Source organism: Salmo trutta, chromosome 11 (genome assembly GCF_901001165.1).
Source record: "Salmo trutta chromosome 11, fSalTru1.1, whole genome shotgun sequence".
NCBI lineage: Eukaryota > Metazoa > Chordata > Actinopteri > Salmoniformes > Salmonidae > Salmo > Salmo trutta.
Genome location: NC_042967.1, coordinates 14,719,309 through 14,863,487, shown reverse-complemented (window position 1 = coordinate 14,863,487; position 144,179 = coordinate 14,719,309). Strand labels below are relative to the sequence as shown.

General features: G+C 43.4%; 5 protein-coding genes and 1 long non-coding RNA gene across 18 annotated transcripts in view; 4 read left to right on the top strand and 2 right to left on the bottom strand.

The window, feature by feature from the left end:
* Positions 1–21,750, top strand: part of LOC115202282 (endophilin-A1-like) — a 46,696-nt gene extending 24,946 nt beyond the window's left edge. Inside the window, exons 2-12 of one of the 5 annotated variants that reach the window (XM_029766335.1) lie at positions 5,251–5,319; positions 8,934–9,006; positions 9,252–9,395; positions 10,049–10,182; positions 13,211–13,369; positions 15,235–15,341; positions 15,833–15,945; positions 16,322–16,336; positions 16,567–16,578; positions 16,822–16,833; positions 18,592–21,750. In XM_029766335.1, the coding sequence (XP_029622195.1) occupies positions 5,251–5,319; positions 8,934–9,006; positions 9,252–9,395; positions 10,049–10,182; positions 13,211–13,369; positions 15,235–15,341; positions 15,833–15,945; positions 16,322–16,336; positions 16,567–16,578; positions 16,822–16,833; positions 18,592–18,785 (1,032 nt within the window). In that variant the 3' untranslated portion in view covers positions 18,786–21,750. The remainder of the gene's footprint in view (positions 1–5,250; positions 5,320–8,933; positions 9,007–9,251; positions 9,396–10,048; positions 10,183–13,210; positions 13,370–15,234; positions 15,342–15,832; positions 15,946–16,321; positions 16,337–16,566; positions 16,579–16,821; positions 16,834–18,591) is intronic. The other 4 variants (XM_029766338.1, XM_029766336.1, XM_029766339.1 and 1 more) reach the window with 4 other exon arrangements.
* A 22,603-nt stretch (positions 21,751–44,353) lies between these two features.
* On the top strand, positions 44,354–46,580 carry LOC115202035 (uncharacterized). Its single transcript, XR_003879879.1, has 2 exons — positions 44,354–44,624; positions 45,375–46,580. It is a non-coding gene; the product is annotated as an uncharacterized LOC115202035 (long non-coding RNA).
* Positions 46,581–48,645: 2,065 nt separating this feature from the next.
* On the top strand, positions 48,646–50,806 carry LOC115202281 (forkhead box protein E1-like). The gene has a single exon (XM_029766334.1). The coding sequence runs from the start codon at positions 49,046–49,048 to the stop codon at positions 50,162–50,164; it is 1,119 nt and encodes a 372-aa protein (XP_029622194.1). The 5' UTR covers positions 48,646–49,045; the 3' UTR covers positions 50,165–50,806.
* A 4,837-nt stretch (positions 50,807–55,643) lies between these two features.
* On the bottom strand, positions 55,644–66,699 carry LOC115202275 (uncharacterized). Of its 3 annotated transcripts, none has more exons than XM_029766316.1 (21): positions 66,536–66,699; positions 65,922–65,982; positions 65,647–65,775; positions 63,437–65,547; positions 62,611–63,265; positions 62,407–62,499; positions 62,179–62,313; positions 61,925–62,018; positions 61,648–61,795; positions 61,482–61,532; positions 60,333–60,507; positions 59,976–60,109; positions 59,613–59,781; positions 59,294–59,522; positions 58,902–59,040; positions 58,330–58,462; positions 57,966–58,046; positions 57,635–57,784; positions 57,259–57,333; positions 56,735–56,815; positions 55,644–56,358 (listed from the first exon to the last, which is right to left on the bottom strand). In XM_029766316.1, exons 2-21 carry the CDS (start codon positions 65,958–65,960, stop codon positions 56,287–56,289), a joined length of 4,893 nt encoding a protein of 1,630 aa, XP_029622176.1. In that variant the 5' UTR covers positions 65,961–65,982; positions 66,536–66,699; the 3' UTR covers positions 55,644–56,286. The 3 variants fall into 3 exon arrangements, with proteins under 3 accessions (XP_029622176.1, XP_029622174.1, XP_029622175.1); XM_029766314.1 differs by having other exon boundaries at positions 59,294–59,525; positions 66,536–66,692; XM_029766315.1 differs by lacking the exon at positions 66,536–66,699 and adding an exon at positions 66,491–66,507 and having other exon boundaries at positions 59,294–59,525.
* Positions 66,700–71,548: 4,849 nt separating this feature from the next.
* On the top strand, positions 71,549–93,599 carry LOC115202276 (acidic leucine-rich nuclear phosphoprotein 32 family member B). Of its 3 annotated transcripts, none has more exons than XM_029766319.1 (7): positions 71,549–71,959; positions 86,078–86,227; positions 86,513–86,635; positions 92,554–92,740; positions 93,069–93,151; positions 93,251–93,293; positions 93,398–93,468. In XM_029766319.1, the coding sequence occupies exons 1-7, from the start codon at positions 71,564–71,566 to the stop codon at positions 93,451–93,453; spliced, it is 1,038 nt and encodes a 345-aa protein (XP_029622179.1). In that variant the 5' UTR covers positions 71,549–71,563; the 3' UTR covers positions 93,454–93,468. The 3 variants fall into 3 exon arrangements, with proteins under 3 accessions (XP_029622179.1, XP_029622177.1, XP_029622180.1); XM_029766320.1 differs by having other exon boundaries at positions 71,666–71,959; positions 93,401–93,463; XM_029766317.1 differs by having other exon boundaries at positions 93,251–93,599.
* A 10,847-nt stretch (positions 93,600–104,446) lies between these two features.
* On the bottom strand, positions 104,447–143,451 carry LOC115202277 (acidic leucine-rich nuclear phosphoprotein 32 family member B). Of its 5 annotated transcripts, none has more exons than XR_003879935.1 (8): positions 115,513–115,927; positions 108,763–108,912; positions 108,354–108,476; positions 108,066–108,237; positions 107,643–107,749; positions 107,495–107,534; positions 105,462–105,534; positions 104,447–104,983 (listed from the first exon to the last, which is right to left on the bottom strand). XR_003879935.1 is itself a non-coding variant. In XM_029766322.1 (8 exons), the coding sequence occupies exons 1-8, from the start codon at positions 143,421–143,423 to the stop codon at positions 104,847–104,849; spliced, it is 1,125 nt and encodes a 374-aa protein (XP_029622182.1). In that variant the 5' UTR covers positions 143,424–143,451; the 3' UTR covers positions 104,447–104,846. The 5 variants fall into 5 exon arrangements, 4 of the variants coding, with proteins under 4 accessions (XP_029622182.1, XP_029622181.1, XP_029622183.1 ...); XM_029766322.1 differs by lacking the exons at positions 105,462–105,534; positions 108,354–108,476; positions 108,763–108,912; positions 115,513–115,927 and adding exons at positions 124,653–124,787; positions 125,058–125,180; positions 133,342–133,491; positions 143,028–143,451 and having other exon boundaries at positions 108,066–108,102; XM_029766321.1 differs by lacking the exon at positions 105,462–105,534 and having other exon boundaries at positions 115,513–115,928.
* Positions 143,452–144,179: the final 728 nt, after the last annotated feature.

Here is a 144,179-nt window from a genome sequence, read left to right as displayed (position 1 = left end):
TAGTGTCTAATGGTTAAAGTTAGAATTTGGAGTAGGGAATCTGATCCTAGATCTGTGGGTAGTGTTGGATTCCAGCTTGAAATATACTTATTCATGTTACCATACCAGAACTTAGTAATTACTTCACATGTATAAAAGGGGTAAAGAGGAACTAGAAGAACATCTGATTACCGTCCTATCTCTCACACATTTCCACGACCATGAGGGTCCTAGACTTAAGCAGGGCCATGACAATACCAGTAAGAGTACTGTGTTTCTGCCTAACAACAGAAGGAGTGTCTATCTTAGTCTTACAAGGAGATGACGACTCCTAGTAGGAAGGTATAAACATGTGTTTGTGTGACTTGTTGTGTTTGCAGCTGAAGCACCCAGTGGGTTGAATAAACTTGCTTTGAGCTTTTTCTAGTCGTCCGTGAGTTTTTACTCTTCTTGTTTAGAACCGAACAACTGGTTAGTGTCTAATGGTTAAGGTTAGAATTGGGAGTAGGGAATCTGATCCTCGATCTGTGGTGAAGGGTAGCCACTGCTGTTGGATTGACTGGTAGTGTGAGAGCACACACCAAGCATCCTCTCCTCTCTTAGATCTTACTGTGTAGGAGGATTTCATCCAGGACGCTTGTCTCTCTTCACACCTATTGATGGACTTATAGGCAGGACACTGGGCCTGAAGGAAAGCCTTGAGCTTAACACTCTCACATCATGGTCAATGGTGGCCAGGCCAGCAGCCTTTCTAGTAATCTGACTGGCTGGATGTGTATTTATAGAGGAGGAAGTGGATGTGCTAGAGCACTGCAGAAGGGAGACAGTCTCAGTGGACACACCGTAGAATGAATTGGCTGAGTGCTCTATCTCTATCTCTCTCTCTCTCTCTCTCTCTCTGTCTGATCTGTTATTTAATTCACACAGTGGAACAATGGAGCTTGATCCACTCTGGAGGGGTTAACCGTTTTGTTTTTTTGGGGTGTTAATAATAATCATAATCATATGTTTAATTTATATAGCGCTTTTCATTACATGAAGGGTCTCAAAGATGCTTTTAAAACAAGACAGCGGATCTTGTGGGTCTATTGTATCTATCAGTATAGTTTTTAAATGAGCGCGTCATTTCTCGGAGAAAGACACAGCCGTGATAGATTAACATCTGGTCCTGAGCTTTGTTGAAGAAAACACTCTTGTCAAACGACTGAATGGGGTTTTGTTGTTGGAATGTTGTTTCACCTTGAAAAGAAAGCGAGGGTGATGTAGGAAAAAAAGACAAAGGGTGTTGATGCCTAAAGGTAAGGTCCCTCCCTCCCTCACTCTGTCACCCATTGGAGCGGGTGACAGTTATAAAGGTCACAGGAGGGGGCATGCGACGTCACCACTCTGTGGGCTAATTACTATCGACTGTTTTGAGCCTCCGAGGCGTTTAGTTTTTGGGGGGGGAATGAGTCCCTCTAACCTCTAGTAGACTAATGGTGCTTTCTGGTGCTGCCATTCAGGTAAATACTCTTTCATTGTTTAGGTTGTAAGCGCTTGTTGTATATAACCATCATTCATATTGTTTTTCCAACCTTTTTTTTAACCAGGTAAGTCAGTGAGATTGACATCTCGTTTTCAAGTTAAGAAAAGCAGCAATTCATATGAACGAATCATAATAATAATTATACTTCATTCATAACCATTCCTTCAACCATCATTTATTAACTATAAAGAACCCAAAGCCCAGAATGGAGCTTCAACTAAAAATCCCTGCTAGAAAAACAACCTCCCTGCCTTTCACCACCTGAGCGCACAATCAGATGAAATGGAGTGTTGAGGAGAAAGTGTTTTTACTTATTTGTGACGGGAGATGTATTGATAGGGGTTTGTCCCTGAGCTTTCAGTGATTACATTACTGTGGGTGCTCACTCATGTGTTACAGTACAGTGCAGCCGTCCAAGATCAACAGCAGTGAGTGACTCTGAGAACAATACAATATATCCCCAACGGCATAGTAGGGCCTAGACACTACCCAGTACCATATTCATCAACTGCAATCTGGAATCAAATCCATTTCATTAATGTAGGTGAATCAAGTGAATGAAAAATTCTTCTTTCTCCATCTGCAGCTGATGTTAAAGAATTGGACCGGTGTAAATAAATTCCCAGCAGCACCCATTCCTAAGTGGCTTCTACCGTGCCTGTGTTGTCAGATCAATACAGGTGAGGGAGAGGAAGCCACTTTAGACTATTGAGATGCACCCCTAGGGGCTGGTTTCCCGGACACACATTAAGCCTTGACTAAAAAGCATTTTCAATGGAAACTCTCAATTGAAATATTGTAGCTTTTTAGTCTAGGACTAGGCTTAATCGCTGTCTGAGAATCTGGACACTAATCTAATTAAGCATCGGATGTCCTGGTCAGAAGGTCAACAAGGTCATGCCAGTCTGTTTGACCCACAGGGATGATGTAACACGAATGAGGAGGATTTATTTATTTTAGGTTTAAAATCTGATTTTTCAAATCTGCGTCGACGAGCTCCACTTCATTCCACTTCCTGGTGTTCTTACTGTATGTCCCTCACCCCATCATGCCCTCTCGTTTCCTCTAATTCTCTGTTCCTCTATTTTCTGTTCTCCATCTCTGGATCTCTTTTTGTACTGCTAACACTACCTATTTTTGTTTTGTCTCTCCCTCTTTCTCCTATCTCTTTAATTATCCCCTCTTTCTCTTCCTCTCACTCTCCCTCTCTCTCTCTCTCTCATTCTGCTCTCAGGGGCACTCCAGCCATCCCCTATCCTTGCCAAGTGCTTTTTTGGGTCAGGGCCACTTGCACACCATCCTCCATTTTGGCTCTGTCCTGCAGCAGACACTCAATTCTACAGTGTAGATCAGGAAAGTGCTGCAGTGAAGGGGACACAAGTAGACAGTATACACAGTTTCTCCAGCCCACTGACATAGAAACATTACACTCAAAGCGACTCATCCTGTGTCTCCTTAGAGAAGCAATGGGTCCCCGTTTGTTTTGCTCGATTTAGTCACTTTTTGTATAATTAGGTTCTAACGGCCAGACTTCCTGCTTTGCCAGGCAGAGCCCCTATTGTGCCAGTCACTGTTAGCTAAAGCTATGCTCCATTTCACGTGTCTCCTCTCCCCTGCATCTTATTCATAAACACTTCATGAGTTGGGTTTGGACACACACCATTGTCGTATGCCTGTCTCTATTAAGCATCTGTCAATGTGTGCTTAACTGGTATTCCAATCAACGTGATGTTTCTATCGAGGGGAACATTTGATTATCTGCTTTTTTTGTGTGTGTGTCCAGCAGGGGAAGCGATGAAGGCTGCAATGTGCAGGCATGGGTAGTCACAGCACTGGGGTGGCAGACAATCCATACACACACCATATCTGTATCCCATCTAGTGAAACCTCTCAATACAGTACATGATGTAGTTAAGGAGGAATGCATTAAGATACAGAGTTACTTCACCTATTTATAGTCCTGTGGAGAAATGCAAGTGGCATATCTCTCTTTCTTTCACTCTCTGCCGAAAACAACTTTTCTATCTTAAAAGCCCTAAACTCCAATAGATTTGCAAAATCTATGAATTGGTGATGTTCTGGGAATCGTGTTGTAGGGTTGTCCTTGTAGTAATGAAATATGAGATTGGTACATGATGTCTGTCTGGCCTGACGCAGGCACACACACACACACACACACACACACACACACACACACAAACCTCTATGCCCTGTTATGGAGGGCTTAATGTTCTGACGCCCGCCCTGTCTGTACCCTGCTCTCAGCCTCCGTGATGTGACACACTGCAGCATATTATCACATATCATTGACCTCCATCTTAGGACTCACAACGTCACTGGGCTGGCATCACTGTCAGCATCACGGTCCTCTATCCAGAGATGATGATGACACAACCGCACTGCGAAAGAGTCAGAGGCTCTCTCTCTTTCTTTCTCTCTTCCTCCCTCCCTGTCTCTCCTGGGTTTGGCCTTTGATCGTTGTGGATGTGTCTGGTATTCCAGGAAGTAGCAGCAGGAGAGGAAAAGGGAGTGAGGGAAGGAGTGAGGAAGGGAAGGAGAAGGGGAGAGATTTGGGAGCAGGAGACACATAGCCAACAAGCCGAACCAGGCAGGTGCCTATCTCCATGGCAACAACCGGTACAGTTTCACGGAGGATTTAAAGAATTCTGAGTGATGTTAAGCAGAAGCTGATGACAGGAGAAGGTCTTTGCTTACTTCCTCTGTCTCTTTGTGTGTGTTCTCTGCATAGCAGGAGGAATTTACTGTCATTTTCACCATCTCATCATGAGTAGGATAAAAGCTAATTTTTCGAGCCCTTGTGCCTACAAAGAATTAGCTCCTTACGTAATACAAGTCATATCACCGTCTCTCTCTGGTAATCTTTCTATCTTCTTAGTCATTTTATATAGGAGCACTGCAAATTCCCACTCTCCCTAAACAAACTTGCTCACAGCAATTGATCTTTCAGTCACAAAATGGACTTCTCCTTAATTCCCTCTCATCTCTCATCCTGCCCTCTGTGAGCTGCTCGTCTGGCCTGGATGTGTCTGATCGCAGGCCTCCTGGGCACCAGGTTACGTCACTGACTGTGGTTGTGGTGACTGAGTTTCTATCACAAAGCCTCTAACGAGATGGCCTTTTTGGTGTGTGTGTGTGTGTGTGTGTGTGTGTGTGGAACTGTAAACGCACATGGGTCATCTGATATGTCTCTCTTTGTGGTGTCATCTTAATTAGAATATGAACAGGGGTCACAACCTTAGTGTTAGTGTACACTGATGACCGAGCAGACATGAGACGGCAACAACATGCAAGACACTGGCTCATATAGACGCAACACAAAGCAACAGGAGGGGAATAACCAGGAGGGTAAATAATTGGAGCTAGGAGAGCGATTTCTGTTCAAATAGTTCAATGTCTGGAATTTATTCACTGTATGTTTTGAGAGGCTGGCTGATTACAAATGTCGCTGAAAATGAAATGAATATGCTTTAGTCCAGCACTTGAATAAAAAGACTTGAAAATAATTACATTTGTTGTGAAATGAATTGTACACCCTGGGGATTTTCCATTTCAGTGTCCAACGTGGAAGCTATATTGACTGAAATAAAAATGAATTTGCCGTATATTCTGGTTTTGGTATCTTTGACATTTGATTATACCTTTGTTACATTCACCTATCGTTTTTCTTGAGGTGCAAAAGCTTTTAAATGATATTAACCTTGACATGTTTTTGTGTCTTCTTGCAGAGGGTGAGCGAGAAGGTTGGGGGAGCAGAGGGGACTAAACATGATGATGACTTCACTGAAATGGAAAAGGCAAGAATTCTCTCTTTCTCTCTAAGAATCCTGTCTTTCTCTTTTTCTCTCTAAGAATCCTGTCTTTCTCTCTTTCTCTCTAAGAATCCTGTCTTTCTCTCTTTCTCTCTAAGAATCCTGTCTTTCTCTCTTTCTCTAAGAATCCCGTCTTTCTCCATCTCTCTAAGAATCCCGTCTTTCTCCATCGCTCTCTAAGAATCCCGTCTTTCTCCATCGCTCTCTAAGAATCCCGTCTTTCTCCATCGCTCTCTAAGAATCCCGTCTTTCTCCATCGCTCTCTAAGAATCCCGTCTTTCTCCATCGCTCTCTAAGAATCCCGTCTTTCTCCATCGCTCTCTAAGAATCCCGTCTTTCTCCATCGCTCTCTAAGAATCCCCTCTTTCTCCATCGCTCTCTAAGAATCCCCTCTTTCTCCATCGCTCTCTAAGAATCCCCTCTTTCTCCATCGCTCTCTAAGAATCCCCTCTTTCTCCATCGCTCTCTAAGAATCCCCTCCTTCTTCTTCAATATTACAATGTTGTGATGAATTAGCCCATTCTCCTAAGCCTTGTTCATTTGTGTTAGAAACTATATCCTCACCACTCCATTTTCTATTCACTCCAAGGGGTTATCCCCGTAGTTCTATTCTATTACATTGTGCTGTGCACTGCACATGGACTTTTTTTCCATAAAAGAGAAGTTTTTCTCAATTTAAATGCCTTGGAAAAATTCCTATGAAATTGCTTCTAGAAAGTGGGAAAATGAAGTGTGTGTGCATTGTGATTGGGGAGAGATCATTCCAAAGCCATCATTCTGTAGTGTAGTCTCCTATTCTAGACAGCTGGGGAGTGTATAGCAGAGCCATGTATTTAAATATAGGGCTGAGTAGTGTATAGCAGAGCCATGTATTTAAATATAGGGCTGAGGAATGTATAGCAGAGCCGTGTATTTAAATATAGGGCTGAGTAGTGTATAGCAGAGCCATGTATTTAAATATAGGGCTGAGTAGTGTATAGAGGAGCCATGTATTTAAATACAGGGCTGAGTAGTGTATAGAGGAGCCATATATTTAAATATAGGGCTGAGTAGTGTATAGAGGAGCCATGTATTTAAATATAGGGCTGAGTAGTGTATAGCAGAGCCATGTATTTAAATATAGGGCTGAGGAGTGTATAGCAGGGCCATGTATTTAAATATAGGGCTGAGGAGTGTATAGAGGAGCCATGTATTTAAATATAGGGCTGAGTAGTGTATAGAGGAGCCATGTATTTAAATATAGGGCTGAGGAGTGTATAGAGGAGCCATGTATTTAAATATAGGGCTGAGTAGTGTATAGAGGAGCCATGTATTTAAATACAGGGCTGAGTAGTGTATAGAGGAGCCATGTATTTAAATATAGGGCTGAGTAGTGTATAGAGGAGCCATGTATTTAAATATAGGGCTGAGTAGTGTATAGAGGAGCCATGTATTTAAATATAGGGCTGAGGAGTGTATAGCAGGGCCATGTATTTAAATATAGGGCTGAGTAGTGTATAGCAGGGCCATGTATTTAAATATAGGGCTCTGGCGTATAGTAGTGTGAGGTCTATGTTGAAGAAGGCAGAGAGCTGGCATATCTGACCAGCATCAAGAGGGAACACAATCTTCACCAGCTGTCAGCTTTGCATGTCTCTCCCTCCACCTCCACACTACAGAGTAAAGCCCCTTCATGTTCTGTCCAGGCATGTTGTCTCTCCCTCCACCTCCACACTACAGAGTAAAGCCCCTTCATGTTCTGTCCAGGCATGTTGTCTCTCCCTCCACCTCCACACTAGAGTAAAACCCCTCCATGTTCTGTCCAGGCATGTTGTCTCTCCCTCCACCACCACACTACAGAGTAAAACCCCTCCATGTTCTGTCCAGGCATGTTGTCTCTCCCTCCACCTCCACACTACAGAGTAAAACCCCTTCATGTTCTGTCCAGGCATGTTGTCTCTCCCTCCACCACCACACTACAGAGTAAAACCCCTTCATGTTCTGTCCAGGCATGTTGTCTCTCCCTCCACCTCCACACTACAGAGTAAAACCCCTCCATGTTCTGTCCAGGCATGTTGTCTCTCCCTCCACCTCCACACTACAGAGTAAAACCCCTTCATGTTCTGTCCAGGCATGTTGTCTCTCCCTCCACCTCCACACTACAGAGTAAAACCCCTCCATGTTCTGTCCAGGCATGTTGTCTCTCCCTCCACCTCCACACTACAGAGTAAAGCCCCTTCATGTTCTGTCCAGGCATGTTGTCTCTCCCTCCACCTCCACACTACAGAGTAAAACCCCTCCATGTTCTGTCCAGGCATGTTGTCTCTCCCTCCACCTCCACACTACAGAGTAAAACCCCTTCATGTTCTGTCCAGGCATGTTGTCTCTCCCTCCACCTCCACACTACAGAGTAAAACCCCTCCATGTTCTGTCCAGGCATGTTGTCTCTCCCTCCACCTCCACACTACAGAGTAAAACCCCTCCATGTTCTGTCCAGGCATGTTGTCTCTCCCTCCACCTCCACACTACAGAGTAAAACCCCTCCATGTTCTGTCCAGGCATGTTGTCTCTCCCTCCACCTCCACACTACAGAGTAAAACCCCTTCATGTTCTGTCCAGGCATGTTGTCTCTCCCTCCACCACCACACTACAGAGTAAAACCCCTCCATGTTCTGTCCAGGCATGTTGTCTCTCCCTCCACCTCCACACTACAGAGTAAAGCCCCTTCATGTTCTGTCCAGGCATGTTGTCTCTCCCTCCACCACCACACTACAGAGTAAAACCCCTCCATGTTCTGTCCAGGCATGTTGTCTCTCCCTCCACCTCCACACTACAGAGTAAAACCCCTCCATGTTCTGTCCAGGCATGTTGTCTCTCCCTCCACCTCCACACTACAGAGTAAAGCCCCTTCATGTTCTGTCCAGGCATGTTGTCTCTCCCTCCACCTCCACACTACAGAGTAAAACCCCTCCATGTTCTGTCCAGGCATGTTGTCTCTCCCTCCACCTCCACACTACAGAGTAAAACCCCTTCATGTTCTGTCCAGGCATGTTGTCTCTCCCTCCACCTCCACACTACAGAGTAAAACCCCTCCATGTTCTGTCCAGGCATGTTGTCTCTCCCTCCACCTCCACACTACAGAGTAAAACCCCTTCATGTTCTGTCCAGGCATGTTGTACAACATGACAGTCTGAAAGGAACCAATGCCTTCCTCCTCCTTCAGTGTTTTCTCTCATTCTCTCCATCTTTTCTCCTTCTCTCTTCCTCCCCTACACCCCCTCTCTTTCTTTTCTGTGTTTGTCTTCATCTCTCTCTTCTGTCTTTCTGTCTTAATCTCTTGCTTCTCTCCCTCCCTCTCCCCTCTCTCTCTTCTCTGTCTTTCTGCTTAATCTCTCACTTCTCTCTCTCTCTCTGTCTTGCTGTCTTAATCTCTCGCTCCTCCCTCTCCTCTCCCTCACTTTTCTGTCTTAATCTCTCTCTAACCTCTCGCTCCCTCCCCCCTCTTTTTTCTGTCTTTGTCTTAATCTCTCTCTCTTCCTCATCTCTCTGTGTGTGTGTGTGTGTGTGTGTGTGTGTGTGTGTGTGTGTATCTCTAATCTATATATCTTTGTGGGTTGTAGAAGGTGGACACCACCAGTAGGGCGGTGATGGACATTATGACCAAGACCACTGAGTATCTGCAGCCCAACCCAGGTGAGAGACATACCATGTCTGGTCTCAGATGGCACCCTATCCCCTATATAGTGCACTACATTTAACCCTGCTGAAAATAAATGCACAGTGTTTTGGTCAACCCTTTTTATAGATTTTTATTTAATAAATTATACACATGACAATACACCATAATCAAGCACATGTTTAAAAAAGTAAACTTGTACGGCAAGTTTGATTGATTTAATTGAGTGATTCATGAATGAATGTATTGTTTGCTTGTTCAGCCTCCAGAGCCAAGATGACCATGATCAACTCCATGTCTAAGATGCGTGGCCAGGAGAAGGGTCTGGGCTACATCCAGACCGAGACCGTCCTGGGAGAGTCCATGCAGAAGTTTGGCAGGGAGCTCGGGGAAGAGTCCAACTTTGGTAAGTCACTATGGTCGTGTCAGAATACCCGTACTTGCCTTCTAAATAGTAGGCTTTTGGGTATATGAAAATATAACGTTTTATAGGATGTGACATTTCGAAAATGTTGTATGGTTTAAATGCCAGGATGTTATACTCATTTAGTCTTTTCATCAAGTAGAATTCGCTGCACACTATTGGAGAGAATCATCTTTTTGCACGTGTTTGAACATGTTTGACAACAGCTCATAATCGGAATAGGGGACTCGCTCTACAAAAATGTACGAATGACGGGGAACAAACGCGATTGCGCATTTGATGATGCCTTCTCAGTATGCATGAGTAGTATGTTGAAATGATAATTGTTGTTTACTGCATACCTTTCTACTAAACAGTATGTTTTAAATAGTATGTAGTACTATTAGTACCCAGTATGTAGTTTTAGTTAGTAGTAGGCAAGACCGATTTCGATCACCGCCATTGTCTATTTATAATGGTGCTGATTGCTAGCCTGCCCCAGATTTGTTTGTGCGGTCTTGCCGACTCATAAGACCAAACAAATAATGGAGCGGGCTAGCTTAGCACTCATAACAACATTGATGTGCAAACTCCTCAACTTTTCTGAAGGAGATGGAGGAGTACATGTTGTTATATTATGCCCCTGTGTGTTCCAGGCCTGGCTCTGATCGATGCTGGGGAGTCCATGCGTGAGCTGGGCGAGGTGAAGGACGCTCTAGACATGGAGGTCAAGCAGAACTTCCTGGATCCGCTGCAGACCCTCCACGACAAAGACCTCAAGGAGATCGCGGTGAGACTGGATTTATTCATCTTATTTTATATTTTATGCAACATTGAGACCCAGACAGGGGGGAAAGTAAGGCCGTCCGGTAATACAATATGCCCAAAAACTATAGGCTGCTACACCACTAGTTAACATTACTGCATGTCAGCGCAAACTCACTGGAAACCAGGTGGTATACGCTCCATACTGCTTTGTGGTTTGAGGAGAACACTAACATTTTGTCAAGGCGGAGATGAGTGGTCGAGACCGAGGCGCGCGTGGACAACAGTGGATTAATCAATTCAGGCTACAAGTGTAGACCTAATGACAATGGCAGAATGTCATTACAATACACATAAGTGGTTTTGTAACAGATGTCTCTTTCAATTCATCAAATTGTGGGTGCACAGAGCACTGTTGGGGTTTGGATGCTGAAATAACTTCCTGAGTGGACGAATGTGCGCAGGTAGGCTACAGGAGCGCCTTGGTTAAGTGATTGTTTGACATTTAGATGGAAACATGACTGGTTGTGTTTATGCCACAATTAGAAGGCTACAGGAAGCTTTCCCTAAAGTACATTTGAAGTAGCTTCTTTAAAAAAAAAAAAAAAGTAGATTGTTTGTTTGAAATCGCATAGCCCACAGTCGAAGGGCCCGCAATTTGGGCAAATATCAAATAAATGATTGTTGAGTTGCGACTATCAGTGAGAAGAAGAGGGACCCAGCCAGGCATATCACAATATTTCAAAATACAATCGCAGAAAAACTGTTTGGAAAGCAAATGGCTATTGCTGTAAAGAGATGACAATGAAAATACTCATCTGTCTTTTAGTTCTATAAATTCAGTACCACTTTTGTTTGTTTTTGGACAAACATTTCCTCCTTGAGGTTGTATTTGTGTCTCCCCTTCCCATAGGCCGATTTTAGATGGATCAGACAACATCGTTTTTATTGATCTGTTTGTCAGTGTCAGCAGAGTAGGCTACTCTGTCATTTTTGTAGTATAGGTGTCTAGTACCAGTAAGAAATTAAATTTACTTTCACCCCTGGACCCAGGTCTCTTTTTTGAGTGAGTACTGCATAAAAAAAAGCCCTACATACAAAATACAAGGATAACAAGAACAGTGCACTCGCATGACATCACAAGACAGACATAATAACAAAACTGCAAAACAGACATAACACAATAACAACACGGCAAGCTAGACACAACCCCATAATAACAACATGGCAAGCTAGACACAACCCCATAATAACAACACGGCAAGCTAGACACAACCCCATAATAACAACATGGCAAGCTAGACACAACCCCATAATAACAACATGGCAAGCTAGACACAACCCCGTAATAACAACACGGCAAGCTAGACACAACCCCATAATAACAACACGGCAAGCTAGACACACCACCATAATAACAACACGGCAAGCTAGACACAACCCCATAATAACAACATGGCAAGCTAGACACACCACCGTAATAACAACACGGCAAGCTAGACACAACACTGTAATAACAACACGGCAAGCTAGACACAGCACTGTAATAACAACACGGCAAGCTAGACACAACCCCGTAATAACAACATGGCAAGCTAGACACAACCCCGTAATAACAACATGGCAAGCTAGACACAACCCCGTAATAACAACACGGCAAGCTAGACACAACCCCGTAATAACAACATGGCAAGCTAGACACAACCCCATAATAACAACATGGCAAGCTAGACACAACCCCATAATAACAACATGGCAAGCTAGACACAACACCATAATTAACAACATGGCAAGCTAGACACAACCCCATAATAACAACATGGCAAGCTAGACACAACACCATAATTAACAACATGGCAAGCTAGACACAACCCCATAATAACAACATGGCAAGCTAGACACAACACCGTAATAACAGCACAGCGAGCTAGACACAACCCCATAATAACAGCACAGCGAGCTAGACACAACCCCATAATAACAACACAGCGAGCTAGACACAACACCATAATAACAACACGGCAAGCTAGACACACCACCGTCATAACAGCACGGCGAGCTAGACACAACACCGTCATAACAGCACAGCGAGCTAGACACAACCCCATAATAACAACACAGCGAGCTAGACACACCACCGTCATAACAGCACAGCGAGCTAGACACAACACCGTCATAACAGCACGGCGAGCTAGACACAACCCCATAATAACAACACAGCGAGCTAGACACACCACCGTCATAACAGCACAGCGAGCTAGACACACCACCGTCATAACAGCACGGCGAGCTAGACACAACACCGTCATAACAGCACGGCAAGCTAGACCGGTGTACCGTCAATTTTCTATGTCATTAATGAGACACATTGGAAGTCATTGCATACATTACAACATACAACTCAAATCCTAGTCACGTCGAAAGCAGACCAGGAAAATGTTCATTCAAAAAATGTAACGGTAATGCCAACGTTGCATCTTTATATGCACATAAATAAGTGGAGTAACAATCACTTCGTCTAGACATTGACATCAGTGGGATAACTCCTAATGCTCGGTCAATGTTTTACTGCCCTTGAGGGAGAGGCAGCATGTTTACTCTACTGTCTGGTTGGAGTTGCCCAATGCAATTACATCCGTCTCCCTGCCAGACCACGGAATCAATACTCAGCTGATAAAGTTTAGATGCTCGGAGAGAGGGAAGAGGGAAAATCAACTCTGGCATACTAAAAGTTTATAATTAACTGAATAATCATATGCCTGAAGGTGTCTGATACTGGTAAGCATTGGTGAAGGCACCACCTTCAGATTATGTGGCCGGGAGCTCCGGTCATGTTGCTGGCATATGCCTGTCCAATCTGAGGTCAGGGGTTGTTTCAGGACACAGCCCTGAGCAGAACTGGGCCAAGCTGAGCTGAACCAGCACAGTACGGTTTGGGTTGGCATGCTAGTGTGAAAAGGATGAAGTTGTCTAACCATTTGGAGTGATCCCTGTCTAACCTGTCACCCTTCCTTCCTTCCTTCCTTCCTTCCTTTTCCTTCCTCTCCTCGCAGCATCACCTGAAGAAACTGGAAGGCCGCCGTCTGGACTTCGACTACAAGAAGAAGCGTCAGGGCAAAGTGACGGACGACGAGATCAAACAGGCTCTGGAGAAGTTTGACGATACCAAGGAGATCGCTGAGCTCAGCATGTTCAACCTGTTGGAGAGTGATGTAAGGAATATGTTTCTACCGTTACTCCTACTTCCCGTGTGTGTGTGTGTGTGTGTGTGTGTGTGTGTGTGTGTGTGTGTGTGTGTGTGTGTGTGTGTGTGTGTGTGTGTGTGTGTGTGTGTGTGTGTGTGTGTGTGTGTGAGATGACCCACCATTGACACATGAGCACCATGTTTCTCCATTTACTAACTAGTGGTGATCTAGTTAGTAAATGCAAGTACACTGTTTACCTGTGGGTCTAAGGACTAAGTATCTATATTCCTAGTAGTAGTAAGCAGTAGTAGTTTGCAGCAGTACCAGTAGTAAGTAGTAGTAGGTAGTAAGCAGCAGGTAGGAGTAGTAAGCAGCAGTGAGTAGTAGTAGTAGTAAGCAGAAGATAGTCGTGGTAAGCAGCAGGTAGGAGTAGTAGTAGTAGGCAGGAGGAGGAGGAGGTAGGAGTAGTAAGCAGCAGTAGTAGTTGGCGTAGCAGCAGAAGCAGTAGCAGCGGTAATAGTAGTAAGTAGCAGCGGTAATAGTAGTAAGTAGCAGCGGTAATAGTAGTAAGTAGCAGCGGTAATAGTAGTAAGTAGCAGCGGTAATAGTAGTAAGTAGCAGCGGTAATAGTAGTAAGTAGCAGCGGTAATAGTAGTAAGTAGCAACGGTAATAGTAGTAAGTAGCAACGGTAATAGTAGTAAGTAGCAGTTGTAATAGTAGTCGCCATGTCTTTATACTGCGTCTTCTGTCCATCACTGATCACATGTACACGTTTGACGTTCAATAGTTGTATTTTTTCTCAGCAAACTGTGTGTCTATTCTCTAGTCTCTGTCCTCTTCTCTCCCTCCCTGTCTCTAGTCCAAGTCACTTCCCCCTCTGGCCAGCTGCAACCACGGCAACGGAGGGGGTCGTGATTCAAAGCTCTTGTTCTACTTCTGTCAGTGGAAGACCATCACAGGCTGACTTTAACTCACTGTGTATTGTCTGCATGTAACGTTGTATGGACTGGAGGTTCTCATCAAGGCAGTGTCAGGGAACCTAGAGCCTCAGATATCAGATTGACAGTACGTCTATAGATAGATAAATGATTGTAATAACAGTTGAGCTCTACGTTCTATAATGGCTCCTCCACCCATCTATCGATCCATCCAGTCTTTCTTGACGTTGTGTTGTCATATCAAAGTATCTGTACGTTAGCCAGTTGTCCCGAACCGGCTCGTAGCCCATAACAAAAATAATCAGAATGATGGGAAGTTTGAGAGCGCTCGATTTAATCTAAACAGTAAACAAAAAAGTTGTTTGACCTTAACCCGTTCGGCAATTTCATTGGTCTAATGAAAGCTTCATGCCGCCAAAAAACTGAGCACGTCACAGAATGTGTTTTTTGGAAAAAAAAAAAAAAATTGAAAGTGGGAAAAATCCATATATTAGCCGCGTCATTGTTTAAGCCGCGAGATTCGTGGGAAAAAAGTTGCAGCTTATAGTCCGGAATTTACGGTAAGTGGTTGCGTGTATACATGTGATAATGAGGGGTGTTGAAAGGTGCCAAAGCAAACAAACAAAACAGCCACAAAAATGCCACAACCAACAGTGTGTCTGCATGGAGAGAGTCTCCCCAATGAATGGGGGAAAGGTGTATTTATCCCCAGGACACACCGGAGCCCACCGACATCCTAGTAAGGAAAACAAGAGCAAAGAGAGAGAATTCGGAAGACCGAGTGGGAGGGTCGTCACACAGTAAGGCGGATGTGTTCTGTGTTGACCTTGCAGTATCATACTGTAGTTTCTGTATGTTAGCCAGACCAGTGAGTCCGGATGAATACTGTGGGACTTGGGCCACGCCGCCCATATGTAACAGTCGTCCCGTTGGGCCTTTTGTGTTTGCGTCAGCAGATTGAACAGGTGAGCCAGCTGACCGCACTGGTCCAAGCCCAGGTGGAGTACCATCGGCAGTGTGCTGAGATCCTCACCCAGCTGCAGTCCAAGATGGAGGACCGGTCAGTATTTATAATAATATATATATATCATTATATATCATTATAATCTGTGTGTCTGTCTCCATGACCGGTCAGTACCGGCTGGAGGTACGGAGTATTTTTGCGAAATTACTGAAATTTACCCGAAGTTCACAGGTTTTTTTTATTTTGAAATCCTGGTTGGAGAAAAACCTGGGAATGTTGGGAATGTTTCTGGAATTTTCGCAACCCTAGTAGAGTACGGGGGCAATACTATACCATGCCAATCGTCTTCGGATCAAGATTTGATACCGCCTGATTATTCCTTTCCTGAATTCTCTGAATTCGCCAGAAGTGAGATGGAATTGATCCTAATAACCCTTGACCCCAACCCTTAGGTATGCCGCAGAAATAGAATGACTAGATTCTATTAATTCTTCCAACGAGTGATGCGGCGGGGGGGAGGGGATGGGAGATTGGGATCAGTACCCTCTTCACTATATGGGCTTGTTTCTGCAATGTATTATCCATAGGATAAGGGATTCCTCCAACAAGCCCAAGAAAGAGTTCATACCTAAGCCACGTCAGTCCTTGGACCTCTCTAGTGAAAACCACAATGGAGCCATCCAAGGATCCAGGTCCCCAGGTGAGATTCTCCACTCCTACCATGAAACCAGACATCTCTCTCTCTACATCACTAGGTGTTATGAAGTGTAATCTAATGTAGTATTTTAAACTGTATGTAACTGTCTTATGTTGCTGGACCCCAGGAATAGTAGCTGCTGCCTTGGCAGGAACTAATGGGGGATCTAATGGGGGATCCATAATAAATACAAATACAACTCATCCCTCTCTCTCTCCATCACTATCAATGTCTCTCTCTTTTCCTTATGACTATTTATGTCTCTCTGTCTGTGTCTTCCCATCGTCTATCTATCTCTACATTCATCCACTTATCAGGCAAATGAAAATAAAGACCTTTCTACTCTTTCTTCTCTTTTCCTTTCTGTTATTCCATCCAGCAACAAGGTCTCCAGGTGAGATAAGTCATCTGTCTGTTCGTCTGTCCATCTATCTGGCTGGCTAATCATCTTATCTTCATATCTCTTAATTTCTCAATCTCGTCATCTCTCCATAGTTTCATTTCTCCAACGCTCCATCTCTCCATCCATCCACTTCCCAAATGCTATAAATCACAAATGCATTTGTTCTACCTGTGTGGCTTGCTTCTTCCTCCTTCGCATTTTAATTTCTCTCCTCTTTGCAGCAAGGTCTCCAGGTAAACCAAGAGTGAACCCTGGAGAGATACCATAATATCACTCTGTCTATTTCTATCACTGTCTCTCTGTCTGTCCGTACGTCTGTTTCCGTCCATCTGTTTGGTGATTGTCCAAGCCATCTCTTCATTGCCATAATCCACCCATCCATCCATTTATCCAACTATGTCAATTGCAGTTAAACATAAATACCTCTTCTCTTTCTCCCACATTTGCTCTCTCTCTCTCTTTCTTCCTCTTTGCAGCAAGGTCTCCAGGTGAGCCTAGAGTGAATTCTGGAGAGATACGACAGAATATCTCTACTTTATCACTCTGTCTGTGTGTCCATATGAACGGTCTGTCTCTCGCTCTTTCTTGGGCTGTCTTTCTGGCTCCAGTCTGTTTCCTGATTTCTCTCCTGTCTCTCTCTCTGTTTGTATTCCAAGTTTTTGTTGTCAGTATTCCGGTCTTTGTTTCTTTCTGTCTGTGCGTTTGTCTTTTCGATATGTTTATCAATCAATCGGCAACACAAACCAACATTTTTACGTCTTTCTCTCCTCTGATTGGCCTTGTCTCCCTTTGTCTCTGTCTTTTTGTCTGTTAGTGTTGCACGATATACCGAAACTTCAATACTTTATCCATACTAGAACATGAAAAATGGTTCGATACAAGCATTTGTTACTTTCGGTACTTTTGTCAAATGTCTCTCAAGGATCAAGCACGTCTATCAGCGCAGCCGACCCCTTATTCTAGCGCGCACCGTGCCTGCTCCACCTACTCGCTGCTAGCCTGCACTGGGAGTTTTCAGTTCATTGTTCGCTGGTAGGGCTTCCTGCCTGCTCCCTATGGTGAATGAGATGTGAACGAGAGGCTTGTAGAATCATGACTCTTACGAGTTTTCAGTTCATTGTTCGCCGGTAGGGGGTCTTGCGTGCTCAAATGAACTAGATGAGTCGAAAGATTCAACATTTTTGACTGAACAAGTCGAAAAGATCAGAGTCAGTAAAATGAACTGAACTTCCCGTCACTAACGGACTGTGCTCCGATAGGCCGCCCGCCTCTTTTGCCTCGTGAACGACATCATTACTGGTTAAAGAGCATTCACCTGTATTGTGAATAGAAATAGGCTACATCTTGATTTACCCAGTTTATCAATAGAGATTTACCATTCAAATAAATTATTTTCATTATGTTATGTATATAGTTGATAAAAAACGAAGTAAAATTGATTGTATAATTGATTCATTAATGGATATATGGCTGTCTCTGAAAAATGTTGACTTAAAAAAGTCTGAATGTAATGACATTGAACTCAAAAGATGCCCAACGATTGAACAGAGCAGTAGCTAAGTTTATCTGTCTGGATCAAATGCCATTCTGTGGCTTTGGCTAATATGCCTTCTTTTTTTGCCATGGTATCATTTTGATATCGAGTATTGTGATGGTATTGAGTTTTCGTGATACAGTACTAAACCTGGTATCGATGTCAAAATTCTGGTATCGTGACAACACTACTGTCTGTTCAATATGTCTATCAATCGATCACCTAAATACACATTCATTTTTATGCATTTCTCTCTTCTTTGCCTTGTCTCCCCCTCCCTCTCTTTCTTCCTCCTCTGTCTGCTCTCCATCCCCCCTTTCAGCAAGGTCTCCAGGTAAGCGCTTTACTCCAGAGATAATCTTATCTTTCTTTTATTATAGGAATAACCCTAACTTCTATTTGGTCGAATTTTCACCTAGTTGAATTAACTTAATTTTCGCTCATCCATTGATGTCAATTGGAGTCTAAGTGAAGATTTGACCTTGTGAAAGTTAGGATTCACCCCCATCTTTCTGTCTATACGATACACCTCTCCAGCCATACACTATAACTCTGCTTTCTCTTCTCTCCATCTGTCCCTTTCCATCGGTCCACTGCTCAATCTCTCTCTTTCTCTCTTTCTTTCACACTCTCCCCATCCCCCCCTTTCTCTCTCTCTCACCATCTCTCCATCCATCGCTCTCTCACCATCGCTCCCTCTCTCTCATTCCAGCTCCCCTAGACCAGCCATCCTGCAGGGCGCTGTATGACTTTGACCCCGAGAACGAGGGCGAGCTGGGTTTCAAGGAGGGGGACATCATCACTCTCACCAACAAGATCGACGAGAACTGGTACGAGGGCATGATCCACGGCAGCTCTGGATTCTTCCCCGTCAACTACGTGGATATCCTGGTGCCCCTGCCCTAAAGTCGTTGCCACGGCAACGGCGAATCAGCAGCAGCAGTTTTCCCAGGCGACAAATCCTAATCCCTGCATCCCCAGCTCCCGCCACCCCCAAACATTCCCGAAAACCCACTCTTTCACTCCGCTAAAAAGGAGATCTAACTACAATGAAGATATGACGACGAAATCGGCTGTGGCGAGATCAACAACAACATGGTGTCACGCCAACGAGTGCTAACGAAACAGACTTTTGAAAAAAATAAAATAAAATAAGCAATGATGCCGTTTTGAATGCCACCGTGGACATTTACCATCAAACCAATAAAATGCTATGGTTGTTTTTTCTTTTGTTTCTAAAAAGTGTTTCTCGGTTTTGTCCTCAGAAGTTTTTTCTCCTTCAGGAGCTTCTACAGTTCCTCAATCCTTGTCTTTCCTGGCTTCATCTAGGTTTACATTGGCTGTGTGTCTTTCAAAATGGCCGTTACTATCCTTCTCTGTACTTTGTGGAAATTTATAGACTAGCATAATTTCCTCATCGTCACATGTTGTAGGCTACCATTTCTGGGCGGTTATCTGGTACGTTAGATCACGTTTAGGTCACGTTTCACACTTTGTTAGACACTGTAGGTCAGGCATGTTTTAGTGTTTTATCTTATCAGATTTACTTCTTCTAAGTACGTTCAAGCTAAATATATGTTATTCCCGTTTGAAAAGGGTAGCCTTCTGTTTGCATGCATGGATTGTTTCCTAGAGAGGCCGTGTCCATTTCATGCTAAACAACAGATTTATGTTTATGACGGATCCCTTCACGTTTGTCTCGTAATGGTTGCGGGCTTGGTCAAAGAGGTGGTTGCTGAAGAACTTGAAACCCTCTCAATCACTGCGCTAAGGAGGGGATATCTTTTGATGTGTCTTTTCATACAGACCTAAACTGAGAGTGAGGGATGTAAGGATTCAGTGTGATTTAATCAAGGCACCATAGTTAGACCAAACTGGCCACCTATGCTGGAGGGTAGGCCTACAGCAGGGCTGAGTGGTGTCAATGGCAGATCTACTCGCTTTTCTATCCGAGGGTGTAGTTTGTTTGCGATCTACATTGTTTCGTTGGCATTCTATATCACACAAGTCCTCTGTGTGATTTAGGTATGTCTCATTATTACATCTAGTGTATGTGAGCCAATGGTTATAAATTGCCGATGAATATTTACGGAAACAAAATACTAAATTGTGTAGTTCAATTGTTTTCTAAGTGGCGTATAAGCAAAAACTGAAACGGTTTCCATAATATGAAATAATGTTTAAAAAATCTTCTCAATGTGTATTTTACCAATGACGTGGAAATATTTGTGAAAAAAATGGTTGCTGTATTGTGCTATTTCATATAGGAGTTTACCACTTATCGGACTTAGCCTTATTTCCTTTAACCGTTGGCGAAGTTGTTTTCACTGTATCAGAATGTCCTTTAGTCAGATAGACAAATAACACTATATTGAAGACAATAAGTCATGGAATCCCATAGAACTAGCTTTAGCTGACAATGCTCACAGACAAATACTGTATTACGAAGACAATGGAATACACAAGCAATGCTGTCTCAATCAGAAAAGGGAACTTTTTATAAAAAGTGAACACGGTGGCATATTTAATTCAAGGATACTAACATCAATAACCAGATGCAAATTCCCCTAACCCTTTGTATCTTACACTTTGTCTAAATGTTGTCAGGCAATCTAGGCAACTTCTCTCTGTTAGGAGTCTCGGTCTGAAATAACCCATTCATACTGTATGTGTTGCTCTTACTGGTCAATACTGTATGTCTGTTTACTGAAGGTTCTGGGGATCCTTAGTCCCTATCCCTCGTTGATTGTCCTTCCCTTGTCATATCCCAGGAATGAATGGCCACACATGTAACAATACACAATATAAGGTACCAAAGCAACATAGACTGTTGTATATAATAATAATAATAATCATCATCATTTGGTGGGAACAAGTGTGTATTAATATGTATGTGTGAGTTGGAAATGTGTTTTTTGCATATCCCACTCTCCCTGAAACGCCCTGGGAGAGTGGGGTCAAGGCCAGAATCTACTAAAGCAATTGGATACTACTGTACACTCCAAACTCTGGCCTCTGGATCTGTCTAGGTTTTCTCCAGCATTTTGAGGACTTCATTCTCAGTGGTTTTCCCTTCTGCGAATCCAATGTGAAACTGTATGTGTGTAACAGACAGGGCAATAAGTGTTAAACCCATGTATCATTGTCGTGTGACTGGGTGGGTGTGGTTTGGCTGGGCCGAGGTTGGTATGTGTTTTGAGAAGAGAGGGGGTTGTATGCGCCACAGGTGCTTTGGTCTACTGTGGTTTGTATCTATGAAGTGTACATTTCTATTTTTTCTGTCAGTATTTTTCCTTCATTGAAATCCTCCTGGATGTCTATTTGATAAAGGACCGATACAGTATAGCGAAATGATACTATTGTTGAAGCTGAACCAACCGAAAACCCATCTATAGCGTTCATTTTTTTTAAAGGGGAAGCACAATTTGAAACGGTCTCGTTTGTTGGCAGAATAAGCCGATTCAGCTTGGAACTGGCTGTGCGTTCAAGTCTTTTTAAAGGATATATATTTCCTTCATTTTCTTTTCTCTATCTTTTTTTTAAACAATTATCGTGTGTATCTTTGCCCTCAATGAGGACTGTACAGCTTTTCAGTGATTTGTTTTCACCGTGTGTGTGTGTGTGTAGTAGCGCATCTACGGTATCGTATTTTATTTTTGTAACTGTGATAAAGTATATGCATATATATACAGTAATTGTATAGAACTATTGTGATGGGAGGGATTATTTGTGCTGCACACAACTGTCGTTTTTGGATTCTTTTGTTTGTTTCGGTTTCATCCCTTGCACCGGATTACAAGACAATATGCTTGATGTTAAAAATGACAAAAATATCTCAATGTAATTTATTCAAATAAACAACAAGGTTAGAGTTGTTTGTTGTTGTCTCTCTGTTGAGAAGTTGGTCTGGAAGGAACGTCTCTTTCTATAGAAGCTCTGAAGGATATTCTCCTCCAATGCGTTTTGAGAAGGCGGCAAGGAGAGAGGATCAATGTAAGAAAGACCTTGAGAAAGATCAATAACAACCTCCACTAGTAACGTCGGTAGCCCTGCCCCCTGGTGGTGCGGTGATGGTCAGTCCTGAGGAAAGCACCATGAAGAGGATATAGCTGTGGCCAAGGCCTCACACATACGTTAACAGCTGATTACCACTAGATGGTGCAGACAACCATCAAAAAGGCGTTATTGTGCGTAAAAAGTGGGTGGCGACTTGGTGGAGTAAAGCTGTTACAGTACAGGCAGGGATGGGCAAAAAAATACAAAATACAATTACATTGATCTTTATGGTATTTTGTATCAGCATAAACTACAAAATACTTGTATTTTGAAATCTATTTAATTAAAATACATGTATTTTAAAATACAGAAATATATTTGCAAGTAGCTGGCCTGAACAGCATCAACATTCTCAGTAACGGTTACAGAAACGTTTTACTTACTATGACTGTGATGTTTAGCTACCTTAATGCACTGACTGTAAGTCACTCTGGATAAGAGTGTATGCTAAATGACCAACAAAGCACACTGGGTATTATTATTGGCCTTGTTTCAGAGCCATGTCTAGAAGGGATACAGATTAACCTAATTCTCCCAACCTGCTAGTTAATTATCCTAACCTGTTGCATAAAGTTTCCTAAACCTGCTACGAATTAGTCCATTTTGACAAAAGCTGTATCATGTCTAGACAACCTTGTTTTGGGGCCGTAGCCATTATAATACTGATATGTCCATTTTTCCATAGACATTTATATTTAGTTAATTTAGCAGACGCTCTTATCACACCATAGTGCCACCAGACTGCTGATATCAATGCAGGGTGAAAGGGGGCCACAAAATTGTATAGAAAAGTGTTTTATTACAAAATATATTGGAGTTCAGACCAGTATAATACAAATTACTAAATACACAGAAGTAAGGAGGTGTGGTTCCCTTGCGCGCGCTGAATACATTTAATTAAACCGATGAAAAGCCTCGCACTTGCTGGACAACATATTTTCTATTGGTGCTTTCATTCAATAGGGTTTTCAGTACATTTATCTTAAGCAATACGGTGTACCTTTAATTTGAATTTTGTTGACAGACTCACTAGAATACATTGAGAGGACGGGTTCAGAATATATGGATCAATAAAAGAAAGCCATCTAAATATATATGTTGCTTCAGCACCAACTGGCAGATTTAAAAATACTCTGATCTTGTAGATTATTTAGGCACATTTTGTGGTTTGGAATGGACCTATTAATCATAAAAAGTAACGTTTTGGAGAGACTTTACGCACTAAATATATTGATAAATCAAAATTAGAGTGGTTTGATTCATCCTGAAAGTTATCATATTCAAGCTCAAACCATGAAATATTGGAAGGTGGAAAGTGTACAATCGAGTTTGAACAATAAATCCATAAATCTATTCTAATCATGGTACTCTATGACAACAGTCCAGTCGTCGTGAATCGTGCGCCAGATTCCAGGTTAAACCTGCTACGTGTGGTCTGAGCTCCATAATGATTCAAATAGGCTACTTGTCTCAAATTATCGCACAATGTTATCCTAATATGATCCACTAATGCTAACGACCCTCAGGAACAACTACAGGGGCTTGAGGAAAGAAAGGTAAACGGAATGAATGATGCAAAATGTAGGCTACAAATTGAAGAAAACTAACACTAAAATGACAGTTATAAATATACGTGGGTATTACTGATGGTGGCTCCCGATAGTGGCTAATATTTAACCTGATACAAATTGTAAAATAAAACGGAGGAAGATCCCGGGCATATCATTTAAACATTTTAAAGCACATATATCAACTGAACAGGTTCAGCCCTACAGAAATCTTTACTTTGGGTCTCCAAATTTGATCCACGCAAATTTTGAGCGCAAGCAATGAAAATTCGGAATAACAGCAGAGCTATTCATAGCCTACTTCACGGTGGAAAAGGTGCCGCAATACATGTCATGTTGATATGATTTTCAGTTTGCTTCCATACGACTGGTTTCACTTTAGTCTTCAGGGATCATAAGGAAAAATTATCTAAAACAATTGCTATGTGTATTTACAATCCCCTTTTCCAAATGGATTTCTCATTTACTAGTTTATAAATTACAGTGCATGGAGAATGCTGTCATTTCTATAAGGAAAAAGAAAGTAGATGCTTTTTCCATTTGGACCTTATTCATGGTTTCCTCACATCTAAAGGTAGTGGAATTAATGCCTAGATTCAATCAGATCAAGCATTGACTGACGATAGCAGAAACCCGCATAGTTCAAGGTCAGAATAGGCATAGAGAAAAAACTGCATAAAAAGGGAATTCCATTCCATTTACCGCTTAAATCAGGTTCAAAACCTCTCTTTTCTAACTTTGAACAAACAATCAATCAAATGTATTTATAAAGCCCTTTGTACATCCGCCGATGTCACAAAGTGCTGTACAGAAACCCAGCCTAAAACCCCAAACAGCAAGCAATGCAGATGTTGAAGCATGGTGGCTATGAAAAACATCGTAGAAAGGCCAGAACCTAGGAAGAAACCTAGAGAGGAACCAGGCTACGAGGGGTGGCCAGTCCTCTTCTGGCTGTGCCAGGTGGAGAGTATAACAGAACATGGCCAAGATGTTCAAACGTTCATAGATGACCAGCAGGATCAGATAATAATAATCACAGTGGTTGTAGAGGGTGCAACAGGTTAACACCTCAGGAGTAAATGTCAGTTAGCTTTTCATAGCTGATAATTCAGAGTTAGAGACAGCAGGTGCGGTAGAGAGAAAGTCCAAAACAGCAGGTCCGGGACAAGGTAGCACATCCAGTGAACAGGTCAGGGTTCCATAGCCGCAGGCAGAACAGTTGGAACTGGAGCAGCAGCATGACCAGGTGGACTGGGGACAGCAAGGAGTCATCAGGACAGGTAGTCCTGAGCCATGGTCCGAGGGCTCAGGTCCTCCGAGAAAAGAGACCGAGAGAAAGAGAGAGACAAAGAGAGAGAGGTAAGAGAGAGAGAGAATTAGAGGGAAGCATACTTAAATTAATTTGTTGCTTCGCAACAGATTTTTCTAAAATGTTTGAGAGGAATGGGAGATTCGATATGGGCCAGTAGTTAAAAACAAATTCTGGGGCAAGGTTTGGCTTTTTCAAGAGAGGCTTTATTACTGCCACTTTTAGTGAGTTTGGTACACATCCGAAGGATAGGGAGCCATTTATTATGTTCAACATAGGAGGGCCAAGCACAGGAAGCAGCTCTTTCAGTAGTTTAGTTGGAATAGGGTCCAGTATGCAGTTTGGTTTAGAGGCCATGACTATTTTCATCAATGTGTCAAGAAATATAGTATTAAAAAACTTGAGTGTCTCCCTTGATCCTAGGTCCTGGCAGTGCTGTGCAGACTCAGGACACCTGAGCTTTGGAGAAATACACAGATTTAAAGAGGAGTCTGTCATTTGCTTTCTAATGATCATGATCTTTTCGTCAAAGAAATTAATGAATTTATCACTGCTGAAGTGAAAGCCATCCTCTCTTGGGGAATGATGCTTTTTAGTTAGCTTTGCGACAGTATCAAAAATACATTTTGGATTGTCTTTATTCTCCTCAATTAAGTTGGAAAAATAGGATGATCGAGCAGCAGTGAGGGCTCTTCGATACTGCACGGTACTGTCTTTCCAAGCTAGTCGGAAGACTTCCAGTTTGGTGTAACGTCATTTCCGTTCTAATTTTCTGGAAGCTTGCTTCAGGGCTCGGGTATTTTCTGTAAACCAGGAAGCTAGCTTCGAATGACAAATGTTTTTTGTTTTTAGGGGTGCGACTGCATCTAGGGCATTATGCAGGAATTAACTTCCTCAGTTAGGTGGTTAACCGATTGTTGTTCTCTGACGTTCTTGGGTAGGTGGAGGGAGTCTGGAAGGGCATCTAGGAATCTTTGGGTTGTCTGAGAATTTATAGCAGGGCTTTTGATGATTCTTGGTTGGGGTCTGAGCAGATTATTTGTTGCAATTGCAAACTTAATAAAATGGTGGTCCGATAGTCCAGGATTATGAGGAAAAACATTAAGATCCACAATATTTATTCCACGGGACAAAACTAGGTCCAAAGTATGACTGTGGCAGTGAGTAGGTCCGGAGACATGTTGGACAAAACCCACTGTCACGCCCTGACCTTAGAGAGACGTTTTATTTCTCTATTTGGTTAGGTCAGGGTGTGATGTGGGGTGGGCATTCTATGTTGTCTGTTTCTTTGTTTTTGGCCGAGTATGGTTCCTAATCAGAGGCAGCTGTCTATCGTTGCCTCTGATTGGGAATCATACTTAGGCAGCCTTTTCCCACCTGTGATTGTGGGATCTTGTTTTTGTGTAGCAGCCTGTGAGCAGCCCAGAATGTCGTGTTTCTCCTGTTTTGTTGTTTGCTGAGTTTCATCTTCATTAAAAGATGTGGAATTCCATGCACGCTGTGCCTTGGTTTATTTATGATCGGGAGTTTGAAGATAGTGAACGTGACAACCACTGAGTCGGTGATGGCTCCAAAAGCCTTTTGGAGTGGGTCTGTGGACTTTTCCATGTGAATATTAAAGTCACCAAAAATTGGAATATTATCTGCCATGACTACAAGGTCCGATAGGAATTCAGGGAACTCAGTGAGGAACGCCGTATACAGCCCAGGAGGCCTGTAAACAGTAGCTATAAAAAGTGATTGAGTAGTCTGCATAGATTTCATGACTAGAAGCTCAAAAGATGAAAACGCAGGGTTCTTTTTTTTTGTAAATTGAAATTTGGTATCGTAAGTGTTAGCAACACCTCCGCCTTTGTGGGATGCACGGGGGATATGGTCACTAGTGTAACCAGGAGGAGAGGCCTCATTTATCACAGAAAATGCATCAGGCTTAAGCCCTGTTTCAGTCAGGCCAATCACATCAAGATTATGATCAGTGGTTCATTGACTATAACTGCCTTGGAAGTGAAGGATCTAACATTAAGTAGCCCTATTTTGAGATGAGAGATATCACAATCTCTTTCAATAATGAGAGGAATGGAGGAGGTCTTTATTCCAGTGAGATTGCTAAGGCGAACACCGGCAAGTTTAGTTTTGCCCAACCTAGATCGAGGCACAGACACGGTCTCAATGGGGATAGCTGAGCTGACTACACTGACTGTGCTAGTGGCAGACTCCACTAAGCTGGCAGGCTGGCTAACAGCCTGCTGACTGGCCTGCGCCCTATCTCATTGTGGAGTTAGAGCCCTGCCAGTCTATGTTCATAGATAAGATGAGAGCACCCCTCCAGCTAGGATGGAGTCCGTCACTCCTCAGCAGGCCAGGCTTGGTCCTGTTTGTGGGTGAGTCCCAGAAAGAGGGCCAATTATCTACAATTGAGTTGTAGAGCTCATCACTCCCCCTAACTGGGAGGGGGCCAGAGACAATTACTCAATGCCGACATCTTTCTAGCTGATTTACACGCTGAATCTATGTTGCGCTTGGTCACCTCTGACTGTTTCATCCTAACATCGTTGGTGCCAACGTGGATAACAATATCTCTATACTCTCTATACTTGCCAGTTTTATCTTTAGCCAGCACCATCTTTAGATTAGCCTTAACGTCGGTAGCCCTGCCCCCTGGTGAACAGTGTATGATCACTGGATGATTATTTTTAAGTCTAATACTACGGGTAATGGAGTCACCAATGACTAGGGTTTTCAATTTGTCAGAGTTAATGGTGGGAGGCTTCAGTGTCTCAGACCCCGTAACGGGTGGAGGAGAGACCAGAGAAGGCTCGGCCTCTGACTCGTTGCTTAATGGGGAGAACCGGTTGAAAGTTTTTGTCGGCTGAATGAGTGACACCGGTTGAGCATTCCTACAGCATTTCCTTCCAGAAGCCATGAGAAAGTTGTCTGGCTGCAGGGACCGTGCGAGGGGGTTTATACTAACGTTACTATCTGTAATTACTGGTGGCACAGACGCTGTTTCATCCTTTCCTACACTTAAATTACCCTTGCGTAACGATTGCGTCTGAAGCTGGGCTTGCAGCACAGTTATCCTCACCATAAGGCGATCGTTCTCCTGTATATTATGAGTACAGCGACTGCAATTAGAAGGCATAATGTTAATGTTACTACTTAACTTCAGCTGGTGGAGTGTTGACAGAGGTAAAAAATTAAAATATAAAACGGTAATTAAAAAGTAAAAACCGTACAGTTGGCAGGTAGAAAAGTAACGCTAGCAACAAAACGCACAGCAGCACATAAACAAGTCCACAAGTTGTGACCGGAAATGCCTTGTGTATGAGGTATCAGACCTCAGGTTGTCTTCTGGAGGTATCAGAACCCAGGTTGGTTGTCTTCTGGAGGTATCAGGTCTCAGGTTGTCTTTTGGAGGTATCAGACCTCAGGTTGTCTTTTGGAGGTATCAGACCTCAGGTTGTCTTTTGGAGGTATCAGAACCCAGGTTGGTTGTCTTGTGGAGGTATCAGACCTCAGGTTGTCTTCTGGAGGTATCAGAACCCAGGTTGGTTGTCTTCTGGAGGTATCAGGCCTCAGGTTGTCTTCTGGAGGTGTCAAAACCCAGGTTGGTTGTCTTCTGGAGGTATCAGGTCTCAGGTTGGTTGTCTTCTGGAGGTATCAGGCCCCAGGTTGGTTGTCTTCTGGAGGTGTCCGGCCTCAGGTTGGTTGTTTTCTGGAGGTATCAGAACCCAGGTTGGTTGTCTTCTGGAGGTATCAGAACCCAGGTTGGTTGTCTTCTGGAGGTATCAGGTCTCAGGTTGTCTTCTGGAGGTATCAGGTCTCAGGTTGGTTGTCTTCTGGAGGTATCAGGTCTCAGGTTGTCTTCTGGAGGTATCAGGCCTCAAGTTGGTTGTCTTCTGGAAGTATCAGGTCTCAGGTTGGTTGTCTTCTGGAAGTATCAGGTCTCAGGTTGTCTTCTGGAGGTATCAGGCCTCAGGTTGTCTTCTGGAGGTACAGTATCAGGCCTCAGGGCAAAGTGATATGGGATACCTGACAGAATGACAACGTGAGGAAAGATCAGAGGCTTGTCACTAACACCACATTAAACACACATGGAACTCCAAAATATGTTTTCACAGTAACGTGTAGGCTACTCCTGTTTTCTGTTGAAGCCAGTTGCTCAGTTTCAGGCCACAGCCAATGTCAGTGACAGGGGAGCAACATTTGAGCTTGTTTGATCTACAGTGTATTGGCATATGTGTTTGGGGGGTTATAGCAACCAGATGATTGATAGTTGTCGTTGTAATATGTGGCATCGCTATGGTCCCCACCCACAGTCTGTCATCAGTCTGCCAGGCTCTCCCTCTTCTTCTTTCTATCTGGAAGTTTCCAGGTCTCCATGTCAAGCAAATACACACCCTCTCCAACCTCAAACACACACCCATACACATACATGTAACTACCCATACACGCATGCATGTGCGCGCACACACACACACACACACACACACACACACACACACACACACACACACACACACACACACACACACACACACACACACACACACACACACACACACACACACACACACACACACACACACACACACCACACACACACACACACACACACACACACACACACACACACACACACACACACTCCCTTGACACAGACCCATCCAAACAGTAGGCCTACCCTACAACACTGAGTCACCTTGCTCTAGTCTTTCAATGTCACTGAAGCATATCACCACACACACCCACACACCTCTCAGTGTGTGCTGGCCCTCAGCCAGGTGTCTGTCAGTCTGTCACAGAGCTGATCACCGCAAATATAGACACAGCCTGGTACTGTGGCATGCCACTGTTTGACCTGATCTGCAAACACTGATACACAGTGGGCAACGGCATAACCAACACTGTTGTCCTATTGGAGTGGGGGCTTATCCAAGCAGGAATGTCAACATGTAGCCTGGTGTATGTTTGTCTAGAGGTTTCTTTGGATACAGGTGGAGGATTCGTTAGGGATGTACATGGACTGTGTTTGTACACTCGCCTACCGTTTGGATATTCAAAGATCTCCGTTCTATTGCTCAGCTGTAATCTATCAGAGTTGTTCCATTGATCTGGTCTGATGGCTCCTGCCCATGTATGAGTCATGAGTAGGATCCATGACCAACTGAACTGACCAGAAAAAAGGTCCTAGGTATAGGCATCACCGGAGGTTGGTGGCACCTTAAATGGGGAGGACGGGCTGATCGTAATACCTGGAACAGAATCAATTGAATGGTATCGAATGTGTTTGATGCCGTTTCATTTGCTCCATTCCAGCCATTATTATGAGCCGTCCTCCCCTCAGCAGCCTCCTGTGGTAGGCCTAGTTTTCCCTGGCTCACACACATCTAGGAGCTTTACCCACACACACATTTCTCTCATAAACACACAGACTCCACGCACACACACACACACGCTCTCACTCTCCCAGGTAGTGATGACGCTAGCGCCACACCCCCACCACCCTCCACCACCATCCCAGCTGTGAGCCGGCCACAGGAGGAGATGTGATGGGGGGGACACAGACAGACAGGCAATCCAGTATAAAGCATTCCACAGGCCCACTAGTCCTCTTGGTGGGTGGTCCAGGCCCCTGTATTGGACCAATCAGCTACCTTTGCAAGAGGCCTCTCTGCGTTTGTCTCTACCCATGCAGCTCTTCAGTGGATGTCGACGACATGCAACAGGACCTGCTGTTGAAAACCGTGACGAGAGATGAGATATGACGGCTTGTGTTATTTAAATGTCAGACAATATGTTACAATTACTGAACGCATTTCATTGGTTCTTCAGACATGTCTTTCACAAGAGCCTCATTAAATGTTTACAGGCCACCGACTCGTTCAAATAATGATGATTTACCTCAAAAGACCATGGGGAACCAGGAAACTAATTCATGTGTTTAATGCATCCCTTGATGTATATGGGGTGTTGGACATTTTGTAAAAGACAACCACAGAATTAACTTTACATCTGTTGAACTCACTTAAATATTACACTGAACAAAAATATAAGCGCAACATGTAAAGTATTGGTCCCATGTTTCATGAGCTGAAATAAAATATCCCAGAAATGTTCCATACAAAAAAAAGTGTATTCTCTCAAATTTTATGCACAAATGTGTTTACATCCCTGTTAGTGAGAATGTCTTATTTGCCAAGGTAATCCATCCACCTGACAGGTGTGGCATATCAAGAAGCTGATTAAACAGCATGATCATTACACAGATGCACCTTGTGCTGGGGAGAATAAAAGGCCCATTTAAAATGTGCAGTTTTATCACACAACATAATGCCAAAGTTTTGAGGGAGCATGCAATTGGAATGCTGAATGCAGGAATGTCCACCAGAGCTGTTGCCAGAGAACTTAATTGTTAATTTCTCTACCATAAGATGCCTCGAATATCATTTTAGAGAATTTGGCAGTACGTCCAACCGGCCTCACAACCACAGACCACGTGTAACCACGCCAGCCCAGGACCTCCACATCCGGCCTACCCACTGAGGAGTATTTCTGTCTGTAATGAAGCCCTTTTGTTGGGAAAACTATTTCTGATTGACTGGGCCTGGCTCCCCAATAGGTGGGCCTGGCTGCCAAGTTAGTGGGCTTATGCCCTCCAAGGCCCACCCGTGGCTTTGCCCCTGTCCAGTCACGCGAAATCCATAGATTTGGGCCTTTCCTTATATGAACTGTAACTCAGTAAAATCTTTGAAATTGTTGCATGTTGCATTTATATTTTTGTTCAGTATAAATCACAGAAATTATAGTTTGCTGACTCTACTCTTGCATCCAGAAATGAGGCGTTCTGATTTAAATGGAATTCATAAAACAGTTGAAGTTGGAAAAACAACCAGGAGCAATGGCTATGTTAAAGCAATGGCTATGAAACTACAGACGAGGAAGCTGCCTGGCACTTTGTCTGCATTAAAGGCCTACTCCATTTGAAAAACAACAATAATAATGTATCTAGCTTTCTGCATTAAAGGCCTACTCCTTCATTGAAAAATAAACAGCATTTATTTTAATGATCAAAAACGACTGTAAAATAACGGACTGGGCCTTTAAGAGGCAAGGTTATGCGGTGGCCCAGCCAGCTACGGCAAGGAGAGGCTGGCACGGCGGCGGCGCTATAACACTTCATCATGTTTGGCATCTGAATCACACACGGTGGCAGCCTGCTTTTCACACTGTGCAACCCCAGATCACAGTAGACCGCAAGACTGCCATCCAAACCACCTGCAGACATGTCCAACATTTTTCTACATGCTCAATAATGCCCACCCATCAGACATACACATGCACACCACGTACACATGCATGCGTGCACACCGCATACACACGCAAGCACCACACACCAGTATAAATCAAAGGCCATTCTCTTGTTCTAGCGAAGTAAAATGAAGGGGGAGGGGCCCCAAGACAGGAGAGGTAGTCAGATAAAAGTACCGGTAAGTGTAAGAGAGAGACAGAGCGAGAGAGAGAGCGATACAGAGCCAGAGAAAGAGTGTGAGAGAGAGAGAGAGAGAGATGTACAGACTCAGTGAGCATAGCCTTGCTATTGAGAGAGGCTGCTGTAGGCAGACCTGGCTCTCAAGAGAAGACAGGCTATGTGCAGGTTGCCCACAAAATGAGGTGGAAACTGAGCTGCACTTCCTAACCTCCTGCCAAATGTATCACCATATTAGAGACACGTATTTCCCTCAGATTACACAGACCCACAAATTATTTGAAAACAAATCCAATTATGATAAACTACCATATCTGTTTATTTATTTTCCCTTTTGCACTTTAACTATTTGCACATTTTTACAACACTGTATATAGCCATAATATGACGTTTGAAATGTCTCTATTCCATTGGAACTTTTGTGAGTGTAATGTTTACTGTTCATTTTATATTATTTGTTTCACTTTTGTTTATTATCTCTTTCACTTGCTTTGGCAATGTTAACATGTGTTTCCCATGCCAATAAAGCCCCTTGAATTGAATTGAGAGAGAGAAGAAAGAAAGAAAGAGAGAGAGAAAGAGAGAGCTAGACTAACCAATATAGAGAGAAAAAGACTACCTCTCTAAGGCAGCTCTCAGTGGGGGAGTGTGCCAGTGTGTGTCGTTACATGTTTTCCTCTGGCGTTGGTGCATAGTTTCTCTATTCAGCGTGGAAAGCCCGGCTCTCAACACCAGACAGGCCAGGCTTATACTCCGTCTGTCAGCTACCGCTCACACAGCCAGTGAAGGGAGATGACAAATGAGGCGGTAAGACGGGTCAGACGGCTACAGGGAAGAGAGAAGAAGAGAGAAAGGGAGGGAGTGAGAGACAGTGGGTGTTATAGGCCTTGGCAGCTGGTTCTCAGGAAAGTTGTGTGTGTGTCTTGGCACGTGTGCATGCTCCGTGGCTGTGTGTGTTCACACGTGTGTTCCACGTCTGTATGTGTGTGTGCTAACCACACCATGGGGGTGCAGCATGCAGGGTGTCTGACAGCACGCTACGTCTGGCAGCCCTTCAAGGTAGTGGACGTTCCCTGGCTGGTGTTTCCGGACCGGGATTCAGATCTCAACATGTGTCCTGTCTCCCTGTGATGCCATCAGTCAGGCTTACACAGGAATCTGGCAGGGGGAGGTAGGAGGATGGGGGAGGGGGACAGAAGAGGCACCCTGAGGTGCTGTCCTATAGAGGACTCAAGAAAACACAAAAACCTCATACTATACTGTGGCTGTAATATGAATACAGATATACATCCATACAAATTAGATTTCCATTGGCAGTTAGTCCCCTTATTTGGATAATTTATTTAAAAATGGCAAATCTTACATTTGATTTATTGAAATGTATTTAAATACAATAAAAGCTGCACATTTCCAAGCTCACACAAGTTAGATGTGTACTTGGTGGAAGGGCAGGACAAACAGAGTATCAAACAGAGCTCTCCTGGCGCTGGGTTAAGGGCCGCAGCACAGCATGCAAAGTAGCTCATTGGGAGAGCATTTGGAGTGCAAATACACAACTTAATTTAAATACAGTCAGTAGCAAACACACATAAAGTGGCCAGACACACAGAGAACCAGGTTATCATACCATTATGATGCGTATCAACCATCCTTTTATATAGAGTCTTGTCTAATATGCTAAGTAGCCGCACCTGGGGTCAATCAAGCTAATTCCCCAAATTAACCAATCAGCTGAGGGGCATGGTGGAAGAACAATTCAGGGCTGCGTTCAGCAGGGCACAACGTTGAGGAACGTTCACACATAGAAATATATCATGTAGAATGGACATGCCTATCTTCCATTGATATTATACTGTACAGAACACACATGGGCCGTGCATACAAACTCTAGTCTTAAGGCCTATAATGATCACTCATCTTAGGTCTTTGAAGATTTGAAAATGTCAACATTTCAGTATTACAAACATAGCCATCATGTTCATATTTGAAAACGTATTACTACTTACTTTCCCTCTGACCTTTCTGTTTGTATGTATCTACCTCCACACAGGTCGACAGATCACTTCCCATAGACGGGTTGGCAGACAAAGTCAGGAAAATGATGCGCGCATCGATGGGGCCAGAAGCTGTGCGTTGTTATGATTCTGAACGGTCAGATAGCTAACAGCAATGACAAGAAACTGCCACGTAGGTAGATCGTTCGTTTCAGCTAGTTTTGTCTTGTTCTTGATGCCATGTCTTGTTTTGAGGGGGTTTAGACTGATTTCATGTCAATGCTAATATGGATAAAATTAGCTAGCTAGCTAACCAACAACTGTAACGATGTATTTGAGACAACAAATGCTCATTGTGCAAATATATGTATGTTTTCAATAAACATTTGGAGACTAAATATAGTTTACATGTTGTCAACAATCTAAGCCAAGCCTGTTTTTCACCAATAGTTGCGCAAGCATCGGTTTTGTTGCTAAACAATCAACCGGTCGGTCTGTAAGGCCCTTGGCTTGAATAACGAGTTTAGACCAGATTTCAATGGCACAGTCAGTCAGTGACTCAACTAAGTCATCTTTTGCTGATGGCAAAGACCTTGACATTGGCCTAATTTGTCAAGCTACAGTGAAATGTCACTAAAGCCTTGTTCAAATTGGCAGTTTGAAGTAACTCAAATCCTATTTATTTGCCTCTCTGATTCGAATCTTTTTTTTCTGCAGTCTGAAAAGCCAAAAAGCACATAGAATTAGATATTTCAAGCCACACTTCAAACCACCTTCGTAGGTGGTTTGTAGTCACATTCAAATAGCTACTCTGTTGACAATTTGACAAGAACATATGGTAGCTAACTAGGTTGTTAATTGTTTAACAAACAAATTTGTGAATGTGTACTCCCTGTTCACCCACGACTGCGTGGCCAGGCACGACTCCAACACCATCATCAAGTTTGCTGATGACACAACAGTGGTAGGCCTGATCACCGACAACTATGAGACGTCCAATAGGGAGGTCAGAGACCTGGTCGTGTGGTGCCAGGACATCAAGACAAAGGAGATGATTGTGGACTACAGGAAAAGGAGGACCGAGCACGCCTCCATTCTCATCGACAGGGCTGTAGGTGAGCAGGTTTCAAGTTCCTTGGTGTCCACATCACCAACAAACTAACATGGTCCAAGCACACAAAGACAGTCGTGAAGAGGGCATGACAAAACCTATTCCCCCTCAGGAGACTGAAAAGATTTGTCATGGGTCCTCAGATCCTCAAAAGGTTCTACAGCTGCACCATCGAGAACATCCTGATTGGTTGCATCACAGGCTGGTATGGCAACTGCTTGGACTCTGACCGCAAGGCACTACAGAGGGTAGTGTGTACGGCCCAGTACATCACTGGGGCCAAGCTTCCTGCCATCCAGGACCTCTATACCAGGTGGTGTCAGAGGAAGGCCCTAAAATTTGTCAAAGACTCCAGCCACCCTAGTTATAGACTGTTCTCTCCGCTATCGCACGGCAAGCGGTACCGGAGCGCCAAGTCTAAGTCCAAAAAGCTTCTTAACAGCTTCTCTCTGTTTATTATCTATGCATAGTCACTTTAACTCTACCTACATGTATATATTACCTCAATTACCTTGAATAACCGGTGCCCCCGCACATTGACTCTGTACCGGTACCCCCTGTATATAGCCTCGATATTGTTATTTTACTGCTGCTGTTTAATTATGTGTTACTTTTATTTTCTATGTTTTACTTATTCATTTTTTTACTTAACACTTATTTTTCTTAAAACTGCATAGTTGGTTAAGGGCTTGTAAGTAAGCATTTCACTGTACGGTTTACACCTGTTGTATTCGGCGCATGTGACAAATACAATTTGATTTTATTTGATTAGAAAGCTAAACATCTACCTAGCTAGCTAGTTGACTGCTGTGGCTAGCCAAAAGGGACTTGTTTTGAAAGTAGTATCATGTAATCCTTTGGGGCTCCCGAGTGGTGCAGCGGTCTAAGGCACTACATCTCAGTGGAAGAGGTGTCACTGTAGTCCATGGTTCAATTCCAGGCTGTCTCACACCCGGCCGTGATTGGGAGTCCCATAGGGTGGTGCACAACTGGCCCAGTGTCATCCTGGTTTGGCTGGGGTAGGCTGTCATTGCAAATAATAATGTGTTCTTAACTGACTTGCCTAGTTAAATAAATGTAAAAATCCTTTGAGGCTTTAAACATGTTCTTACCCTATGATATTGAACGTTCAAAGGAACTGGGAAATGTCCATGGCATTGTTGTCGCCTTAGCTTGTTACATAACTTCCTAGTGATAGGAACCACGAGCATCACCACCAATCAGCCTACACCACTGCACACACACCCGTCATTACTATGACAACTAGCGTAACTATGTCAGCAAATGACTGCTGTCTGAACACACAGAAATCTGATGTGGTCACTTGTAACTTGCGGTTTGGACAATCAGTAGTCCATAACGGATTTGAAAAGCAAAACTGATTTGAACATTAAGGCCTGCAGTGTGAACAAGGCTTTAGCGTTTCGGGGCTGAGCCCAGTAATGAGTTTCGGTGAGAAAGTACAGGGATGTTTCCCCTCAGAGCTAGCTAGTGGAACCAGTCCTCTGCTGGGTCCCATTCTCCTATGGTAATCCAACAGGGAGTCACACCCATAGAGAAGCATTGTGCTGTGGTGAAAGCTCCCTCTACGCATGACCGATCTGTCGGATCGAACACACACACACACATCCAGACTATCAGACACGCACATACACACACTCACACATGGACTTCCCCGGCCCTTCATGTCCAACACAACCATAGGAAGGAAAGGTTACTTTAGTTGTCAGGTTATTCAAATACAGCAGGTCGAGCATCTAAGTACTTACCTCAAGCCCCCAACCAACCAACCAAAACACCACAACACCTTAGCAGGCGGTGCCACATGTAAAGCTGGAGGTGAGTCCTTCCTGGGTCAGAGGTCAGCATTGTGACATGTGGAGTGGTGATCCATAATGACATGTTGACCGACAAGACAGGAACTCCTCAGTCGTTCATTTTGTGTCAAAACAGTGACGATTATGTTTGTAACATCATCCACCTTACCTGAGTCCTGAATACCTGCATCAGCTCCCTGAACTAAGGCTTAGGCTTTAGCTCAGCGGGCTAACACAGTGTTATGGTGTGCAGAAGACCCAGGTTTGAAACCCAGTCGGTCACAGTTGCAGTCCTGTGGTTTATATTTAAGGCAATAGTATGATTATATAAGTTATATAAAGGAAACCGAAATCTAAATAGTCCATAAACTCCCATATAAAACCACACAAAGAACTGGAAGGTAACAAATGGAGAAGCCAGACAACTCAACTACGTATCAATAGAAAAAGGATAATACACCTGCACCTGCAAGCAAAGAGTAATGAGTTGGTGCCTGTTGAGGGAGATTATCGACATTGTTGGGTCACTTCCTACTGTATGTGTTTCCTCCACAATGGGCTCACCTTTTCACCCCTGGTGCAGATATCCTTGCCAGACACAAGCCCAAGGCACCTCCAACCATTTAGGAAGGCCCCATAGTAGTCGTCTTACAAAGTGCCTGAGGAATCCGCAATTATGCAATGTATATATAATGTTAATGTAACAGATATCAATGAAACAATATACTGTGTGTTCTAAATGGGTTAATCTATGTTTGGAAAGAGTCACATTAAATTAAATTAATTCAAAATAACACGGGATCCAAATTGTGGTGTAATTATCCGCGTTATGCCTCCAGCAGTGATCTTTCGGGGAACCTACCCACAATGAGAATAAAATGTAGCATACGAGTACCTGAATGCCTGCATACAAGATGTGGCTTGTGTTGGCTCTTTGCCTTAAGTACAGATAATCCACAAGTGTCAGTGATTGAGGAGGTTCAAATCCCACAGCAACAGGCGTGCAGGTGGCACTGGAAAGAAACGTCATACCAGGAGCTTTTTTAAGACCTCTTTCCCTTCAAAAACTTACCATTTGGAATGCAGAGCTACAGACCAATTCAGAGGAATTTGAGACTGACAAGCTGCTAATGCATAACACACACATTTGAAGACACAGGCACGCACACAAGCAAATACACACATACACAGGTCATGTTTTTGCCACTGTAGACCGTTTTGCAGTGCATCCTGTTTGAATGGTCATGGCGAACTCCCAGCCAAGTCACAGAGATCAGCCAGGTCACCCGTGATAAAAGTCAGTATTCGACGTCTATCCATGTCTGAAGACGTCAAGAGATGACGTGGAAACCAGCCTCTAAGGGAAACAGTGAACGCTGTTACCTTCAAGTAGGTTTCGGTTTAGCTAGGGCGTTGTGGATGGGCATTAAAAAAAGTAACCTTTATTTAACTAAGAAAGTCAGTTAGGAACAATTTCATATTTACAATGACGGCCTACCGAAGATCAGTGGGTCAACTGCCTTGGGCAGAACAACAGATTTTTACCTTGTCAGCTCAGGGATTTGATCCAGCAACTTTTTGGTCACTGGCCCAATGCTCTAACCACTAGGCTACCTGCCACCCCAGTAGCATAAGCATCTGCCTCTGAGTCCAAAGGTTGTTTTAAGCCTATCCCAAACCTTAAGCCTTACCTTAACCATTCAGAGTTAATGCCTAACCTTAAGATTTCGGAGTTAATGCCCTCACCTTAAAAATGTGGAGTTAAGGCCTAAACTTAACCTTAAACCCTTTGAAATTTGACGTTTGCAACAACATCGAAATTAGACGTTTGAGAAACAAGGATGAACGTCTAATTCGGACGTGACACTGTGAGAGCTAGTTGCAGAGATAGCTGCATCAGTCCTGTTGAGAGTTTGAGGATGTATCTAGAGTCTATACATTATGACTCACAACATGTCAGTCCTGTTGAGAGTTTGAGGATGTATCTAGAGTCTATACATTATGACTCACAACATGTCAGTCCTGTTGAGAGTTTGAGGATGTATCTAGAGTCTATACATTATGACTCACAACATGTCAGTCCTGTTGAGAGTTTGAGGATGTATCTAGAGTCTATACATTATGACTCACAACATGTCTTCCCCCCCCCCAAAAAAATGTGTTTTATTGGTCACAGACACCAGATAGGTGCAGTGAAACATGCAACAATGGGATTTGATGCCTGATCTTAGATCAGATTATAATCATGTTTATTACGACAATAAATGGCTTTATGTAACCTCAGGCTACCTTAGAGTCAGTTCTGAGATCAGTATAAAGATGCAGTAGATATCATACACCGATGGCTGATCTCGAGGAACTGAAACCTCAAAAGCTACAGTAACTATTTTGACAGTGTGTCTTGTCAAGTGTGTTGCTATCAAAACACAAGTCTTGCTGTGAGGAAGCATCTGAAGTAATGACAGACAACAACAGCAAACCTACTCAGGTCCCTACTTTGGCAAAGTCAAAGAAAGAAAGGCTAGAAGAAGCCATTGCAAGAGCAATAAACTACAGGTGTAGGATCTTAATTTGAATAGTATTGTCGCAGCAAAATAATCCTGCAGCAACAGGATTTGAACATTTAGTCCATAATGTTGCTTGATCAGTGGTTAGGCTATTACATGGCCAAAATTAGGCTACATGAAAAGTGCAATACTGTCAATATGACCATGTGTTATTGCGAGTTTTCAGTGAATTTATGTAAATCAAGCTCATCTGCGTTTCCTGTGGTGCAGGAAATTTCTCCGCAACAAAATAGTGATCAAATTAGGATCCTACATCTGCATAGCCTACCTGTAATGTGAATAAACATGGAGGTTTGTTATCACTGCTATTGACTTTTTTAAGAAGATAATTATGAGTGGCTTACTGTGACTGAGAATTGGCATTAGTTTGCACATAAACACCTGTTGATTAAAAGTTTACATATCATTGAATGAGTGTTATATTTCTCATAGCACCTATCTGTTTTTCTAAGCAGTACTTACCAGTGGGGCTTATTATACAAACATGTTGTGATATCAAATAATTAAACAATTTCAACATCGGATCATCATGACAGATGTGTGAATACGGAGCCAGAGTCCTTTCCTCAGTCTGTAGGGCTTTAAAGACATGTCAAGGTTTGACAGCTGTGAAAACACAGCACTGTGTTCACAGATCTAAATGGAAACCTGATGAATACCTGTATCTTCCTGCTTAGGAATTGTGGGGATTTAAGTAGCGGGTGAAAAGCTTGTCAGGAACTGACAAACAAAGATGTAATTGTACACAACCGGAGAGTTGCAACCCTTTTGACCAAAGAACCAATTACGGGTTGTGTTAGTAGTTTATACCATTGTAATAAAAATGTTCACATACAGTACCAGTCAAAAGTTTAGACACACCGACTGATTCAAGAGTTTTCCTTCATTTTACTATTTTCTACATTGTAGAATAATAGTGAAGACATCAAAACAATGAAAAAACACATATGGAATCATGTAGTAACCAAAAAAGTGTTAAACAAATCAAAATATATTTTAGATTTTCTTCAAAGTAGCCACCCTTTGCCTTGATGACAGCTTTGCACACTCTTGACATTCTTTCAACCAGCTTCACCTGGAATGCTTTTCCAACTGTCTTGAAGAAGTTCCCACAAATGCTGAGCACTTATTGGCTGCTTTTCCTTCCCTCTGTGGTCCAACTCATCCCAAACCATCACAATTGGGTTGAGTTTGGGTGATTGTGGAGGCCAGGTCATCTGATGCAGCACTCCATCACTCTCCATCTTGGTCAAATAGCCCTTACACAGCCTGGAGGTGTGTTGGGTCATTGTCCTGTTGTAAAACAAATGATAGTTCCACTAAGCCCAAACCAGATGGGATGGCGTATCGCTGCAGAATGCTGTGGTAGCCATGCTGGTTACGTGTGCCTTGAATTCTAAATAAATCACTGACAGTGTCACCAGCAAAGCACCCCCACACCGCCTCCTCCATGCTTCACGGTGGGAACCACACATGCAGAGATTATCCGTTCACCTACTCTGCGTCTCACGAAGACACAGCAGTTGGAACCAAAAATCTCAAATCTAGACTCATCAGTCCAAAGGACAGATTTCCACCGGTCTAATGTCCATTGCTCGTGTTTCTTGGCCCAAGCAAGTCTCTTCTTATTTGTTTCCTTTAGTAGTGGTTTCTTTGCAGCAATTTGACCATGAAGGCCTGATTCACGCAGTCTCCTCTGAACAGTTGATGTTGAGATGTCTGTTACTTGAACTCTGTGAAGCATTTATTTGGGCTGCAATTTCATAGGCTGGTAACTCTAATGAACTGATCCTCTGCAGCAGAGGTAACTCCGTGTCTTCCTTTCCTGTGGTGGTCCTCATGAGAGCCAGTTTCATCATAGCGCTTGATGGTTTTTACGACTGCACTTGAAGATACTTTCAAAGTTCTTGAAATTTTCCGCATTGACTGATCTTCATGTCTTCAAGTAATGGTGGAATGTCGTTTCTCTTTGCTTATTTGAGCTGTTCTTGCCATAATATGGACTTGGTCTTTTACAATATAGGGCTATCTTCTGTATACCACCCCTACCTTGTCACAACACAGCTGATTAGCTCAAACGCATTTAGAAGGAAATACATTTCACAAATTATATTTTAACAAGGCATCTGTTAATTGAAATGCATTCCAGGTGACTACCTCATGAAGCTGGATGAGAGAATGCCAAGAGTTTGCGAAGCTGTCATCAAGGCAAAGGGTGACTATTTGAAGAATCTCAAATAAAAAATATATTTTGATTTGTTTAACACTTTTTGGGTTATTACATGATTCCATATGTGTTATTTCATAGTTTTGATGTCTTCACTATTATTCTACAATGTAGAAAATAGTACAAATAAAGAAAAACCCTTGAATGTGTAGGTGTGTCCAAACTTTTGACTGGTACTGTATGTTAAATTGTGGTGATAAGAGATTATGCCTTATCACCAAGCAGCGGAAGTATTTGTTTGGTTACATCTTATTTAACATGAAGCATATCATTGAGGTGTTTAAAAGACCCATGTATTGCCTGAAGTGCTAACTCACTGGGCAAAAACTGGTTGAATCAATGTTGTTTCCACGTAATTGTACTTCCACGAAAAATAAGGCAGAGACTCAATTTCATGGGAAGCCACTCTTCCTCTCCTTCCTCCCCCGCTCACCCCTCCCTCCGTCTGCTCTGCCCTGTCAGAAACCCAGACGATGAAGAGATACATCCGTCCTAATGAACTAGAACAAAATAAGGAGTTACAGCTTCTCCGGTGCTAAACACTTACATGTGTCTCTACTGGGAAACATGAGCCTCCATTCAGGTGCAGGTAAGGGGAAAAATGCTGATGTGAGGGTGGGGAGCCCGAGCCAGTCACTGCGGTTGTGGCAAGCGGAGGCATTAACAAGGTGTTGACACACATGGATCCAAACAGAGGCGTCAGTGATGCACGGACTGACATCTGCAATCAGGCATGGCCTAAATTGTGGGCTACACCACGAGATAGTTAAAGAGAGCTGGATATACTGTCTCTATAGGGTTGGAGTTGAACTCAGAGAGAGAGGGAGAGGAGAGAGATCAAGAGAGAGAGATGGAGACCAACTAAAAGAAAGGTAAGAAGGAATGTATGTTTTTTGTATTATTAGGACGGTGACAGAGTGCAAGCACAGCTTTACAAACTCCAGCGATGCACAAATGTAATCACACTACAATCACAGTTGTCATGGGAGAGCAACATTGCATAAAACTCTTCATATTAGGTGAGACTGTCATAGTGACAATAGCCTCTATCCCTGGCTGTATTTTCTGTCTCAGGGATACTCACACAGTGAATTAACGGCGGTGGCGGGCCCTGGGCTGCACGCAGCTTCAGTTATGTAAACCGACCCAGGCTGGGAGCCAGTCAACCGTCCACGGGACTTTGCATCAAGACCAGGCCCCATCCAGCTGCAATGCAAACAAGACTGAAGCCTACTGATCCTGGGTGTACTGGTTGTGTCAGCACACAAACACACACAGGGTGAACAACAGACACATGTGGGCAAACACACACTGTACGCAGAGTATGCAAACATAATTTGATCAAATGCACACGCTAATACACATAAGCACAGAGATGACAGATACAAATAGTTACCTCATGCAAAAAGTAGAACCAACACAATATTTTTTACAATTATGATATCTAAACAAACAAGATAGCCATAAGTGACACATATGTGGAATAAGTGGAATAAATTGCCTAGTCAGGAATTAGCCTAATATTTAAATCTAAACTTTTTCGAAGTAAAATATTTTTGTGCATATAGGTACCCAAATACTGTATTTAAAAAAAGTTTTGATTGAAATATTAGGCTAATTCCTGACTAGGAAATGTATTCCATGAAGTAACATCAGAAGTGGTGTCTGTCACGGTTGTCGTAGGGTAAAGACCAAGACGCAGCGGGAAAATATATACTCATCTTCTTTTTATTTGGTGAAGAAGGGAAACACAATAAACGTATACAAAACACAAACAAACTGGACAGTCTTGTCAGGCACACAGCTAAACAAGCACAATCTCCCACAAAAACCCATGAAAAACAAACTCCTAATTATAGGACCCTCAATCAGAGGCAAAAATAACCAGCTGCCTCCAATTGAAGGTCCAACCCCAATTAACTAAACATAGAAATACAATAGACTAGATAGAACATAGAAAAATACTAACATAGAACATAGACTAACAAACCCCGGACCACATAAACCAAACACCCCTCTACCTAAATACATAGCCCAAACCACATAAAACAAACACCCCCTGCCACGTCCTGACCAAACTATAATAACAAATAACCCCTATTACTGGTCAGGACGTGACAGTGTCTGCTAGTGTATAGTTAGTTATGTTGTTTTTTATTGTGCATAATATGTTGCGACCCTAATCAAAAAGTATTTAATAACTCAAAATAACAAAACGTAGCTATATGTTGTTGTAACATTTAAATTTAAAAAACGTTTTCATTTTTTTGCACTGCATGGATCAACGGTGCGATTGAATGCAGCATTGCAGTATGGTGCACTCAAAATGTATTGTAGTTGAGTAGCCAGTCTAGGCTATTTCTCAAATGTTGCTGTAATAGGCCTACATCTATCTCCGTTGCATGGTGTTTAGTTGCAGGTTTTGTTTTTTAGTTATTCATTGTCAAGCTTTAAAAACCGAAGCCAGACTGCAACATTTTAGTAGCCTATCTAGGATTGTGGATTATGTGTCTGTACACTTTCCTTCCGCTGCGCGCTGTAAATGGGACACAAGAAAGCATTAAGTTAAAGTTAAATTCACCGATGAGAGCGCATCGGGCTGTAATGGTAAGTAGATGACTCATCTGTTGACTCGTTTATACTCGCCGGTGTGTACTATTTGGCCCGCGGGGCCTTGTGTTTGACACATGTGCGCTAGCCTGCTAGCCACGTTATGACTGATTCGTGAACGTTGCCATTGCTAGTTTGATTGTATTGACATTCCCAGACTTAGTTACGGTCATCCGTTTTTGTTAAACATATTGAAGTAGTGCATCCCGAATGGGTGGAGGCTGCAAACATTGTACTGTGATTTACTGATAGCAAATTTTTGGGACTACCAAGAAATGTATTGGTGAATTATATTAATACTGCATCCATCTATTCTGCCAACAATGCCTTACTGTACGACATGTACTTTTTTGTCAAATATAAACTATTTTTAAAACCTCTTATAAAGATGGTTTTGAAGCATAAACTGGGATTTTTATATTTTTTTTACTGATTTGACTTTCATATCTGCAAAGTATGTTTTACAACACTGTCAGTTACACTTTAAACTGTGGCATATCTTACAGAAAATTCACCTCAGTGATCACATGAGAACTCTCTCTCCTCCACCTCTCCGCTCTCAGGGACCCTAACCACCATGGAGACCAGACTGAAGAGGTCCTCACCCAGTCCCTGACCCTAGCCATTGTTCCCAACCATTAGCGTGGCAAACACCAACCCCAAATAACCCACCTGTACACGGCCAGCGAATGGTTAAAGCAAAGCGCTGACATTCAAATTGCTTGATTTGTTTCTCTTTGTTTGCAGAGAGCCGTTTCTCCCTGTCAGCCAGAGTGCTGGTATAGAGACTGTGCCTTGCGCTCTTCATTTGCGTTGGATGGTTACTGCGACGCGGCACAGCTGGACAGATTCATTCCACGACCAGACAGTGGTCATATGCCTCTGGGTTGCAGTGATGCGCAGCTGGATGCAGATGGCGGCCACATCCTCTCGAAGTTTCACCAATGCGTAGCTACAGGCCTCTTTGCTGTGGGGTCCTTAATGTGTCCACTCATGCTGAACTAAAGCACCCTTTAAATTTGACATGAGGAAAAGGTTTTAAACTAAAGTTTGTTTTTAAAATGAGTATTTGCAAAGAAATAAATGTTAACTATAATCGACATAACAATTCACATTTCCTGTTGCTGCAGGATTATTTTCCTGCTTTAGCAAACTGCAAAAATCTGTAAGCCACCTTGAGAAACAAGTTCCTATCTAAATACACTTCACTTCTGTAACAATAACTGGAAAGCAGACCTAAAACCACTTGGTCTAGTTTTGATATTGTCAATTGAGAATCACTCTTGCCCACTAAAACCTCACCTTTTCTTTCCTTGTCATGTCCCTATCATTTAGTTGAATCATTAAAACATGAGTAGCCAAGGTTTCAGATTTAGTAGGAAATGTTGATACTACTATGTCCTGTCATAATTCTGAATCATAAACAAGATTTTATCAAATATTAAAACAAGTGGGGCTATTGTGCGTGAGGGCCATGTGACGAGGCGTTTATAAACCGTGGAAAATATGAGCTTGTGCTCATCACCCACAGTGATTGTCTGTTAAATGAGTCGATCCTATTGTTCACGACCGTGGAGCATGAGGTACAGGCTTATGTGAAAAAAGGTGAGGTCCAATGCAGATACTGTTTAACTTGTTCACCTGTCATCAGTATACAGTATGTATCATTAACCATGTACAATAACAAGGCATCTTGTTAGATCTATTTATCCTAGCTCATATATCTAACATATCCATTAGGTATGAAAATCGACCTTTTTGAATTTCTAAAACATACTGATCTTTATACTAAATGCAACACTATTGAAAGTTAGTGCTTGGCAAACCCATACTGTCATCCATCTTTGAATGTATTTTCCAAATGTTAAAGGTCCATTACAATTCAAAATAGGCCATTATGCGTAGAGTACAGAATTCATTTGCATCATTAAAAACACCTGGTCTTTCCAAAAATGTGCATCACATGATCAATCTATTCTCTCCGTATCTATGAATGGCTATGACTGACACACACAAACAGCCCAGCAGGCAGTGAGTGGATGGCGTATTTGCATGTCACGATCTCCTCTCACTGGGTGTCCAGACGGGGGTGTTAGCCGGCTTTGCATGCACTAAACACACACCCCCCCGTTTTACATACAGCTTCAATGGAGGACCCTGGGGCCAGTGTGTGGCATCTCACAACTTTCTTTAGATTATCAATAAACGTGCAGTGCTATTTATATCATTGCAGACAATGACAACAATGAGCAATGTTGATCAGATGGTCATGGAATATTTACGACACCAGCTGGCCTATTTTGTTTACCCATAAAGCATCACTAACATACGGTAGATACATAAACAGTTGTTGTTAAAACTGACACAGCTTTTGAATATTGAATTAAACATTGTACCATGTACCATGTACAGTCCATTCTCCATATAAACAGAAAAGGGCCAAATAAGTTTTCTTCCATAGACCAGTCATTTCACTTGAGGCTAACTAGGACTTACTTGAAAAATGTGATATCAATATCTCTGACTTCCTCAGTGAAATAAAATACAAATATTGTATATTCAATAGAATTATATAATATTGAACCCATCAATACGCAGGTTATGAATGTCTGTCATCACAGGAGCCTTGCCTCAATGCTGACACGGGGCCAAGAAGCGGCCATTGTGCGATGCCCCGGGTAATTCCTTCGGGCGCTAGGGATTACCAGGAAATGACAGCTATGTGGAATTTTACGGGAACCCAGGGCGTATTCACCTCTGTGGTGATGACACCTCATGGTGTAAGGCCCTTAGCTCCAGGGCCTACAGACCAGGGGACCCACAGCTCCAGCCCACCCCAGGAGACAGGGCCTTTCATCGGGCTGTTGTCTGGGGGAAGCCTCCCTCCCTCCACCTCTCTGGGTCTGACACTAGCACTTCGTGTAACTCTGTTAGTGTTGAGTGCTGGGAGAGCGCAGCAGGGGTTTTCCCATTCTGTTTGCTTAAAAGATTGACTTAGTTAACCATAGCACTCTGGAGTAGACTGGGACTCATCATCACATACCAAAAGGGCTGTTGAGAGGAGTGAGTGAGGTACTGTTGTTGGTGCTGGTCAAATGGCAAAATGTTTTGTCATCAAGTTGATAACAAGCGTTTCTAATAGCACGTGTATTTCAGTGAAGTAAAATGCCAATCAATATTATAGTCATAACACATAGTCATATTGTACAAACACAAAAAGACTTGTAAAAGCTCTACCATACAAACAAAGGAAGAATAGTGAAATTATCTTCAAATAATGATACTGCCATATATTCAGGACAATGAATTAACAACAATATACATTTTAAAAATGTACTCATAATTCAAATGTTATGTTTGTCCCTCATTCTCAGGTTATGTCCAGGAGTGTGCTGCCTGCATGGCCTTGCTTTGCATGCATAAAATCACAGGGCAGGTTCTGTCTGGACAACATTTACATCTCTTAACACAGCTGGGCCCGGCTAACCACTGGGCCAAAACAAACAAGGAAACGCAGAAGAACAACAATCCCTAGGTTAAATCACCACTAAAGAGGCCTTTTAGTGTTCAACATCAAAACAACAAGGGTCCATTTTGGACCTTTTCAAATCAACTTGAGGTGTAACTTTAGAGCTGTATTTGAATGGTTGGAAGGCAGTTGAGTTTTTTATTCATTGGTCACAGGGTTTGAAAAGTACCTTAATAGAACATATTGGACAGCTGTAGTGCGATACTGAGATCATCAGATTCATTTATTTACTGAAATCTGGTTAAATTGGAATGAACTAAAAACAGAGAATCTACTTTTTTTTTAAAATATTTTCATAATTTCAATCTTATATATGTTACTGAAAAGTCAGTGCTACTCCTACATCTAATACTTACAGCAACAACAACAAAAAAATCCTAAATATACACTTTAAAAAAACTGCCAGTGGCATTACATACATTTTAAAACACATGAACAATAAACCCTTATCCATTTTACTGAGGTGAGTCAGTCCCTGGGTGGGGGTGTGGCTCAGGTGTGCTGCAGAGGAGGTAGTCGAGACCTCAGGTAACTCACTGACACTCACACACACAACTGGAAGAACGTGTTTACACTCACTGTATTCTCTCATCTCTACCTGACGAGACTATCCTGGATATATAGAAAACTGGGAACGCAAACCACCTTTATTTGTTGAACTGCTAATTTCTGGACTCGAGGACTGAGTTTTTGAAGACTGTGAGTTTTTGAAGAAGGAATGTTGAAACCTTCCTTTCTAGTAAATATTTTATTGCTCTTCTCTCCCTGCGTCTGCTACTGTTCCTGTCGATGACATACTGCACTTTTGGACAACCTTAGAACGACCTAGACCATTAACTTTGCAAGTTAGTCCGTTCTCCTTTTGGACATTTACGAACTACACTCAACCATGCCGGTGGTCAAAGTGGAGAAAGACACTCCTTCTGAGATCTCCCTGCCTGCTCCCAACCCCCCTCATACCATCACAACAGTGTCGGGTGAACCGTCAAGGGGCCGCCGCAGGAAGAGACCCCTCCAGCGAGGGAAGCCCCCCTACAGCTACATCGCCCTCATCTCCATGGCGATAGCCAACTCGCCCAACCATAAGCTGACCCTGGGCGGCATCTACAAGTTCATCACGGAGCGGTTCCCCTTCTACCAAGACAACTCCAAGAAGTGGCAGAACTCCATCCGCCACAACCTGACCCTCAACGACTGCTTCATCAAGATCCCTAGGGAGCCAGGGAGGCCCGGGAAGGGTAACTACTGGGCCCTGGACCCCAACGCAGAAGACATGTTCGAGAGCGGCAGCTTCCTCCGGCGCAGGAAGAGGTTCAAGCGCTGTGACTTTACGACCTACACGTCATTTGTACATGAGTCCCCCGTCTTCTCGCCTGTCCAGATCGCTCGCTCGACCTACTCCAGCTCCGTGTACGGCTCCAATATGGCGGTGAGTACCCCGTACGGCCAGCATGGTCAGCTACCCTCTGCCTACTACCCATCATCCTCGCCCCCCGGGTTCGGTCCTCACTGCCAGTCCCACTCCCGCATGTTCAGCATCAACACAATCATAGGGCACCCCTCCGGGTGTCAGGGGCCCGAGATGATGCAGCAGCCCAGCCGGAGCTTCAGTCCAGAGGGAGGCCCCGCTGGGGGCCCCAGCCACTGTAACCTTGGAGCCCCAGCCTTCCAGGCCCAGTCATGTGGAGGGGCCATGCTGTCCCGCTCCTCGGCCCATGTGGGGTTTCCCTACTCGGGCCCCAACGGACTCCACCACCACCCACACCACCACCCACCTCAGGGCTCCTACAGCCAGGGACACAGCCAGGGGTATGGAGGATCAGGGAGTCTCCACTCCCACTCCTCACCCCACATGGCTGGAGATGCTGTGGAGCATTATGGGAGAGTGTCCCCGGGACAGTTGGGCTCGTTGGTCCAGTATAATGGTGCAGGTACCACCACCACTGGAGCCTACCTAAGACACCCCACGTACTCGGGGAACATGGATAGGTTCGTGTCTGCCATCTGAGGAACAGTCTTCAAAGAATTATGCATTGGGTTGGTTTTTGGAAAGAACAGTTCCAGTGGACTTCTCCGTTTCAGTTGGCGGCTATGTGAGAGACACTGGTGTTAGTGGGATGGCATGACTGAAAAAGAAAAGACTAAAGGACATAAAATGAACAGGAGTTTTCCGTCATGTTTTGGTGTGTTATTTTGACTTGAATCAATGTGCATGTTTTGAGATACAAAATGTCATTAATTCAGTAACTGTGACAAATATGATATGGACTGCAATACAATGTATACACGCTCAAGTATCAAGTGCAATGATCAGGACACTACATTGTTAAATATACATTGTTTAAATCCATATCAGGATGCACCATAATGTGTGTACAGTTGAGATTTGAATTTAAAGGTTAAAGTATGTGTCTGGACTTGTATCACTTTGTAGCTTCATCGAGTGTATCTCAAAAGCCTGGATGAGGTTTTGCAGTTCGTTTTCTTTACTGTGGTGAAAATCTGTGGTTGCAAAAGCTCAATTTTCATGAGTTGAATGTGTGCAGGGCCTTTTTTTATGTAATTGTCTAAATGTATTTGTAATGGAATTTAAACTGTGTAAATTATTGTTTCATTTTGTGCATTTGATAAAGATGTTTTGAAAAAAATGCTTAAGAAGTATTTTGTGCCTTTTTTTAATAAGGAATCATAGTTGAATTACATTAATTTAAGCAGAACAACATAATTACTACAAAGATAAATGTATCATTGAATAAAATATGCGGATGCCTGTAGTGCAAGTTGTGACAAAAGGAGTTTCAATGGTAGAAATCAAAACTCTTGATTTGGATCCACTTAACACTTTAATAATTGTTGTAAAGTGCAACAATTGGAAATGGTCATGCTATGGGAATGTTTCACGTTTTTATTATTCGCATCTACAGGTCAGGATACACACAATTAAATGCTTACTTGCAGGTTCCTTCTCGACAAAGCAACAACTATAAGAAACAATAAAAAATAAGAACATGAATATAAAGTAAATGGCTCAGTAGAATAGAATAAACATTTTAGCAGAAGCATAATAATAGAATTGTGTCACTGAAAAGTCCATAATTCTGTAGATTTACAGCTAAAGGAATGTAATAGAAATACATACAGCTTAGAGAAGAGCAAAAGTAAAAGCACTCTTCAACACATACACTTCATGCTTCATGACATTAACAAAAAGACTGCTTCCTTCATTCCTTGCCAGAAACAGGCACTTAAGACATTTCAGACTGCATCTTTTGTGCAGCCCATTCCTCCCCTCCATCATTTCAGCTCAGTTGGACATGAAGTGTGTCTGGAGCCATAGAATTATCAGTCACTGTGAACGGCAGGCCCAAGTGTCATGTCCAGACATCAGTGTACAGATGTAGGATATTAATTTGATCACCCTGTTGCAGGAGAACTAAAACTTGTGCAGTATTTGAGGTTTAAAAATGCTTCTGAAGTCTGACATTTCAAAGCGGATATTACAGACTTGCAAAAAAAAATTTATTAACCCCTACAAAAATATCCATTAATTACAATCCACATAATAATTCACATTTCCTGTTGCTGCAAGATTATTTTCCTGCTCTAGCAACCTGGCTCAAATTAGGATCCTACATCTGTAGCGCATACTCAGAAAGCCTGGCCTAATCTTCACTAAAGAACTAGCAATCAGCAAATGAATTCACTTGGAACCTGATATTTTAACTCAGTACACTACGTGTTCAGTGGTGTCAGGTAAAACATGTGTGTGGCTCAGACAGTCTATTGTCTTAATATACTTTACACTCAGGACAACAAGACTTAAAAGTGAGGAAGAGAAGGAAAAAACGGTTTTATGCCATCGTTATGAGGTCGTTTCAGATCAGCTACAGTTGAAGTCGGAAGTTTACTTACACCTTAGCCAAATACATTTAAACTCAGTTTTTCACAATTCCTGACATTTAATCCTAGTAAAAATGTCCTGTCTTAGGTCAGTTAAGATCACCAATTTATTTTAGGAGTGTGAAATGTCAGAATAATAGTAGAGAGAATGATTTATTTCAGCTTTTATTTCTATCATTACATTCCCAGTGGGTCAAAAGTTTACATACACTCAATTAGTGTTTGGTAGCATTGCCTTTAAATTGTTTAACTTGGGTCAAATGTTTCAGGTATCCTTCCACAAGCTTCCTAGAATAAGTTGGGTGAATTTTGGCCCATTCCTCCTGACAGAGCTGGTGTAACTGAGTCAGGTTTGTAGGCTTCCTTGCTCGCAGACGCCTTTTCAGTTCTGCCCACAAATTTTCTGTAGGACTGAGGTCAGGGCTTTGTGATGGCCACTCCAATACCTTGACTTTGCTGTCCTTAAGCCATTTTGCCAGAACTTTGGAAGTATGCTTGGGGTCATCATCCATTTGGAAGACCCATTTGCGACCAAGCTTTAACTTCCTGACTGATGTCTTGAGATGTTGCTTCAATATATCCACATAATGTTCCTTCCTCATGATGCCATCTATTTTGTGAAGTGCACCAGTCCCTCCTGCAGCAAAGCACCCACACAACATGATGCTGCCACCCCCTGTGCTTCACGGTTGGGATGGTGTTCTTCGGCTTGCAAGCCTCCCCCTTTTTCCTCCAAACATAACGATGGTCATTATGGCCAAACGTTCTATTTTTGTTTTATCAGACCAGGGGACATTTCTCAAAAAAGTACGATCTTTGTCCCCATGTGCAGTTGCAAACCGTAGTCTGGCATTTTTATGGGGGTTTTGGAGCAGTGGCTTCTTCCTTTCTGAGCGGCCTTTCAGGTTATGTCGATATAGGACTCGTTTTACTGTGGATATAGATACTTTTGTATCTGTTTCCTCCAGCAACGTCACAAGGTCCTTTGCTGTTGTTCTGGGGTTGATTTGCACTTTTCGCACCAAAGTACGTTCATCTCTAGGAGACAGAACGCGTCTCCTTCCTGAGCATTATGATGTCTGCGTCGTCCCATGGTGTTTATACTTGCATACTATTGTTTGTACAGATGAACGTGGTACCTTCAGGCGTTTGGAAATTGCTTCCAAGGATGAACCAGACTTGTGGAAGTCTACAATTTTTTTCTGAGGTCTTGGCTGATTTCTTTTGATTTTCCCATGATGTCAAGCAAAGAGGCACTGAGTTTGAAGGTAGGAAATAGATCCACAGGTACACCTCCAATTGACTCAAATGATGCCAATTAGCCTATCAGAAGCTTCTAAAGCCATGACCTCATTTTATGGAATTTTCCAAGCTGTTTAATGGCATAGTCAACTTAGTGTATGTAAACTTCTGACCCACTGGAATTGTGATACAGTGAATTATAAGTGAAATAATCTGTCTGTAAACAATAGTTGGAAAAATGACTTGTGTCATGCACAAAGTAGATGTCCTAATCGACTTGCCAAAACTATAGTTTGTTAACAAGAAATTTGTGGAGTGGTTGAAAAACGAGTTATAATGACTCCAACCTAAGTGTATGTAAACTTCCAACTTCAACTGTATGTGTACCTGAATAACGGGGACACCGTTTTAAAAAAAGTACTGTGCCTTCAGAAAGTATTCATACTCCTTGACTTATTCCACATGTTGTGCTACAGCCTGAATTCAATATACCCCCAAATGACAATGTTTTTAGACATTTTGGAAAATTTCTTGAAAAAGAAATACAAAAAAGTCAATACATGAGTCAATACATGTTTGAATCATCTTTGGCAGCGATTACAGCTGTGAGTCTTTCTGGGTAAGTCTAAGAGCTTTTCACACCTGGATTGTACAATATTTGCACATTATTCTTTTTAAAATTATTCAACCTCTTTCAAGTTGGTTAATCATTGCTTGACAGCCATTTTCAAGTCTTGCCATAGATTTTCAAGGCGATAAGTCAAAATTGTAACTAGGCCACTCAGGAACATTCAATGTTGTCTTGGTAAGCAACTCCAGTGTATATTTGGCCTTGTGTTTTAGGTTAATTGTCCTGTTTTAAGGTGAATTTGTCTCCCAGTGTCTGTTGGAAAGCAGACAGAACCAGGTTTTCCTCTAGGATTTTGCCTGTGCTTAGCTCTATGTTTCTTTTTATCCTAAAAAAGAAAACTCCCTAGTCTTGCAGATGACAAGCATACCCATAACATAATGCAGCCACCACCATGCTTGAAAATATGAAGAGTGGTATTCAGTAATGTTGTATTGGATTTGCCACAAACATAACCCTTTAAATTCAGAACATAAAGTGAATTTCTTTGCGCATTTCTTGCAGTTTTACTTTTAGTGCCTTATTGCAAACAGGATGCATGTTCTGGAATATTTGTATTCTTTACAGGCTTCCTTCTTTTCACTCTGTCATTTAGGTTAGTGTTGTGGAGTAACTACAATGTTGTTGACCCAGCCCCAGTTTTCTCCTATCACAGCCATTAAACTCTGTTTTAAAGTCACAATTAGCCTCATGGTGAAATCCTTGAGCGGTTTCTTTCCTCTCCTGCAACTGAGTAAGGAAGGACACCTGTATCTTTGTAGTGACTGAGTGTATTGATACACCATCCACAGTGTAATTAATAACTTCACCATGCTCAAAGGGATATTCTGCTTTATGTTTTTTTACCCATCGTCCAATAGGTTCCCTTCTTTGAGGCATTGGAAAACCTCCCTGGCGTGTGTGGTTCAATCCATGTTTGAAATTCACGCTCGACTGAGGGACTTTACAGATAATTCTATGTATGGGGTACAGAGACTAGGTATTCATAAAAAATATGTTAAACACTATTACTGCACACAAAGTGAGTCAATGCAACTTAAGACTTGTTAAGCAAATATTTACTCCTGAACGTATTTAAGCTTGCCCTAACAAAGGTCTTGAATACTTATTGACTCAAGACATTTCAGCTTGTCATTTTAAATTTGTAAACATTTCTTAAAACATAATTCCATTTTGCCATTATGGGGTATTGTGTGTAGGCCAGTGAAACATCGCTACGTAATCAATTTTAAATTCAGACTAACACAACAAAATGTGGAAAATGTCAAGGGGTGTGAATACTTTGAAGGCTCTGTACCGACATGTAGTTGTTGATATATATAGACTATATTCATCATGCATTAAGTGAATCTAAATGGGTGAAGTTAGTCAAAATAAATCTGCAGATAAAAATTTCACTAATTTAAGTGATCAAATATCAAGTCCTTTTGACAATACAAATTCTAATCTCCTACTGGTAATGAAATATAAAAGTCAATATCACAAATCCACCTGGATAGACTGTGGGATAAATTCCTTGGAGCCGACAGCAACTCACGTCTTAGGTATATGTTACATCAAATTGAGAAGTGTCGGACAGCACGTGGTTTGGAGAGACGGTGTATATAAAAAGAAAATTAGTCGTATTGAAAAGCAGCCAAGCAGAAACGACGAGGAGCACGGCAGACAGAAAATGATTTAGATGACATTTCACAGTGCAACATCAAGAAATGACCTACTTGTCAAATATGATTTTACTTGTCGAAAGATTTATGAAACCGTTGTAATACAATCGATTTTGCCAACCACCAATTAGGCTATAACAGCATACTCTGTCAACACTTAAAGGCCCTCTGTAGTTAGTGGGCTGACAAATTATAAATCATATCTTTGGAGATGTTTGTTTTTTTACACCCAAAATGAATTCCACATTACATCATTGTAATGTCAATCCAGTAATGTATAAAAGTGAGTGTAACAGATGTAAAGCCATTCTTGTACTGGTAAACTGTACATAATAAATACAATGTGTGAATGTACTTTCATGGAAACCCCAGAAACATTTCAAACCAACTCCATTCTGTTCAAGTTTAGATTTGTTTTAACTCAGTGGAGAGCGGTTGGAATCATTTCATTGAGTGTTCCAAGTCTATCAAACCAGAACGTTCTGTAATATTATGATGACTAAATTTCATACCGTTCGCAATTGCAGAAGTGTTCGGCTGTATATTGTAATGCTGTAAACGTTTACAATCCAGTTAACATAAATCAATTCCATCAAAACTACTCAGACGTGTTACCAGATTCTTTTACTTGTACAAATAGGTTTAAGAAAACATTTTAAAAAACAGAACTGATTAAAACTACAATTTATAATGATATTAACCAAGATATTCGACTAGAGTCTTGAGTTCCTTGCAGTTCTTGACAACGTCAGGAACAGAAGACAAAGTCTGTAGAGAAAGAAAAGGAAAGTGTCAAGCCTAATGCCAAACTATCAACATACACCAAGTAACACATATGAATGACCATTTCTAATAAAGGTAGACTCAGCAAAATGACATTGCCACGAGCAGCAGTGCAGATATTGAGATGAGCAAGTTGCAAGACTTCGCTCTCACATAGTATTTGCGCATGTGCACAGATTCACATTACGCTTTTACAACTTGGCAGCCACAGGACCAAAACAGAGGAGAAGTGGAGCCTCGCGTCAGTGCTCTTAGTTAGTGGAAATGTACCCACTATGCTGTTTACTTTCAACATCTATGTCATATCGCTGAATCTACCTTTACATTTCAAACAGAAAAATGTATATCCCTGTACTCTCACCTTTCTGACCGTCTCAATCATATCGTCAAGGACTCGAAGTTCCTTCTCCACTTTTTTCTGGTTGGTGTCGTGGATCATTTGCTGCAGAGACAGAGGGGAACATTGAAGCTGGTGACTTGTGCATTGGATACCACTTACATATGAAGTGCTTTCCATAAAGCTGGAATCCTTAGTGGCAACATCCATTTTTGGACTTAAAAATTAATTATACACACCCATTGATTCTTGATGAATATAACTTAGAAATGCCTCATGAGCTTAGCTCAACTGTCTGACGCCCATCAGAAGCCAACATATGTGCTTGTTTTACTCCAATGTTTGTTTACATTTACAATGTTTACAAACACTTTACAGCCTCAAAAACTGGTTAAAACTATAATTTTGATATCATAGATGGAGATGCATCATCCATAGCTCTGCCTATGAATTTGAGAGTGGCTACATTTCTCTAGGCCTATCCCTCAAATGTTTACGAAATCAGAGGCGGGGTGGCACACTTGTGTATAGATTGCATAGACACTTACATGTCTCTTGGCTCTCTCCAGAAGCTTTGCTCTTCCTTCCTCAGCTTCCAACAGAGTCCTCTTTAGTCTTTCCACCTGTGGTGGAGACAGTGTTTAAGGTCCTACTGCCTGTCAAAGACAACTAGTGTTGGAGGGAGAGGATTGCTTGGTCTTTCAAGGCTGCAGGGTTGGTGTGAGGGGATGTATTTGAGAAGTAATTGTGGCCAATTTAAAACAACCCAAGGTTGGGTCATGTAGGGCGCTGTGGTGCGTTCAGATGGAAATATACTGTGCAGAACGCAGTGTGTAGGTGTGGGGACAGCAGGGACATGGACACCGTAGGGTAGCCCTAGCAGTTCTTACAGGGACAACAGGCAACCTATGGTCTGAACTGTACCTCTTTCAGTAGGCGGATCTTGTCGTCCATGGAATGCATGCTGTGTGCTGATTGGTTGCCGGTCTTTCTTAGCTCATCCCTTAGAGCCTGGGACTCCACCTGTGATTGGTGCAGGGAATGGCGCAGGTCTGCCACCTCCCTACGCAGCTCCTACAGAACACAAATACAGAACATAGCAGCAACGTAACATAGGCTAAATGGAAGCACATCATGGCATATAGGTGACAATTCACGAGGATAAAATGTTGCCTGAGAACTTTTCGGAAGACGAAATTAAGTGAATGTAGCCAACCAAGTATTTTTTGGTCGAAAAAGTGATATAGTCCCTTACTTTGTTCTCAGATTTGTGCTTGTAAAGAAACTCCCTGGCCTCATTCACTTCACTGCAGATCCTCTTCATAGTGTCAACCTCCTGGTAAAACAGAACAAATGACCTGGGTTCAGCCTCAGTCACACAGACCACTATTCACCAAAATACCATGTCAGTCAAGTAATCACACGTCTCGTCCTGTAGCCAAGAAAGTAATAGCAAATGTCTAGATTTCTCAGTAAAATAATCTATAATGCACAAGTATTGGCAGCACTTTGCCAATATGCTCACAAATACAGGGTTTAACGCAGGTAAGAAGTTAAGTGTAACTAAACCTGGTGTTTTTAGTTGTACGGTCTGATCTGAGAGCAGTGTAGTGTCTCACCTGGGCCTTGTTCTGTAGAGTCACCTGGTCCCGGCCTAGCTGGGTCTGGAGACGGCTCAGCTGGCCCCTCAGCTCCGACACCTCAGCCCTGTGTCTGTGGGCCTGGGCCTGCTGCTCCCCCTGCAGCCTACAGCTGGTATCACAATACAATTATTGGTTAGGTTTACTCAGCGTATCCCAAACCCTGTGCATCAAAGTGCGATGATTAGTTGAATCAGCTGTGTAGTGTTAGGGCATAAACCAAAATGTGCACCCCTTAGGGTCCCCAGGACAGAGTTTGGGAAACCCTGGGTTTAACCCTAATATGATGGAACTTGACATAGAGCAGGCAGTGTTCCCCACACTGGATTCAACTTGTCAACTAATCATCAAGCCCTCAACGAGTTCAGGTGTGTTTGTCCGGGGCTACAACAATGTGTGGTGTTGGGGTTACTGGAGGGCTGGAGTTGGGAAACACTGACTTATAGAGACCACGAAGGTAAATAAAACAGTAAATAATTGAATGCTTAAAAGGAGAAATTCTAAGCTTCACATCTCAACACAATAAATGCCACACACGTCACAGTGCTTACATGGTGTTGTTCAGTGCCTCCTGCTCGGTGTCCTTGCTCTGTCGTAGCTGTGTGATGGTGGAGCTGAGCTCAGAGACTGTGTTAGCCAGGTCTGCTAGCAGCTCCACCACACTACTCTGCTCCTCCTCTGGAGGCACCACTGAAACCAGGAAGGGCGGGCATTTAATGACTGGGCCCAGGACACATCTATACAGACAAACAAATGGGTTGTGTTCAGTCTGGAGACGTTTTGAAACAGTGAAACCGGGGAGGTGCTATGAACTTGTCCAATAAGAACACAGACTTTAGTTTTTGTTGTAAGGTTTTGCTACAGTGTACCCTACTGAACAGCTACCAGCCACCCCCCTGGGGCTACCAGCCACCCCCCTGGGGAGATGCAATGGAGGCCTCACCTTGACACTTCTTAGGAGTGATGGGGGCGAGGCGAGTGAAGGCGCTGGTCTCGCTGCCCAACCCTTCAGCTTGTGGTTTCTCTGTCATGTCTAAGGGGGGCTGTGTGTCATTGGCCTGCGCCAGGTCAGTGGTGATGGCCACCATGATGCTCTCCACGAAGGAGGTGGAGGGATGACGCTCGACAGGGAGGGAGGGCTGGGACACCTCTTCTTTACCACAGACCTCTGGCTTCTGAAATAATGCCACACATCACAACAGACTGAGTCTTCTATGGACTAGTACAAGGTGTGTGTGGTGTAACAGGGTGTGTGTGATTACCTTGGTGGTCAGAGCAGTGTGAACATCGTTGGTCAGTTGTCTCAGTGTGTGGTGTAAGAGGGTGACGTCAGTAACAGCCTGGGCTAGCTGCTCTACCAGATCCAATTGGACCGACTGGGCTCTGGCCTTACTGTCCTCCAGCTCTGCCTGCAAAGCCTCCCTCTCAGCGCTGACACACATACACACAGACACAATCAGCTAAAGACAATTATTCAATTGTTTGTAATAACCATGTCCTATGTAGTGATAGGAGACAACCCCCCCCACACACACCCCAGAACTCATCACAGCTCAACTCAAAAATAAATCATGTCTAATAACTAAATGTACTATGACTCCACAGTGAGTGGTAGTGGGTCTTACTGGAGGTGGCTGAGGGCTCCTTTGAGGTCCTCACACTGGATGTTCCTCTCCCTGAGCCCCTGTAGGTTAGCCCGGAGGGTCCTCTCGCTCTCCACCACCTGCTCCCTGGCCATATCGTTCTCCATCTGTAGGAACTACACAGGGGAGGAGGAACAGAGCTGTTACACACAGCACTCATCACGGCTGAGTTTAGGATCAGCACACAGGAAGAGAGGGAGAGAAAGAGAGAAGATCTACAGAGTAAAAGAAGGAGAGAGAGAGACTGGTAAGGAGCAGATAAAGAGACAGAGGAACTCAAAGCAAGAGAGAACACCACCACATACAGTACTGCAGAGAGATATCCAGAGGTCCCCCTACCTCGTTCATCTCCATCATGCTGTTGAGCTGCACGCGGACTTCATGGAGCTTCTGCAGCTGCAAGCTCTGGCTGTGGGAGTGGCTCTGCAGCTGGCTCAGCTGCTCCTCGCTGTGGGCCAGAGCCTGGGACAGCTCACATACACGCTGCTCTGACTGGACCAACGCACCCTCCAACCTGGATGCAGGAGGGGTTCAATGAAATGTTATAAAACGGGTTGTTTGGATCCTGGATGCTGATTGGTTCATATGCCAGAGTTGTGGGACAACAACTCCCGCAAAATAGCATGTCATAATTCCACTGTCCCGCAGCCCAGGCAGGAAATCCATAAACTTTCTATCCCTCGGGGTAAAAAAAAGCAACTACACATTAGTTTTCCATGTTACTATTTGGTTTGCAACCTGTCTGCCTCTATGACTTTGCAACAATGTATCATTTTACAAATGGATTTCTCCTGTGCCAGTAGGCTTGAACACAACACTAATAATTCACCATGGAAACTGTAAACAGTCAGAATTCCCTTAAATACGCAGTGCGCTTATGTAGGCCTATTGGATATTTAATAAATCATTATTTATTGAAGTTCTTATATCTCATCATTGAATCTGCTAGCTAGCTACATGCCAATGATTTGTTTAGCATAGCAACTCGAAAAAAAAGAATGATTCGAATTAACAACTGGGTCAAACAGAAAATAACTCATGACCAGAACACAAAAACATATGTACTCGTTTAAAATGTATAATTTAAAAATCTAGATTTGTATTAATATGTTGGCAACTGTTTTATAAAAGCAATAAGGCATGAGAACCCGGGGATTATCATGTGATAACTCCCTCCTAAGTGCTGTTCTCTCTGGCTTGATTCAGGCCTAAGAACATCCCTTAGTCGGAGTAATCCCTGGGTTCTCATGCCTTATTGCTTAATTAAACTCAATGGCTAAACATGCCTTAATAGTTAAACCAATGTGTATTATTGATTACCAATAGCAAAAGGTGTGTGTGTCTTAGTTCATGTTAAATCATCTTTATAGCTGCAATGTGATGGGGCTAAACATACAAATACATCAGAATAGCCCATTTCAATGGTAAAATACAGATTTAAATAGTAGTGTTGATAAGAGAAATGAGGTAGCTGAGGAGTTCACTTACTGCTTAGCCCTGTCGGTAGCTTGCTGGACTTCTTGCCATGACTGCTGCAACCTGAAATAAAGTTAAGGTTATTTCTCTCATATTCATTTATATATATACAAAAAGTTTAATTCACAACTGCCATAGTTGAAGCACCATAACAGCTTAGAGTGAACTTTGAACTAACTTGGTGGACTCTGCAGCCAGGGCCTGCTCTAGGAAGGCATAGGAGGCCAGGGTAGAGGAGACGGTGGCAGACAGCTCCGTGACCTTCCTCTCCAGCTGAACTCCCTCCTCTTCTCCCTCATTCAGCTTCTGACGCAGAACACCCAACTCTGAGAGAAGAGAAGGAGGGAGAGCAAGAGGGAATGACAATGCTAGAAAATCAACATATAAGCACTTATTTTTAAACAATAACACTTGAAACTCAAGTGTTATCTTCAATGATTTGTTTCAATCCCTACCTGAATTGATGATGGTGGCCTGCAGATTCAAGTCCCCAATCTCCTGTCTGGCATCTTGGAGACTCATGTTGGTTTGGTCCAGTTCCTCTTGGATCTGTCATGTAGAAGTGAGCCACGACGCATTGGAATGAAGCCATAACATTGTGGAGAGACGAGTTGCAGAAGATAACAGAGAACAGAGCAAATAGAACAGGCAGTAGAGACATTGTGAGGTGTGGGAGATGAGAGAGAGAGAGAGAAAAGGGAGGTCAGACCTGCTCTCTCTCCTCCACAGCTTGGTCTCTCTCCGAGAGGTGCTGGTCTCTCTCTCCTATAGCATTGGCTGCCTTCTCATTCAGCTTCACCAGTATAGGAGTTGTTCTCTGGAGGAGACGCCTGGCTGTTTTCAGCTGGGGAGAATATGACATTTTACACAACAAAACAACACATTGGATGTCTTTTCTTTCCTGACAAGACAATGTAGCTTCCAGGTTAAGACATACCTCTTGATGCAGACTGTTGTGATCACTCATGGTTCCTCTCAAGAGCTCAGATGCAGAGTTGAGGGATTCCACATTGGCCTTGTTCAATGCAACCTGAGTGAGGACACACATGAGCACGGGAAAACAAACACACAGCACCAAAATAAGCATAAGCTGGGAACCAGGCTATTGCCTCTAGCCCTGATCTCAGACTGTGTGTGGTACCTGTTCTGGGTAGGTCTTGTTCAGGGCAGCCATCAGCTCCTGGTGAGATCCCACACTCTCCTCCAGCTCAGAGATACGCACGGCACAGTGAGCCCCCAGCTGCTCGGTCACACTGAAGGCTGCGTCCTTGGCGGTGAAAGCCTCCTCCATCAGTCTCCTCATGTCCTCGCTCTGCTGCAGGGTGTCTCGGACCTTCTGCACCATCCTGCCCTGGGTCTCCTTGCACTTCTCATAAAGGGACTTCATCTGACCATACTGTGTAGCCAGGCTCTGCTGGTCCTCTTTAACCAGGTCTCTTATCTGCCTCATGCTGCTGAGAGCAGCCTCAGTGTCTCCACTCAGGGCTGTCATGGTGCTCCTGGTGTCCTGCATGCTGTGGAGCAGGTTCTGTAGAGTTGTCTGGTCCAGTTCTAGCTCCTTGATCCTCTCCAGGGCCGTCACATAGAGGTCTTTGTAGGTTACCGTCTGGCTGAGTTCAGTGTGGTCGGTCTGGACAAGCTTGTCCCTAAGTTCTGAGGGCCCAGGGCCCCTAGAGTGGCCCTGTCCCCTGGCTGTGCACAGCTGCTGCACCAGGGCCTCCACCATGATGAGAGTGGAGGTCAGCCTCTGCTCCAGCTCCTGTCTGGGGACCCCACACAGACTCCCAGGGGCCAGACTGACACAGAGAGAAAATAGTCAACTCAGTTCTCATACAAACACAGGGAAAAATTTGTGTACACTTCTCTCAGACAAACACCAAAAAACAATATTTACATGGTTCATATTACATAAACACAGAACATTTTACAGAGTTCTCACTCACAAAAACACACAGGCCAATACTCACTTCCAGAGCAGAGTCTCGGTGCTGGTACAGGCGTCAGACACAGAGAACTCCCTCTTCCTCTCAAACTGACCAGAGGTGTTGGCACTGCGGTCTGCCTGCCTCACTGGAGTAGTGCCAACACACATGCTGTGGCACTCTAAAGCCGTGGTGCCCGCTGTAGTTTCCACTACAGGAGGGGCGGGAGCAGGTGTAGGGGCTAGGGCAGGGTTGCTAACAGGGTCCATCTTGCCCGATGCCAGGATGAGGAATTGGGCCATCTGGATGAGTTGCTGCTGAAAAGGCTGCTCACAAACCAACCTTGGTAAATGATCAAAAAGACCCATCTCTACTTTCTCCACCTTGGGTTGGGATTTTACATGAGGTACATCCACTTCTGGCCTCGTCTCCACAGTCTCTGTGACTGGGTCTGGAGAAGGAGGGGGCTTGCGGGTCGATGCTGCACCCACTGCTGTCGAGTTGAACTTGGGTAGAGGCATGGGGCTCTCCAGGACGGCCGCCCAGAGTCGGCTGGCTGGGACAACAATGCTACCCTCAGCAGAGTTGAGGACACAGCCCCTGCCGTTTTCCAGAGCGGAATCCTCCATTTGGGCGAAAGGCGATTTCTGAATGCCCCCTCTTCTGGTCATGGGGGTAGTGCTAAGAACAGGGCTGAAGGTCTCAAACTGTAAAGCATCACCACTGTCGGCCCACCTTGCTACAGAGGGGATCTTGGGTAGTTCAGTCAACACGTCAGCAATGTTCTCAGAGTTTGCTTCATCTGTAGTGTTGGAGAGAAGAGGAGCGTTACTGCTTGAACCCAGCGCGCTGTCTCTGGCCCCACTGGACTCCTGCATTGAACCATGAGAATGGGAGTGAGAGACTATCGATGGGTTGTCCTCATCTACAGGTGTGGAGCTCCTGGCCGAGGCGCCAAACTCATTGCAATGGGAGCGGTCAGATTCCAACTGTATAGATGGAACCACGGCGCTGTCTCCATCATGGAGAGAAGAACCCTGTTTGGGGCCTTCAGGGAAAAGCTGACAGGCGACATCACCCAGGTCCTTCAATGACCTTAAGAATGCATTTCCCATTGAGGGCTCACTGATGGCAGCGGTGTCCGCTTCCAACACGGCACCTTCACTTACCACATGGCTATAAGGGTTTTTTGCATGATCGGAGGACTGCTCCTCTATGATGCTTGGGTTGACCCTGTCGTTGTACGGTAGATGACTGGTCACAGTCTGATTCTCAGGTAGGAGGATAGTGTCTTCGGACACTCTGGTGGACTCTGAGACTTCAACCTGTCCGCCAGTGGCATTTTGAACACTAGCTGACTCTTCATTGGTATGGACCACCTCTATGGATTTCAAAGTACTACTTTGAAGACTACAATGTGTAGGTTCTTTGAAGGAAAGGTGTGCACTAGAGGCCATATTACAATAGAGATGATCTGTGCGGTCATCGATGGACTGCATGTCCAAGTCATCTACTATAACACTTTGACAAATACTGTCGTTGTATGGCTGATGGTGGTTTGCAGGCTGATCCTTTGGTAGGAGTATAGTCTCAAGTGCCACCCTGGAAGCCTCTGAAACTTCCACCTCCCCTCCGGTGCAGATGAAAGATTTAAACGTTACATCTCCCTGTTCGCCAGTAACAGTCTCAGTGATGTGGGCTAGATCTGTGAACTGTGGAACACTAAGACTGGCGTTTGAACCCCCATTAAAGGACAGGTCAGCTTCAGTTGTGGCCAAATTGCTTTCCAAATCACAATAGACGTGATCCACATGGTTGTCGCAGCATTGAGTAACCATACTGTCAGAGAGACATGTGTTTTCATCATCATAGCCAGGAAGAGAAGAGATGTTCAGTTGATTCTTGGGTAGCCGGATGGTTTCGTCTACAACCCTTGAGGGCTCTGAAACCTCAACCTCACCCCCAGCACAGATGAAGGACTTGAAGGTAATGTCTCCAAATCCACTGCTTGTATCAACAGCTGTGTCCTCAGTGGTAGGAGCTGTATCACTGGTAGTAGTTTTATCACTGGGCTTTGGAACACTAGGAGAGCATAGGACCTCAGCTGGTGGAGGGCAATGTGTTAACGGGTCTGTGTAGATGAACACAGCATCATTCTGTAGGGAGAATGGGAGAAGTATAAGGTACAGTTTAAATTTCAAACAATAGTTCAGTGAACAGGATCCATAGGCCCATAGCTTGGCTGTTCATCATACCTTGGGCGTTTTGAGGATATTGCTGCACAACCCTGATCTCGATTTGAGTCTAGAAGATGGGGTTGAGAGATGGCGCATTTCATTCTGGACACACCTCAATGGGGTGCGTTCTCCAGATCTTGTTGAAGGCTGGGCACATTGAGAGAAGCCAACATCCAGTTATTGATAAACAACTTAGCTAGCTAAGTAGTTAATGTTAGTGACTGCTATCCACAATTATGGTCGAAAGTTCTGTTCAGTAACTTCATTATACATGTGTGAAATGCAAATCTTACCATGGTCTCTCCAAATGTATGCGATCTTCTCGTGGACATGATGGCTTGCGTGGCTGGGCTACTGTCAGAATACAAACAACCTGGTATTATTGTTGGAGCCATATCAGACCTGTTACCAACTTGCCTTGCTAGTTAGCGTTTAGATAAAAGTGCTGGGGTGTATTCATTGATCGGATTCAGTTGCAAAACGTCTACTGGACTAATTCAAGTAAGTCCCTCCCCGTTTCGTTCCGTTCCGTTTAAGAAACGTTTTCAACAGAATCGGCGGAATTAATACACCCCTGATGTAGGTAGCTAGGTAACGTTAACTATGGAAGATAACGTTATTACCGTTGACTGAAATTAGCTAATACGCCTAACAATGAGTATATTATTACTTGTGTTAAATGACAGAGCCCATGCAGAATTTGAGTTTCACAGGGACATTTGTGTAACGTTCGCTAGCTAGCTAACGTTAGCTAGAGTTATCCCATAAGACGTGACCCTATTTAAATTATTCGGCGGCTACAAAGTGCTGTACATAAAAGTAATTGAGCTATTTCATGTGGTTATTATGAACAGCTACTTACCACAATATTTCCTAAAGAAAGTGTATTTGAATGAAGTAAACAAACCTGCAGCAGGAGTAAACGTCAACCGCCTGTTCTTCATTCAAACGTGAGAAGGTTCGCTGCTATTGGCTATAAACCGTAAACGTCAAATCCAACGCCTTCACGTAAATCTATGGGTCGCCTTTTACCCACAACTTCCACCTGCTGTTGTGTTTGTTTAGTGTACGGTATTATTTTCAAACGTTTCAGATGCTGCATGTTCACAAAGACAAAATTCAATGGAAGTCACAGCCCAAGCCCATACTGGATTTTAGTCATTTTATTCATATGACTGTATTTGTTTTATTTTCATACAAAACATTCAAACATTCCAAGACAAGTTGTATACAAAAACAAACTTTTAGGGAGATGTCAGGTCTCATCTGCATCTAATCCTCACCTCAATGCATCTGTCCAACTCGATGATTGGTACTAACGTTTTAATACAGACACAGCAGGTCATTGATAGGACCGTTACCTACCTGAGCCGTGTACCACAGAGACATGTGATCGTGCATGTCGACACAGTCATAGTCCAGTGCTTGGAGGATGAAGTCAGCCCGGTGGAGATTCAGTGGTCCCATTAGGCAATTCAAATCAACTGGTGAAGGCGTTGTTTTCTCTCTGTTCAGTGAACTCTTTACATCCGATTTAACAACACACAATTAATTAGTTGTAATTTGCTGACCCTAAAAACAGTTTCTCCTCAAACGAAAATACCCACTGTGTGTGTGTGTGTGTGTGACTCTGAGCCTCCAACTCTCTCTCTCTCTCACACACACACACACACACACACACACACACACACACACACACACACACACACACACACACAAGAATACAAAGTAGTAGTGTGAAAGAGTGACTTGCTGTTGCTATTGGAAAGGGGAGTGGTTCTAGTAGTAAATCTATGCCAGGCAATGAGAGGCCCACTCCACTCCATCCAACAATGACAAGTTGACCAATCCCACAGACTGTTGTCACACTGGATATAGACAGAGGGCAATTAAGTTCCCAATATAAAGCCCTGAATTTAAAAGACTTTGTACTGGATATCGGATTACTAAAACTGAGAGGTTGACAAAGGTCAAGGGAAATACTGGAAGCAATTTTGGAATCCATATCCTATCACAACGGAGATTATATTAAAGCTGTGCAACAATCTAACTTAGATAGTAATGGTAGTGAACACGCCTTTACTAAACAGAACCCAACCGTAAAGATTCTGATCATTGATAGTGTGCACTGCAGTGTACTGAGGTGCTCTCTTCCAGCCTAGAGGTGCTTGGAATAAATGCCCTATAATGTAACTTACTTAGTCAAATAAAGTGGTACGATCATACGGTATAACCAACCATTTCAACAAGGACCCTATCTTCACAGGAAAAATACAAAAATCCATGTTCAAATTCATATTTTCTCAGATTCACCTGTAAAACTATTCTTGAGAGCTGATTCCAAAATCAATCCATAGAACCAGAACCATTACGATCATATAGAACCTGAACCAGAACCATTCAGCTGGCCAGTTCTTTTCCAACAGCCACGAGTCTGACCCGGAGCACCTCAGCGAAGCCCTGTCCGAACCAGCAGGTGATGTCTGCTGTGTCCAAGGTGAAGAAGAAGAGTCTGTCCTTACGGTGGCTCCTCCGATACACTGACCTGGGGTCAGCAGATAGGACCCCTCTGATGGCGGCCGCAGCCTCTTTTGGACCGCGCAGGAACCGGAACCTGGGTCGGTCACGAGATTCTAAAGAAGCCAGTGAACATACATCTACTTTAACGACTATGGCAAAATGGATGACGGAGAAACAGTACTTTTTTTAATACCGTTGACTTTAGTTTGGTAGGATAGTTTAGGCATGAGATCCAATGTTATCTATACAAACCCGCTGCAAAAACAATTGGCGCCACAATGGAGCTCTCTGGTGGATGAATGCACAACTCAGTCCTTTTAAAAAGCAATAAAGCTCTCAAGTCAACCTCAGCTCTGAGAAAATTCTATAGGCTTACCTGCACTGATGGGGGAAAGGAACTCCCCCAGCTCTCTCTCTGCATGGGGGATGAAGTGCACCTCCAGACTGATCACAAAAGGCTCCCTGATCCAGCTGGGAACTCGGGGAAAAAACGAGCTCCAACTCGGAATTCCAAGTTGGGAACTCAGGCCTCTTTCTAGAGCTCCGAAGATGAAGATCCCTGACGTCATGATTCAACCTTCCTCTTTTCCGAGTTCCCAGTTATCTTGAAAGCACCATAAATCCAGAGAATGCCAGACTTTGGTGAAAGTTTCATGACAAAATTTGCCCACAAGAAGGACCCCAGCACCACCTTCCTGTTCAAGTGAGCACAGCACAACGGTGAGTCCAAAAATGTATTGTATCCTGCTGCATAAATTATGTAATATGCCAGAGAGATAAGTATACTGTAGCTAAGAAAGTAATACTAAGTGTATGTTGTGTAGTAAGCTGTTAGTAGCCCATGTGCCTCACCCTAGTCAGCTGGTCACTTTCCTCCTCAAAACAAAGCCTACTGTTCTGACTTGGTGGTGCACATTTAGCCTGTACCCTGTTTTAGAAAAATGTAATAATAAAATATTGTAAGGGCTTTCATTGTCTGCTTATATGCCCCCTTCTGACTTGGTGTACAGGGAAAATACTATAAGAACGGCCCATGTTCTGAATTCTGTTGCTGTACATTTCAAAAGTGCTGAACAAATAGATTTTTGACAACATCTGTCTTAGCTTGCTCATTAATGTCTTAATCAAAATTACGGATTGCCTCTTATCCGCTCAATGTTCCCTTATGCCATAGTTTGCACCTCTCAATTGTCAGTAGAAACCACATTTGTTTAAGCAAGTCAGCCATATCAGCATTTTTTTTTAAAAGCAGTAAATGAGGCTGAATGAACTGTTTCGCTACCAGACAAGGCTCAGTTGATAGCCAGGTGTAGCAGTGGTAAGGATTCATTCACTCCATGGTGCTGAAAAGAAAGCTTTGCTGTTGGGACAGTTTGTGGGCACCGTTTGTCACCATTATAGTGCAGTTAAGTATTGTTTCGTGTTGTGTTGTGTAGTGGCTTTGCTGGCATATTTTCAGTCTGCGTAATCTCAAACAGCCTACTGTCACTCACAGATTCAGATTTGAGGCAAATAAGGCTATTTTCTTGCCTGCGGAACACCCCCCCCCCCCTTCTATTTTGGACACTTATTCTTTGGACACTGTGTTAACAAACCTCCAGACGAGCTTCAATGCCATACAACACTCCTTCTGTGGCCTCCAACTGCTCTTAAATGCAAGTAAAACTAAATGCATGTTATTCAAACGATCGCTGCCCGCACCTGCCCGCCCGTCTAGCATCACTACTCTGGACGGTTCTGACTTAGAATATGTGGACAACTACAAATACCTAGGTGTCTGGTTAGACTGTAAACTCTCCTTACAGACTCACATTAAGCATCTCCAATCCAAAATTAAATCTAGAATCGGCTTCCTATTTCGCAACAAAGCATCCTTCACTCATACTGCAAAACATACCTTCGTAAAACTGACTATCCTACCGATCCTTGACTTGGGCAATATCATTTACAAAATAGCCTCCAACACTCTACTCAGCAAATTGGATGTATTCTATCACAGTGCCATCCGTTTAGTCACCAAAGCCCCATATACTACCCACCACTGCGACCTGTATGCTCTCGTTGGCTGGCCCTCGCTTCATATTCATCGCCAAACCCACTGGCTCCAGGTCATCTATAAGGCTTTGCTAGGTAAAGCTCTGCCTTATCTCAGCTCACTGGTCACCATAGCAGCACCCACCCGTACTATGCGCTCCAGAAGGTATATCTCTCTGGTCACCCCCAAAGCCAACTCCTCCTTTGGCCGCCTCTCCTTCCAGTTCTCTGCTGCCAATGGCTGGAACGAATTGCAAAAATCACTGAAGCTGGAGTCTTATATCTCTCTCACTGTAAATAGCCCACCCAACTACCTCATCCCAATATTGTTATTTTTTTTGTTGCTCCTTTGCACACCAGTATCTCTACTTGCACATTCATCTTCTGCACATCTATCACTCCAGTGTTTAATTGCTAAATTGAAATTATTTCACTACTATGGCCTATTTATTGCCTTACCTCCCTAATCTTAATACATTTGCATACACTGCAAATTGATTTTTCTATTGTGTTATTGACTGTACGTTTGTTTATCCCATGTGTAACTCTGTGTTGTTTGTGTCACACTGCTTTGCTTTATCTTGGCCAGGTCGCAGTTGTAAATGAGAACTTGATCTCAACTGGCCTACCTGGTTAAAAAAAGGTGAAATAAAAATAAATTAAAAAAACTCCCATATCTATTGGGTGAAATACCACAGTGTGCCATCAAAGTTACACGATGTATGACCTGTTGCCACAAGAAAAGGGCAACCAGTGAAGATCAAACACCATTGTAAATACAACCCATATTTATGTTTATTTTCTACCTGGTGAAATAAAAATAAATTACATTTTGGGACTGCAAGGCCTGGCATACTTCAGAATCATTTTGGTAGCTCATGTTGACAAATAGCCAAACCGAAAACTGCAGACATTACTAGTGCCTCCCCGCTATCAAACTGGCATAAAAAAAATTCAATGAAACGGAGCCGAACGTGATCAGAAATCTCAACCAGCAAGCAAGTCGCAGCAATGAAGAACTGAGTGCGTGCGCGTTCAAGCAAGTCGCAGCAATGAAGAATTGAGTGCGTGCGCGTTCACGCGAAGAGGGGCGGAGAATTCCTGCAGAGGGGGCTTTTCGGCACAACACCGGAACGTTTTTAGAGTTTCTTATTTAATACTCCGTCCCCCTGGTGGCGGTAATGCATCATTAACTTTGGATGCCAACCTTAAACCCCATCGAAGAAGAAGTAGACAGCTCCAGCCCAAGTCAAACACTGGGTACACCGCCCCATTCCTGAAAATGGATCGCTCCTACAGACAGTGAGTCACGTGGCTTGCTATATAAAGCAGATAAACAGGCGGGCACGCATCCAGTTATACTGTTCGATTGAACGTTAGAATGGGTAAAACAAGTGACCTAAGGGACTTTGAGCGTGGTATGATCGTAGGTGCCAGGCGCGCCGGATCAAGTATCTCAGAAACGGCCGCCCTCCTGGGCTTTTCACGCACGACAGTTTCTAGGGTTTACCGAGAATGGTGCGACAAACAAAAAACATCCAGTCAGCGGCAGTCGTGTGGGCGAAAACAGCTCGTTGACGAGAGAGGTAGAATGAGAATGGAAAGAATCGTGCAAACTAACAGACGGGCCACAAACAGACAAATAACGGCGCAGTACAACAGTGGTGCGCAGAACAGTATCTCTGAACGCACAACTCGTCGATCCTTGTCACGGATGGGCTATTGCAGCAAACGCCGGGCAAATGAGGAGTGGAAAAACATCGCCTGTGTAGATACGGTAAGGAGGCAATGGAATGTAGACTGTTCTATTGTCATTGACCAGATTGGCGCACATTCAACAAATCTGATCTAACTAAGTGGATATTCGTCAAATCCGTCATGATTTATTTATTGTAACTGGCCCACAATGTGGTTAAGTCCGACTTTAATATAGTTGGTTGTTTTCACTGCATAACATTTAGAAGTTGCCCCTTTTCAGGTCTAGAATTTGGCAGTCACTTCTAACTTACTGTCTTATAAACTGGGTGGCGTAGTTGGTATACAGTAGTTGGTATACAGAAATCGGTGATTGTCCGTCGTTTTTAACTGTAATGCGTGTGTTGGGGTTGACATCCATACAAGAGTTATACTCCAGGTTTTACCTCAACATACAGTATAGTGTGAAATACACATAAATAATATCCTAAATATAGGCTACTTTTGCTGGGGGGCGATGAGATTCGGGATCTTCCTTCACCCTTTCACTCACGCGTTTCCATGGCAATGCCATTGTTTGTTTTGGTTGGATTGAATGACCTCTTTACCGCATCCTCTGGCTGTAATCTCCAGGAGACACGTTTGATGTCAGCAGTGGTGTAACGAGTACTTAAATCATACTAAAAGTAAAGTTACCTTAATAAAAACGAGTCAAGTGAAAGTCACCCAGTAAAATACTGCTTGAGTAAAAGTATCTGGTTTTAAATCAAATCCAATTGTATTGGTCACATACACATGTTTAGCAGATGTCATTACGGGTGTAGCGACATGCTTGTGTACACAGTGGTGGGGAAAAAGTACTCAATAGGCATAATTGGCTAAGTAAAAGTAAATACTATGCATCAAATTCCTTATGTTAAACAAACCAGAAGACACGATTTTTTTTATTTTTTTTTACGGAGAGACAGGGGCACGCCAACATTGACATCCTTTACAAACGCACTATTTGTGTTTAGTGAGTCTGCCATATCATAGGCAGTAAGGATGAGGTGTTATATTTGATAGGTGTGTGAATTGGACCATATGTTGTCCTGCCTGAGCATTTGCCTGTCAGGGGAAAATGTATTGGAATAAAACGAACATTTTCTTTAGGAATGTAGTGGAGTAAAAGTTTTCCAAAATATAAGTAGTAAAGTACAGATACCCCCCCCCCCCCCAAAAAAAATGTCTTAAGTAGTACTTTAAAGTATTTTTACTTATACCACTGGCTGTCAACTAGCTACCTTGATCCAAAACAAAATATATATATTTAACATTTTAAATGTACTGTTTCATATTCTAATATTTGTCTTATTTATGCACTTGGTCATGTCTTGTACAGTATACTATCCTAGTGGCAGTCATATTTATGTGCCTGAATGCTAGGCTAGTATTCAGAAGCTATACAGCTAGGTAACTACCTACCTACGTGATATTAGCAACAAATCATTCAGCCGGTGGAGATCCTTTATTTAATCACTTATCATTTCTGCCAACAACATGAACAAGGTGATCTTCAATTCATGGATGGTGTCAGAATGCACTGCTGTATTAAAGCAATTCAGAACTAAGTTGTTGACATGTTCTGTTGCACATTCAAAGCCAGATTAAGTCATTGCGGAATGTATCCATAATCATGAATGAATAAGCATATTTATTTGACAAAAATGCATCTAGTCACCCATCAATCACGTCAAACACCGGAAACTCAAACAATTACATTGTTTACTATTTTGATTTATTTAAAACAATGCATACATATGCCTTTTATACATAACATAAAACATCTGAATTTAAGTAAACATATACAATTATTTATTCATCAGTGTCACAAGCCTGGGACATTGAAGAGCACTATATGAACTATTATTACTATCTGAGAGTGCATCGATTCTGCTTTTCCATTTTAGGACTTAGACCAGTACAAATAACACAATGTAAAACAGCATATTATTTTTCCTGCTCTAATTACGTTGGTCACCAGTTTATAATAGCAATAAGGCATCTCGGAGGTTTGTGGTATATGGCCAATATATCATGGCTGAGGGCTGTATCCAGGCACTTATTGCTTAAATATCAACCGGGAAGCCACAGATAGAACAAAGAAACAGATATTTCACCGGATGTATAAATGTGAAGCATCAGCCTGGCGTTTCCACTCACTACATTCTCCAAATATGGTAGTGCGAGGAAGCCCAGTGGCCGGCGGTGGGAGAAAATGGAACAAGACCGATTTTTGGCCTACATTCTGCAAATTTTCTCATGAAACATTTGATCTCAATATAAATCTAATCAAATCAAATGTATTTATATAGCCCTTCTTACATCAGCTGATATCTCAAAGTGCTGTACAGAAACCCAGCCTAAAACCCCAAACAGCAAGCAATGCAGGTGTAGAAGCACGGTGGCTAGGAAAAACTCCCTAGAAAGGCCAAAACCTAGGAAGAAACCTAGAGAGGAACCAGGCTATGAGGGGTGGCCAGTCCTCTTCTGGCTGTGCTGGGTGGAGATTATAACAGCACATGGCCTAGATGTTCAAATGTTCATAAATGACCAGCATTGTCAAATAATAATAATCATAGTAGTTGTCAAGGGTGCAACAAGTCAGTAACACAAGAGTAAGTGTCGGTTGGCTTTTTCATAGCCGATCTTTGAGAGTATCTCTACCGCTCCTGCTGTCTATAGAGAGTTGAAAACAGCAGGTCTGGGACAGGTAGCACGTCCGGTGAATAGGTCAGGGTTCCAGCAGGTCTGGGACAACAGGTCTGGGACAGGTAGCACGTCCGGTGAACAGGTCAGGGTTCCATAGCTGCAGGCAGAACAGTTGGAACTGGAGCAGCAGCACTGCCAGGTGAACTGGGGACAGCAAGGAGTCATCAAGCCAGGTAGTCCTGAGGCATGGTCCTAGGGCTCAGGTCCTCCGAGAGAGAGAAAGAAAGAAATAATTAGAGAGAGCATATTTAAATTCACACAGGACACCGGAAAAGACAAGAGAAATACTCCAGATGTGACAGACTGACCCTAGCCCCTCGACACATAAACTACTGCAGCATAAATACTGGAGGCTGAGACAGGAGGGGTCAGGAGACACTGTGGCCCCATCCGATGAAACCCCCGGACAGGGCCAAACGGGTAGGATATAACCCCACCCACTTTGCCAAAGCACAGCCTCCACACCACTGGGGGGATATCTCCAACCACCAACATACCATCCCGGGACAAGGCCGAGTATAGCCCACAAAGATCTCCGCCACGGCACAGCCCAAGGGGGGGCACCAACCCAGACAGGAAGACCACGTCAGTGACTCAACCCACTCAAGTGACGCACCCCTCCCAGCGACGGCATGGAAGAACACCAGTAAGCCAGTGACTCAGCCCCCGTAATAGGGGTAGAGGCAGAGAATCCCAGTGGAAAGAGGGGAAACCGGCCAGGCAGAGAGAGCAAGGGCGGTTCGTTGCTCCAGCCTTTCTGTTCACCTTCACACCCCCGGGCCAGACTACACTTAATCATAGGACCTACTGAAGAGATGTGTCTTCAGTAAAGACTTAAAGGTTGAGACTGAGTCTGCGTCTCTCACATTGTTAGGCAGACTATTCCATAAAAATGGAGCTCTATAGGAGAAAGCCCTGCCTCCAGCTGTTTGCTTAGAAATTCTAGGAAGAATTAGGAGGCCCGCGTCTTGTGACCGTAGCGTACGTGTAGGTATGTACGGCAGGACCAAATCGGAAAGATAGGTAGGAGCAAGCCCATGTAATGCTTTGTAGGTTAGCAGTAAAACCTTGAAATCAGCCCTTGCCTTAACAGGAAGCCAGTGTAGGGAGGCTAGCACTGGAGTAATATGATCACATTTTTTGGTTCTAGTCAGGATTCTAGCAGCCGTATTTAGCACTAACTGAAGTTTATTTAGTGCTTTATCCGGGTAGCCGGAAAGTAGAGCATTGCAGTAGTCCAACCTAGAAGTAACAAAGGCATGGATTAATTTTTCTGTGTCATTTTTGGATGAAAGTTTCAGATTTTTGCAATGTTACGTAGATGGAAAAAAGCTGTCCTTGAAACAGTCTTGATATGTTCTTCAAAAGAGAGCTCAGGGTCCAGAGTAACGCCGAGGTCCTTCAGTTTTATTTGAGACGACTGTACAACCATCCAGATTAATTGTCAGATTCAACAGAAGATCTCTTTGTTTCTTGGGACCTAGAACAAGCATCTCTGTTTTGTCCGAGTTTAAGAGTAGAACGTTTGCAGCCATCCACTTCCTTATGTCTGAGACACAGGCTTCTAGCGAGGGCAATTTTGGGGCTTCACCATGTTTCATTGAAATGTACAGCTGTGTGTCATCCGCATAGCAGTGAAATTTAACATTATGTTTTCGAATGACATCCCCAAGAGGTAAAATATATAGTGAAAACAATAGTGGTCCTAAAACGGAACCTTGAGGAACACCGAAATTTACAGTTGATTTGTCAGAGGACAAACCATTCACAGAGACAAACTGATATCTTTCCGACAGATAAGACCTAAACCAGGCCAGAACTTGTCCATGTAGACCAATTTGGGTTTCCAATCTCTCCAAAAGAATGTGGTGATCGATGGTATCAAAAGCAGCACTAAGATCTAGGAGCACGAGGACAGATGCAGAACCTCGGTCTGACGTCATTAAAAGGTCATTTACCACCTTCACAAGTGCAGTCTCAGTGCTATGATGGGGTCTAAAACCAGACTGAAGCGTTTCGTGTACATTGTTTGTCTTCCGGAAGGCAGTGAGTTGCTGCGCAACAGCTTTTTCTAAAATTTTTGAGAGGAATGGAAGATTCGATATAGGCTGATAGTTTTTTATAATTTCTGGGTCAAGATTTGGCTTTTTCAAGAGAGGCTTTATTACTGCCGCTTTTAGTGAGTTTGGTACACATGCGGTGGATAGAGAGCCGTTTATTATGTTCAACATAGGAGGGCCAAGCACAGAAAGCAGCTCTTTCAGTAGTTTAGTTGTAATAGGGTCCAGTATGCAGCTTGAAGGTTTAGAGGCCATGATTATTTTCATCATTGTGTCAAGAGATATAGTACTAAAACACTTTAGTGTCTCCCTTGATCCTAGGTCCTGGCAGGGTTGTGCAGAATCAGGACAACGGAGCTTTGGAGGAATACGCAGATTTAAAGAGGAGTCCGTAATTTGCTTTCTAATGATCGTGATCTTTTCCTCAAAGAAGTTCATGAATTCATCACTGCTGAAGTGAGAGCCATCCTCTCTTGGGGAATGCTGCTTTTTAGTTAACTTTGCGACAGTATCAAAAAGACATTTCGGATTGTTCTTATTTTCCTCAATTAAGTTGGAAAAATAGGATGATCGAGCAGCAGTGAGGGCTCTGTTCAGGGTTTTGTTCCCAAAACAAAAATGTTAGAGGGTACTAAGTTTTATAGACTTTACCCTTTGCTAAAGTTTTTTAAAAAGTCAGTTGTTTAGGAGTGTAAAGGCGAATTGACTTAATGCACACACGCACTTCGCATAGTAGGCCTTCCCGAATGGAAATGTGCAAATAATGTTAGGACGAGACAAAAGGCTGGTGCTTGGCTCTGCCCACCATGACTCATTTTATTCTGTTTGAAACGACAAGCTGTGGTTTCTTGGTTTAGTTATACACTCTGGGGAAGCGTTCTCAACCGACCTTAACCTGTTATGGATAGGGAGCAGTATTTTCACGGCCGGATAAAAAACGTACCCGATTTAATCTGATTATTACTCCTGCCCAGAAACTAGAATATGCATATAATTATTAGCTTTGGATAGAAAACACTCCAAAGTTTCTGAAACTGTTTGAATGGTGTCTGTGAGTATAACAGAACTCATTTGGCAGGCCAAAACCTGAGAAGATTCCAAACAGGAAGCGCCCTCTCTGACCATTTCTTGGCCTTCTTTATCATCTCTAACCAAAACAGGGGATCTCTGCTGTAACGTGACACTTCCTACGGCTCCCATGGGCTCTCAGAAGGCGGCAAAAAGCTGAATGGTGGCTTTGCAGGCCCTGGCTGAAAAACATTAGCGCATTTTGATAGTGGTCGATCAGAGACTGGAGGCGCGTGCACGAGGCGACCCCATGTTTATATTCTTTCGTCTTTGAACGTAAACAACGACTCCCGGTCGGAATATTATCGCGTTTTTACGAGAAAAATAGCATAAAAATTGATTTTAAACAGCGGTTGACATGCTTCGAAGTACGGTAATGGAATATTTAGAATTTTTTTGTCACGAAACGCGTCGGGCGCGTAACCCTTCGTCACCCTTGGATAGTGTCTTGAACGCACTAACAAAACGCCGCTATTTGGATATAACTATGGATTATTTTGAACCAAACCAACATTTGTTATTGAAGTAGCAGGCCTGGGAGTGCATTCTGACGAAGAACAGCAAAGGTAATCAAACTTTTCTAATAGTAAATCGGAGTTTGGTGAGGGTCAAACTTGGTGGGTGTCAAAATAGCTAGCCGTGATGGCTGGGCTATCTACTCAGAATATTGCAAAATGTGCTTTCACCGAAAAGCTATTTTAAAATCGGACATAGCGAGTGCATAAAGGAGTTCTGTATCTATAATTCTTAAAATAATTGTTATGTTTTTTGTGAACGTTTATCATGAGTAATTTAGTAAATTCACCAGAAGTGTTCGGTGGGAATGCTAGTTCTGAACATCACATGCTAATGTAAAAAGCTGGTTTTTGATATAAATATGAACTTGATTGAACAAAACATGCATGTATTGTATAACATAATGTCCTAGGCGTGTCATCTGATGAAGATCATCAAAGGTTAGTGCTGCATTTAGCTGTGGTTTTGTTTTTTGTGACATTGTATGCTAGCTTGAAAAATGGGTGTCTGATTATTTCTGGCTGGGAACTCTGCTGACATAATCTAATGTTTTGCTTTCGCTGTAAAGCCTTTTTGAAATCGGACAGTGTGGTTAGATAAAGGAGAGTCTTGTCTTTAAAATGGTGTAAAATAGTCATATGTTTGAAAAATGGAAGTTTTTGGATTTTTGAGGAATTTGTAATTCGCGCCACGCCTATCATTGGATATTGGAGCAGGTGTTCCGCTAGCGGCACGTCTAGATGTAAGAGGTTTTAAGTATGCTGATTTGTATATCGTTTGTATTTCCGTTTTTTATTTTCAATATGACGCAATTCGCACCTGACAAACACTTGCACAATATGGCCGAGCCTAACCGTACCACAGACCGAACTGCAAACACTTCCAGCTGATTGCTAGGAAACGTGCTTCGGTTGACAACGTTCGGTTATATTCGGCCATTGTTTACATATTGTGCAGCACATTGAAAATGCTCACCGGAATTACAACCGACAGACCAATATACCTACCGGCGCCCCAAAACGTCGGGCTGATAATAATAGTTTCTTTTGGAAATGTTATCTCCACAACCGGTAAAGTACGTTTAAGTACACTGCTCAAAAAAATAAAGGGAACACTTAAACAACACAATGTAACTCCAAGTCAATCACACTTCTGTGAAATCAAACTGTCCACTTAGGAAGCAACACTGATTGACAATAAATTTCACATGCTGTTGTGCAATGGAATAGACAACAGGTGGAAATTATAGGCAATTAGCAAGACACCCCCAATAAAGGAGTGGTTCTGCAGGTGGGGACCACAGACCACTTCTCAGTTCCTATGCTTCCTGGCTGATGTTTTGGTCACTTTTGAATGCTGGCGGTGCTTTCACTCTAGTGGTAGCATGAGACGGAGTCTACAACCCACACAAGTGGCTCAGGTAGTGCAACTCATCCAGGATGGCACATCAATGCGAGCTGTGGCAAGAAGGTTTGCTGTGTCTGTCAGTACCAGGAGACAGGCCAGTACATCAGGAGACGTGGAGGAGGCCGTAGGAGGGCAACAACCCAGCAGCAGGACCGCTACCTCCGCCTTTGTGCAAGGAGGAGCAGGAGAAGCACTGCCAGAGCCCTGCAAAATGACCTCCAGCAGGCCAGAAATGTGCATGTGTCTGCTCAAACGGTCAGAAACAGACTCCATGAGGGTGGTATGAGGGCCCGACGTCCACAGGTGGGGGTTGTGCTTACAGCCCAACACCGTGCAGGACGTTTGGCATTTGCCAGTGAACACCAAGATTGGCAAATTCGCCACTGGCGCCCTGTGCTCTTCACAGATGAAAGCAGGTTTACACTGAGCACTTGACAGACGTGACAGAGTCTGGAGACGCCGTGGAGAACGTTCTGCTGCCTGCAACATCCTCCAGCATGACCGGTTTGGCGGTGGGTCAGTCATGGTGTGGGGTGGCATTTCTTTGGGGGGCCGCACAGCCCTCCATGTGCTCGCCAGAGGTAGACTGACTGCCATTAGGTACCGAGATGAGATCCTCAGACCCCTTGTGAGACCATATGCTGGTGCGGTTGGCCCTGGGTTCCTCCTAATGCAAGACAATGCTAGACCTCATGTGGCTGGAGTGTGTCAGCAGTTTCTGCAAGAGGAAGGCATTGATGCTATGGACTGGCCCAGACCTGAATCCAATTGAGTACATCTGGGACATCATGTCTCGCTCCATCCACCAACGCCACGTTGCACCACAGACTGTCCAGGAGTTGGCGGATGCTTTAGTCCAGGTCTGGGAGGAGATCCCTCAGGAGACCATCCGTCACCTCATCAGGAGCATGCCCAGGCGTTGTAGGGAGGTCATACAGGCACGTGGAGGCCGCACACAGTACTGAACCTCATTTTGACTTGTTTTAAGGACATTACATCAAAGTTGGATCAGCCTGTAGTGTGGTTTTCCACTTTAATTTTGAGTGTGACTCCAAATCCAGACCTCCATGGGTTGATAAATTGGATTTCCATTGATTTATTTTTGTGTGATTTTGTTGTCAGCACATTCAACTATGTAAAGAAAAAAGTATTTAATAAGATTATTTCTTTCATTCAGATCTAGGATGTGTTGTTTAAGTGTTCCCTTTATTTTTTTCAGCAGTATATAATTTTATTCAACATTCTGGCATGTAGAGCCTATTGCGTATTTTTTGCAGTGACTTATTTGACTGATGGGCATTGAGTAACCATGGTAACAGTGATGTTTAGACATTGATACATTAGATCAGCGTATTGTAAACAACAAACTGTCCTATCGGTTATTCGCTCGACTGATAGGCAATCCATTTCCCCCCCAATACATTTGAATTGAAGATACAAAAAAAAATGTGGCTCTCAAGAGAAGACAGGCGATGTGCACACTGCCCACAAAATGAGGTGGAAACTGAGGTGCACTTCCTACCCTCTTGCCAAATGTATCACCATATTAGAGACACATATTTCCCTCAGATTACACAGACCCACAAATAATTTGAGAACCAATCCAATTTAATAAACCTCCAAACAAGCTTCAATGCCATACAACACTCCCTCCATGGCCTCCAACGCTAGTAAAACTAAATGCGTGCTCTTCAACCCATCACTGCCCACGCCCACCCGCCTAGCATCAATACTCTGGACGGTTCTGACTTAGAATATGTGGACAACTACAAATACCTAGGTGTCTGGCTAGATGGTAAACTCTCCTTCCAGACTCATAGTAAGCATCACCAATCCAAAATTAAATCGGCTTCCTATTTTGCAACAAAGCATCCTTCACTCATGCTGCCAAACATACCCTCGTAAAACTGACTATCCTGCCGATCCTTGACTTCGGCGATGTCATTTACAAATTAGCCTCCAACACTCTACTCAGCAAATTGGATGTAGTCTATCACAGTGCCATCCGTTTTGCCACGAAAGTCCCATATACTACCCACCACTGCGACCTGTATGCTCTCGTTGGCTGGTCCTCGCTACATATTCGTCGCCAAACCCACTGGCTCCAGGTCATCTATAAGTCTTTGCTAGGTAAAGCCCCGCCTTATCGCAGCTCACTGGTCACCATAGCAGCACCCATCCGTAGCACGCGCTCCAGCAGGTATATTTCACTGGTCATCCCCAAAGCCAACTCCTACTTTGGCTGCCTTTCTTTCCAGTTCTCTGCTGCCAATGACTGGAACGAATTGCAAAAATAGCCCATCCAACTAACTACCTCATCCCCACATTTTTTTTTTCTGCTCTTTTGCACACCAGTATTTCCACTTGCACATCATCATCTGCACATCTATCACTCCAGTGTTAATTTGCTAAATTGTCATTATTTAGCCACTATGGCCTATTTATTGCCTTACCTCCTTATTTCATTTGCACACACTGTATACAGATATTCTATTGTGTTATTGACTGTACGTTTGTTTATCCCATGTGTAACTCTGTTGTTTTTGTCGCACTGCTTTGCTTTATCTTGGCCAGGTCGCAGTTTTAAATGAGAACTTGATCTCAACTGGCCTACTTGGTTAAAAAAGTGAAATAAAAATACACTTAAACTCCCATATCTATTGGGTGAAATACCACAGTGTGCCATCAAAGTTACACGATGTATGACCTGTTGCCACAAGAAAAGGGCAACCAGTGAAAAACAAACACCATTGTAAATACAAGCCATATTTGTTTATTTTCCCTTTTGCACTTTAACTATTTGCACATCGCTACAACACTGTATATAGCCATAATGACATTTGAAATGTCTCTATTCCATTGGAACTTTTGTGAGTGTAATGTTTACTGTTAATGTTTTTATTGTTTATTTCACTTTTGTTTATTATCTATTTCACTTGCTTTGGCAATGTTAACATGTTTCCCATGCCAATAAAGCCCTTAAATTGATTGCTAACAAAAAGCATTGCAATTTTCATTAGTGACTTCATCAGCTGGCCAAGTGAAGGTAGAACTGTATTGTGCGGTTCTTCCTCGTGGCAGCTGGTTTAAAGACACAACCGCGGTGCCTCGACATAAAACATCATGCAACCAAATACCTTTATTGATGGCTCCACTAGACAGCCTTATCAATGTTTCACTTTGTCGGTGTGCAAATCATGATCGTTTGACGTTAACTTTATTCAACCTTTTTATCAAGCTTTTGATTGAGCAACGACTGACCCTGAATATTAGACGTGATGTAACATTTTGTAGCTACGAACTGAGAGTTGCTTCATACAAAAGTCAGGAAAAACGTCAGTGGAATAATAACCACAGATTAAAGTCCATATTTTGTGTATTGACTTTTTTTTCATCAGATTCAAGATTTCTTACGGATTCAAAACAAAAAAAAGATTTGATGCAGCAAGTTATAGTTGCCAAAATGTGACCATTCTGAACATGTTTCCCACAACCCTTTTGCATATAGTGTGGCAGGTAGCCTAGCTGTTAGAGCATTGGTCCAGTAACCCAAAGGCCGCTAGTTTGAGTCCTCGAGCCGACAAAGGGAAAAATCTGTGGATGTGCCCTTGAGCAAGGCACTTAACCCCAATTGTTCCACGATCGCCATTGATAATGGCACACCTAGGCCGTGACCCGACTCTCCAAGGATGTCTCGGGGCGAGTGGGATATGCAAAAAAACTAATTTCCAATTCATACGTGTATTACAGTTTTTTTCCAACTGCTAACACACGTTTTCAAAACGGTCTCCTTTTTTTCAAAACTCTACACACAGTTCCCAAAACTGCACACGCAAAATGCCTCACATCTCCTTCAAAATGTAACACTGCATTCAAAATGCCATAAACACATGTCGGAATGAAGCATTTGCATCAAATGGCAAACACTGCTTTCATAATAGTACATTTTTGGATATACCATGTAAACACTGTTGTTCTTAATCTAAAGCTCTTTGGTCTTTCATAGGCTTATATCTACATTTCAATACAATGTTCTACTGTGAAAGTAATCTGCTGAGAGGGGTAACAAGTACACTGTAAACACCAGTGCAAACAAAGTATTTATTAGGCCAAACATTACTGTTGTATACAGTAGCATACAACAAAACCATAAACATATGTAAACCAAAAGTATATTCTTTAGAATACAGTAAAGAACACAAGTGTGTGTGTGTGTGTGTGGGGGGGGGGTCCCGGGGGGGGCAGTCCAGGAATTGGTAGGGGGGGGGGCAGTCACCAGTGCTAAGCTACGCTTCATCTCTTCTCTGGGCTGGGTCTGGCCACAATACTTCGTCCACATCACAAGATACTTCCCTCGATGTTTGGCAAGAGAAAACATATCTTCTAGCATGGCGTATCCAACCTTGGACAGAGGCAACCACTATGTCCCCACATGCGTCCTCCATTGCCTGGAGAAGCGGCATGCGGCATAGGGTTGGCGATCATACACTTTCCAGTGCCAGGCTGAGAAGAATTCCTCTATGGGATTTAGAAAAGGTGAACATGGGGGTAGGTACAAAACTACAAATTGTTGATGGGTGGAAAACCAGTTTTGGACCAGAACAGCCCGGTGAAAACTAACATTGTCCCATAAAACCACAAATCTAGCAGGCTGCTGATCTGGATCAGGGACAAGCATTGTGTAAATTGCATCCAGAAAAGTGAGCATATGGCCGGTGTTGTACGGACCCAGTGTGGCATTGTGATGGAGGACCCCGTTTTGAGTGATGGCAGCACACATGGTTATATTACCCTCACGCTGTCCAGGGACATTGGTAATTGCCCTCCGTCCTATTACATTTCTTCCGCGGCGCCTGGTTTTGGTGAGGTTGAAGCCAACCTCATCCACATAAATAAATTCATGGCGAATTACATGGGCATCCAGCTCCAATACTCTCTGTAACAGACAAAAGGACATACAGATGAGTAAATATGGTATGTCTGAAGTACTGGAAGTAGTGCTGCATACATACCTCTACAAATTCATGTCGCATATTCTTGACTCTGTCAGAGTTTCTCTCAAATGGCACCTTGTAAAGTTGTTTCATCGTCACTCGGTGCCGTTGGAGGATGCGTTGTATGATCGACAGGCTTACAGCATTGATGTTGTTGAATATGGTGTCATTATTCAAGATATGCTCTCTTATCTCTCGAATCCTAATTGCATTGTTGGCCAAAACCATATTTATAATTGCAGTCTCTTGTACATCTGTAAACAAGCGTCCTCGTCCTCCATGATGTCTTTTCCTTTCCACTCTGTACAGAATTCAAAACACAGTATGTGTTCAGCATTGGAACTGTAAACAATGTACAAAAAAATGTAGTACAGCATGATAACTAACCTCATTCATTCAATGCAGTGCAGTAAATGGATGGCTTAGAGTTACAAATGTTTATGCAATACTATGCAGTCACACGTATTTTACAGTACATTACTGTAATGCTAAAATAGTCATTAGATAGTTGCATACCTGTTCTCATTTCTGAAGGTTTGAATTATGGACGCCACTGTAAATCCACTCAAGTTGGGCTGGACTCTCAGTCCAGCCTCTCATGGTCAAACCGTGGTTGATCACATGATCAACAAGTGTTGCCCTAATCTCATCAGAGATGGCTCTCCTTCCTTCTCTTCTTTGCCCTCGTCCTCTTCTTCCTCTTCCTCCTACTCCTCCTCTTCCAACTCTTCGTCTTTGAATTTGTCCTTGTTGTTGTCCCCTGCCTCTCCCTCCTACTCCTCTTGCTCTCTGTCCATTGTATAAAACAGGTAATCTGACCTTTGACCTATTTATAGGCCTATACTACAGTAAAGCAGTGATTGGTTAGTGATCAGTTAAGCAATTAGTGTTTGCACATGTGAGGAGTGTGTGTGTGTGTGTGTGTGTGTGTGTGTGTGTGTGTGTGTGACCTGGTGAATAAGTGTAGCATTTTCATTGGTTGTGTTTAGAAAAGGAAAGCAAGTCACTTCCTGTTAGATTGTTGTATTTTAGGTAGAGAATTGTGTGTAGTGTTTTGAAAAAAGTGTTTTATGCAATTGACAACTTGAGTCAAAGGCTGAGAAATAGCTTATGGTTTTGGATATTTGGTGTGTAGTTTAGCACTTTGAGTGAGAGGTTTCAAAAATCGTGTGACGTGAAAAGATTTTGTGTGTAAGTAGTTGGAAAAAACTGTAATACACACTATGTGTAAAATGGAACAAATATAAGCACCCACCAAATTATTATATATGCATAAAATTACATTTGAATGTGTGCATTCTCAATTTTGAGTGTTTGTAGTGCAGCTGTAAACAATGTACGCAAACATTAAAATAAATATTCTGTCTTTTGAATTACATATATATTATTTTTTTATCCTTATAGGTACGGGAACTTGTCCTGGACAACTGTAGCTCAAATGAAGGGAAAATCGAAGGCCTCACAGCAGAATTCATCAATCTGGAATTCCTCAGTTTGATAAACGTTGGTTTAGTCTCAGTCTCCAACCTTCCCAAACTTGAAAAACTCAAGAAGGTAAAGTTTTGCGTTTAGAATTATTTTTTTGACTCAAGCTCACACTTACATTTACAGTACATTTTCTTTACACATTTGTGTTGTTGGGGGGTCGAAAAAGCTGTTGACTATGTTCCTAATGGCACTTGTATAATGCACTACCTCTTGAGGGCCCTGGTCTAAAGTAGTGCTCTATGTAAGGAATAGGGTTCCATTTGGGACGTAGTCATTATTTTCTGAAAGACTGTTACTTACTTTGGTGTTTTTGGACAGAAGTGACTGATATATCTTCACATTATGTTGCAGTTGGAACTCAGCGACAACAGAATCTCTGGTGGCCTTGACGTGCTAGTAGAGAAACTCCCCAACCTCACACATCTAAATCTAAGTGGGAACAAACTGAAAGACATCAGCACGTTGGAACCTTTGGTAGGTACACCAAACTCCCAGTAGAGCACAATACAGTGCGACACCATCTCATTGTCTCAGGCTGTCTCAACTGACACTATTCCCTATATAGAGTTTTGACCATAGACCTAGTTGGCAGTGTGATGCTTGTTTCCCTATGTTAGTAAAGTTAGTGCCGACAGACACGGCAGCTCTGGTTCCAGCTCCTAAACAACTTTGCAGTATTTTGTTTTTAGCCCAGAAAGCTTTTTTGTGTTATTACATGCAGCCTGAAATAACTTTTGGATATCAGAGCAGCGGTCACTCACCAGCATTACGACCAGGAATACGACTTTCCCAAATTTGATCCTTTGTTCGTACCCCCCTGGGCAATTTAATTTATCCCAGAGGCTGCTCCAAGACACCGCTGGTGGAGAAGAGGTATTCGGAGTGGACTTCTAGTCCGACTCATGAGGCGTGCACACCATTCACCGCTTCTGAGTATATTACTCGCTAATGTTCAGTCTCTGGACAATAAAGTAGACGAGCTCAGGGTGAGGATCTCCTTCCAGAGAAACATCAGGGACTGTAACATACTCTGTTTCACGGAATCATGTCTCTCTTGGGATATACTGTCCTCGTCCATACAGCCAGCTGGGTTCTCAGTTCATCGTGCAGACAGGAATAAAGAACTCTCCGGGAAGAAGAAAGTCGATGGTGTATGTTTCATGATTAACTTCTCATGGTGTGTTTGATAACATACAGACAATCAAGTCCTCTTGTTCACCCGACCTAGAATACCTCACAATCAAATTCCGACTGTATTATCTCCCAAGAGAATTCTCTTCGGTTATAGTCACAACCGTGTATATTCCCCCTCAAGCCGATACCACATCCTGAGGCCGCATTTATTGTAGCTGGGGATTTTAACAAAGCAAATTTGAGCAAATCGGTACCAAAGTTCTATCAACACATTGACTGTAGTACTCGCTTAGGAAAAACACTAGACCACTGCTACTCGCCCTTTCGAGATGCCTCCCTTCGGCAAATCCGATCACGACTCCATTTTGCTCCTTACTTCCTGTTTGAGTTTCTGCCTCTAGGAAGGATCTGTTTTAAGGTCTATTCAACGCTGGCCTGACCAATCAGAATCCATGCTTCAAGATTGTTTTGATCACGTGGACTGGGATATGTTCCGGGTAGCCTCTGAGAATAACATTTGACGTATACACAGACACGGTGACTGAGTTCATCATTAAGTGTATTGGGGATGTTGTTCCCGCGGTGACTATTAAAACCTACCCTAACCAGAAACCGTGGATAAATAGCAGCATTCGTGCAAACCACTGAATTTAACAAAGGCAAGGTGATTGGGAATATCGTCAAATACAAACAGTGTAGTTATTCACCCCGTAAGGCACTCAAACAGGCGCAACATCAGTACAGCGACAAAGTGGAGTCGCAATTCAATGGCTCAGACATGAGCCGTATGTGGCAGGGTCTACAGACAATCACGGATTACAAAAGGAAAACCACCCACTTCGGGACACTGACGTCTTGCTCCCCGACAAGCTAAACACCACCTTCGCCCGCATTGAGGATAACACAGTGCCACCGACGTGGCCCACTCCCAAGGACTGTAAGCTCTCCTTCTCCGTGGCCGACGTGAGTAAGACATTTAAGCGTGTTAAACCTCGCAAGGCTGCCGGGCCAGACGGCATCCCTAGCTGCGTCCTCAGAGCATGCGCATAGCAGCTGGCTGGAGTGTTTACGGACATATTCAATCTCTCCCTATCCCAGTCTGCTGTCCCCACTTGCTTCAAGATGTCCACCATTGTTCCTGTACCCAAGTAAGCGAAAGTCATTTAGCTCAGTTACCATCGACCCATAGCATTCACTTCTGTCATCATGAAGTGCTTTGAGAGGCTGGGTAAGGATCATATCACTTCTACCTTACACCCTAGACCAGGCCTGGGCAAAGGCCCGCCCGGGGGCCGTATGCGGCCCGCGACCTGACTCAATACGTCCCGCGGAATCATGGGTTCCCTGTGGCTCAGTTGGTAGAGCATGGTGTTTGCAACGCCAGCATGGTGTGTGCAATGCCAGGGTTGTGGGTTCGATTCCCACGGGGGGCCAGTACAAAAAAAAACTACAAATATATGAAATGTATGCATTCACTACTGTAAGTCGCTCTGGATAAGAGTGTCTGCTAAATGACTAAAATGTAAATGTATGTTCAGATCACAAAGAATTTGCGATAGTAAAGTTTTGAAAAACGTATTTGTTTTTCAAATTAAAAGCCCAATGAATACTCTCCTTTGTGTAATGATTTAACTCCCACCGCTTGTGGGACATTTATTTTTGAGGGCCTGTATAAATAACTGCACGAGGACAGACAGTGACTGACAGGCTGACACACACGTCCCAGTTACAAATAGCAGCTAGCTAGAAATTGCGCAAAAAATTGTTTTTCAAAGAAAAGGAAAGTAGACAATGAATGTAGGGTGTTCCAGCAAGAGTGGACATCAAAATATTTCTTTATTGAGGTATTAGGGGAAGCTGTGTGCAAAGAGAGGATCGCTGTCTTTAAAGACTACAACTTGTTCCGACACTTCTAGACGAAGCATGCAGAGAAATATAGGAATATGTCTTCTGAGCAGCGGGCAAGTGCATCGAAAGAGTTGCTTTCTCAGTTGCAAAAGCAGCAAGGACTTCACAAAACTGCATTCAGCAAATGACGGAATTGCGAGAGCTACTTATGTACTGTCCCACAAAATGGCTAAACATAGCAAGCCATTCGCTGAGGGCGAATTCATTCAAGAATGTTTGATTGACTCTGCAGCAATACTTTGCCTCGACAAGAAAGAGTTGTTTGAAAATGTTTCCCTGTCAAGACGAACAGTGACATGGCGTGTTGAGGACATCGCAGAGAATATGGAACAGTTGAAAGACGGGGTAAAAGATTTCTCCTTGGCCCTGGATGAGAGCAGTGATGCAGGTGACACGGCGCAGTTGTTGATATTCTTACGAGGCATAACCCCAGACTACAGAGGAGCTTGCTTCAGTGCAGTCAATGAAATGCACAAAGATTTATTGGGGGAGGTTAATAAGTGTCTGGCAAAGCTGGGACTGCGTTTTGAAAAGTTATCCAGTGTGACCACTGATGGGTGCCCAAAATTTGACAGGAGAAAACGTTGGCCTTTTGAAAAGGATACAAGATCAAATAGCTGAGCTGAACCCAGATCAGAAAATGATTTTCCTGCATTGCATTATTCATCAGGAGGTGCTCTGTAAATGTGTTCTGAAAATGAGCTATGTTGTGGATACAGTCACTAAAGTGGTGAACTTCATAAGAGCGAAATCTTTAAACCACAGGCAGTTTGTCTCACTGTTGGAATGGCCATGCAGATCTCCCCTACCACAAACGTGAGATGGCTGAGTTTGGGGAAGGTGCTTAAAAGGGTGTGGGACCTGAAGTCGGAGATTGCTGAGTTTTTGCAAATGAAAGGAAAATATGTGGATTTCCCTCAACTGCAAGATAAAGAATGGTTGGCTGATTTTTGCCTTCACCGTGGACATCATGGCCCTCATAAATGAACTGAATTCCAAACTACAAGGTAAGGGCTTTTTTACACAGATGTACAGCCTGGTCAAAACCTTCAAGGGAAAATTACTCCTCCTGACCAGCCAAGTAGAAGCCAACAATCTCACCCACCTTCCAACACTACTAGTCTTTTCCCTATCAGATGACCAGCGGGAGAAGTATACATCACTGCTGCGTGCTTTGAACTGAGTTCTCTCCTCGTTTTGAGGATTTAAAAGTGTTGGAAAATGACATGCTGTTGGTTTCCTCTCCTTTCACCTTCAATGTGGATAACGCTCCCACTGACCTGCAACTTGAGCTTATCGATCTTCAGTCTGATGCAGTGATTGTTTTGAATAGTTCTCCAATGTCACTGACGACGTTCTATGCATGTCTCAAACAAAACTTTCCAAAGATTAAGAGTCACGCTCAGAAGATGTTTGTACTGTTTGGGTCAACCTATGTATGTGAAGACATTTTCTGTGACGAAATATAACAAGTCAAGGCACAGATCATCTCTTACTGACTCCCACCTTTCAGCAATCCTGCACATAGCGACGTCAGAAACTATACCTGATTTCACTGCTCACACTGAGTAGTTTAAATGTAATGTTGAGCTCTCTAACTTGTTTTTGTGCATACCCGTTAACAAGAGTTCTGTCCGTGGTGCTGAATGCACAGTGTACTTTTCCCTCCGTTTAGTTAATTGCATGTTTAATCATGAAAATACCTACCAAAAGGAGAACATGGATGTGGTTTATTTCTGTACATGTTAAAGTAAAATAAGTACCATATTACTGTAAATTACGTCCAGATATATCTGTGAACACAGTCATACACATGATGTATAATCCTGTAATATGCAAAAATACATTCTGTCGCCCTCCATGGAAAATAATTGCCCAGGCCTGCCCTAGACCCACTTCAATTTGCTTACCGCCCCAATAGATCCACAGACAATGCAATCACCATCGTACTGCCCTATCCCATCTGGACAAGAGGAATACCTACATCTGAATGCTGTTCATTGACTATAGCTCAGCCTTCAACATCATAGTACCCTCCAAGCTCATTAAGCTCGGGGCCCTGGGTCTGAATCCCGCCTTGTGCAACTGGGTCCTGGACTTCCTGACGGGCCGCCCCCAGGTGGTGAAGGTGGGAAGTAACATCTCCACTTCGCTGATCCTCAACACTGGGGCCCCACAAGGGTGCGTGTTCAGTCCCCTCCTGTACTCCCTGTTCACCCATGACTGCATGCCCACGCATGCCTCCAACTCAATCATCAAGTTTGCAGACGACACAACAGTAGTAGGCCTGATTACCAACAATGACGAGACAGCCTACAGGGAGGAGGTGAGGGCCCTGGCGGAGTGGTGGCAGGAAAATAACCTCTCCCTCAACAAAACGAAGGAGCTAATCGTGGACTTCAGGAAACAGCAGAGGGAGCACCCCCTATCCACATCGACGGGACCGCAGTGGAGAAGGTGGAAAGCTTCAAGTTCCTCGGCGTACACATCACTGACAATCTGAAATGGTCCACCCACACAGTGTGGTGAAGGCGCAACAGCGCCTCTTCAACCTCAGGAGGCTGAAGAAATTCGGTTTGGCCCCTAAGACCCCCACAATCTTTTACAGATGCACAATTGAGAGCATCCTGTCGGACCGTTTCACCGCCTGGTACGGCAACTGCACTGACTGCAACCACAGGGCTCTTCAGAGGGTGGTGCGGTTTGCCCAATACATCACCGGGGGCACACTGCCTGGCCTCCATGACACGTACAGCACCCGATGTCACAGGAAGGCCAAAAAGATCATCAAGGACAACAACCACCTGAACCACTGCCTGTTCACCCCGCTATCATCCAGAAGGCGAGGTCAGTACAGGTGCATCAAAGCTGGGACCGAGAGACTGAAAAACAGCTTCTATCAAGGCCATCGGACTGTTGTCCTTGATGACAGGGTTACTCAACCCTGCACCTTAGAGTCTGCTGCCCAATATACATAGACATGAAATCACTGGCCACTTTAATAATGGCACACTAGTCACTTTAATAATGTTTATATACTGCTTTACTCGTGTGTGTGTACTGTATTCTATTCTACTGTATTTAAGTCAATACCACTCCGTCATTGCTCGTCCTAATATTTATATTTCTTAATTCCATTCTTTTACTTTTGTGTATTGTTGTGAATTGTTAGATATTACTGTACTGTTGGAGCTAGGAACACAAGCATTTCGCTACACCCGCAATAACATCTGATTAAATATGTCTATGTGACTGATTTGATGTGGCACTCTGCTATAAAATCTAATGAGAGATTTATTCAGGCAGTGTTGTTCACCCCCTAATTACCCTACACCCATTTGGTCCCACAGAAAAAGCTGGACAGCCTGAAGTCTCTGGACCTGTTCAACTGTGAGGTGACCAACCTGAACGACTACAGGGAGAGTGTGTTCAAGCTGCTCCCTCAGCTCACCTACGTGGACGGGTACGACGTGGAGGACCGAGAGGCATCCGACTCGGACGGAGAGGTCGACGGTGTGGACGATGACGACGATGAGGGTGGGCAGCCATTTAGTTTTCTTGTTGTGGGAATACGAGGAAGTGCAGATGTGAGTGGAATGGGGGTGTTCTGTAGCTCAGTCGGTAGATCATTGCGCTTGCAAAGTTAGGATAGTGGGTTTGATTCCCGGGACCACCCATACATAAAATGTATGCTTGCATGACTAAGTCGCTTCGGATAAAAGCATCTGCTAAATGGCATATTATATATTACAATCCATATTAGTATATCGTGGGTGTTTTGTCATTCAAGGGGATTCTATTGTATATTTGTAAGGTTTGTCAGCATGTATCTGTGTGACTGACAATGGATGTGATATTTATTTAGAAGGGAATGAGGATGGAAAGGAGGAGGATGGTGTTGAAGAGGGAGTAGTAGGAGAGGAGGATGAGGTCAGCGGAGATAAGGAGGTAAAACCTTTTTTGGTTTGTTTGTGACCAATAGTTTAAAAATATCAATATGGTTTGAGAGCTCTATGGATACTGATCTGCTCTGTCACTTCTCTCCAGGAGGAAGACCTTGGCATTGATGATGAGGACAACGATGAAGATGGTATGTCATTCTCATACTTTTTGTCACAAGCTCATGTTTCACGTTTGGATACTTTACTAAGTACAGTATCATATAGTATAATAAGCCTTTCCCATTTCTCCCAGAAGTCAAGGCTGTCCAAGGAGAGAAGAGAAAGCGAGAGCCTGACGACGACGATTAAGAGCAAAAAACGAAAGCATAGAGTTACCAACCCCTTCCCTCTCCAATAGTAGTTATATAGGATGAGCCTTGACTAGAATACAGCATATACATATGAAGTGGGTAAAATAGTATGTAAACATTATTAAAGTGACCAGTGTTCAAAGACTATGTACATAGGGCAGAAGTCTAAGGTGCGGGGTTGAGTACCGGGTGGTAGCCAGCTAGTAACAGTGACTGAGTTCAGGGCAGGGTAGAATACCGGGTGGTAGCCAGCTAGTAACAGTGACTGACTTCAGGGCAGGGTTGAGTACCGGGTGGTAGCCAGCTAGTAACAGTGACTGACTTCAGGGCAGGGTTGAGTACCGGGTGGTAGCCAGCTAGTAACAGTGACTGAGTTCAGGGCAGGGTAGAATACCGGGTGGTAGCCAGCTAGTAACAGTGACTGACTTCAGGGCAGGGTTGAGTACCGGGTGGTAGCCAGCTAGTAACAGTGACTGACTTCAGGGCAGGGTTGAGTACCGGGTGGTAGCCAGCTAGTAACAGTGACTGAGTTCAGGGCAGGGTAGAGTACCGGGTGGTAGCCGGCTAGTAACAGTGACTGAGTTCAGGGCAGGGTAGAGTACCGGGTGGTAGCCGGCTAGTAACAGTGACTGAGTTCAGGGCAGGGTAGAGTACCGGGTGGTAGCCGGCTAGTAACAGTGACTGAGTTCAGGGCAGGGTAGAGTACCGGGTGGTAGCCGGCTAGTAACAGTGACTGAGTTCAGGGCAGGGTACTGGACGGAGGCCAGCTAGTGGTGACTGGGTAACAGTCTGATGGTCTGGAGATTGAAAAACAGCTTCTCTCTCGTTCCCAGCTTTGATGCACCTTTACTGTCTTCGCCTTCTAGATGGTAGCGGGTTGAACAGGCCATGGCTCGGTTCCTTGATGATCTTCTTGGCCTTCCTGTGACACCGGGTGCTGTAGATGTCCTGGAGGCTAGGCAATGTGCCCCTGGTGATGCGTTGGGCTAACCTCATCACCCTCTGGAGAGCCTTGCGGTTGCGAACGGTGCAATTGCCGTACCAGGCGATGATGCAGTCGGACAGGATGCTCTCAATGGTGTATCTGTAGAAGATTGTGAGGGTATTAGAGGCCAAACCAAAGTTTTTTTCGTACTGAACGCAGCCATGGTGATTTCTACTCCCAAACTAATGAAAATAAAATGGTGACACCATTAAAATAGAATTTTCCCCATCCAAAAATGAGCCAAACAACATATTGGTCCATATATCATGCTGGTGTTATTTAGCAATAAGCATGATCACCCCCCCATGCCTCCTCACCTCCCTCAATTGAACGAACTGCTATTATTGTTACACACAAATATGGTATACGAATACCTTCCATATTGAAATAAAGGAGAAAATTGGCTTACTGCTGTGCAATTTCTATCCATAAAGAAATGGGGTGGGCCAATTTCTTTAGATTTTCTCAATTGAAATAAAGATGGTTCTGGAAGTATTCTTAGGGTGTTTGTTAGGTTGCATAAACATGAGTGCTTTTACCCCCACAATTATGGCCTTTTCTAAACATAAATGAGGATAGGTTGCTGCTGCTGGTCAGTCTGAGATGGGCAGGCTGCTCGTGACTAAGGGAAGAGCTACTTTTAAAAAATGACACGTAACGAACTACAAAAAAATGTCTGGCTTTCAAATAGGCACGTTCTTCTCTTTTCTCCCCTGCAACGCTTCTCCGGGTCCTTAGTGTATAAGAGGAAGTAGTGTGCTAGGCCGCCCCCCCCCCACGTTTTATATTTTTCTGAGTGGCTGTTAGATTTAAGTCAAAACTATGTAAATACCTGAATGTTTGTTTAGCAAAGATCAACAACAAAGGGGTGTTTCTACAGGTATTTCATTTTTAATAAATTTGCAAACATTTCTAAACTTGTTTTCACTTGGTCATTATGGGGTATTGTGTGTAGATGGGTGAGGGGGGAAAATGATTTTATCCATTTTGAATTCAAGCTGTAACACAACAATGTGGTATAAGTCAAGGTGAATGAACACTGTAAATAGTGTGATATTACTCTCCTTTTCTACTATCTTTCAATGTATACCAATGTTTAAAATATTGAACAATGTTTACATTTTTTTGTATTGCAACAGTTGTGAAAGACAATGACAAAGAATTTTTGTGTAATTATTAATGTGTTACATAGTGTGTTAGGCATCTGTGATAAATTGATGTCATAGATAATCTAGTATTGCAGGTTCCCCGAGTACCTGAGTCCTTGATTGACGAACTTAACAAGGAGTCATCTAACAATTCAAAATAATATCAGACGTGAGTCACATTTTAAATTATATTTTTCTCTCTATGCCAGGCTATGAAGAAGACATGACATTGACTCCTGAGGTGTTGAACTGTTGCTCATAGCAACCCTGGTTATTATCTATGAGCGTTGGAACATCTTGAATATCGATAAGGCCTCAGTGGTCACATGTACTATTAAATCTGCACCCAGCACAGCTAGAAGAGGACTAGCATCCCCTCAGAGCCTGGTTCCTCTCTACCCAGCACAGCTAGAAGAGGACTAGCCACCCCTCAGAGCCTGGTTCCTCTGCACCCAGCACAGCTAGAAGAGGACTAGCCACCCCTCAGAGCCTGGTTCCTCTCTACCCAGCACAGCTAGAAGAGGACTAGCCACCCCTCAGAGCCTGGTTCCTCTGCACCCAGCACAGCTAGAAGAGGACTAGCCACCCCTCAGAGCCTGGTTCCTCTGCACCCAGCACAGCTAGAAGAGGACTAGCCACCCCTCAGAGCCTGGTTCCTCTGCACCCAGCACAGCTAGAAGAGGACTAGCCACCCCTCAGAGCCTGGTTCCTCTGCACCCAGCACAGCTAGAAGAGGACTAGCCACCCCTCAGAGCCTGGTTCCTCTGCACCCAGCATAGCTAGAAGAGGACTAGCCACCCCTCAGAGCCTGGTTCCTCTGCACCCAGCACAGCTAGAAGAGGACTAGCCACCCCTCAGAGCCTGGTTCCTCTGCACCCAGCACAGCTAGAAGAGGACTAGCCACCCCTCAGAGCCTGGTTCCTCTGCACCCAGCACAGCTAGAAGAGGACTAGCCACCCCTCAGAGCCTGGTTCCTCTGCACCCAGCACAGCTAGAAAAGGACTAGCCTCCCCTCAGAGCCTGGTTCCTCTCTACCCAGCACAGCTAGAAGAGGACTAGCCACCCCTCAGAGCCTGGTTCCTCTCTACCCAGCACAGCTAGAAGAGGACTAGCCCCCCCTCAGAGCCTGGTTCCTCTGCACCCAGCACAGCTAGAAGGACTAGCCACCCCTCAGAGCCTGGTTCCTCTGCACCCAGCACAGCTAGAAAATGACTAGCCTCCCCTCAGAGCCTGGTTCCTCTGCACCAAGTACAGCTAGAAGGACTAGCCACCCCCTCAGAGCCTGGTTCCTCTGCACCAAGTACAGCTAGAAGGACTAGCCACCCCCTCAGAGCCTGGTTCCTCTGCACCCAGCACAGCTAGAAAAGGACTAGCCACCCCTCAGAGCCTGGTTCCTCTGCACCCAGCACAGCTAGAAAAGGACTAGCCTCCCCTCAGAGCCTGGTTCCTCTGCACCCAGAACAGTCTGGTTCCTCTCTTGGTTTAATCCTAGGTTTAGGATTTCTAGGGAGTGTTTCCTAGATGCTGTGCCTCTGCATATGCATCGATTGGTCTTAGGTTTTAGACTGGGTATCTGTGAAACACTGCTGATGCAAAAAGGGGTTTTAAGAAATACATTTTTTTGATTGACAATTCCTGGGTGTGTCTCACCTGTAACAATAATAATTATGATTTTTATAATAAAAATCATAATTATTATTATTATGTTACAGAAATTGTCAAAGTCTTGTCGCACTCAAACCCAGGCCTTATAGATAAACCCACAAAATGTCATTCTATATTGAAAATAGGTACATTCTGAAAGAGTATGTTGATGTGATAAGACAATTTTATTCACATCTGAATTTAGGATAAACATTTATTTTACTTACATTTTAGTATTTATGTTGTCTTATACCATGCTAATATGTTACCAAGCAATGCAAGTAGATTTGGAATGAACCCCAAAACAGTGATGTGTCTTTTTGGATCCAGAATACCAAAAGGCATCATATAATGCACAGCCACATGCAAATCCTCTGCCAATAAAACATTTAAAACCTTAACATGATACTCGCAATGTCATTATTTTCATCACCATCCATGGTTGAATTGCATTCGTTTTCTTTGTACACGCACCAAGTTTCCATCGGCTGGAGCCAATCAACGTGGTAAATGAAAAATATCAAAATAGAATGTATGTGAACAGTTTTGGTCAAAGTAAAGCTTTGGTGGTACAAAATTGTACGGTCTTCCTAACATTTGACATAACTAGTAAGCCTTACATCCTGGCTCTATATGGGCTAACAAATACGCACCTGGGCACACCTGGGAGGGGTGGGACCACATGCACTTTAAGTAATTGAGGCCAGAGAACATAATTGCTATATTCTAATTCAAATCATAGACCCATAAGATAACACATGACCAAATCAATGCATGGTCCATATAGAATTAAAACAACATTCTTAATGAGAAATATGATCTAATAAACAAATGTTTGCATAACCGAACATAAGATGTTCCCCCATGATGGAAGGGTGGCATGACTGAAAACGTTTGGGAAGCACTGATCTAGCTAATGGTAAGCACAAATACAGATGGACATGCTTCAGACTATTCATTTATAGCCACTATGCTGCATCAGTTGGGTTACAGGTGATAATGTGGTAACACTATTGAATAGTCCATCTGTAGATGCTCTTCAGACTATCAGTAACATTTCAACTAACCAGTGTTGGGGAGTATTAAACTATATGTTGTTCAGCTGGTAATTGAACTACATTTTGCATCAGCTTGGTGGTAGTCGAATTAAATTCAAATCATGTTATGCCATGTAGCGGTGTAGTTTACAACTTAAACTACACACTGCAAATATAAACTGAACACTGCAAATAGAGCATGAAATACGGGTATAGATCATTTGTGACCCATGTATGTAGTGTTTCTAAAGCCTATATGAATGCTTTTTGAAGCTTTCATAAGATGCATTTCAAATAAAGCTGGACCGAATTTCCTTTCTTTTTCAGCATCACCCCTTTCTAATTCTCACTTGGAACATCGTTTTTGTGTTTAATATGCTAAATTACACATTCTGTTAACAGAGTGATCTGTACTTGCAATTTGTAGTCTATGACGTTTCAGATTTAGATATGATCATTTATCATGACATAGTTCGCAGTTTCAAAATAACTTTAGTTAAGTGAACTATATTTTTCTTGAGGGTTACTTTAGTGCAACTTCTTCCAGAGTGAAGTAATTGGTAGCTTGGTAAACTATATGTTCAGAGTAGCTTCCCCAGCACTGTAACTATCTATTAACCCTAACCCTAACCTTAACCCTTATCCTAATCTTTACCCTAGCCCTAACCGTAACCTTAGCAAGCAGTTGCTTATCAACAGATAGTATGACCACCAATAGAGCATCTACAGATGGACTTTCTGGACTATCCAAATAAAGTGTACACATACAAAAAATATGTGGACACCCCTTCAAATGAGTGGATTCGGCCTTTTCAGCCACACCCGTTGCTGACAGGTGTATAAAATCGAGCACACAGCCATGCAATCTCCAAAGACAAACATTGGCATTAGAATGACCTTACTGAAGAGCTCAGTGACTTTCAGCGTGGCACCGTCATAGGATGCCACATTTCCAACAGACTATCAGTTCGTCAAATTTCTTCCCTACTAGAGCTGCCCCGGTCCAACTGTAAGTGCTGTTAATGTGAAGTGGAAACGTCTAGGAGCAACAACAGCTCAGCAGTGAAGTGGTATGCCACATAAGCTCACAGAACGGGACCACCGAGTGCTGAATCGCGTAGCTCGTAAAAATCATCTGTCCTCGGTTGAAACACTCACTACCGAGTTCCAAACTGCCTCTGGAAGCAATGTCAGCACAATAACTGTTTGTTGGGAGCTTCATGAAATGGGTTTCCCCATGCAGACAAAGCGAGGTCCATACAGAAATGGTTTGTCGAGATCGGTGAGGAAGAACTTGACTAGCCTGCACAGAGCCCTGACCTCAACCATATCGGACACCTTTGGAATTAATTGGAATGATGACTGCGAGCCAGGCCTAATCGCCCAGCATCAGTGCTCGACCTCACTAATGCTCCTGTGGCTGAATGGAAGCATGTCCCCGCAGCAATGTTCCAACATCTAGTGGAAAGCCTTCCTAGAAGAATGGCGGCTGTTATAGCTAGCTAGCTGCTATCCGAGTGGCCACTCCTGGCTAACGACTCTGTCCCGAAGCAAGAACCAATTAACCTGGAGCTAGCCTTGCTAGGCCCATCTCCCGGCTAGCCGAAGAGGTCCATCAGCCACTCCTTGGGCTACAATACCTATTTTGCCAATCGGCCTGGACCCCCACCGACCCATCACGACTGGACTACCGACATAATTCGCCCTAGGGGATTTATCAACTGGCTCCTCCGTCGCGACGTCCCCTGAATGCCCATCTGCTAGCCGTGGCCCGCTAGCTGTCTAGAGCATATCGGACTGTTAGCTTAAGAGGCCCATCGGACATATTCTTTGGCCACTATACCTATTCTGCCAATTGGATTGGACCCTTTCACCACACGGAGCCATGCTGATCCACAACGACTGGTCTGCAAATGTAACAGCGCGAGGGGGCTACAACAGACTTTCTTCCGTCACGACGTCCCTCTAAGGCCCTTCTGCTAGCTTGCTAGCCGTGGCCCGCTAGCTGTCTGAATTGCCCTGTCTCCGGCCCGAGCAACTCACTGGACCCCTATGATCACTCGGCTACGCATGCCTCTCCCTAAAGTCAATATGCCTTGTCCATTGCTGTCTTGGTTAGTAATTATTGCCTTATTTTACTGTAGAGCCTCTAGCCCTGCTCAATACGCCTTAGTTAACCCTTTAGTTCCACCTCCCACACATGCTGTGACCTCACCTTGTTTAAATTATTTTTCTAGTGACATTATCTCTCTCAACGTCACTCAGTGCATAAGTTTACCTCCACTGTATTCACATCCTACCATATCTTTGTCTGTACATTATGCCTTGAATCTATTCTACCGTCCCCAGAAACCTGCTCCTTTTACTCTGTTCCGAACGTACTAGGCGATCAGTTCTTATAGCCTTTAGCCGTACCCTTATCCTACTCCTCCTCATGTTCCTCTGGTGATGTAGAGGTTAATCCAGGCCCTGCAGTGCCTAGCTCCACTCCCACTCCCCAGGTGCTCTCATTTGTTGACTTCTGTAACCGTAAAAGCCTTGGTTTCATGCATATTAACATTAGAAACCTCCCCCCTAACTTTGTTTTATTCACTACCTTAGCACACTCTGCCCACCCGCATGTCCTAGCCGTGTCTGAATACTGGCTTAGGAAGACCACCAAAAACCCTGAAATTTCCATCCCTAACTACAACATTTTCCGACAAGATAGAACTGCCAAAGGGGGCAGAGTTGCAATCTACGGCAGAGACAGCCTGCAGAGTTCTGTCTTACTATCCAGGTCTGTGCCCAAACAATTTGAGCTCCTACTTTTAAAAATCCACCTTTCCAGAGACAAGTCTCTCACCGTTGCCGCTTGCTATTGACCACCTTCTGCACCCAGCTGTGCCCTGGACACCAGATGTGAATTGATTGCCCCCATCTATCTTCAGAGCTCGTGCTGTTAGGTGACCTAAACTGAGACATGCTTAACACCCCGGCCGTCCTACAATTTAAGCTTGATTCCCTCAATCTCACTCAAATGATCAATAAACCTAGCAGGTACAACCCCAAATCCGTAAACACGGGCACCCTCATAGATATCATCCTAACCAAACTTCCCTCCAAATACACCTCTGCTGTATTCAACCAGGATCTCAGCGATCACTGCCTCATCGCCTGCGGTCAAACGACCACCGCTTATCACTGTCAAACGCTCCCTAAAACACTTCAGCGAGCAGGCCTTTCTAATCGACCTGCCCCGGGTATCCTGGAAGGACATTGACCTCATTCCGTCAGTAGAGGATGCCTGGTTATTCTTTAAAAGTGCTTTCCTCACCATCTTAAATAAGCATGCCCTATTCAAAAAATGTAGAACCAGGAACAGATATAGCCCCTGGTTCATTCCAGACCTGACTGCCCTTGACCAGCACAAAAACATCATGTGGCGTACTGCATTAGCTTCGAATAGCCCCCGCGATATGCAACTTTTCAGGGAAGTTAGGAACCAATATACACAGGCACTTAGGAAAGTAAAGGCTAGCTTTTTCAAACAGAAATTTGCATCCTGTAGCACAAACTCCAAAAAGTTCTGGGACACTCTAAAGTCCATGGAGAATAAGAGCACCTCCTCCCATCTGCCCACTGCACTGAGGCTAGGAAACACTGTCACCACTGATAAATCCGTGATAATTGAGAATTTCAATTAGCATTTTTCTACAGCTGGCCATGCTTTCCACCTGGCTATCCCTACCCCGGTCAACAGCCCTGTACCCCCCCACAGCAACTTGCCCAAGCCTCCTCCCCACCGACCATTTCGAATACCACCATACCTTCTCCGCTATGCAATCTGGTTTCCGAGCTGGTCATGGGTGCACCTCAGCCATGCTCAAGGTCCTAAACGATATCATAACCGCCATCGATAAGAGACAATACTGTGCATCTGTGTTCATCAACCTGGCCAAGGCTTTCAACTCTGTCAATCAGCACATTCTTATCGGCAGACTCAACAGCCTCGGTTTCTCAAATGACTGCCTCGCCTGGTTCACCAACTACTTCGCTGACAGAGTTCAATATGTCAAATCGGAGGGCCTTGTTGTCCGGACCTCTGGCAGTCTCTATGGGGGTACCACAGGGTTCAATCCTCGGGCCGACTCTTTTCTCTGTATACTTCAATGATGTCGTTCTTGCTGCTGGTGATTCTCTGATCCACCTCTACGCAGACGACACCATTCTGTATACTTCTGGCCCTTCTTTGGACACTGTTAACTAACCTCCAGACAAGTTTCAATGCCATACAACTCTCCTTCCGTGGCCTCCAACTGCTATTAAATGCAAATAAAACTAAATTCATGCTCTTCAACCGATCGCTGCCCACACCTGCCTACCCGCCCGCCCAGCATCACTACTCTGGACGGTTCTGACTTAGAATATGTGGACAACTACAAATACCTAGGTGTCTGGTTAGACTGTAAACTCTCCTTCCAGACTCACATTAAGCCTCTCCAATCCAAAATTAAATCTAGAATCAGCTTCCTATTTCGCAACAAAGCATCCTTCACTCATGCTGCCAAACATACCCTCGTAAAACTGACTATCCTACCGATCCTTGACTTCGGCGATGTCATTTACAAAATAGCTTCCAACACTCTACTCAGCAAATTGGATGCAGTCTATCACAGTGCCATCCGTTTTGTCACCAAAGCGCCATATACTACCCACCACTGCAACTTGTATGCTCTCGTTGGCTGGCCCTCGCTTCATATTCATCGCCAAACCCACTGGCTCCAGGTCATCTATAAGTCTTTGCTAGGTAAAGCCCCGCCTTATCTCAGCTCACTGGTAACCATAGAAGCACCCACCCGTAGCACGCGCTCCAGCAGTTATATTTCACTGGTCACCCCCAAAGCCAATTCCTCCTTTGGCCAGGTCGTAGTTGTAAATGAGAACTTGTTCTCAACTAGCCTACCTGGTTAAATAAAAGTGAGAGAAAAAAATTGCAGCAAAGGGGGGGATCAACTCCATATTAATGCCCATGATTTAGGAATGAGATGTTCGATGAGCAGATGTTTACATACTTTTGGTCATGTAGTGTATGTAACCATGGATCCACGTAAAAAAATAATCTGTGGCACAACATCTTCCTTGTCCTAATACTTATACTATGGCCCATTCTCGAATGATGGCCTCCCGAGTGGTGTACCGGTCTACATCGGGGGGGCATCATTGTAAATAAGAATTTGTTCTTAAAGCTACAACGTAACTTTTTGGGCGACCTGACCACATTCACATAGAAATGTGGGTTATAGATCTTTCATGCTCATTGAAAGCAAGTCTAAGAAGCAGTAGATCTGTTCTATGTGCTCTATTTCTATGCTTCCTGTTAAGTTTAGTGGTCTTTTCCTTTCGGTTTTGTACACCAGCTTCAAACAGCTGAAAAAAACTTTGGTTATTGAGCATATATTTTACAGCGGTTTAGATGGTACAATGATTCTCTACACAAGTAGTGTTCATCTCTTACTCTGAGGTCCGGCACCTGCTGGATTTCTGTTCTACCTGATAATTAATTGCACACACCTGGTGTCCCAGGTCTAAATCAGTCCCTGATTAGAGGGGAACAATGAAAAATAAGCAGTGGAACTGGCTTTGCGATCCAGAGCTTAGGCACAAACTGAAATTAGGCAAACTATTAGAATTTTAGCAACCAAGTAATGGCGGCGCGATTTCTGCATATTCTACTTTTAGTTAACCAAATAGCTACCCCGTCTATCTGCAATAACCCTTTCTGCACTAACCATGACTCACCACACTGCTGCTACTGTCACTTTATTCCTAGTTATATGTGCATATCTACCTTGTACTCCTGCAGACTTGGTACCTCTTGTATATAGCCATGCTATCATTATTCATTGTACATCTGCTATTATTTTTATTACATGCTTTACTTTATTTCCTTTCTCTGTATTGTTGGGAAGGGCCTGCAAGTAAGCATTTCACTGTTAGTCTACACCTTTTTACAAAGCATGTGACAAATCAAATTTGAGTTGCAGTGAAACTCGTGTTCCTATTGCAGTCTCTTTTTCCTTCCCTCCCATTCAAAATAAAATAAGCTGCAACATGTCATCTCGTAGAGTGTCCGGAGTATCCATTGAGGAATTTGGTGCATATTGTGTGATATAAATATGAGTTCTAGACTTATCACTAGCGCAAAACGTTAACATTTTATTTACAAAGTTTTGTCATACAGAAAGTTAAAAAAAAAAATAGCTATAACCTTGATTTGTGCAACAGGCGGCCACACAAAAATCACAGCTCGCTTGTCGCACAGTTGCTATAGCAATTTTATTGGGGGGAAAAAAATAAAGATAAACCTAACAATATATTCATAATTCATCCAACAAAAATATTAAAAGTGCAGACCCAAAATGAAATACCAATCCTGAAGTCCTCACACAGGTATACATAAAGGGGAGTTGACAGCGAAATTGTGGAATGCGGAGTGGTGCGCTGCTTGAGAACCTTGGGAATGTCTCTCGATTCCATGGGACACAGGCAGCTCCACTCGAACCAACCGTCTGGTACAGTCTTGCCCTAGACGGGCTCAAAGCTGGGAGAGAGACGTGGCGTAGGCAGGGTGGGGAGGGAAGGGGTTGGTAACTTGATAGGCTGTCGTTTTTTGCTCATAATCATCGTTGTCAGGCTCTTGCATTCTCTTCTCTCCTTGGACAGCCTTGATTTCTGGGAGAAATGGGAAACGGTCATTATACTATACTAGTGATGCACCGACATGACATTTTTGGCCGATACCGATATGCGATATTTTCCTTGCCAAAAAACCTGGTACCGATAACCAATATTTAACATTTTAGCAGCCTTAACTATTTAACTGTACAAGAATGCTTAACACACACACATGGACGCAGCGGTCTAAGGCACTGCATCTCAGTGCAAGAGGCGTCACTACAGTCCCTGGTTCAAATCCAGGCTGTATCACATCCGGCCGTGATTGGGAGTCCCATAGGGCGGTCCACAATTGGCCCAGTGTCGTCCAGGTTTGGCCGGGGTAGGCCGTCATTGTAAATAAGAATTTGTCCTTAACTGACTTGCCTAGTTAAATAAATGTTACACACAAACTGACCAAAAAGTTATTTTGATGGCATTTACACATGTCCCCATTACCAGTAAAACATCATCAAAACGTATTTATTTCACTTACTTGCTGTGCTGTTTCGTTCATTTGTTCAGTCGTTTCATTCTCAACCAGGATTTCTATGGAACGCTGTTTGGGTCTTTGCGTGGCAAAAAAAGATACATATTGATGAATTGTTGTGACATGAAATACAAGTGAGTAATCAATGTGTAATAACTACGTAAAAAATTTATGAACGCATTAAATTATTGTGACATGCAGTCATATTCAGGTTCTGATTGGTCACACTATTTGACGTGTCAAATAAGCTTGTTGACCAATCAGGACCTGAATATGACTGTACGTCACAATAATTTAACACGTTCATTAGTTTATGTAGTTATTACAAATTGATTACACCATCATTCGTATTTCATATGTCACAGCGATTCATTGATACATATGCTATGATACTGGTAAAGTTGTCTCGCACAGTGCTGGTCATAAAAAAAGAAGCTAGCTAGCTCATGGATGCAAACAATGTTCTTCCCCAAAAACATAGCTAAACCACATCTGTTTCAGTAGCATAGCTAGGTGTCATCATCTATAAGACAGTTCTTATTTGATTAATGGTGGTCGGACCCATCTATGTGAAGCTAGTCCACTATTGTGGCTAATCCTTATTGTGGCTAGCTTCACGATACATAACCCGGTCCGGTCGAGCCTCACTAGCCAGATGAAGTTAGCTGGCTGCTTATAACGTTAGCTTTGGGCAACAGGGTTAAGTAGCTGGCAAGCTATTTATTTTCATGAACTGAAGTTCAATTTCAATAGGCGAACAACAAGTGGCTACCTAGCTAATACTTACAACGATTCCTAAATCATAGCTAAGAATAATGAAAATGACTGCAGTTTCTACTGGTCATTGTTTTTCAAGCTGGTTGTATTGGTGCTACCTAAAGCTAGCTACCCCAGAAGATGCGGTCAAACAAATGGCGCTTTATTACCAACGCAGTATTGTAAACATCGTTCGTGGACGACTTTTTTGTACAGCTTTGACAGTGCTACTGTATCATTTTTGACACGCAAAGACCCAAACGGCGCTCCATAGTATGTATGTCGTAACGCTATTACTGTGTAACTCCGGTATGGCAACATCTGAAAAATAGCGCCCTTGGTACCAGTGCTCGACCAGTCGGCAAAAGCCAACATCACCCACGACGGAGAACGGTTGATTGTCAAGGGCAATGAATTCCATTATCTTGGCTTTAATGGATTTCGCCTTTGAGTTTTCTTGCTGAAATTTTCTTACTCTTTCAAATGACTGCTCAACTTGTTGACTGCTCAGATATTGTGGGCTAGGTTAGGAATGCTGTGTTGCACGTGTAGCGCAAAATCTTTACGTGGCGTCATTAGCTCATGTATGTACCTACCTTATAGGTATGCATGTGATAAAATAATTTATATGTTTAAAAGATAATGATTAAATAATTCTACCCTGAAAACGTAACTAATTAGTTGTTTATGTAGCATGTATAATGAATAATTAAAGTATTAAACATAAGTCCAACTAGGTTGGACTGGAAGGGAGATAAATGTGTGTCTATTTGTGTGTCTAAGAAAATACCGAGAACAATTAAAACTGTTTGGCTCGACCTGGCTAGAACTCTGAGGAACTTATGATAGGACAGGGAGTACTTCTCAAGGTTTCTCTAATCTCAGGGGAATGGAACGGACAGCGCTGGGTAGTGATACACAGTGGTGAGAACTCTGGAGAAGCACACAACTCACCTACTGTTGAAGTGAACTATAAAATGGATGTCTTTGTATAATGAACTTCAGAGTACGCTCGTGAATAAACGTTTTGACTATTGTAAGCTGGGACTCTCGTCTGTTTCAATCAACCAGTATCTTACAAACTTGCAGACTGAGTAGATTAATTGAAGTTTATGAACATTGACAACAAAATTCACATAACAGTATGTCAGCTTTGACATCGGTTTTGCACATTGGCGTTAACTAGATATGTTCACCAATATATCGTGCATCCCTATACCATATGGTACTGTACTTAGTAAAGTATCCAAAAGTGAGCTTGTGACGAAGTATGAATGACATACCATCTTCGTCAACTTCACCATCAATGCCAAGGTCTTCCTCCTGGAGAGAAGTGACAGAGCAGGTCAGCATCCACAGAGCTCTCAAACCATATTGATCTGAAGATCTTTTTAAACTATTGGGTCACAAACAAACCAAAAATGGCTTTACCTCCTTATCTCTGCTGATCTCATCCTCCTCTCCTACTACTACTCCCTCCTCTTCATAGTCATCATCCTCCTCGTCAAAGTCTTCCTCCTCTACGTCCTCATCCTCTCCTAAAAAACAAATACACCACCTCCATTGTCAGTCATCACACAGAAATGCAGACAAACCCTACAAATACACAACAGAATTGCCTTCCATGACAAAACACATATGGATTGTAATATATAAATATTCCATTTAGCAGACGTTTTATAGTGATGCGAGCATACATTTTACGTACGGGTGGTCCCGGGAATCGAACCCATTATGCTGGCATTGTAAGTGCCATGCTCTACTAACTGAGCTACAGAAGACCCTCAATTCAACGCACATCTGCACTTACATTTCCTTGTATTCCCTCAAAACACAAACTAAATGGCTGCCCACCCTCATCATCGTCCACCTCTCCGTCCGAGTCGGATGCCTCTCGGTCCTCCACGTCGTACCCGTCCAGGTAGGTGAGCTGAGGGAGCAGCTTGAACACACTCTCCCTGTAGTCGTTCAGGTTGGTCACCTCACAGTTGAACAGGTCCAGAGACTTCAGGCTGTCCAGCTTTTTCTGTGGGACCAAATTGGTCAAAACTCTATATGGGGAAATGTAATTTGAGGCATAGCCTGAGACAATGAGATGGTGTTGCACTGTATTGTGCTCTACTGGGAGTTTGGTGTACCTACCAAAGGTTCCAACGTGCTGATGTCTTTCAGTTTGTTCCCACTTAGATTTAGATGTGTGAGGTTGGGGAGTTTCTCTACTAGCACATCAAGGCCACCAGAGATTCTGTTGTCGCTGAGTTCCAACTGCAACATAATGTGAAGATATATCAGTCACTTCTGTCCAAAAACACCAAAGTAAGTAACAGTCTTTCAGAAAATAATGACTACGTCCCAAATGGAACCCTATTCCTTAGAGCACTACTTTAGACCAGGGCCCTCAAAAGTGCACTATATAGGGAATAGGGTGCCATTAGGGACGAACCAATGGCTCTTTCTATACCACCCCCCAGCAGAATTTAAGGTATTTTTCAAAAGGAGTCAACACAAATGTTACTGTAAGCTTGTGTTAAAAATGGAGAAAAAAACCCACCTTTTTGAGTTTCCCAAGTTTGGGAAGGTTGGAGACTGAGATTAGGCCAACGTTTATCAAACTGAGGAATTCCAGATTGATGAATTCTTCTGTGAGGCCTTTGACTTTCCCTTCATTTGATCTGCAGTTGTCCAGGACAAGTTCTCGTACCTATAAGGATAAAATAATTTGTTAACTTGTAATTCAAAGAAAGAAAAAAACGCATGCATGTGATGTTTACAGATGCATTAAACACTCAATGGATAATGCACCCATATTATGAAAAACGTTATTTTATGCATTTATATAAAAGTTGTGAGAAACCTGTTTAGAATAGTCACATGTTGGCAACAGTAACTTGCTGCATCAATATTTTTCATGGATAAAAACAAAAAGCTTTTAATCTAAACTTCAGGATGAAAAAGGTCAATACACAAAATATAGACAGCATAGGAGTGGTTGTTATTCCACTGACAGTTTTCCTGACTTCTGTATGAATATTACAAAATGTTACATTTAATTGTTTAAAGAGCAGAGTTCACATTTAATAGTCAGGGACAGTCGTTGCGGAACAAAAAGGTTTAAGAATGTTAACGTTGAACGTCAAAGATCATGATTTGCACACTAACAAAGTGAAACATTGATAAGGCTGTCGAGTGGAGCCATCAATAAAGGTATTTGGTTGCATGATGTTTTATGTCGAGGCACCGCGGTTGTGTCTTTAAACCAGCTGCCACGAGGAAGAACCGCACAATACAGTTCTACCTTCACTTGCCCGCTGTTCAGTCACTAATGACACATGCAATGCTTTTTGTTAGCAAGCTCGCTACAGGCTAGCCATTGCCCTTTTAAGCGCTGCCGTGCAGTTGAGGACCTACAAGAAGCCTGACTGCCCGCCATTACCTACCCTACAGCAATGGAAAGGATTGCAAATATACTCTAAAGCGAAAACATTGAGGTAAATTGATTGACTAGCCGTCGAGCGAACCGATAGGACAGTTTGTTAGAAATTAGGTTGCAACTGCAGCCAGCAAATCAGGGTGTTCCTACAGGAAACTCTATACTTCTATTGGTCCATTTTTAAGCTACGACTCCAGTACATAGGTGGGAGACCCCTAGGGGCGCTCCAGTACAGTACATGGCGCTAATGCACCATAACGTTGGATGCCAACCACCGATAACCCCCCCAGAAGACTAGCTAGCTATAGCCAACTATTATGGATATACTGACAAGATACATGTCTGTCTATCATAACAATGGAAGTCCTTGTCCACAAAAGCGGCACGGCGGGCTGTCTAGCTCCTGCCTGTCCTTTCTTTGGATTGGTGAATACATCTCATTATTGTAAAACTTTTTTGAATATTCGATGAGCCTGTATTCAATGAAGAGATACTATGCTATTAGCCTTATGCATAGCCATCTCCGATCAGAGATGCTATTAGCCTTATGCATAGCCATCTCCGCCATCGGAAAGTATCCAGACCCCTTGAATTTCTACATGCTCGGGTTCAAGTCCGGGGTGTGGCTGGGCCAATCAAGAACATTCAGAGACTTGTCCCAAAGCTACTCCTGTGTTGTCTTGGCTGTGTGCTTAGAGTCGTTGTTTGTTGGAAGGTGAACCGTCACCCCAGTCTGAGGTCCTGAGCGCTCTGGAGCAGGTTTTCATGAAGGATCTCTCTGTACAGTCGTGGCGAGAAGTTGAGAATGACACAAATATTAATTTCCACAAAGTTTGCTGCTTCAGTGTCTTTAGATATTTTTGTCAGATGTTACTATGGAATACTGAAGTATAATTACAAGCATTTCATAAGTGTCAAAGGCTTTTATTGACAATTACATGAAGTTGATGCAAAGAGTCAATATTTGCAATGTTGACCCTTCTTTTTCAAGACCTCTGCAATCCGCCCTGGCATGCTGTCAATTAACTTCTGGGCCACATCCTGACTGATGGCAGCCCATTCTTGCATAATCAATGCTTGGGGTTTTTCAGAATTTGTGGGGTTTTGTTTGTCCTCCCGCCTCTTGAGGATTGACCACAAGTTCTCAATGGGATTAAGGTCTGGGGAGTGTCCTGGCCATGGACCCAAAATATCGATGTTTTGTTCCCCGAGCCACTTAGTTATCACTTTTGCCTTATGGCAAGGTGCTCCATCATGCTGGAAAAGGCATTGTTCGTCACCAAACTGTTCCTGGATGGTTGGGAGAAGTTGCTCTTGGAGGATGTGTTGGTATCATTCTTTATTCATGGCTGTGTTCTTAGGCAAAATTGTGAGTAAGCCCACTCCCTTGGCTGAGAAGCAACCCCACACATGAATGGTCTCAGGATGCTTTACTGTTGGCATGACACAGGACTGATGGTAGCGCACACCTTGTCTTCTCCGGACAAGTTTTTTCCCCGGATACCCCAAACAATCGGAAAGGGGATTCATCCGAGAAAATGACTTCACCCCAGTCCTCAGCAGTTCAATCCCTGTATCCCAAAAGTCTTTGCCTCACTGTGCATGCAGATGCACTCACCTGCCTGCTGCCATTCCTGAGCAAGCTCTGTACTGGTGGTGCCCCGATCCCGCAGCTGAATCAACTTTAGGAGACGGTCCCGGCTCTTGCTGGACTTTCTTGGGCGCCCTGAAGCCTTCTTCACAACAATTGAACCGCTCTCCTTGAAGTTCTTGATGATCCGATAAATGGTTGACTTAGGTGCAATCTTACTGGCAGCAATATCCTTGCCTGTGAAGCCCTTTTTGTGCAAAGCAATGATGACGGCATCTGTTTCCTTGCAGGTAACCATGATTGACAGAGGAAGAACAATGATTCCAAGCGCCACCCTCCTTCTGAAGCTTCCAGTCTGTTATTCGAACTCAATTAGCATGACAGAGTGATCTCCAGCCTTGTCCTCGTCAACACTCACACCTGTGTTAATAAGAGAATCACTGACATGATGTCAGCTGGTCCTTTTGTGGCAGGGCTGAAATGCAGTGGAAATGTTTTTGGGGAATTCAGTTCATTTGCATGGTAAAGAGGGACTTTGCAATTAATTGCAATTCATCTGATCACTCTTCATAACATTCTGGAGTATATGCAAATTGCCATCATACAAACTGAGGCAGCAGACTTTGTGAAAATTAATATTTGTGCCATTCTCAAAACTTTTGGCCACGACTGTACTTTGCTCCATTCATCTTTGATCCTGACTGGTCTCCCAGTCCCTGCTGCTGAAAAACATCCCCACAGCATGATACTGCCACCACCATGCTTCACCGTAGGGATGGTGCCAGGTTTCCTCCAAACATGACACTTGGCATTCAGGCCAAAGAGTTCAATCTTGGTTTCATCAGACCAGAGAATCTTGTTTTTCATGGTCAGAGCCCTTTAGGTGCCTTTTGGCAAACTCCAAGTGGGCTATCATGTGCCTTACTGAGTGGCTTTCGTCTGCCCACTCTAGCATAAAGACCTGATTGGTGAAGTGCTGCAGAGATGGTTGTCCTTCTGGAAGGTCCTCCCATCTCCACAGAGGAACTCTGGAAGTCTGTCAGAGTAGCCATCAGGTTCTTGGTCACCTCCCTGACCAAGGCCCTTCTCCCCCGATTGCTCAGTCTGGCCGGGCGGCCAGCTCTAGGAAGAGTCTTGGTGGTTCCAAACTTCTTCCACTTAAGAATGATGGAGGCCACTGTGTTCTTGGTGTGCCTTCAATGATGCAGACATTTTTTGGTACCCTTCCCCAGATCTGTGCCTCGACACAATCTGTCTCAGAGCTCTACAGACAATTCCTTCAACCTCATGGCTTGGTTTTTGCTCTGATGTGCACTGTCAACTGTGGGACCTTAAAATAGACAGGTGTGTGCCTTTCCAAATCCTGTCCAATCAATTGAATTTACCACAAGTGGACTCCAATCAAGTTGTAGAAGCGTCTCAAGGATGATCAATGGAAACAGGATGCACCTGAGCTCAATTGAGTCTCATAGCAAAGGGTCTGAAAACATATGTAAATAAGGTATTTCTGTTTTTTTTTTTTTTAAACAACTATTTTCACTTTGTCATTATGAGGTAACAAAATGTGGACAAGTCAAGGGGTCTGAATACTTTCTGAAGGTTGCTAGATGTCCAAAAAAAAATGGGGATCTCACTAGCTCGTGCATGCTCTGCCCATCTCCTTGGTTGTTCTGCCAACTACTAAATATCTTCAGGAACATAACTTTCATGTGCCTTAAAACTTGTATGCCTTCTGTAAATACAAATAAAATTGTTAAATACAGAGCCTAGTTGGTTTAGCCACAGAAAGACAGCAACCTTCCTGCCAGCCCTGATTGGCTGAGATAATTGGTGGGCTGGACATGCCGAGAGATGAGTTCAGATTGGTCTGCCATATAGCACGCTTCTGTCCATTTGAGCTGGTCAGTATGTGTTGGTAATCCTGTCTAGCGTGGCTTTTTTACAAATATATTGCATAGTGGAACTGCGTAAGTGTTGCTCTCCACTTTCTGGAGGACCAAGTTTTAAATCAGTGGAATTAGAGAATGTTAGCTAAGGAGATGGAGAAAACACCTGTCTCCGGATTACATCTTCAAACTAAGGGCAACCATGGTCACAAATACATCAAACACGTGGTTTCCGGCCATTATGAGTCATTCTCCCCGCAGCAGCCTTCTGTGCTCTTGGGTTAGTTATAAAAATCTTTACCAGTAGTGTTCTTCGCCCCCACCTGTCGGGCACTGTTTTCCCGCAGTTCTGTTAACGACGGCAGCAGGTGGGAGCGGAGAACACTTTGCTAGCTTAGCCAGCTCGTCCTGAGGCTGACGCCGGTACACAGCAGGCGGGGGCGATGACGTGTGTTAGCTAGCTAACAGTGTCGCTGACTAGCAAGCTAGCTAGTTAGCACATGGTGTCACCCCAGCCTCCCACCTGTTGTGGGGGCAACCGTTAGACAGTGTCCTTCGCCCCCGCTTGTCAGGCATGGTTTTCTCCGGTACGTGGGGGCGACAGTGTGCTAGCTAGCTAACAAGCTAGCACACAGTGTTGCCAACTAGCATACTGTGTTGCCAACTAGCATACTGTGTTGCCAACTAGCATGCTAGCACACAGTGTTGCCAACTAGCATGCTAGCACACAGTGTTGCCAACTAGCATGCTAGCACACAGTGTTTCCCCAGCTTCCCGACTGCTGTGCTAGTGGGAGCGACCGGTACAGTGTCCCGCTAGCTAGAAAAGAGGACTCTGGTACACAGCAGGCGGGGGCAACGCCATGTGTTAGCTAACAGTGTCGCTGACTAGCAAATGGTGTCGCCCCAGCCTCCCACCTGTTGTGGTAGCGGGAGGCAACCGGTAAACAGTGTCCTTCGCACCCGCCTGTCAGGCATGGTTTTCTCAGGTATGTGGGGGTGAAAGTGTGCTAGCTAGCTAACTAACTAACAAGCTAGCAGTGTCACCCCAGCCTCCTGTCTGTTCTGCTAGCGACCATTTTTTTACATTTACATTTTAGTCATTTAGCAGACGCTCTTATCCAGAGCGACTTACAGTAGTGAATGCATACATTTCATATATTTTTTTCTACGTACTGGTCCCCCGTGGGTACTAGACAGTGTCCCGCTAGCAGGCAAAGAGGACTCCGGTACACAGCAGGAGAGGGTGAAACATTTATTTCCCTTTTGATCCACATTCAAAAGGTGTCACACAAGCATGAAGATGTTGTGCTCTAGAGGTGCATTCATGCAGGAACCAATGGACTTATCGGGCGTTCCTACAGATGCAGGAGGGGAGGGGGAGTCCCTAAAGATGCAGCAATGCCTACATACAACAACGCCCCGAATTGCAGGCTGCAGTTGCACACTATTGGAAATTATTACAACAAAGATGGAGTTCCTTCCTCTAGAGCTTCAAAGACAACAGAATGACAACATGGCGAGTCCTGAGACTATCTAAACGCTCTAAAGAATGACGACTGTTTACTCGCAGTAATAACTTAAAAATATAAATCAAAATGCATTCAATGTTGAATACTTGTATTAATGTATGCATGAAAAGCCAGAGAGGGTTTTACGCCTTTTGCTCGGTCTCATGTCACTCAGGCCGGCTATTTCACAAGACGGCGACCAACATGTTAATTGTCTTGCCTATACATTATAAATGTCAAATTATTAACACAATGTACAAAATATCGACACTGACCGTGGAGCTTGTTGGCCAGTTTCAGTACGTTTTTTGTTTTCCTTCGTGGTAGGAATAATATGGCTGGAAAAAAACATTCGTTGACCGCTCGTAACAGATGCGGTAAAGAAGTCGATCGAACTCGACTAAAACAATGGAATTGCCATGGAAACGCATAGGGGGAAGGGCTGTGGAGGAAAGATGCCCAATTTCTTCATTTCCCCAACGAAATTAGTTTACATTCAGGCAATTTATTTTACACAACGTTAAGGTAAAAATCGGAGTATAACACTTATATGGATGTCAACATCAACACGTCATCGTCACCAATCAACCGTATTAAAACGACTGACTACCACCGATTTCTGTACGCTACCTAACACGTTTAGCTATATGAACGGGAGTTAGTATTTAGCAGTCACTTCTTCTGAACCTTAAAAGGGGCAACTTCTAAACATTTTGCCGCGAAAACAGCCAAACATATCAATCGGATTTAAGTAACCACATTGTGGTCCTGTGACAATACATAAATAATCCCTTATTTGGAGACATCCACTTTGTTTGGCGCACATTCAACAAATCTGACCTATCTAATCAATGGAACGGTCTGTAGTCCATAGACTCCTTTACCGTTTCCACACAGGCGATGTTTTTCCACTCTTCATTTGCCCGGCGTTTGCTGCAATAGCCCATCCGTGACAAGGATCGGCGAGTTGTGCGTTCAGAGATACTGTTCTGCGCACCACTGTTGTACTGCGCCGTTATCTGTCTAATTGTGGCCCGTCTGTTAGTTTGCACGATTCTTTCCAATCTCCTTCGACCTCTCTTATCAACGAGCTGTTTACGCCCACTGGACTGGCGCTGACTGGATGTTTTTTGTTTGTCGCGCCATTCTCGGTAAACCACAGACACTGTCGTGCGTGAAAAGCCCAGGAGGGCGGCCGTTTGTGATATACTGGACCCTGCGCGCCTGGAACCGACGATCATACCACGCTCAAAGTCCCGTAGGTCACTCTTCTTGCCCATTCTAACGTTCAATCGAATAGTTAAACTGGATGCCCGTCTGCCTGCTTTATAAAGCCTGCCACCGCCACGTGACTGTCTGTAGGAGCAATCCATTTTCGGGAACGGGGTGGTGTACCAAATTATATGTTTAACCCCTGGAGTGTAGTTCTATATTGACGCCACCACGCAGTCCTGAATTGTGAAACATAGTATTTTAGAAGCTATAGAAAAGCATTTGTCTACATTCGTTTTTGGCACGTGTATTCTATTACAGACAACTTAATGCATACTTTTAAATTACATATTTTTTATTTAAATTTTATTTTCACCTTTATTTAACCAGGTAGGCAAGTTGAGAACACGTTCTCATTTACAATTGCCACCTGGCCATCTTAGATAAAGCAAAGCAGTTCGACACGTACAACAACACAGAGTTACACATGGAGTAAAACAAACATACAGTCAATAATATAGCAGAAAAATAAGTCTATATACAATGTGAGCAAATGAGGTGAGATAAGGGAGGTAAAGGCAAAAAAGGCCATGGTGGCAAAGTAAATACAATATAGCAAGTAAAACACTGGAATGGTAGATTTGTAGTGGAAGAAAGTGCAAAGTAGAAATAGAAATAATGGGTTGCAAAGGAGCAAAATAAATAAATACAGTAGGGGAAGAGATAGTTGTTTAGGCTAAATTATAGATGAGCTATGTACAGGTGCAGTGATCTGTGAGCTGCTCTGACAGCTGGTGCTTAAAGCTAGTGAGGGAGATAAGTGTTTCCAGTTTCAGAGATTTTTGTAGTTCGTTCCAGTCATTGGCAGCAGAGAACTGGAAGGAGAGACGGCCAAAGGAGGAATTGGCTTTGGGGGTGACCAGAGAGCTATACCTGCTGGAGCGCGTGCTACAGGAGGGTGCTGCTATGGTGACCAGCGAGCTGAGATAAGGGGGAACTTTACCTAGCAGGGTCTTGTAGATGACCTGGAGCCAGTGGGTTTGGCGACGAGTATGAAGCGAGGGCCAGCCAACGAGAGCGTACAGGTCACAGTGGTGGGTAGTATATGGGGCTTTGGTGACAAAACGGATGGCACTGTGATAGACTGCATCCAGTTTATTGAGTAGGGTATTGGAGGCTATTTTGTAAATGACATCGCCGAAGTCGAGGATTGGTAGTATGGTCAGTTTTACGAGGGTATGTTTGGCAGCATGGGTGAAGGATACTTTGTTGCGAAATAGGAAGCCAATTCTAGATTTAACTATGGATTGGAGATGTTTGATGTGAGTCTGGAAGGAGAGCTTACAGTCTAACCAGACACCTAGGTATTTGTAGTTGTCCACATATTCTAAGTCAGAACCGTCCAGAGTAGTGATGCTGGATGGGCGTGCAGGTAGCGATCAGTTGAAAAGCATGCATTTAGTTTTACTTGTATTTAAGAGCAGTTGGAGGCCACGGAAGGAGAGTTGTATGGCATTGAAGCTCGTCTGGAGGGTTGTTAACACAGTGTCCAAAGAAGGGCCAGAAGTATACAGAATGGTGTCGTCTGCGTAGAGGTAGATCAGAGACTCACCAGCAGCAAGAGCGACATCATTGATGTACACAGAGAAAAGAGTTGGCCCAAGAATTGAACCCTGTGGCACCCCCATAGAGACTACCAGAGGCCCGGACAACAAGCCATCCGATTTGACACATTGAACTCTATCAGAGAAGTAGTTGGTGAACCAGGCGATGCAATCATTTGAGAAACCAAGGCTATTGAGTCTGCCGATGAGGATGTGGTGATAGACAGAGTTGAAAGCCTTGGCCAGGCCAATGAATACAGCAGCACAGTATTGTTTCTTATCGATGGCGGTAATGATATCGTTTAGGACCTTGAGCGTGGCTGAGGTGCACCCAAGACCAGCTCTGAAACCAGATTGCATAGCGGAGAAGGTGCGGTGGGATTCGAAATGGTCGGTAATCTGTTTGTTGACTTGGCTTTCGAAGACCTTAGAAAGGCAGGGTAGGATAGATATAGGTCTGTAGCAGTTTGGGTCAAGAGTGTCCCCCCCTTTGAAGAGGGGGATGACCGCAGCTGCTTTCCAATCTTTGGGAATCTCAGACGACACGAAAGAGAGGTTGAACAGGCTAGTAATAGGGGTTGCAACAATTTTGGCAGATAATTTTAGAAATAAAGGGTCCAGATTGTCAAGCCCGGCTGATTTGTAGGGGTCCAGATTTTGCAGCTCTTTCAGAACATCAGCTGACTGGATTTGGGAGAAGGAGAAATGGGGAAGGCTTGGGCGAGTAGCTGTGGGGGGTGCAGTGCTGTTGACCGCGCTAGGGGTATGAGCTAAACATATGGTAGGGGTAGGGATATGAGCTAAACATAAAAATGCTCCTTAAAGTAAACTCAGCAAAAAAAGAAACGTCCCCTTTTTCAGGACCGTCTTTCAAAGGTAATTCATAAAAATCCAAATAACTTCACAGATCTTCAATGTAAAGGGTTTAAATACTGTTTCCCATGCTTGTTCAATGAACCATAAACCATTCATGAACATGCACCTGGAAAGGTCGTTAAGACACGAACAGCTTACAGATGGTAGGCAATTAAGGTCACAGTTATGAAAACCTAGGACACTAGAGAGGCCTTTCGACTGAGTCTGAAAAACACCAAAAGAAAGATGCCCAGGATCCCTGCTCATCTGCATGAACTTGCCTTAGGCATGGTGCAAGAAGGCATGAGGACTGCAGATGTGGCCAGGGCAATAAATTGCAATGTCCGTACTGTGAGGTGCCTAAGACAGCACTACAGGGAGACAGGATGGACAGCTGATCGTACTCGCAGTGGCAGGCCACGTGTAACAACACCTGCACAGGATCACTACATCCGAACATCACACCTGCGGGACAGGTACAAGATGGCAACAACAACTGCCAGAGTTACACCAGAAACGCACAATCCCTCCATCAGTGCTCAGGCTGTCCGCAATAGGCTGAGAGAGGCTGGACTGAGGGCTTGTAGGCCTGTTGTAAGGCAGGTCCTCACCAGACATCACCGGCAACAACGTCGGCTATGGGCACAAACCCATCGTCGCTGGACCAGACAGGACTGGAAAAAAGTGCTCTTCACTGACGAGTCGCAGTTCTGTCTCACCAGGGGTGATGGTCGGATTCACGTTTATCATCGAAGGAATGAGCGTTACACCGAGGCCTGTACTCAGGAGCGGGATTGATTTGGAGGTGGAGGGTCCGTCATGGTCTGGGGCAGTGTGTCACAGCATCATCAGACTGCCTACAATGACAACAAGCTCAATCTCAACGCTGTGCGTTACAGGGAAGACATCCTCCTCCCTCATGTGGTACCCTTCCTGCAGGCTCATCCTGATATGACCCTCCAGCATGACAATGCCACCAGCCATACTGCTCGTTCTGTGCATGATTTCCTGCAAGACAGGAATGTCAGTGTTCTGCCATGGCCAGCGAAAAGCCCGGATCTCAATCCCATTGAGCACATCTGGGACCTGTTGGATCGGAGGGTGAGGGCTAGGGCCATTCCCCCCAGAAATGACCGGGAACTTGCAGGTGCTTTGGTGGAAGAGTGGGGTAACGTCTCACAGCAAGAATTGGCAAATCTGGTGCAGTCCTTGGAGGAGATGCACTGCAGTACTTAATGCAGCTGGTGGCCACACCAGATACTTACTGTTGCTTTTGACCCCCACCTTTGTTCAGGGACACAATATTTAATGTCTGTTAGTCACGTCTGTGGAACTTGTTCAGCTTCTGTCTCAGTTGTTGAATCTTGTTAATACTTAAATACTGTATAATGAATATTGTTCTTGAAACATAATTGAAATACTGCAGAATTCCATTAATTCCTATGGAGGACTGCTCCTTCTATGGAGTGCCAATATGGTCGACCGGTGGCTTCAAAGCCTCAATGGACAATAAATAGCATCAGCAATCCAGGGTTTATATACATCATTGGGTCTACCTAAATCTGACCACAGAGTATGTAACAAAATCAGCTTTAACTTGCCAGAAAATAAATTAGTTTATGAATATCAAATCGAACAATATAACATTTGTCGAGATGTGAGGCTAGGCGAGTAGAAGATGATCTGCAACATTGTATCTGGCAATGGCCCCTCAATAACTTAAATCGACTGTTAGCAAGCTAGTATTATAAACTGGGTGGTTCGGGCCCTGAATGCTGATTGGCTGATACATTTGGTATACTGTCTGATATACCATGGCTATGACAAAACATGTATTTTTACTGGTAACCAGTTTATTGGTTAGAGCATTGGGCCAGTAACCGAAAGGTTGCTGGATCGAATCCCTGAGCTGACAAGGTAAAAATCTGTCGTACTACTCCTGAGCAAGGCAGTTAACCCACTGTTCCTCGGGCCCGAAGACGTGGATGTCAATTAAGGCAGCCCCCTTAAATGCGGAATACACATTTCAGTTGAAGGCATTGTTGTACAACTGACTTGGTATCCTCCTTTATAATTGGCAGTAAGGCACCTTGGGGGTTTGTGACATATGGCCAATATACCACAGCTAAGGCTGTATCCAGGCACTCCACGTTGTGTCATGTATAAGAACAGCCCTTAGCCGTGGTATATTGGCCATATCACAAACCCCCAAGGTGCCTTAATGCTTAAATATAAAACGTTACATTATGGCTAGGTAGCTTAAGGGAGGAGGGGGGGCACTAATGGTAGTTATAGCCTACAAGATGTGGATGACTCGAACTAGTGAAACATTTGTTTGCGTAGCTAGCTAGCTAGCTAAATATCTGAGTCCCTACTGAATCAGGAAAAATGTCTAAGACTCCGTTTATCACAAATATAGTTGGACATGCTGTAAACACAAAATGTATTATTGCAGGGGGATATATAAAAGTACACTGTAATAAAGGGCGCCCCATTTGAGCATTTATGCTAGCAACAAACATGGCTACCAAGGTCAATATAAAATAAACCACTCCGTCTGTCTAATGCATTGTGGAAACGTTGACCTACTACAACACCGATGTAGAAGTTAAATGATTGAGACAACTTTGCAATTGAACCGTGTGTGTGTGCAACCGATTAGGAGGCTGCGAATTGGTTAAACACTGCACAAATGCCAGCAAGCAAAATAAATCGGCAGTGATGCCCCATTCATGTGCAAATCGGAAATGTCAGACTTGCTAATAGGTTTTAGTTATACACATGCTACATTCAACCAGTTAGCATTCCTAGTTCCGACCAGCACTTGAATGTGGCATAAGGCCTGGCAGGCTGTCTGGTTGGCAGTTAGTAAGTTGCTGGTTGGCTAGCTAGAAATTACGACATGTGCAGAAACCTATGACATTTGCGCATGTGTACTTTTGTTAGGCGGCATAAACGATCACTGATATCTTACAACGTAATCAGATGTATGAATTCAGATCTATTTAATCTATTCAGATCTTTCTCTGTGACACGATCACAGGCACCCTACATCTCTATGACTCCCCACACAGTAGTGGACATTGACACAGATACTTATGACTGTGGCGTCTAACCTGAGAGCACCAGTGTACCATCAGAAGAGGGGACCACCAGTGTAGAGACGCTGCATTCAGACTCAGTAGCTTCTTTCTCCTGTACTGTTGATCCCCAGTTGGACTTGGGGGTTGAGAGGCAGGATAGTCATAGCACAGACCCCAGAATACTCCACTCAAAAGACAAATCCAAAGTTCACATCCTCCGTCCAGGCGATGCCTTCAGCTCTTATGCTCCTAAAGACCCAGGCAAAGACCTCATCCCTGTGCTGGGGGAGCTCAAGGCCTACATCTGCCAGGTAGATGACTACCTAGCCCTGGGAAGCTCTGTAGGAAAGTGCCAGGCTTCAGATGGCCCTAAAGCCAAGCCATTGGAGCCAGTGGAGACTAGTGCTAGGCCTTGCTATGGGCAAGAGGCCTACAGCACCATCGCATTGTTGGGAAGGGCCTGTAAGTAAGCTTTTCACTGTTAGTCAACACCTGTTTACAAAGCATGTGATGAATAAACTTTGATTTCATGTGTTCCTATTGCTGTCTTTTTACCTTCCCTCCCATTCAAAATAAAATAAGCTGCAACATGTCATCTCGTGGAGTGACTGAAGTATCCATTGAGGCATTTGCTGCATATTGTATGATGAGTGTTCTAGACTTTTCCCACTGAGGCAACCCATTGCACTCAGCAGGAGTTGAGCGACAGGCACTTGTAGCTACAACCTTGATTTGTGAAACAGGCGGCCACACTGAATCTTAGCGCGCTCTTCACACAGTTGCTATAGCAATACATTTTATTGGAGAAAAAATAAGGAACAGAAAAGAAGAGGGAAGAAATAAACCCAACAACAACTTTCTCTTCATAATTCATCCAACAAAATATTAAAAGCACAGACCCAAAACTAGATACCAGTCCCAAAGTCCTCACACAGGTATACATAAAGGGGAGTTGACAGTGAAAAAGTGGAATGCGGAGTGGTGCGCTGCTTGAGGATGGCTCTCGATTCCATGGGGCGTAGGAAGCTCCACTTGAACCACCTGTCCGGTACAGTCTTTCCCCACACGGGAGCTCAAAGCTGGGGGAGAGACGTGGAGTAGGCAGGGTGTGGGTGGGTGTCAGGGTGGAGAGGGAAGGGGTTGGTAACATGATTGGCTTTTGTTTTTTGCTCATAATCATCATCGTCGTCAGGGTCTTGCTTTCTCTTCTCTCCTTGGACAACCTCAACTTCTGGGGAAAATGAGAAAGGGTTATTATATTATACTTTGTAAAGTATCAAAAAGCTTATGACAAAGCTTATGACAAAAAGTACAAGAATGACATACCATCATCATTGTCGTCCTCATCATCAATACCAAGGTCTTCTTCCTGGGGAGATAGGACAGTGCTTTCAAACCATATCCCCCGTTGATCTTTTGGGTCACAAACAAACCAAAAAAAGGGGCTTTACCTCTTCGTCGCCACTGACTTCATCATCCTCCTCGTCAAAGTCTTCCTCCTCTCCATCCTCATCCTTTGCTCCTCCTAAAAAAAAGAAGCAAAGAAATACATCACATCCACTGTTGAAAAACCCAACACAATAGAATCCCCTTTTATGACAATATCCACGATGTATTAACATGGTACTAACATGTACTGATTTAAAAAATTAAACGCAAAATATAAAGTGTTGGTCCCATGTTTCATGAGCTGAAATAAAAGATCCAATACATTTTTCCATTCGCACAAAAAGCCTATTTGTCAAATTTGTTTACATCCCTGTTAGTGAGCATCTCTTTTGCCGAGATAATCCATCCACCTGACAGGTGTGGCATGTCAAGAAGCTGATTAAACAGCATGATCATTACATATGTGCACCTTGTGCTGGGGAGAATAAAAGGCCACTAAAATGTGCAGTGTTGTCACAATACCATGCCACAAGTTGAGGAAGCATGCAATTTGCATGCTGATTGCTGTAATGTCCACCAGAGCTGTTGCCAGAGAATTGAATGTTCATTGCTCTACCATAAGCCGCCATCATCATTTTAGATAATTTGGCAGTACGTTCAACCGGCCTCACAACCGCAGATCGTGTAACCAAGCCAGCCATGACCTCCACATCTGGCTTCTTCACCTGCGGGATCGTCTGAGACTAGCCACCCGGACAACTAATGACACTGTGGATTTGCACAACTGAATAATTTATGCACAAACTGTCAGAAACCGTATCAGGGAAGCTCATCTGCGTGCTTGTTGTCCTCACCAGTGTTTTGACTTGACTGCAGTTTGGCGTCGTAACCATCTTCAGTGGGCAAATGCTCACCTTTGTGTATTGCATTGTGTGGATGAGCGGAATGCTGAAGTCAACGTTGTGAACATTAGTGGCCCATGGTGGCGGTGGGGTTATGGTATGGGCAGGCATAAGCTACGGACAATGAACACAACTGCATTTTATCAATGGCAATTTGAATGCACAGAGACACCATGATGAGATCCTGAGGCCCATCGTCATGCCATTTATCTGCCGACATCGCCTCGTCTTTCAGCATGATAATGCAGGGCCCCTTGTCGTAAGGATCTGTACACAATTCCTGGAAGCTGAAAATGTCCCAGTTCTTCCATGGCCTACATACTCAGACATGTCACCCATTGAGCATGTTTGGGATGCTCTGGATCAACTTGTACGACAGCGTGTTCCAGTTCTCGCCAATATCCAGCAACTTCGCACAGCCATTGAAGATGAGTGGGACAACATTCCACAGCCTGATCAACTCTATCCAAAGGAGAAGTGTCGCGCTGCATGACGCAAATGGTGGTCACACCAGATACTGACTGGTTTTCAGATCTACGACCCTACCATTAAGGTGTCTGTAATCAACAGATGCATATCTGTATTCCCAGTCATGTGAAATCCATAGATTAGGGCCTAATGAATTTATTTCAAATGGCTGATTTCCTTATATGAACTAACTCAGTAAAATATTAGAAATTGGTACATGTTGCGTTTATTTTTGTTCAGTGTGTGACGATATACCATTTAGCAGATGCTTTTAGCCAAAGTTGCTTGATATGTTGTGTGCATACATTTTACATATGGGCGGTCCCGGGAATCAAACCCACTATTATGCCATTGCAAGCTCCACGCTCTACCAACTGAGCTACAGAAGACCCACATTCTGAACTCAAATTACAACTGCATTTTCATTTTGTTATTCTTCCTCAAAACATGGAAAAAGACAAAATGGTTGCCAACCCTCATCGTCGTCGTCCACCCCATCCACGTCGGCTGCCTCTCGGTCCTCCACGTCGTACCCGTCCAGGTAGGTGAGCTGAGGGAGCAGCTTGAACACACTCTCCCTGTAGTCGTTCAGGTTGGTCACCTCACAGTTGAACAGGTCCAGAGACTTCAGGCTGTCCAGCTTTTTCTGTGGGACCAAATGGGTGTAGGGTAATTAGGGGGTGAAAAAAACACTGGCTGAATAAATCTCTCATTAGATTTTATAGCACACCTTTTCCCCATATAGGCTAGCAAACCAACATTTTGACCAGAACCACATAGGAAAACAAACATCACACTGCCAACTAGGTCTATGGTCAAAACTCTATATGGAGAACAGTGTCATTTGAGGCATAGTCTGAGACAATGAGATGGTGTCACACTGTATTGTGCTCTACTGGGAGTTTGGTGTACCTACCAAAGGTTCCAACGTGCTGATGTCTTTCAGTTTGTTCCCACTTAGATTTAGATGTGTGAGGTTGGGGAGTTTCTCTGCTAGCACATCAAGGCCACCAGAGATTCTGTTGTCGCTGAGTTCCAACTGCAACATAATGTGAAGATATACAGTGAGCTCCAGAAGTGTTTGGCCAGTGACACTTGTTGTTTTGACTGTACTCCAGCACTTTGGATTTGAAATGATACAACGACTGTGGTTAAAGTGAAGACTGTTAATTTTAAATTTGAGAGTATTTTCAAGTGAGCATTTTAGAAATTACAGCACCTTTTGTACATAGTTCTCCCATTTTAGGGGACCAAAAGTATTGGGACAAATTCATTTGTGTATTAAAGTAGTTAGAAAGTACTTGGTCCCATATTTATAGCATGCAATGACTACATCAAGCTCATGCAAATTTGTTGGATGCATTTGCTGTTTGTTTTGGTTGTTTCAAATTATTTTGTGCCCAATATAAATGAATGGTAAATAATGTAGTGTCATTTGAGTCACTTTTATTGTACATAAGAACAGATTAAGTTTCTAAACAGTTCTACATTAATGTGGATGCTACCATGATTACGGATAATCCTGAATGAATTGTGAATAATGATGAGAAAGTTAGACAAACAAATAGCATACCCTCAAAACATGCTAACCTCTCACCATTACAATAACGGGAGGTTAGCATTTTGGGGGGTGGCTATGATATTTCTGCGTCAAACTCTCTCTCAACATTATTCATGGCTCATTCAGGATTATCCATAATCATGGTAGCATCTAGGGCTGACCCCATTCAGTCGACTGGTCGATTATTTGGTCGACAAGCTGTTGATCGACCAAGACACTCGTCTGATTCGCGCTCGTCTCAGTGGACTAATCCATTGCGGAGGCCACGGGGATGGCACTGTCCATCACATCACTGTGATACTGAAATTGTATATGGTTATATTATGCAAAAATAAAAAAAGGGTGCAACACAAAAATCTAATATTTTATAACAAACGTGCTTTCTCCCGTGTTGGATGTGGTCGCTGTCCGCGGTTTGTACATGACAGGAGTAACAATTCCAGCCAGAGTAACCTACTGTTTTTTGGTGAACTCCAAGGTCCTCTGATAATACTAGTCCCGTGTGAATAGACATCCCTGTGTTTTGAGAGAAAATGTCTGAGTCTGACAGGTGTTGCTTACTGCTTGAGTAAGAAAACTGATTGTATTGAATGAAGTGCTGCACATAGCCTATATATGAATGGCCTACGTGTATCAACTTTCACAGTGAATGCTTTTATTAATGTTTTGTGCTCATGATTGAATATTGCCAAATGCATGACTAAAAAAACATTGCACCTACTTAACGTAACCCTTGCTGTTAATAGATCGCAAAGCAGCATACAACTGACCTAAACCTTTTGGAAATAAGTTCACTTTTACATCCATAGCCTGAAAACGCATCTCAAGTGCACCATTTAGCTCACATGTGAAGGATGGGGGGCATTTAGGACGTACTGTGGATCGCCAAAATGATTATGATCACACTTCACTCATTATGGCGACACGACACCAAAGATGGTTTGGTATGTTTCTTGTAGCCCTGTTATCGGCTGGACATGTTGAAATATCTTCACGCCTAGAAAAAAAAACCTCCAGGCTTCTGTCATAACTGTCAATTAATTGGAAAAAAATAATTACAGGGGGCAGTTTGGGAAAAATGAATCCCCTCTAAATCGTCCTCTGGAATAACAGACATTCTGGGGTAATAATTACATAACCAACATTCTCTAGTAATACTAGTCCTGTGCGAATAAGGCTAAGCCTAATTGTCTAAGAAAATTGAAAGCGCAAACTAACTATACTGTAAATCAATAGCCTAACTTAAAAGTGCTTGGCTTTATAAACCATCCATATAGATCTACAGAAATAACATATTGCTTCTGTTGCCTGTTTGTTCAACCTCTTAGATGTATGGCAAAATTTAGATTTCCACCTAAACAGACATATCCAAAAGTAACTGCTATTCATGTGTAATTACATGATTCTGACATGCCAAAACTTGGTATATTTGGAAAGACATCTGGGAGATTTAGGAAGTGATCAGACGATAGGAATTACATAGTTCAGAATACACAAGATCAAGCTCAGTTACGTTTTTTATTTTGAAAGTAATTTCATTGACAAGCTATAAGTGAATTATTGATGCCAAGAGCTGGAAACACAGATGGCTTCCACAACATGTGGACAATAGCAGAAAAAATGTGATGGGGGGGTGGGGGCTGGTCGTAAACTTTCTCTCTTGCCTATGCAGTCTTGAGAATGGAATGTCTGAGTGTAAGAGACACTTAAAACACAAATTATGTGGGAAATGGTTGTTGGGGATCAAAACAATGTCATAATTTAGCATTTTGTGATGTCATTACGGATGGTATAGCAAGAACTATCTTTAAGAGCTTTCACAATGTAGATTTCACATTTGCATCTAATTGTTGTAAAACGTATGATTAAATATGAAACTAGCTGTGAAAAGATAGCAATGTTATTTTAGCCTTCTAAATGAGAATTGTTTTTCTTGCAAAACTTGTGCCAGTCACTGGCCACGCCCCAAATAAGGTCAGAGTTCATGTCCACATGATGGAACGTCCCTTTTTCCAGAGTGCATAAAGAGGACTGCTAACAAAATGTATATATTAGACCAGTATACGTGCAGAGCGAGCTAAATTTCAATTTAAATACAGACCAGCGTGACCGACAGCGTGAGATGAATGTTACAAAATGGTTAGAAACTCTCAACACAAGTGAAGGAGAAAATCTCAGACCAAAACATACCGGTTTTCTGCCGGTGTGTAAAGAAGTCCAAGCTGTACCCTGAATAATAAACCATTGAGACCAGAAAATGGTAAGACCCTCAAACTTTCGACGAGTGAAGGTGAAGGCTAGACATTCACAGTCTGCCGCTGTATATGTAAAATAGTCTAGGAAACTCGACTGAAGACGAAAGAGTATTTCCCTATCACCACCATTGTGGTACATCTGAAGGAACACTCCAAGACAAAGAAGCCTACAACTACAAAGGACATTGTGACCTGATTGGTGTCACAGTTTTTCCCCCAGCCCCAGCTCACACACCTGACTCCAATAATCACAGAATCATGATCTTCGGTTTAGAATGCAATTTGTTTGAATAGCGGTGTTTGCTTGGGACGGAGAAAAAGTGTGACACCAAATCAGGCCCTCGAGGACTGGAGTTGCCCACCCCAGCATTAGACAGGCTGGGCGATTTCAACAGAGAGACAGACATACAAGCGTAAATATATACATTGCAATTATTTTCAAATGAGCGGTTCACGTGCAATGTATTCACATTCCCATGAGCATAGTTTTCCAACTGTATGTACGATGGGTTCCCACTCTCTCCCGCTCTCTCTTTCCCCACCCCTTTCCATTGTTTAACAAGCCTTCAAATCGGGTTAGTCCACTAGGGGCTTTTCATTGCATAAAATGTTACCAAACACAAACTTGGTTACACACGTGTCCTTCACTAAAACAAGGTGCAAAAATAGAAATAAGCTTAACGGTTTACAAATGGCATTTGTGTTCATTTTACATCCCAGGTGTAGATGATTAGATTTCACTTTCACCATAGCTTGTGCATGTCGTGATAGTCTGAAGCAGTCCCTCTCTGACAGGAAACAAAAGCGAACTGGTATTTCGGACAGAAGATCTGGCATTTCACCTTTTTTTCCCCCCCTGTGTTTTGTGCAATGCTTGCAGTTCTTCCTTTTGTCATGCATGTTGGGTAGTGACACTCACCTTGAATTGGGGGGGGGGGGGGGGGGGGGGGGGTATTGTGATGGTTGTGAAGTTGCTTTGGGCCCCCAATTCAGCTATTTCCATCACCAGCTGCTCTCAGAAGGCCAACTGGGAGAGGGGTTTGACCTTCTGCTTGTGGAGAATTAAATAATTTACTGTGTCAATGTCCACAAATTGGTAGAAAAAGTATTATTCCACTTCCTGGTCTTGTGGAGGACCTGGTAGTGGCCTATCAGAGCATCAGGTAGGTCGACACCCCCCCGGGGTGGCATTGTAGTCCTCCACAGACACAGAAATTCTTCCTCAACCATGCTCCATTGGCATTTTTCTCCCTCAGACATGGATATTATTGAATGCCTTATGCTGTGTGGAGAGCATGGTTACTTCCCTAGTGTCCTTCCATTTCACAAAAAGCAGCTTGTTAGTCTTGATCCAACATATGGTCCCCCTCTCTGCAGTCTTTGCCTTGTCGTTTACCTTGGTCTTGGGGAAATCAATTCTGTTAAGACTAATAGTGCCACAAGCCCCCATTTTATTTTTCAAGAGGTCTATGAAAAGCATGGGACTAGTATAACAATTGTCCACAAAGAAGGGGAGGTCCATCAGCTGCATGAGTCATAACTAAGGCCCTTACCAGTGGGTGTGATCGCCTTCATTGATGGAAAAAGTTGCACATGTAGGCAGAATCGGCTAGCACAAAGAGCTTGTAACCCCATTTGGTCGGCTTATTTTTCATATATTGCATCAAGCCAATTCGAGCCTTTGAGAGAACCATATGCTCATCTATAGATAGATTTTGAGCAGGCTGGAAGTAAGTTTTGCATGCCTCCACCATGTCATGATAAAGGGGCTTGACTCTTGCAAGACGATCATACCCTGCAGTCCCAATCTGGTCATTATCCTGATCCTTTTGTGGGTCACTCCTGTGATGAGTATGGTTGAAGGCGGGGAACTCAAACCGATAGAGTGGGGACTTGCTCCGGTTGTCAACTAGTCTTGATACCTTTACCAGTCCCATATAAATCACCAAAAGGTAGTTGAGCATGTCACCCATGGTGACAGGTTTCCAGGACATCTTCCTCCCCCCCTTTACTGCTTTTTGTCCCCATACTTGTTGCTACTACTAATTAGTGTTCCCAGTACAGTGGCGGTAAAGTAAAGCTGAAACAGCTGTAAGGGGTGTATGTTTCATCACTAACCAACTGTGGGCTCCTCATCTTCAAGAACAGTATGCCACCGGTCCTCAGTTTCATCTCCCTGTGTTGTGCTGCTTCCACGGTCTCTTTGTTGAGGCCTAGATTTCCTCCCTGCACCTCCAGATGAACTTACAGAGAGGGGAGTGGTGCCAGGGCCTGCAGTGGGGGTGGTTGAAGAGGAGTGGGCCTCAGCAAAACTCAGGAAAAAAAAGAAACGTCCCTTTTTCAGGACCCTGTCTTTCAAAGATAATTCGTACAAATCCAAATAACTTCACAGATCTTCATTGTAAAGGGTTTAAACGCCGTTTCCCATGCTTGTTCAATGAACCATAAACAATTAATGAACAAGGTCACAGTTATTAAGGTCAGTTATGAAAACTTAGGACACTAAAAGAGACTGGACATTGGTAAGTAGTATACTCGGGAGCGATGTGCACGTCTACGGAGCCTGACTAGGAGGCCGCTCTGTCTGCCCCTTCTGTGGTACCGTAGTTTTGGGTCGGCTACTGGGATTAGATCCATTGTCCTGGGTGGTGGTCCGAACAGAGGATCCACTTCGGGAAAGTCATATTCCTGGTCGTAATGTTGGTAAGTTGACGTTGCTCTTATATCCAATAGTTCCTCCCAGCTGTATGTAATAAGACTTAAGATTTACTGGGGTAACAATGTAAGAAATAATACATAAAACGAAATACTGCATAGTTTCCTAAGAACACAAAGCGAGGCGACCTTCTCTGTTGGCACCACTTCGATGTTGCCATTAAGTCATACATCAGATAACATTGGCTATAGGCTAGATTTGTTCCAACCAACCCAAGGATTCATTTCATACCCCCCATGCCATGTAGCTATAGCTGAAACACTGAACAAATTGAAGCTTACCTTGTAAGATGTTTGCTTTAAACGTTGTGTAAAAAAAAGACACCCTGCTTTTGCAGATGGGGGCTACCGTTCTCATACCAGACTGAATTTAGCTGCTTTTAAATATTTGCTATGCTGTAATAAAGCCTTACATTTTTTTGTTTATTCGTTAGAACAGACTGGTATTACTTAGAATTTGGATGTTTACACTGTTCCAAACAGGCAGAAAAATTATATGGTAATCTAACAGCACCCGTTTGTCACACATAATATGCATGCAGCTCTCGCTCCTATACCCACCTTTTTCTTATTATCACAATCATGATCATAAGTAAAGTCGTTATCATTTGTAGGCTTAGCATAGTATCCTTGTATAGCCACCATAGAGCTGTAGGCCTAAGAGCGCATCCTGTTAAGTTTTAATACCGTAACTTAGGCCTATATTTCAATATATAGGCTACTGTATCAATTGAATCAATCATTCCTGCCATCACACAGCATACGAAACATTCAGGCTTTGAAATGCAATCAAGCATTTTAGTTTTAAAATTAAATAAAGGAAGCTTTGAATAATTAGCCTAAACAATAAATAAACCTCAATTCAATAATGCATGCAACTGTTTTCAGTCTGCTGTAATAAAGGCTGTATACATCATTGTTTTTGTTAGATGAGACTCTGGTACAGTGAGGGAAAAAAGTATCTGATCCCCTGCTGATTTTGTACATTTGCCCACTGACAAAGAAATGAGCAGTCTATCATTTTAAATGGTAGGTTTACTTGAACAGTGAGAGACAGAATAACAAAACAATCCAGAAAAACGCATGTCAAAAATGTTATAAATTGATTTGCATTTTAATGAGGGAAATAAGTATTTGACCCCTCTGCAAAACATGACTTAGTACATGGTGGCAAAACCCTTGTTGGCAATCACAGAGGTCAGACGTTTCTTGTAGTTGGCCACCAGGTTTGCACACATCTCAGGAGGGATTTTGTCCCACTCCTCTTTGCAGATCTTCTCCAAGTCATTAAGGTTGAGGCTGACGTTTGGCAACTCGAACCTTCAGCTCCCTCCACAGATTTTCTATGGGTTAAGGTCTGTGGGTTAAGGTCTTTCCTTCTTAATGCACTTGAGCCAATCAGTTGTGTTGTGACAAGGTAGGGGTGGTATACAGAAGATAGCCAGCCCTATTTGGTAAAAGACCAAGGCCATACTATGGCAAGAACAGCTCAAATAAGCAAAGAGAAACGACAGTCCATTACTTTAAGACATGAAGATCAGTCAATGCGGAAATTAAAGAACTATGAACATTTCTTAAAGTGCAGTCGCAAAAACCATCAAGAGCAACGATGAAACTGGCTCTCGTGAGGACCGCCACAGGAATGGAAGACCGAGTTACCGCTGCTGCAGAGGATAAGTTCATTAGAATTACGAGCCTCAGAAATTGCAGCCCAAAAAATTTATTGACAGAGTTTAAGTAACAGACACATCTCAACATCAACTGTTCAGAGGAGACTGTGAATCAGGCCTTCATGGTCAATTTGCTGCAAAGAAACCACTATTAAAGGACACAAATAAGAAGACACTTGCTTGGGCCAAGAAACACGACCAATGGACATTAGACCGGTGGAAATCTGTCCTTTGGTCTGATGAATCCAAATTTGAGATTTTTGGTTCCAACCGCCATGTCTTTGTGAGACACAAAGTAGGTGAACGGATGATCTCCGCATGTGTGGTTCCCACTGCGAAGCATGGAGGTGGTGGTGTGATGGCGTGGGGTTCTTTGCTGGTGACACGGTCAGTGATTTATTTAGAATTCAAGGCACACGTAACCAGCATGGCAACCACAGCATTCTGCAGCGATACGCCATCCCATTTAGTTTGCGCTTAGTGGGACTATCATTTGTTTTTCAACAGGACAATGACCCAATACACCTCCTGACTGTGTAAGGGCTATTTGACCAAGATGGAGAGTGATAGAGTGCTGCATCAGATGACCTGGCCTCCACAATCACCCAAACTCAACCAAAGTGTGATGGTTTGGGATGAGTTGGACCGCAGAGTGAAGGAAAAGCAGCCAACAAGTGCTCAGCATTTGTGGGAACTCAAAGACTGTTGGAAAAGCATTCCAGGTGAAGCTGGTTGAGAGAATACCAAGAGTGTGCAAGTCTGTCACCAAGGCAAAGGGTGGCTATTTGAAGAATCTCAAACATAAAATCTATTTTGATTTGTTTAACACTTTTTTTTGGATAAGGCATGATTCCATATGTATTATTTCATAGTTTTGATGTCTTCACTATTATTCTACAATGTAGAAAATAGTAAAAAGAAAGAAAAAAAACGTTGAATGAGTAGGTATTCTAAAACTTTTGAGTGAGTGAGCATGAATAAAATAAAGCAAAACCTTACCTTTTTGAGTTTCCCAAGTCTGGGAAGGTTGGAAACTGACAATAAGCCAACATTTATCAAACTGAGGAATTCCAGATTGACGAATTCTTCTGTGAGGCCTTCAATTTTCCCTTCATTTGATCTGCAGTTGTCCAGGACAAGTTCCCGTACCTATAAGGATAAAAACAAATTGAATGTGTACAATTGTAATCCATGAACTTCAAAGATTAGATTATTTTTATGCATGTGTGCATTGTTTACAGCTGCAATACAAACTCAATTGAGAATGCAAACTTTATTTTACACATACATGATAAATAATAATTTGAGTGCTTATTTCTATTTTACAAATGTCCTGAGACACCCTCGGTGAGTGGGGTCTCTGCCATGGTCTGTGATTATCTACGGCGACCTTGGAGCAATTAGGGCACACACACACAGATGTTTCACCTTGTCGCCTTGGGGATTTGAACTAGAGACCTTTCGGTTAAAGGCCCAACAATAACAGTTAGTGCCATCTGGGATACTTGGGACATACCTACCCAAAACCTTAACCCTAACCTTAGCCATTTTAAAATGTCAACTTCAAATGGGGTAACATCTGAGTTGGGACATCCTGAGGATCCTGGATAGCACGGACCACGCTAATCGCTAGCCTACCTGCCGCCCTAGCTATATACCAAAGTGTTGTCGAAAACCTGTTGGCAAGAATAACTTTATGGAATTAAAAATATAAATAATTGAATATAAAAACTTAATGATGAAAAACGGTAAATATATAAAAATATGGACCTCAATGATAGGAATGGTTGTTTTTCCATTGACGTTTTTATGAATACTTGCAACTTCAGTTCCTAGCTACAAAATGTTACATTTAATAGTTTAAAGAGCTCACGCATACTAGTCAGGGTCAGTCATTACCCAATCAAAGTCTTGATAAAAAGGGTCAAGAAAGCTAGCGTTGAATAGCAAAGATCATGATTTGCACACTGACAAAGTCAAACATTGATAAAGCTATCGAGCCATCAAAAGTATTTGGTTGCATGATGTTTTATGTCGAGGCACCGCGGTTGTGTCTTTAAACCAGCTGCCACGAGGAAGAACCGCACAATACAGTTCTACCTTCACTTGGCCGCTGTTCAGTCACTAATGACACATGCAATGCTTTTTGTTAGCAAGCTCGCTACAGGCTAGCCATTGCCGTTAAGTTGATGAGCTGCAAGAGAAGCCTGACTACCTACCCCACAGCAACAGGAAAAATTGCAAATATACCCAGAAAATTGTTTTTACCTTCAAATGTTATTGGAGGAAATGGATTGCCTAGCCATCGAGCGAACGACTGATAGGGCAGTTTGTTACATTATATCAGTGTTTTGTAAACAACATTGAAGGAAATGTTCAGAACAGAAATGAGTAAAAGAAGGATAATGTGGTCAAGCTATCCTGCAAACAAAATTCCTCGGTCAAGCTATACGGGCTGTAGAATTTGCGTACGCACTGCACATTATGGTTTCACATAGAATACGCATGATAGGAAGAAATGCTCCGATCTCTGAACATCTAAACATTGTGTCCCCAGTGAATTGTTTGATGTGATATGTTAATACCCAGTAACTTCATTCAAAAAAGTTAGGCAAAATGGTATTGACTTTATTCACACTTTTGTTTTGGTTCGGTAGCAGCACGCATCACACGAGGAAGCACATGCCCCCCAGGCAGAAGTTCGGTTAAGCCCTCTTTGGGGATTGAGATTCCACATAACTGATTGCATTTGGATGTCATGAAATGGGTCAGAAATAGTCTTGCCGCAAAGAAACATCTAAGCACTTTAGAAAAAGATCTGATCACATATTCTGATTAACAAAGCCATGATTCGATAAATATTTTTTTATCCACACTGCCCTTTCCCACCTGGACGAAAGGAACACCTATGTGAGAACGCTGTTCTTTGACTACAGATCAGCATTTAACACCATAGTGCCCACTAAGCTGTTTATTTTGCTTATCTGTCGGCCCCAGCCTTGAACTCATGCCCTGTGTGTAGTTAACCTCTTTTGGCTAGGGGGCAGTATTCGGAAGTTCGGATGACTGACGTGCCCAAAGTAAACTGCCTGTTACTCAGGCCCAGAAGCTAGGATATGCATATAATTGGTAGCAATTGGTAGCATTGGATAGAAAACACTTTCTCTCTGCCCATTCACCACCATTTTACCTGTTGTTGTCTTAGCTGATTAGCTGTTGTCTTAGCTAGCTCTCCCAATCAACACCTGTGATTGCTTTATGCCCCACTTTATGTCTCTCTCTCTAACGTCAATATGCCTTGTATACTGTTGTTTAGGATAGTTATCATTGTTCTAGGTTACTGCGGAGCCCCTAGTCCCACTCAACATGCGACAGATACCTCTTTTGTCCCACCTCCCACACATGCAGTGACCTCACCCAGCATAACTAGTGCACCCAGAGAAGCAACCTCTCTTATCGTCACTCAATGCCAAGGTTTACCTCCACTGTACCTGTACCCTACCATACCCTTGTCCGTACATTGTGCCCTGAATCTATCCTTCCACGCCCAGAAATCTGCTCCTTTTATTCTCTGCTCCCAACACACTAGAAGACCAGTTTTGATAGCCTTTAGCTGTACCCTCATCCTACTCCTCCTCTGTTCCTCGGGTGATGTAGAGGTTAACCCAGGCCCTGTGTGTCCCCAGGCACTCTCATTTGTTGACTTCTGTAACCGTAAAAGCCTTGGTTTCATGCATGATAACATCAGAAGCCTCCTCCCTAAGTTTGTTTCACTCACTGCTTTAGCACAGTCCGCCAACCCTGATGTCCTTGCCGTGTCTGAATCCTTGCTTAGGAAGGGCACGAAAAATTCTGAGATTTCCATCCCCAACAACTACATTTCCATCAAGATAGAACTGCCAAAGGGGGAGGAGTTGCAATCTACTGCAGAGATAGCCTGCAAAGTTCTGTCATACTTTCCAGGTCTATGCCCAAACAGTTCGAGCTTCTAATTTAAAAAAAAAATGTCTCTCTCCAGAAATAAGTCTCTCACTGTTGCCACCTGTTATAGACCCCCCTCAGCTCCCAGCTGTGCCCTGGACACCATATGTGAATTGATTGCCCCCCCCATCTATCTTCAGAGTTCGTTCTGTTGGGTGACCTAAACTGGGATATGCTTAACACCCCAGCCATCCTACAATCTAAACTAGATGCCCTCAATCTCACACAAATTATCAAGGAACCCACCAGGTACAACCCTAAATCCGTAAACATGGGCACCCTTATAGATATTATCCTGACCAACTAGTCCTCCTAATACACCTCTGCTGTTTTCAATCAGGATCTCAGTGATCACCGCCTCATTGCCTGCATCAGCTATCGGTCCGCGGTCAAACGACCACCCCTCATCACTGTCAAACACTCCCTAAAACACTTCTGCGAGCAGGCCTTTCTAATCGACCTGGCCCGGGTATCCTGGAAGGATATAGACCTCATCCCGTCAGTAGAGGATCACTGGTCGTTCTTTAAAAGTAATTTCCTCACCAACTTAAATAAGCATGACCCTTTCAAAAAATGTAGAACTAAGAACAGATATAGCCCTTGGTTCACTCCAGACCTGACTGCCCTCGAACAGCACAAAAACATCCTGTGGCGGACTGCACTAGCATCAAATAGTCCCCACGATATGCAACTTTTCAGGGAAGCCAGGAACCAATACACGCAGTCAGTTAGGAAAGCAAAGGCTAGCTTTTTCAAACAGAAATTTGCATCCTGTAGCTCTAACTCCAAAACGTTTTGGGACACTAAAGTCCATGGAGAGTAAGAGCACCTCCTCCCAGCTGCCCACTGCACTGAGGCTAGGAAACACTGTCACCACCGATAAATCCACAATAATGGAGAATTTCAATAAGCATTTCTTTACGGCTGGCCATGCTTTCCTCCTGGCTACCCCAACCTCGGCCAACCACTCCACACCCCCACAGCTACTTGCCCAAGACTCCCCAACATCTCCTTCACACAAATCCAGATAGCTGATGTTCTGAAAGAGCTGCAAAACCTGGACCTGTACAAATAAGCTGGGCTAGACAAGCTGGGCCCTCTCTTTCTAAAATTATCCACCGCCATTGTTGCAACCCCTATTACCAGTCTGTTCAACCTCTCTTTTGTATGGTCTGAGATTCCTAAAGATTGGAAAGCTGCCGCTAGACCCAAACTGTTACAGACCTATATTCATCCTGCCCTGCCTTTCTAAAGTCTTTCAAAGCCAAGTTAAACAGATCACTGACCTTTTCGAATCCCACCGTACCTTCTCCGCTGTGCAATCCGGTTTCCGAGCTGGTCACGGGTGCACCTCAGCTACACTCAAGGTACTAAACGATATCATAACTGCCATCGATAAAAGACAGTACTGTGCAGCCGTCTTCATCAACCTGGCCAAGGCTTTCGACTCTGTCAATCACCGTATTCTTATCGGCAGACTCAACAGCCTTGGTTTCACAAATGACTGCCTCGCATAGTTTACCAACTCCTTCTCAGACAGAGTTCAGTGTGTCAAATCGGAGGGCCTGTTGTCCGGACCTCTGGCAGTCTCTATGGTGGGTACCACAGGGTTTAATTCTCAGGCCAACTCTTTTCTCTGTATATATCAATGATGTCACTCTTGCTGCGGGTGATTCCTTGATCCACCTTTACGCAGACGACACCATTCTGTATACATCTGGCCCTTCTTTGGACACTGTGTTAACCTGTTGGGGCTAGGGGGCAGTATTTGCACGGCCGGATAAAAAAAACGTACCCGATTTAAATTGGTTACTACTCTTGCCCAGAAATGTGAATATGCATATAATTAGTAGATTTGGATAGAAAACACTCTAAAGTTTCTAAAACTGTTTGAATGGTGTATGTGAGTATAACAGAACTCATATGGCAGGCCAAAACCTGAGAAGATTCCATACAGGAAGTGCCCTGTCTGACAATTTGTTCTCCTTCTAGGGCATCTCTATCAAAAATACAGCATCTCTACTGTAACGTGACATTTTCTAAGGCTTCCATTGGCTCTCAGAAGGCGCCAGAAAGTAGAATGACGTCTCTGCAGTCTCTGGGCGAAAAACAGCAGGAGTTTTTGTGAGTGGTCAGGCTGAGAACAGTGACACTGGAGTGCACGTCCACGAGAGGACTCCATGTTTTTCTTTCAGTCTACGAATGAATATAACGTCGCCCGGTTGGAATATTATCGCTATTTTACGAGAAAAATCGCATAAAAATTTATTTTAAACAGCGTTTGACATGCTTCGAAGTACGGTAATGGAATATTTTGAATATTTTTGTCATGAAATGCGCCAGCGCGTCACCCTTCGGATAGGGACCTCAACGCACGAACAAAACGGAGCCATTTCAATACAACTATGGATTATTTCGAACCAAAACAACATTTGTTGTTGAAGTAGAAGTCCTGGGAGTGCATTCTGACGAAGAACAGCAAAGGTAATCCAATTTTTCTTATAGTAAATCTGAGTTTGGTGAGGGCCACACTTGGTGGGTGTCAAATTAGCTAGCCGTGATGGCCGGGCTATCTACTCAGAATATTGCAAAATGTGCTTTCGCCGAAAAGCTATTTTAAAATCTGACACCGCGATTGCATAAAGGAGTTCTGCATCTATAATTCTTTAAATAATTGTTATGCATTTTGTGAACGTTAATCGTGAGCAATTAAGTAAATTCACCGGAAGTTTGCGGTGGGTATGCTAGTTCTGAACATCACATGCTAATGTAAAAAGCTGTTTTTTGATATAAATATGAACTTGATTGAACAAAACATGCATGTATTGTATAACAATGTCCTAGGAGTGTCATCTGATGAAGATCATCAAAGGTTAGTGCTGCATTTAGCAGTGGTTTTGGTTTTTGTGACATATATGCATGCTTTGAAAATGGCTGTGTGATTATTTTTGGCAGGGTACTCTCCTGACAATCTAATGTTTTGCTTTCGCTGTAAAGCCTTTTTGAAATCGGACAATGTGGTTAGATTAACGAGAGTCGTCTTTAAAATGGTGTAAAATAGTCATATTTTTGAGAAATTGAAGTTATAGCATTTATGAGGCATTTGTATTTCGCGCCACGCGATTCCACTGGCTGTTGACTAGGTGGGACGCAAGCAAACCTCCAAACGAGCTTCAATGCCATACAACACTCCTTCCGTGGCCTCCAACTGCTCTTAAACGCTATTAAAACTAAATGCATGCTCTTCAACAGATCGCTGCCCGCACCCGCCCGCCCGACTAGCATCACTACTCTGGATGGTTCGGACTTAGAATATGTGGACAACTATAAATACCTGCATGTCTGGTTAGACTAAACTCTCCTTCCGGACTCATAGTAAGCGTCGCCAAACCAAAATCAAATCTAGAATCAGCTTCCTATTTCACAACAAAGCCTCCTTCACTCACGCTGCCAAACATACCAAACTGACTATCCTACCGATCCTCGACTTCGGCGATGTAATTTACAAAATAGCCTCCAACACTACTCAGCAAACTGGATGCAGTCTATCATAGTGCCATCTGTTTTGTCACCAAAGCCCCATATACACTACCCACCACTGCGACCTGTATGCTCTCGTTGGCTGGTCCTCACTACATATTCGTCGCCAAACCCAATGGCTCCAGGTCATCTATAAGTCTTTGCTAGGTAAAGCGCCGCCTTATCTCAGCTCACTGGTCACCATAGCAACACCCACCCGTAGCATGTGCTCCAGCAGGTATATTTCACTGGTCATCCCCAAAGCCAACACCTACTTTGGCCGCCTTTCCTTCCAGTTCTCTGCTGCCAATGACTGGAACGAACTGCAAAAATTAAATTAGTTGGCGACTTATATCTCCCTCACTAACTTCAAGCATCAGCTATCTGAGCAGCTTACCCATCGCTGCAGCTGTACACAGCCCATCTGTAAATGGCCCATTCAACTACCTACCTCATCCCCATATTGTTTTTATTTACTTGTTTGCACACCAGTATTTCTACTTGCACATCATCATCTGCACATCTATCACTGCAGTGTTAATTTGCTAAACTGTAATTACTTCACTACTATGGCCTATTTATTGCCTTACCTCCTTACGCCATTTGCACACACTTTATATAGACTTTTTCAATTGCGTTATTGACTGTACATTTGTTTATTCCATGTGTAACTCTGTGTTGTTGTTTGTGTCGCACTGCTTTGCTTTATCTTGGCCAGGTCGCAGTTGTAAATGAGAACTTGTTCTCAACTAGCCTACCTGGTTAAATAAAGGTGAAATAAAAATAAATAAAAAAAGCTCATCTCTAAGCTAAACACCTCCCTCTGCAACTGGATCCTGGACTTCCTGACGGGCCGCCCCAGGTGGTAAGAGTAGGCAACAACACGTCTGCCACACTGATCCTTAACACTGGGGCCCCTCAGGGGTGTGTACTTAGTCTCCTCCTGTACTCCCTGTTCAACCACGACTGCGTGGCCAAACACGACTCCAACACCATATTTAAGTTTGTTGACGACAACAGTGGTAGGCATGACCCCGACAACGATGAGACGGCTTATAGGGAGGAGGTCAGAGAACTGGCAGTGTGGTGCCAGGACAACAACCTCTCCCTCAATGAGAGCAAGACAAAGGAGCTGATCATGGACTACAGGAAATGGCGGGCCGAACAGGCCCCAATTAACATTGACGGGGCTGTAGTGGCGCAGGTCGAGAGTTAAGTTCCTTGGTGTCCACATCACCAACGAACTATCATGGTCCAAACATACCAAGACAGTCATGAAGAGGGCATGACAAAACCTTTTTCCCTTCAGGAGACTGAAAATATTTGGCATGGGTCCCCAGATCTTCAAAAGGTTCTACAGCTCACGGGTCCCCAGATCCTCAAAAAGGTTCTGCGCCATCGAGAGCATCCAGACCGGTTGCGTCGCCGCCTGGTATGGCAACTGCTCGGCATCTGACCGTAAGGCGCTACAGAGGGTAGTGCGTACGGCCCAATACATCACTGGAGCCAAGCTTCCTGCCATCCAGGCCCTTATATTATAGGCAGTGTCAGAGGAAAGCCCATAAAATTGTCAGAGACTCCAGTCACCTAAGTTAGAGACTGTTTTCAATGCTACCGCACGGCAAGCGGTACCGGAGGCACCAGTCTAGGACCAAAAGGCTCAACAGCTTCTACCCCCAAACCATAAGACTGCTGAACAATTAAGAAAATCACCACCGGACTATTTTCATTGACCACCCCTCCTCCCTTTTTGTACACTGCTGCTACTCGTTGTTTATTATCTGTGCATAGTCACTTCACCCCTACCTACATGTACAAATTACCTCAACTAACTTGTACCCCCGCACAGTGGCTCGGTACTGGTACCCCTGTATATAGCCTCGTTATTCTTACTGTGTTTATTATTTTTTACTTTTGTCTATTTGGTAAATATTTTCTTAACTCTTCTTGAACTGCACTGTTGGTTAAGGGCTTGTAAGTAAGCATTTCACGGTAAGGTCTACACTTGTATTCAGCGCATGTGACAAATAAAGTTTGATTTGATCATATAAAATATTTGAATGTCTATGATTTTAATTGAGCTAACTCAACTAGTTTGCCAATACAAGTAATTACTGGGTTAGTTTCATCTCATATTCCATAATATACACCGAGTTGACCAAACATTAGGAACACCTTCCTAATATTCAGTTGCACACCCCTTTTTGCCCTCAGAATAGTCTCAAATTTGTAGGGGCATGGACTCTACAAGGTGTCGAAAGCGCACCAGGGATGCTGGCTCTTGTTGACTTCAATGCTTCCCACAGTTGTGTGAAGTTGGCTGGATGCCCTTTGACTGGTGGACCATTCCTGATACACACGAGAAACTGTTGGGAAAATAGGCGGTGAAAAACCCAGCAGCGTTGCAATTCTTGACACAAACCGATGTGCCTGGCACCTACTACCATACCCAGTTCAAAGGCACTTACATTTTTGTATTTCTCTTTCACCCTCAATGGCACAAATAGACAGTCCATGTCTCAATGGTCTCATGGCTCAACAATCCTTCTTTAACCTGTCTCCTCACCTTCATCTACACTGATTGAAGTGGATTTAACAAGTGACAACAACATGGGATCATAACCTTCACCTGGTCAGTCTCATGGAAAGAGCAGGTGTTCCTACTGTTTTGTATATACACTCTGTGTGTATGGGTCCTTCTATAAATAAAGGGGGCCAACGTATGACATCACGCCTTAAGAATGAAAAAGATACAGCATTTCTATGTTTTAATAACAAACATTCGCTGACCGCTCGCAACAGATGCGGTAAAGAGGTCAATCGAGCTTAAGGCTATTGTTTGTTGTCGAGGTAAAATCGGAGTATAATAATTATATAATGTCAACCCCAATACATTCATGTCATTGTCACCAATCAACGTAATTAGTTAAAACCGACTCACTACCACCGATTTCTGTATGCTAGCTAGGCTAACCAGTTTATATGAACGGGAGTTAGCATTTAGCAGTCACTTCTAAGTTCTACGTCTGAAAAGGGACAACTTTTAAATGTTATGCAGCGAATATAGCCAAATATATCAAAATCGGACCTGATTTTACGAATATCCACTTTGATAGATCAGATTTGTTGAATGTGCGACAATCTGGTCAATGTTGGAACGCAGTGTGTTCCATTGCCTCCGTTACCTTATCTACACAGGCGGTGTTTTTCCACTCCTCGTTTGCCCGCCGTCTGCTGCAATAGCCCATCCGTGACAAGGATCGGCGAGTTGTGCATTCAGAGATACTGTTCTGCACACCACTGTTGTACTGCGCCGTTATCTGTCTAATTGTGGCCCGTCTGTTAGTTTGCACGATTCTTTCCAATCTCCTTCGACCTCTCTTATCAACGAGCTGTTTACGCCCACTGGACTGCCGTTGACTGGATGTTTTTTGTTTGTCGCGCCATTCTCGGTAAACCACAGACACTGTCGTGCGTGAAAAGCCCAGGAGGGCGGCCGTTTGTGATATACTGGACCCTGCGCGCCTGGAACCGACGATCATACCACGCTCAAAGTCCCTTAGATCTCTCTTTTTACCCATTCTAACGTTCAATCGAATAGTTAAACTGGATGCCCGTCTGCCTGCTTTATAAAGCCTGCCACCGCCACGTGACTGTCTGTAGGAGCAATCCATTTTCGGGAACGGGGTGGTGTATGTAACAATCTACGGTCGGGAGAGTATTAGGGCCAAGTGAAGAGGGAAAAAAATTACACTTTACAAAAATATAAACACAACATGGAAAGTGTTGGTCCCATGTTTCATGAGCTGAAATTCAAGAGTCCAGAAATGTTCAATATGCACAGAATGCGTATTTCTCTCAAATGGTGTGCTCAAATTTGTTTACATCTCTGTTAGTGAGCAATTTATCCTTTGTCAAGATAATCCATCCACCTGACAGGTGTGGCATATCAAGAAGATAATTAAATAGCATGATCATTACATCGATGCACCTTGTGCTAAGGAACAATAAAAGGCCACTAAAATGTACAGTTATGTCACACAACACAATGTTGAGGGAGAATGCTGTGCGTGCCACTGTTGAAATGCCTGACTTATATGACCTGGTGAAATTATACTTTAGAATGTATTTATCTGTATTTATTTAACTAGGCAAGTCAGTTGACTTCTTCGGGATCGGTGTCCCTTCCACTGGACGGTTGAGCTAACGTAGGCTAATGCGATTAGCATGAGGTTGTAAGTAACAAGAACATTTCCCAGGACATAGACATATCTGATATTGGCAGAAAGCTTAAATTCTTGTTAATCTAACGGCACTGTCCGATTTACAGTAGCTAT

Excerpts from the sequence above, each read along its gene's own strand:
- LOC115202281 (XM_029766334.1), top strand. The coding sequence starts at position 49,046 with ATGCCGGTGGTCAAAGTGGAGAAAGACACTCCTTCTGAGATCTCCCTG.
- LOC115202275 (XM_029766314.1), bottom strand. The coding sequence starts at position 65,960 with ATGTCCACGAGAAGATCGCATACATTTGGAGAGACCATG. Across the intron at positions 59,782-59,975 it reads GGAGCCCTCAGCCACCTCCA|CGCTGAGAGGGAGGCTTTGC; the intron begins GTAAGACCCACT and ends TATGTGTGTCAG. Across the intron at positions 58,047-58,329 it reads CTCTACAGAACAAGGCCCAG|GAGGTTGACACTATGAAGAG; the intron begins GTGAGACACTAC and ends CTGTTTTACCAG.
- LOC115202277 (XM_029766322.1), bottom strand. The coding sequence starts at position 143,423 with ATGGGTAAAAAGAGAGATCTAAGGGACTTTGAGCGTGGTATGATCGTC. Across the intron at positions 125,181-133,341 it reads GACTTGGGAAACTCAAAAAG|TTGGAACTCAGCGACAACAG; the intron begins GTAAGGTTTTGC and ends ATTATGTTGCAG. Across the intron at positions 107,535-107,642 it reads AGATCAGCAGAGATAAGGAG|GAGGAAGACCTTGGCATTGA; the intron begins GTAAAGCCATTT and ends ACTTCTCTCCAG.
- LOC115202276 (XM_029766317.1), top strand. The coding sequence starts at position 71,564 with ATGGGTAAAACAAGTGACCTAAGGGACTTTGAGCGTGGTATGATCGTA. Across the intron at positions 71,960-86,077 it reads ACATCGCCTGTGTAGATACG|GTACGGGAACTTGTCCTGGA; the intron begins GTAAGGAGGCAA and ends TTATCCTTATAG. Across the intron at positions 92,741-93,068 it reads GGACGATGACGACGATGAGG|AAGGGAATGAGGATGGAAAG; the intron begins GTGGGCAGCCAT and ends ATATTTATTTAG.